This window comes from Leptosomus discolor, chromosome 2, assembly GCF_034619465.1.
Source record: "Leptosomus discolor isolate bLepDis1 chromosome 2, bLepDis1.hap2, whole genome shotgun sequence".
Taxonomy (NCBI): domain Eukaryota; kingdom Metazoa; phylum Chordata; class Aves; order Leptosomiformes; family Leptosomidae; genus Leptosomus; species Leptosomus discolor.
In genome coordinates, this window is record NC_141392.1 from 106,709,691 (window position 1) to 106,839,690 (window position 130,000).

Genomic DNA, 130,000 nt, shown 5'->3' on the forward strand with positions numbered 1-130,000 from the left:
TGTTGTTGAAAATTCTTTAAAGAAAACTTTTATAAAATGCCCTGTCACAGAAAACATGAATGATGTTGGCTATGTCTCAGGTAGAAACAAGCGAAAATATCCATCATGAGGTCATAATGATTTCTCAGGACCTCCTTGGTGAAGTGTGTCACAAGGGGGATTTTCCTGGTGAAAGATGTATAAATAGCTTCAATAAAGTAAGCAAGGGAGTTAATTTTGGCAGAAGGGATCTGCTTTGAGTTATTGGGAACTTGCTCTCTCTTCATGTATCTTTCACTGACAATTTAAATCAATGGATACTACAACGCAAACCACCAGAGAAGAGTAAAACCTGGGACTGGTAACTTATTGCCTCATTTCCAGTCATAGATCTTGGGCTGCCAGGAACCTTCTCTGCCCCTTTTTGGCTCAGCACAGGACACTGTTCAACCCATCTGTCTACCCCCTCCGCCTTCTTACCCCTTTGCACACACATACACAGAGAGGAAAATCTAGCTACAACTAGCTAGTTTAGAAAAGATAATTTGTTCCAAGCTGTTACGTTTCTCAAGTGAATATCAGATGAATTCATAATTGTGGGAACTCTTGAAACATTTCCAGCTTTACACAACATGTTTGTTTTAGGGCTCCAGTGAAGTCTGTAATGTGTGGGTCTGCTGAGATTTGGAACAGATGCATTATTTTCCTCAGCCACCTGGAAGAAAGTAAAATATTGAGAAAAGCTGGTTTAAAAGGACTCCCTGGTGTCCACAAACTGGTCTGGTTAATATGAGAGAAAATATTTTTGATTTTTTTCAACTGCAAAACAAATGGCTAAACATATAATTGCTGCTTTCTGTCAAGGAAATAAAAATGTCAGGAGACATGCGAGGCTTAAAAATAACACATAGAAGCTTGCCTAGTGTCCTGTTTTGGGGGGACATTAAGGATTTGGGAATGTTTTTTTCAGTTCTGTCTGTCCTGCAAACTTGAAACTGAAGAGAGAAAAAAACCTCAAACCTGTGTGCAATTCAGTGTAAACTAGACCACTTTAGCAAGAGTTAGAGGACAATCAGGAGTGGTTTTAAGAACTTAAATGCTTTTTACTGGAGAAAGACACACTTGAGGTATACACTTGAGGTTGAGAGCAAAAGATCTCTGCAAAAAAAGTGGCCAAGTTCAAATGGCAGCCCAGAGAATGGGTTTTTATCAAGACAGAGGGATGTTCAGCTAGTTGCAAATGTCCTTAAAATTAACAGGCAAACTACTTCCCATACACATTACCAGCCATATAATTTGCTTAAGCCTTCCTTTGCTTCCCCTCAATACAACTAAATGTGCCAAAATAATTTGCAATCGCCATTCCCTCTTTTGAAAGACAGGTGTCTGACTTTATCTTTAGGCTGAAAGAAGGAATCCTGTCCCCTGCAACCCTGAGCCTGTGAGCAGACTGGGTGGACTTCATCTACCAATGGTGACTTTTGTAGTTGGAGCAGAGCCTCAGATAGGGATCATGAGTACCTGAGGAGATCCTGCTAATCTGCAGAGGACTCAAAGGGCTCGATTCTCTGTTCTGCTCACAAATAGTTGAATGGCCTCAGAGTCAGTTATGGCCTCCATAACAAGAAATGCCAAAGTTGGCTCAAGGTGGAGCTTCTCTTATGTAGCTGTCATTTCTTAATGACTGTATAATGAATCTTCCTATATGCAGAGGCCATGGGTTGTTACAGGCCAATCTACAGGACCTGCATATTTAGTTCAAGCCTCATCTCTATAGATTCCCTCAGTTTTGCCCATGCAATAACACATATCAAATACCTGCCTCATTTCTTTGTCTCAGATTGCTCTTATTCCTCTGTCTTGGAGTAAATCTTCGTGGTCATGGTTAAAAAAAAGAACTTTCAGGCACAAGGCCTTCCATGGACTACCCTGGAGGACTAAAGCTGGACGTACACAGACATAATACTCTCTGTCATCCAAGCAAACTATCCCAATCTACGGAATTGGGGACTGCAAGAAACAAGCGTGAAGGCTGACTTGCCTTTGTCTTTTGCATTGATAAACTACAAACAAGCAAGTTAATGTGTTATATCCCCAGAATATCAGATTAGCAATCAGCTGAGAAGAGCTGTTTTAGCAAATTTCTGATTTTTGCCTTCTCTTTTGTTGATGAAAATGAAAAACACAAGTATTTTTGTCTAGCTGACTTTGGAGATTCTCAGGTGGTCAAGGAGAAATATATTATTTTTAAAAACCTTTTAAAATGCCTTCATGGGCTGACCAGATCTTTCCCACATTACAGTATACAAAGTATTATCTGAATTTATTTCACAATTGACCTGAAACGTCATCACTGTTAGGTAAATGAGGTAGGGTGTTTCTTAACTACTGCTGGGAATTGAGAGGAGATAATATATACAGCAAAAACCACTTAGACACATGAGATTTTGTCCAAGATATACACATTTCAGCAGCAAATGTAAAAACCCGTTGCTTCACCAAACATCCTAAGCTGCTGGCCTAAAAATGGTGTGTTTGTGTAGATAATGTTCTAAAAGAGACAACTCTGACCAGCTGTGTTTGCAGGCTTTACAACCCTGAATCTACCTCTCTTTTACATGTCACAGCTCAGCTCTAAGACGTATACAGGGATTTCCAAAGAGCTAGGTTTTAGCCCTCTGTCTTCTACTGAAATTATTTTTTGCATTTCTTTGGATCTATGGCGTTTCAAAGAAAAAATCTGCTTCTATTGTCAAGAGAATATCAAGTTTAGCTGAAGTTTTGTTTCTCTGCATTTTAGAGATTGAACGACACTGTTTAAAATATTATTTTGTAACAAATCTTTATGCATCACTAACAAAAAACTTGCATTGTTCTTGTGTGCTGGCTATTGCATAAGACCAACACTTTACCACAGTCAGTTCACCTCATCTTTGAAATACTGTGACATTTATGCAGCAACTACTGTGTAAAGGGGTCAATGTGAGAGAAGTAGTTGGCACTTCTAAAAAAAAATAAACCTAATGTTTCTTTTTCAAGCCTGCCCTCTGCAAAGTGAGTTAGAATATAAAGACATTTAGTTATAATACTAAGAAAATAAAATCTGGAATACATTCCTCTGGCCTCACCCCCAAAAATCTAAATCTTCATTATCTAGCAATGTATAATAAGCTACATCTGCAAAACTGGATTGCTGCATTTGAAAATTCCCAAGGTACTAGTTCAATTTCTAACAGATGTATCACTGCTTTTACACAAAGGGGAATAATGATTGGATCAGCTCTTCGGCCCACTAACCACAAGAAATATGTCAAGTTATATATCCAACATCTGGTGATGATATCATGTCCCAGTTTGTTTTCCAGCACCTTACATGGATCTAGAACTAGGTCTGGCTGAGAAGCTCAGATAAGAATTGCACTACAGTTCACTTCTTATTGCCTTTTCAGAAATGCTATGAAACATTTCGTTGAAATGATAACGTATTTATGAAGTCTATTATTTAGCGAACCATTTGTCATGCTTGTAACATGGAAATGATACAGGTATCAGGTTTACAGGAGATGTCTGCTTATGTTAGACTCAAAATTGCTCTGCTGGGGCTTGTTGACATGCCTGGTTCTTCCAATGAAGACCAACATGGAGCCAAAGTGGGAATGAGACGAGCAGACTTGGATAAAAAGCTAATGGTAGTAGAAGGATTAAGATGAGGAGTTAAGGATGCAAGGAGGGGAAAAAGAACAAGCAACCAAGGTGGCAGAGCAGTAGAGAAGGCAAGCTGAAGGGCCCATCAGAGAAGTAACAGTAGGGCTAGATCCAAATAAGGACTGTCATCTAACACAGGAATTACATATAATTGTAGCCTTCAAGCAGCTTACGCAATTGCCACTTAACCCAGGCATCATCTAGTCCACTGGTTTTCAGATGTCTAAAACTTGCCACCCTTTATAACCGATTGGCCTGATTGTGGAAAGCTTTTGGAAAGTGCTAGTTGGAATGAGCCGAAAGAGTGCAGGTTCTTTCTAACAAAACACTCAAGTTTGCAGGTATGGAACCTGGCGTTGTTTTATTTACTGTCATACAGAGCATCACCATCCTGATCCATTGGAGTCAGCTGCATGTCACCATCACTGCCCTGGCTTGCAATCAGCTGTTCTTGCATTTAGAGCAGCCTGGCCTTGGGGTAAAGTTGTTCTCAAGTCACTAAAGGATTTTGGTGTGAATTTTCTCTGTGTTCATTCCATGAACATTTAATAGTAGACAACACCTAGTTCTCAGCCTCTCAAGTACTCCTCTGCCACTTTACAAGTCATCGAAGTACTGTAAAAGCACTAAAAAAATAAAGTCTTAGTAGAGTTTTAAATTAAGTGTTAGCAAGTAGCTGAAAATTAGCAGTAGCATGCCTTTTCTGTTATATATGAAGGAAAATGTGAATTCACAGAAGGGACTGTTTCAAAAGTAGGGCTAAAGGGTATGCTCACTGCTGTTCCTTGGAACAAGGCATGGTGCTGTCGACTCCATGGCAAATGGAGTATGAAATCCAGACAGGGCTGATATTTAATACATAACCTTATTCTCAGGGTGTCCCTTTGCATGAGCGTAAATTGCTCACTGTTCAGCTTTTTTTTTTTTTATACATCCTGTTTTCAGTTTCTTAATTCTCATCATGCATTATATTAAGCTTAATATCCAATGCTTAGATTTCAGACATTTTTTCAGGACCTGAGTACCTTAAAAAGAAATATTTATTTAAGCAAGTTCTTCCATTTTAAGACAGCTACCTTTGAATATTTTCAAATTATTAGCCAGCTGCTGTGCTGACTTCTGCAGATTCCTAGAACATTCACACTTGCAATTTGGACTTCTTATTTACTCACAAGTCAAAAAGTTGCAGTACCATGTGACCAATAACTTTGGGCATAAATGAACATAGATGGACCATAGATGCATCCTGTTTAATGTCATTAATAATCTGGATGACGAGGCAGAGAGTACCCTCAAGCAAGTTTGCAGGTGGCACAAAAATGGGAGGAGTGGTTGATACACCAGAGGGTTATGTTGTCATCCAGAGGGACCTTGACAGGCTGGAGAAACAGACCAACAGGAACGTCATGAAGTTCAGCAAGGAGAAGTGCTAAATCCCGCACCTGGGGAGGAACAATCCCAGGCACCAGTACATGCTGGGGGCCACCCAGCTGGAAAACAGCTTTGCAGAGGAAGACCTTGGGGTTCTGTTAGACACCAAGTTGACCATGAGCCAGCATTAAGGGACAGGAGCATTTCTCCTATGAGGAAAGGCTGACAGAACCAGGACTGTTCAGCCTAAGGAAGAGAAGGTTTGGGGGGGATCTTATCAATGTATATAAACACCTGGAAGAAGGACGCAAAGAGGATGGAGCCAAGCTCTTTTCAGTGCTGCCCAGCAACAGGATCAGCAGCAATGGGCACAGCCTGGAACACAGGAAATTCCCTCTGAACATCAGAAAACACTTTTTTAGTATGAGGGTGACTGACCACCGGAAGAGGCTGCCCAGCGAGGCTATGGAGTCTCCCTCTTTGGAGATATTCAAAAGTCATCTGGACATAGTCCTGAGCAACCAGCTCTGAGTGGCTCTGCCTGAGCAGAGTTGGAGCAGAGGTTCCTTCCAATCTCAATCATTCCATGATTCTGCAACCAAACACCTGATACAATGAGTACAGTTTAAATACTAGCAGCAGCAGCATATTTTCAGCTTTTCTTCTACTTTGACAGAATGCAAAGCCAATCTAGGTTCAAGATTTCTACAGATATAAGTAAATCAGTCTGATATTTCATTAGTCAGATTTGCCTGATCAACTCACAGGAAAGGAAATTTCACTATTACTTTTAATTTGTAAAGATACTCTTTGTATTATAGCATCTAGTGTTTGCTAGCACTACCAAGAGAGTTCAACATCAAGTGATGTTAGCGAGTTCCTCAAAGAATGGGTACTGGGTATTCATACTATCATACAAAATCAAATAATAACATGATTTTTACATTTAGCAGCTAATGGAGTGATCAAAACCAGAAAAGTTGCTACATTTGAAAAGGCAGGAAGATCTTGTGATATCAGTGATTTGTATTCAAATATCCAAATTATTTGCTCGAAAGAATACATTCTTTTAACTGGTAACCCTATTCCTCATGCTCCTCTGCCTCTTCCCTCTTCTTAAACAGCAGATTTAGACCAGCTATCTACATGCAAAGGTCTATTAATTTTCAGACATCCTGTTCCTCAGTGAGGGTTAGGCACAAGCATCTTTTTTGCAATGTCCCACTGATGGTGTCAATATTATCTACAGAAATTCTGTGTTAATAATACAGAATATACTGTAACGGTACATGTATCCTGTATTAATAATAAAGTAAATCCTTGTTTCTATGAGGGATTTATATTTTTTGCAAAACAATAGCAGTGTTATAAAAAGAATTGCCAATGCTGCACTTTGGGAAGGCCAGTAGGGACTACTATACAGCTAACGCAAATTAGGACACTAATGTTGGTTTTCATTTGGCAATGTCTCATAAAACACTGTTCTGTAACATGGAAATGCAAACTGTGGAAACTCACTCATGAGATGTATTTCACCATTAGAAAAGTAAACCAGCAGAGTGATAATTCAAGGAGTTTTCAAACATGTGCCACCTTAATCTGGTCTCCTGCAACTGCAGTTTCTTCTTTCTTGGTTTTGGAGCAGAGCCTGACAAAGGCCACCTGTGGTGTTAATAGAAAGACACTTCAGTTCTGGCATGAGGCTACTAGAAACACGATCCTTGTGATCAAAATCCAAATCTGAAGCAAATTCTGAAAGAACAAGAGGGCAGTGCTTAATCCCTGTCTAACAGCAAATTCCTGAGATGCCCAAAGTGATGTCATCGTAAGATTTTTGATGTCGCTATTTTTCGTATCGCAGTAAAAATAATATGAATGTTTTTACTGAACTGTAATAAAACATCTATGCTGACAATTTTTAAAATAAATAGTATACACACAGACACAAGAGTTATTAATCATGAATAATTGCCCTTCCCACAGAATTGTTTTTACCTTGGATTATTTTATGAAAACATGGAACAAGCAAACTGTGAGGGTCAGAGTTGCAAATAAAGGAAATCTACATGCTATTTCACCTTTCACAACAAGAGGGTTTTATATCACGTCTTTCTCTGACCATAATTTTAGTGGTATTTTTCGTCAAGCAGCCATCTTCAGACAGATTTCCAGTCATTTGAAAAACGCTATATTGATTCTGTGTCTACTGTCGTACATAGTATTTTCTATCAACAGCATCTAGATGACTAGAAGGTTGTTCTTCCTATGATGGACAGATATATTAATAGGAATTTAATTTTGGTGTTACAGCAACAAGCAGTTAATGGTCACCCAGAAAATTTGCCACAGTGTGACAAGATCACTGGTGATTGTCATATGAATATTATAGCAAAAACACCCAGGCAAATGAGATAAGGAATTTGAAGACTAACAGAGAGTAAGAGCCTAGCTAGGAAATGCCCTGCTTAGTTTTACCTCTGCTCAATTTTTTATAGGGAAATCTCTTATTAAACCTCTTACATGGAATTAAAACTGTTAATCCCTTTTGGAGGAAGGGAATGGAAACATAATTCCTGCCTATAAAGAAATAGGTATTTTCACTCAGAATAATCTGAATTCAGGAGCAGAACGAATTAGTTAGCCTGTCTCTCATCTTGCTCCTCATCAGGTGCATATATGAAATGAGGCATCTCTACAACTTTAACAAGATGCCTGCGGTGCAAAACTTGGAAGAAATAAACTCCTCACTGAGGAAGATTGGACATTGCACGGCTGTGAAAGCTCTAGCATGTTAAGAAAGTAGAAGCTTGTCTGATCTGATCCCATGTCTGCCTGGGAAAAATTAAGGAAGGAAAGGATGAAATCAATGTTTTCCAGATAAATTCAGGCATAAGGTTGTCTGAAATTATGATGAAAGGTGGGCTTGAAGGCTCGTTCAACACCTCAGAAAGTTTAGCTGATGAAAACTTAATTCTACCTCCTAGCAGTGCCAACACGCTTGTGTACATCTTGTCTGACAATGATGATTTTAAGTTCACTGGGGTTCAGTGAAATTCTGGGATGTTCCATGATTATCTTCAAACTATACTAACTGGCATTTTTTCTTCAGTTTAATTTTGGTTGGGTAATACGAGGTTCAGAGATTTGAGGATTTATTTTTAAGGATATATATAGCCTATCTGACAGGAATTAGATATGTGTAAGTATGGTCTCGCTGTTACTAATTCTTCACATGCCTAATTCCATATACATGAAAGGAAGAAAGAAAGGACAGAGAATGCCACTTCTAACCCTTAATCTCCCCTGCAGAGCAGCTGCTGGGAAATGACAGGCACTGCAATGGCTTTACCAGTCACTCTCAGAGCTCGAACAATTCTATGATAATCAGATCATCTAAGACACAGCTTCCCATTCTGGTTAAAAGTTCATGGACGTGTTGTAATTGGTAGATTTGTCTTTATTTGGTCAACCGAATTCCTATTTGAAATAAAGGCAAAGACAGTCAAAATTAAAAACAAACAGGAAAGGGAAAAAATACAGAAGGAACAACAGTAAGCTTTCTCTGAGACACAAAAGACCACCAGTGAGCTTCAGATTTTAAAAGACTTTACAGAGGCCTGCATTATTATGTCTTTTCTACAGATGGGAGACATAAGCATTGAGAGATTACATGAATTACCCAAGCGCACGAAAGCTAATCCAAGAATAAAACCATCCTGTTTCTTATCTTCAGGGCCATCCTGCCTTCAATTAACTGTCCAACATTTAGCCAGACAATGGTTAAGAGATGTTTTTCCCTCTTTCTGACTTGGTCCAGAATATTTTTTTTAGGATCAAGATGACAAATATTATCAATGTAGAATCCAGCAACACTGGAGACAGGAGTGCGAGCAGCTCCGTTAGCCATGCATCCTTTCTAACCATCCAGCAATACAGATGATTTCTTCAGAGCACTTTAGATAAACAAGCTCTACAAACATATTACAGCCAAGTCTTTTTAATTACCTATTCAAAACACAACCTAATTTGATGTGTTTAACAGCAAAACCTCCTCCTCTAAATTTCATTTAACTTAGGCTAACTCACAACTTGACAGGAAAAGTTGAAATAATTTTCTCTCTTGCTTATTCTAGTTTGGACAATTAATTCTACCTCTGATATTTACTTAAAAAAAATTATTTTAGTTACATCATTTATATAAAACACATAAAATACAGGATATTGTATACAGACTGTTGAGTACTCCCAAACAGCACATTTCCCCTTCTCAGTACACAGATCTGTGCTGCCTTCAGGTCAGGGAAACAGAATTGTGAGAGAGAATAGAAAAGCCAGTTACTGGAAATCAAATAAAATATGGATCTACACGTAAAAAAATAATTAATTTATTATCAGATACTAGGAATAAGATTCCTAATTAGAATAATGCTGTTATGTTAATATCATTGGCAAAGAAGTGTACAATCTATTATCATGGTAACAGCAACTTACGACCCCCCAAAACCCCGTTTAAATTACTGTACATAGTTCTTATACCACGATATTCCTTTCACAAAGAATGGAACATTCTACATACTGATGAATAAAGCAACATAAATATAAAAGCAGGTATGATGTGTTCAGATATGCTGCAATTCTTGCAAATAAGGAATTTATAATTTATTTGTCTATTTTTGTGCACTCTGCACTTACATTTTGTGGAAATTTTACCATGAACTCAGCAGATTAATCTCTTCAGTTTATTTTAGGGATTATTCCACACTTTGAGGAACTGAATAGAGGTGCTCAATGCTCCGTAACCCTTTTCCTCCTCCAAATCTGCATTGTGTTTAAACCACCTCAAACAAACCCTTCCTTACATTTTTCCAAATATTTCCTTCAAATAACTGTGAATTGTTGTCTTATTTGGTCACTTTACGATGGCTGTTTGGCAAAAGCTCCTTTAACCTCCCTCATGAAATTAGTCCCTATGGTACGATAAATATTGTTTTTCTCTCAGACCCACCTCCTTTCACAGAATATTTTAGACTTTGAATCCTTTTTTTAGGTGCAGGTTCACCAGTGTCATGTAAGAGACAGGAATGTGGACCATAGATGTCACTAGATAGGCATAAGAAATATCATACGCATTATAGAAGTAAGTACATGTAACCACTACAGTCACAAAATACTTTAACTCATAATAATATAAAATATTTCATATTAAAATAAAATGCATGCAGTAAAGGAATACCATATTCACTGGAAGTATCCTTCCTGCCTACAGTTGGAAATTCATGTATTCCACAGAGATATTCTAACTAATTGGCTTTCAAGTTTCAAAGACACAATGGAAGTAAGTATTTTCTGCCTGATTGCCAGAGATTTCTCTCAGAGCCTGAGAGAAAAATGTCTTCATGTAAGTCACGATCCCATGTATGCTTCCTTGGTGTGCTTTGCCAAGACTGATGTAACACGCTTTGGGAATCTTCACTGAAGACCAAAATGTGCTAACTGAGATCTGAGATAGAAGCCATTATTCTGACAGTCTGGCAAGCTGCCTGGGAGAATTCACTGTATCTGCTGGGAGCATTGTGGGTACTCTCTAAAGAGTGAATGATTTCCTGAATCTGGCCAAAAAGCCATGTTAGTTTTTACACGGATTTCAATTTCATTTATAGCTAGGCGCTCACAGGGACAGACCTTGTGTAATAAAAATTACCTAGGAAAAATTTTTAAAATATTTTCTAGGATAATTTCACCAAGGCTTTTATTATAAAATGACAAACCTGATGGTCTCCTGCAAAAGGAACTCCTTTAGTGAAATCCTGTCCTTAAACTGTAGTCACATACTATCCTTAGCAGTCTAATCAGGAAAGATTTGTAGGTAAATTGGTTGTAAATGTTTCTTGCGATAATTCTGTTTTCAGAAACTGCAACTGTAACTTTTCTGTTTATTCACTTTGTTGTACTGGGCACTTGTGCAAAGAAGCAAGAGTCAGGACACAGGCCTGGGATGTTACAGATAGGATTTCTTCCTTATAAAAATACACTGTTCAGTGCTGTCGTACTGGCCTGTGGTAGACTGACATAATTGAGACCCACCTCTTGATCTTCTTAGACACCGAGTTCCTCCTGCCTCTTAACACACAAAATCCAGAACTACAGGATTATCAGATTATTTGGGGTGAAATACTGGCCCAACGAGTGTCCCTCCCAGGAGTGACCACATTTAGCAAATACAATATGCCAGCCCTGTCTTTCATCTGCTGTTAGTAGATTTTCATGGGATTTCAGAATGAAAAAAAAGCCACCTGACTGGCTGAAGTTCAGAAGGCAAAATAGAAAAAACAATGGTCCATTTAGGGAAACAGTTTCTACAGAACTTGTGCAAGATAGTACCTTACTAAAATGTTAAATCATAAGTGCTTAAATCTTCCATAATCCCACAGGAAAATTAAAGAACATGATTTTAAAACAGCTGAAATGAGCTGGCACGGTCATTGCTGTCAGCTTTCTTTAGATCAAACTTAGTACTACTGTCTTGTTTGCTTTGTAAGAATCTGTGAAATTAACACTATATAATTTTCTGTAAAGTCTGGGATGAACACTCTAGTTTGTATTGCAGTAATAAGCAGTCAACCACTCAATATTTTGTTTATAAAATAAATGACTGTTGTATTTGCATTTTCTTTTTCTATTCTAAAATACGCCTTTCATTTTGACCACTTAAAGTAGTAATTAATAATAAACTATTATGCAAGCAACTCTTCTGTGTATAAATATTCCAATATTCCGGGCAATAAATACTGTGGGGTTTAAGGTGCCCACAGTCACATACTACTGCTAATCTGAATGCTTCTAGAAGACAGGTAAGATGGCTTGCAATGTTTCTAATGGAGAAGCAAACCCATTATCAGTAATTCTGCACAGAACAGATACTCCTTCTACACACTTGTAAACAAGTAATTATCACAAAACCCACCAAGGCTGGTACTCACTTGCAGTGTTAGTCTCAACAGAGACACAAAAGCTTGAATGAACTCTGGTCCTCATTCGTGTCTGAACAATTTTCCAGAGCTGTGGTGGCGTTCACTGGCACTGGGAAGTTCTCACATCTGCAAACCATGGCTGTTCAGTAGGCCAACAAGGCATTTTATTTTCCAGTGGTGCAAATCCAACACTAAAATATGCAAAATTCCTGACCACAGCTATAGCTTAATGTAGCCCAAAGTCTTTAAACTTCTAATATAAACATTTTCTTCAACTATATTTTTCTGCTCTTCCATAACTGTGGGCTATTCTTGTTTTAATTTAATTTAAATTAAAGACAGAACTACAGGCTGCAATACAGACAAGCTTGTGGCTTGAAAGGGAAAGGAGAGATGCGATTATCGCTAGGAACACACAGCCTACTACAGTGTAAATCCCGATTTTCCTATCAAAGCCTCTCTCTCAAAGCTTTCGTAATTTTAAATAGCACATCAACAATGAAGAGCAGCAGATGAGGAAAAAACAACAGTGACTGTCACCAGCCTTTTTCCTTTTGCGGACAACTTCTCACCACAGAAAGGAAGCAGCAGCTCAGTCTTTATTTTTCCTTTTCTTTCTTGCTCTCTTAAGTGTGGTCAGGCATACTTGGCTGATTTTTGCTACAAGGAATGTAAGAGAGGGATTCACCTGTAGCTGCATCAGAATATCTATATCAGATTAAGTAATTTGAAACCTTAAGTAAATTACTTTCTCCCATGAAAATTAAAATAATTACAGATAAATCTGGATTGCTTTGTAGAATGATTTATTTAATTAGTGTAACACAGTTAAATGGAAGATAATGTATGGGAGAATAAAGAATGTGACTCCTACTAACAAAATTGGGGGCAGCTTTAGGATCTGGCTGAATATGAATTCTTGGTGTGATTTAGTGAATAAGAGTAGCCTTAAACTGTGAATATGCACCCATAAAACCCCGCAGCTTTTTAAAAAAAGAAACAAGCATGATCTATTTTGCAAATAAAAGTGAAACTAAGGGTCGGGATGAACAGTACAGCAGCCGAATACCTGCACATACACACATAAAGTATCATAAGCTGAAATTCTTTGTGAGATCAAGTAACTCACTACTACAATTTACATTATGGTGATGCAGAAGCAACATTTCAAAACTTTCTGTCAAGACTGCATATCCTTTTAAGACACGATTCAAACACAAGACAGTGTCTTAATGTAAGAAACACTGGATGAATTGAGTTTAACATGCTGTGCAGATGCTAGACAAGACTGCAGTGACCTCTCTGGCCTTTAAAAGTCTATTAAATTGGTAGGAGCTGTGCCTCTTTTTATCATTCCCAATCTGTGAAATCCTTGATCTTGAAAAGGTAAGGTGGCATGTTTCCTAGATATATCTGAAGTTCAAATGGAAAACATTTGCTGCTTGTGAGGTGAGATATAGCGTAACAACAGCATTCCACCGCAGAAAAAAAAGAAAGAACTTAAGAAGAAAGTTTTTAAATCCACATTAACATTTGCCCACACCAGAAACAAGCCGTCATTTTCTGACCTCAAGGCAGATACTGTTTATTATTGCCGGAATTTATTATTGATATAAAAGAAAATCCAAATAATCCCATGGCAATCTTTAAATACTCTCAATGTAAGAGAATAGCCTGGCAACAAGTAAGGCTGTATGTAGCCATGCTGAGCCCATTCAGCTGAAAGAAAACATTTGTTCCACTCTACAACATCTCCAATCTGCTGCACTGCATTCAAGAAGACCCTTTCTAAAAAGCTCAATTAAAAAAAAAATCTTCCTCTTTTGTGACAGCATTTGAAGTTTTAAATAAAAGCATAGGTTGTAAAACAACTCAATTTCACCCAAAGAGAGAGAAAACCTCGGATTAAAACAGCTTGATTATTCCTTCAGCAACTGGGATTGTTCTCTGTGTACAAAAATTTTCACACTTGCCTCTCACATGTAGCAAGAATATGGCTTTCCACAGTAAGATTGACTTAGGAAGTGCGAGCCCTCAGCTTGGTGTCTCCTAGCAGAGTTCCCTGGAAACATGAATCTGTACTAATCAGAAATTCATAACAGCCAGTGCCAAATCTGGCACCTAAGCATGGGAAAAGGACAGGAACCCCAGCATGCTCCCTTGGCTAAAATTCTTTACTAACTGACCCTGCACCTTCTTCCAGAGCATCTCATTCAGGCCTCTAACTCCTTGATCACCAGCTAGGACCTGCCATTCTGACGAGTCAGGCTGATGATTTGCTCCAATAAACTTTTTGGCTTGTAGTTTTGAGTTCATATTTAAGTTCCTTAGCTGTGAAAGCATGGAGGACAAAAAAAGAAAAGGTGATCTCCATTGAAAGAGAGGCAATGCCTCAGTGTGGAGGTAGGGGACTAAAAGCCTGCCTTACTACCACACTCTAGTAGTTGGTCCAATAAATGGTGAAATTGATTCCCAGTGCCTGGGGACTCTTTATTGCAGTCTAGTATATGTGTTACTTTGGTATATTTAATCAGCACCTTTATTCCTGGTGAACTGTCGCATCCTGTGCAACCTGCTCCAGCTGAACCTGATTTAGCAGGGGGGTTGGACTAGATGATCTCCAGAGGTCCCTTCCAACCCCTACTGTTCTGTGACTCTGTCTGAAAAAATTGAGTACTTGATGATTTTTTTTTTCTCCCCACTAAAACAAAGCAATAGTTTCTTTTCCTTCCTCAGGACAATTCCTGATTATTTTTTCCCCTCTGAGTACTCTTTTCATGCTAATCTCTGCGAAAAGAGACATGAAGCACTTTACTGCACTGATCCTTGGAATGGCTGTGAGCCATGTTAACAGCAGACAACATCTCATGAACATATAAGTAGGTAATGGGATTTATTTTGGCAATAGCAACATTTTTAAAGCATGTGACTTGTGGGAATATAAATTTGTATCACTGCGGGAGGCATCAAAGAGACGCAAACACCATTACACAATGCAACGATTAGGTGTATTCCTTTACCACAGGGAGACCTTATAGCAGCCTTCCAGTACCTAAAGGGGGCCTACAGGAAAGCTGGAGAGAGACTTTTTACAAGGACACGTAGTGATATGACAGAGGGTAAAGGCTTTAAACTGAAAGAGGGTAGATTTAGATTATAGATGTAAGAAAGAAGTTCTTTACTGTGAGGATGGTGAGGCACTGGCACAGGTTGCCCACAGAAGCCGTGGCTGCCCTCTCCCTGGCAGTGTTCAAGGCCAGGCTGGATGGGGCTTTGAGCAGCCTGGTCTAGTGGAAGGTGTCCCTGCCCATGGCAGGGGAGTTGGAAGTAAGTGATCTTTAAGGTCCCTTCCAACCCAAACCATCCTATGATTCTATGAATTGCTGTTCTGTTCCGTTTCTGAATCTAAACAGAGATATTAAATTCATAGCTTTGCAGCTAAACACAGCTGGCCAATCTTCTTGTAACTTAGGCACATCTAATCCGTACTCTTCTCTGTCTGCTACCAGGCTGGAATGGTAAAGTGCAGTGAAAGGACCATTCATAACACTGATGAGCGGACAGAAAAGAAGTTGGGCAGAAAAGAAAAGGAAAAGCATGTTAGAGGTGCAGACATTTTCTTGCCATGTCACAGCAGGCTAAATGTGAAAAATGTAAAGAAAAGGAACTATTGCACGAAACGGAGCAGCCAGGATAATGGCAAAACAACAGTCTGATATTGATATTGTTTTAAAATATTCTATTAGCAGACAATGCTGCCTTTTCATGACTTGGAAGAATCTCTTGATAAGGTACATCATAATGCAAAGCTGGTTAGGACAGTATCATTATCTAGTAATTTATTACATATTTAGTAATTCATTAGTTCCCATTAGTTTAAATAAGGATAATGTTGTTTCATTCCACTGGGAGTCTGACAAACTTCCAGCACTAATGAGATATGTGCATATGCTCATATTGGTATTTTTTGTTGACATATTCTGTCTAACAGGCTTTGCATTACATACTGGATCTGACTTTTTCCCGTACATAATAATTAGTGTACTGAATTCTGAAATATACTGTACTGAACCCTGCATTGTAGATGAAAGAGACCATGAGAGGACAGTAAACAGTTTTTTTTTCTACTGGTAATTTTATAATTGTATTATCCTGTATATGCAAAACATTTAATCTAATTTAATAATTAGACAACAGAATTACGCAGAAGTTTTCAGAAAAATAGTCAAATATATGAGCTTTTGATACCTTATTCTAGTTTCCAAACTAAAGCCATGGAACAGTCCCAACATGTCTAAAAATCTCACTGCAAAGATCACTGATTTAGTATACTATAGGAAAAAAGCATGAAACTATTAGGGGATTAAAAAGAAAAATATTTTTAGATCATATAATGACATACACTATGGCAACAAAATATTATTTTACAAAACAAAGTTACGGGGTATGGGAGGTCATTCCCTACAAAGACAACTTTAACCATACCACGGCCCAATGATTCTTAGCTGTAATCAACCAAAAGGAATAAAGTCAATTTACTCAATTTATTTCAAATATAACTGAATCTTCCTCAAAATATATCAGTGTCAGACCAAGAGTTTTATTCTAAATGTCTAAACTTTTTGGTTTGTTCTTTTTGTAACTGTTAGCAAACTTCTTGGCAATTAACTGTGTTGAACCCTGGCTATTGTCTTGTTTGTACTAACACAAAGAAAACCTTTTCAAGTTGCTGCCTGTTTTAGTCTCATAGTGAAAAATAAAATTAAAAAATTGTTGAAATATAATATTTGAGTATTATCAGATTAGGCTTAGGAACTTAGAAACTGACTATGTCTGTTAAAAGAAGCATACATTACCCATTTAAGTTACTACAAAAATGTATACCAGCACTTTGCCAAACTAATTTTATCTGAATTTGGAGAAAAAAGATAATCTGATTGCCTTTAAATTTTTATAGGATACTGACTGAATACTACTCATCAACATTTTGGAAGAGCAATAGGATATTTAGGCAGCCTGCTGGAAAACACATAAATGAACCATTGCAGTTCTGCTTTTCTCGATTTGCCTTATGCAATAATCAAAGTCAAACTATAGTGAAGCACAGTTAACTGCAACCTGAAAATGAATGATTCTTCTGTGTCTTGGAGTCCCTCTAACTTCTTCCGTGTCACTGTAAGGCAACTTAGCATTATATTAATTGCAACGATATTGTATCACAAAATGTTTTATTGTATGAAGTCGTGAAGAAACAGATGAATGTCAGGTGGATCTAACAAAGGAACTGACCCAGTGTCCTAGAGATCCTAACACCTCACCAAAGGATAAGAGTAACTTGTCATGTGTTCAGCAGTAATCCATATCCTGTGATGAAGAAACACAAGGTAAATAAGATCTCTTCTGCACAGGATACTCATTTTGAGCTGAGACTGCATGAACCTGGATAACCATTTGTGAAACGATGTGAATAAAGAATGAGTGTGGAATCGAGCGCATTGGAAGGCAAGTCATGACTGGATCTATTTGAAGATGTGAGTAAGTGAAGAAACTGTGTCACAATAGGCTGTATGTAAGTACTATGACATTCCCATAAAAATGGGAAAAAGATGTTCAGCACTAAAAGTTTTCAAATACACATTTGTGCTACGAAATGTGTATTTTTAAATATCTTATCTGAGTCTACGTGTATTTTTTCCCCATCACCTAGAAGAGAACAGTGAATAGATATTTTAATTCTATGTGTCATAACATTAAAGAACCTACTGAATCTAAATGATTCGTTAGCTCATTGCTTAGTTCATAGACATGAGAGTCTTGATCATGACAACCCCACATAAGTAATACGGATTTTTGATAAAAGCCTACACACCGGAATCTTAAGCAAACAGTCTAAATAATACACATATCAAGAAGAAATCACTTGGAATGTACTTGGAAATGTGGCCCATTTATTTTAACTGAAAAGCATTCATTATACAGTGCAAACAGTTCTTTGGTAAATTTACCGATTAAAATAAAAACGACAAAGGCTTTGTTTTAGGTAACATTAAAAAAGAAAATAAATACGTAAAATTTGCATCACATTACAGCAATATTCTCACAGTGGATACCGAGGAAATGGTCATCTAGCCATTGGCCACTGTTTCAGAAATGTTAAAAATCCATGCTGATTCTGCAGACACTGCAATAAAACTGAATTAGTACAACCCATGAGTGATTACATTTTAAACTGTGGATAAAGACCCGTTTTTTCTGAATGATTTATAATCAGATGGATGGCAGAAAATAACTCAACATTACACTTGTTTAAGCATATCCAACTTCTAAGCCCACTTTATATACCATATGAATAAACAGTGAATAAAGAAGAAAACCTCCCACTTTACTCTGGAGGCTGGAGAAAAGGAACAATCAGATATAAGGTACTATTTTATAATGTATAAATGGAAACTCTCTTCTCCTATAAGCGTAAATTGTGAGAAAGTTTATTTAATATAAAATTGGAATAAAAGAATGCAAGTAGTAACCAGCTGGATGTATTACTGCCTTATTTGACTGTTTAGACAGTTAAATTACATTTGGTTTAGCTCTGCAATCCTTCCTCTTTGAGGAATTCCTGCTATAGGTCAATGGGTGTTCCATCTGGGTTGGAATTACAGGACGAGACATGTGGTTTGGACTCTCAGAAAAAGTCAACAAAATACCAGAGCATCAAAGAAATACAGGAATGACAACCTCTAGGAACCATATGATACTCAAACATGCTCGCCACACACAATTTATAAAAGTATTAACATAGAAAATTACATAAGTCAAAACATTGTATATAAAATCAATTAAAATACTCTTAAAAATATAAATTGTAGTTCCATGTGTACATCTACCACACACCTTTTAACACACCACTCACATGTACATACTGCTGCTACCATAGTATGAAACAAGTTTCTGTAATAAGCTTTAAAGATACATCGAAGTTTGAACATGTGTCATGGTATCAGTTTACCAAATTAGAAATTATTGATGTTAGTAATCAGAGAAATTATGTGCCAAAATATTATAGTGGAACTCATATTGCTGTGCTAGGTTAGTCATAAGACAGGTATTTAATCTACCATGCAATAATTAAGTATTCAGTCTGTTTGCATAACCTGAAATGTTTAAGATGAGAATGTTTAGTTTTGCGCAGATTTCTTTGATACCGAAATCTCTGTTCCCTAATTTGAACAATGAACTCAGAAGTCAGTGAACTACATAACTAAAGAAGAGCTCTGGTTCTAGTTAGTCCTGACTTTGGACTTAAGGACAGAGCCACTAATTCTAACATATTAGGTATTCCGGGAGAGAATCAATTCTGAAAAAAACCATTAAAAAGCTGTAAAATGAGGTAAGATAGTTGTCCTTCACTGAATATAATATATAATTCCTGGTCAAAAATATGCAGTTTGTATTCTAAAAAGAACACAACTTTGAAATGCTAGTGTAGACATATACTCCATAACATTAAACATTTATTAAATGGGAAATAAATTTCATTGGCAGACGATTTTTAACATGAATGATAACAATATTGAGGTAAAATATATAGGCATTAGGTGAAACCGCAAAAAAACCTTAAAAAATCAAATACCTTGTCAGAAAAAGTAGTCAATCCACAATTAATCATGATGCTTGACTTTGATTGTTCTTTTTTTTCAACGAACAGTGCCACAATATAATCAGGAACATACGTCTATTGATAATATGCACAAGGAATCAGTAGGAACCTTTGTATACAAAATGGCATGTGACATATTTTCACATTTTCAAAACAGGGCCACACAAATACGTGAGCTGATCTGAGATCAAAAGAAGCATGCTTTAAAACTGGACTGGATGGCCACGTTACAATGATTTAAAAAAAATGAAACAAAGTTGTCAAGCAATTACATGTTTTGACAAAAATTATTATGTTCATTTTAGGATCAAATGCTACTGTTGTGAGTTTTCCTAGAATGAGGAACACTGTCAATTACATCCATAATATACATTCAGTTGCTCTTTTGTATCTTCCAATTACATTTATTTATATTTCCTTACAAATTCTAGCTTTTTCGGTCTGAAAATTTTGATTAATTTGGCTTCTTGAATTAATGAAAGGATGTTGAAAGGTGTCACATAGTTTTCTTTATTTCCTTGGTCCAGATACAGAAATGATAGTGTGATTCAACAGAATTTCCATGCATAGGTGTTTGCAGAAACTGGCCCTCTATGGCGTTGCTTTGGGCACAGTGACCTTGTGTTTTCCTTTTCCCTGCATTCACTAAATAATAACAAAGAGCTAAATATCAAGTCAGATTGGTACTGAAAAGGGATAGTAAACTTTTAATGTTGCTAATTAAAGACAGGAAACAAAGTGTTCATTTTAGAGTAAGTCTTAAGCCCAGTCATTTTGGGTGTCTAAAACTACCTGACAGTGTTCTTTTAAAGTAGCACCAGTTTGAGTCTGTCTAACCTGAGAAGTTTAACACACAATTAACTTTGACCTGTTTGCTAATTTCCCTTTTGTTAATTTTTGCATTGTGATTACCTTCATGGGCAGAAAATAAAATGATACATTATGTTATACTGTTACAGCACCATTAGAATATTGTAAATCTTGATTTCTTGCTGTTAAGACTGTAGTTACCTGCTTTTGCCATCAGTAGGCATTGATATGATTTGAGGAGTATGCACCTTAAATTCTTAAAAAGCAGACTTATGGCTTCTTTTTATTACTATTTTGTTTTAAGCAGACTGGACAGCAATCTCCTTTAACCTTCACAGGTGCTTTGCAGTCAGCTGGCGGGCAGGATTCTACAAAACAGGTAATCTGACCAACCTGTGTCAGGAAAAAAGTAACAAAACCAGAACATACTTAGCTACATATTCCAAACAAGAAATACATTTTTTATATTATTGAAGAACATGTTCTCATTCATCCTTTCTAAGATCTTGGCTACTGTGATTAACTCCACATAGTTTATTTCAGCATAAACTTATATTGAGAAGACTCTTTCTATTATACTGTGTTTAATAGAGCAGTATGCCATTTTATCTAATGTTCAGGCATGAAACTCTGGGATACTAAGCACTAACATATTTCTTTACTACCTTTTCAAAAATTCCACCGTGATAAAAGAAAATTAAAATCTAGCATTAAGTTAGATGAGCTTTTATTGATTTTCATGCATTTTAGTAGACTTTTTCAAGAAGTCTCTCACTTTGCAGTTAATTTTGCCAGTACAACTATACATCAATGAAAATGGAAATACAATAGAAGTACATAAAGGCTGGATTAAAAACCAACATCAAGGGCAGGGATATCCGAACAATATAATTTTTTTGCACCAAATAGCTGAAGAGCCATAAAAAACCAACTAGCAAATATGACCCAGAAATTAGCAGGCACAAAACTGGTTTAGAACAGCACTACTGTTTTAGAAGCAGAACGTAATATAATTTCTATCTAAAAGTGGATTTCCACATACTTACTTTGCATTCACACACAGTACAAGGGTCCCTTTTCCAGGTTTCATTGCTGGAATATGATTTACCCTTTTCATCAGTGCAATCAGTTTTACTGAGGCGTGATTCAAGTTTTTTTATCTGGAAACATTAAAAAAGGTTACTATCTCAAAGAGAGGTTTTTATTTCTGCAAGGTATTATGTCTTTTCTCTTATGCTACATAATCCATGATAAATACTTGTCTGGGTTTTCTTCTCACTACTTCGTTTTCATAATAAGATTGGGAACAGGTAATACTTATAGAAACAGCCTTTCAAAAGAAAACTAACAGAAGATACATCTTTCATACCATTGGAATATACACCTAGTGCATACAAAGAAAAGCAAACTACATGTGACACATATGGGAAGAAAATCTAAACTTTCAAAAATATCTGAATGAAAACCAGGTAAAAAAAAACAAAAAACAAAAAAAACCACCAAAAAACCAAAAAAAACCCCAAACCAAAACCCACCATCTTAATCAAAAATGTTTTCTTGGATTTTTGACTATCTCCATTTTTTTTCCTTAATGATGAAAAAAATGGGTTATAAGATCAGTTTATCTTGATGATTGGGTGATTCTTGGAAACAGTAATTAGGAAGGCACAATTTTTAACAATCCCTAAGTCTTTTTTACATCCAAAAAAGACAGAACTGACTGAAATGTAATAAGCCTTAACTTAATGTAGCGTTTCCACTGTCAAAGTGGGAGCACTGAAGATGAGTACAACAACAATTAAATAATACTATCAAAGACGGAATCAAGTTACTATGCAAATAAATAAATTATTCATATCTATGAATCACATGGAAAAGCTGCTCTGGAGGAACGTAATTATTCTAGGCAAATATTTTGGCCTACTTTGGGTTTGTCTGTCCTGTATGGTATACAGTTTTAAAACTGAATTCCACTATGGCAGAGTTATTCTGAATAAAGAGTTTATTTATGCCACATTGTAGAAGTCTTCTCTGAGTGATCTTGATCTTAACTATGTTTATAGCTGTAGTGTGGCATATTACTTCTTCTGAAGTCTGCATCTTAATCATAGTTTTACATAGATTCTATACATTTCAGATAGGAACAAAAAGATTTTATTAACTCTACAGACAAATTTTTAAAGACTAATTCCATGTTTAGTATACAATGTTTATGTAAGGCTTCAGATTCAAAATTCAAGAAGACCTAACTGTAGAATATTTCAGTATGATTTCAAAAGAACTTAGAAATAAAGAATAATAACACACCATGTTCTGTGTTGTGTTTTGTTTAAGATACTATTTGTTTTTTGGCTGAGGTGGATGTCTAAATATTAAAAACACAAGATGAGTGAAGTTAGGAAAACATTATAAATTAAATCTACAATTAGAAACTGTCCATTATAGCACCTTACCTGATTTCTGAGGCCTGAAATAGTTTTTTGCATTTCCAAAACAAATTCTTTGAAGTCATTCACTGCAGGCATGTTTGTATTTTCTTTAGATGCTGATGTGGCATTACGAAAATATTTACTCTGCTTCACAGAACTGCAATGAATGAATGCCAAGTCAGAATATTCATCTAACTCATTTTTATTTCACTAGATATTTTGGAATACTTAGTAAAACTGTAAAAGAAGAGCAAGCAACAAATGTAGGAACCGTATGAACCACAACAGTACGCAAGACTCAGTGGTGCTGAAGACAGACGCAGGTCAGGTGAGCTGTGGATTACAGTTAATATCACCAGTAACAGGGAATTTCTTCTACCAAAAAAAAAAAAAAAAGGTATGTGTTTCATGTAGGTGGACACACAAAGCTGTCATTAGTGACACTGTAAAGCATCACCTTAAATTCACCAGGAAATCAGTGAGCAAGGACATCTTTAGCTAGATCAGGTTGCTCAGAGCCCCATCCAACCTGACCTGGAACGTTTCCAGGGATTTGGCGTCTACTAGCTCTCTGAGCAGCCTGTTCCAGTGTTTCACCATCCTCATTGTAAAAAATTGCTTCCTTCTATCTAGTCTAAATCTACCTTCTTTTAGTTTAAAACCATTACTCCTTGTCCTACCACAACAGGTCCTTCTGAAAAGATTGCCTCTATCATTTTTATAGACCCCTTGAAGTACTAGAAGGCTGCAATAAGGTCTCCCCAGAGCTTTCTCTTGTCCAGGCTGAGCAACCCAAAATCTCTCAGCCTGTCCTCATAGGTGAGGTGCTCCAGCCCTCTGACCATTTTTGTGGCCCTCCTCTGGACCTGCTCCAACAAATCCATGTCTTTCCTGTGCTGGGGACCCCAGAGCTGAATGCAGTACTGCAGGTGAGGTCTCACCAGAGCAGAGTAGAGGAGGAGAATCACCTCTCTCAACCTACTGGCCATGCTGCTTTTAAAGCAGCCCAGCATACTGTTGGCTTCCTGGGCTGTGAGTGCACATTACTGGCTCATGTCCAGCTTTTCATCCACCAGTACCCCCAAATCCCTCTCAGCAGCACTGCTCTCCATTCCTTCATCCTCCAGCCTGTATTGATGCTGGGGGTTGCCCCAACCCAGGTGCAGAACCTTGCACTTGGCCTTGTTGAACTTCATGAGGTTCACACGGGCCCACTTCTCAAGCTTGCCCAGGTCCCTCTGGATGGCATCCCATCCCTCAGGAGTATCAACCACACCACTCAGCTTGGTGTCATCAGCAAACATGCTGAGCATTCACTCAACCCCACCATCTATGTCATTGAATAAGATATTAAACAGCACCAGTCCCAGTACAGACCCTGAGGGATGCCACTTGTCATCAATCTCCATCTGGACATGGAGCCGTTGACCACTACCCTCTGGATGCAACCACCCAACCAATTCCCCATCCACCGAACACTCCACCCATCAAATCCACCTCTCTCCAATCTAGGGAGAAGGATGTTGGAGGGGACATGTCAAAGGCCTTACAGAAGGAACCCTCTTCCCTCTTTGAGCCTCCTGAGCCTCCAATAAGAAAGCAGACAGAAGTGAGAGATTCTTAAAAAGTTTTACTTCCAAACACAAAATTCACATTTTGCCTTCAGATTCATAGGTTTTCACTCTCCATGCTCATTAGCAAAGCATGTATTTAAAGAAATAGGACTTCAAAAAGGAAAAAGTTGGTTTTCATAAATAAATGAGAAGTACTTTTAGATATGAACATATTCCTGTGTCCCATATTAACTAACATTTGAAATCAATACTGATTATCGCACGCAGAATATAGAGTCTTTTGTCTATAGCACTTTCTAGCTGATATCTGATAACAGATGTGTAACCCTAAATTGTGTTAATCAATTCAATCTGTTGATGGGAAACAGTTATCAAAGAAACTGTCCATAACTAATATGTTACTTGACTCCAGTTAAGAAAACATGTATTCAAAAGCAAGGATAACACTAATTATAAAGTCACTTACTACATTAAGATCCTTGAATCCATACAAGCATTCCTATTTTGTCTTCTCCAGAGCTAAGGGATACCCAGAGAATGAAATGGCAAAGAAATTCTCTCTCATATAATAGGGCTTATGATTTATAATCTTCCTGCATAAATTAAACCAGCACTTATGGGCAGGTGTTCAGGCTACTTAGTTTCCCATAGTTTTTCATCTAAATTAAAGACAAAAGAACTCTAAACAACACAACACACCAAAATTCAAGTAAACCAGCTGCTATTGTATAACAAAAAGTTTAATATTCCCCACCTGCTCAAGTTATTGAAAATGAGAAGGAAAAAAAGGAGAGAAAGATGTTCTCACCACAAATGTAATTTAAATACAATAATGAGCATAAGAACTGATACGAATGTTAAAAGCCTGAGGCTGCTTAGCTTTATTTATGCTATAAATAAAGTATTGTAAATTTACTATTTTGTAGTCCTAATTAGTAATTGGACTGTTGTAGATTTTTGAGTTTCATTTCTGAAATTTAATGAAAACAAGCTGCTTCTCAGATACAAGTGTTCATTTTATCTTGCTTTCATTTGTGATTAACCTTTTTATAGTTTTAGAATTATGGGACTAGCATCTTTTAAAAGTGAATTGCTGTTTTGCAAATTAAAAAACTTCTAACAGTTCACTTGCAAAGACAGACAAAACATCCTTCTTCAAGGATTACTTCAAAGGAGCCTTTCTTTTTCTATTGTTTCTAAGTAAGCTTAGACGTAGCTGCTGCCTTCTCTTGTCTAAAAACCTGAACACCTAAAAGCTCTGTGGCTTCAGGACAGCTCCCTATCAATTAAGTGAAATACAATGGTGGTGTTTCTTCAGTGCTCTAATATCCACATGAGTATTTGAAACTGCCAAAATAAATTTACCTATCTACATATCTGTCTAGCTGTTTTCCTTGCCAAAGTTGGTAGACTGCCTGGTCATCTCAGACAAGTAGATAATTTTATTTGCTAAGAGAACACATGCTATATGGAAAGAGTTATAATTTAAGAGAGTCTCAAATTCTCTAAACATGAAGCATTTGCAAAAGAAATGTTTGCTCTGAGCAGAACTCATTTCATTTCACGAATTCATAGATGAGATTTGATTCCTTGGATATTGCAAGGACACTGTGCAGTTGATCATTTGTGACCAACACTGTGATTTACTTCCTTGCTAGAGTACTTTGAGGATTAAGGAGTCATAAACAACATTGTCTGTAGCACTATTTTTCTTCATTATTGCTCTGAGTATTTTGGTACCAGAAGCAATCCCTACCATCATCATAAATTTTTATGAGTGTTATCAACACTTGGTTTCCTCCTATTTCTACAGCAGGACCTATCATCTCCAAGGAGGAAAGGAAATAATTTAGTTTGGTTACTGTAGACACAGTAGGAATGTGGGATTCCAAATCCCCCAAACTACACTCCATCACTGAGTTTTTTCACGAAAAACACAGTAAGAATAAAAGCCCTATACTGTGTCACTCACAAAGGATCTTACACAAGTTCGAGCTTGAAAAAAAGTGGTTTACTGATAGCAGATATGCAGGTGTCAGAATGAAATACATCGATCATAAACTTGAGAAAGCAGACACTGGAAAAACGTGGTACGCACTTACAAAAAAAAATCATTCCATTTCATTGCATTTTGAAAACAAGTTGTTTTTTCATACTACTTTGAAAAAAAAAAAATCTCACCTTACTGTTTTGGATATTTTGATTTTCTTCAAGGGCTTGTCCTCCTGAAAGCTGTAATCTAGAGAACGTCTTCCCCGAAAGTGATATGAAAATGCATTAAACTGTCCTCTAGTTCTACAGTCTGAAATTAGACAAGAAATTACGCATTATAAACTACAGTGTAATTCAGCAGTTATATTAACATGGTTTTACAGCCTTCTGAATTGGCAAAGGCAATTCATACATTCAGTCAGATCCCTGTGGAATTACTTTGATGGCAGCTGAGTGTGTCTCAGTGATACAACATTTAAGCCAGCTGGATGCAGAGAATTTGATTATTCACAGACCAGCTTCTTGGTATGAAACAAAGGAATAAAAATTATATTCACAAGTACATCAGTGCTACTTTAACTATTCTTTTCACTTCTGAAATATCCACTCTCTTGGCTTTTAAATATTTTCTGCTTTTGGAATGGGTTAGTTACATATGGAGGAAAACAATGACAGAAAAAACCAGCCTGCTGCTTCCTCATCTATTCCAGGCATTATTATTTGTTATTTTTGGCATCTGAAAGATAATACTTAATTAAATCCTGGAGAACACTTGCAGACACACTTTACTGGTTGACCAGCCCCATTTTCAAATTTGAGGGATTTGAAGATATCACCAGTCACTTAGACTCTAAGACACTTTCCACTGCAGAGTGAAAACCTCAAGCCTGAGAATAATCATGACAGAAATCTTCTCCTAAGATCCCAAGAGGGCATTTTCACAGAATGAAATATGTCTTTCCTTCAGTTCACTTCATGTAGCCTTCCAAACACAGTGAGTATTTGGAAGGAGTCCCATTTGAAAAAGAAAAGTAAAACAAAACAAGACCAGAACAGCACTTTGGAGAGGAGATAATAAGAAAATAGAAGTTTTCTCATCGCTGTTCACAGAAGCTTTAAAACAAAAAGTTTTAATGGGCCAAGCTGCAGAAGGAACCAACAGCATGTTCAACTCTTAGAAATAGAGTTTGCTAAGAAAACAGAAGGGAAAGCCGAAATACAGAATCCCATGGACATATCCCAACTAAGTCTGGTATTAGCAGAAGGAGCCATGAAGCAACTGAAGAGGGAGAAGTAATTTTCCCTAATGTTTTTCTTAACTTGCATCAGAACAAATTCAGTCAGTATTTTTTCTGGAATTTAGCAGTAGCTAGATTGAATATCTAAGTATTAACACAAATTATTGCACAAATTTCAAGTCAGTAAAAGAGCCTCAAAACACTGTTGAATGGAGCAACTGGAGGAACAAATGTAACGTTGTTCTGTGATTATACAAATATAAGTATATTGGACCACTTCTAATGTATTGCAATTTTACTTAAGTTAGGCTATTACTATTTCCGTTTTAGGAAAAAATTAGTTTGTCCATGGATGAATATCAATTAAGATAGGGGGAAAAAAAAAAAAAAAAAAGAGAGACTGACCAAAAAAAAAGTACCGGTTGATTTTCAATTCAAAAACAATACCTACACATCATTCTTGAACACAATTCATCCACAGTTCTCCTTCCCTTTTCTTTCCTTGAAGCTTGTCCCATTCTTGACTAAATTTATTACCTTCCTTCTATAATAACAGTACCACCAAAGAACTAGATGATATTTACTGCCAACATATTGCTCATTCTTCTTGTGTGTTCTGCTGTTTCTCACACAGTCTTCTTGCTGCCTACTCAGAAACGAAGCTCTTTCAGATGGGAACAGATCGCTGTGTCCATACAATGCTTGGCATGAAGGCATTTTTGATCACCCTTAGACGCTTCTAAATTTAGTATGGTGGGAAAAAGGGTCACGCTCTGAAGGGCCACTGGAGAAAGAACTACTTTTGGTCAGAGAAATTTTTTTCTTAAAGCAATCTGTTATTTAAGTTTTCCTGAGTGTCACAGAAATTTTAGTATCTTTTGGAAGCAATTTATGAAAGGTTTCTACTATCCTCTTTGTTTAATAACTGTTAAGGTCATCTCACATAATATAGTGGGTTGTGGGGTTTTTTTGGTACAATAACACAATGGCCCATTGTTTTTTTATTCCTAGGCCGGTGTTTAGAAACAAAGGTCTGAAATCCTGTGAAAGTTTTATCAATTTTGACTGGTAAATATGAGAACCATATGTTCAGTGGCAGCTTCAAGTACACAGACCTGACATTTCTGTAGTTTTTAAAGAATCAAATATGTCAACTTGCCAAATGAACAACTCTTGTTCTTGGCTTCTGTTTCAGGTACGGGGAAGAGGATTGTCACTGCTGAGAGGTACAGGACAGAATGCTCTAGCTTTCAGAAAACCTAAACCAAGAAGATTATCTTGCTCTTTTTTTTTTTTTTTTTTTTTTAATGAGGAATTCTTTAGCAATAGTAGTAAATGAGAAAAATAAATGTAAAATTCTGCTTTTTTCAGCCTACCTAAAATTTCCCCAAATTAGCCATACCCAGTCCAATTCACTTTCTGCGCAAAAGCTGAATGTTTAAAATTAACCTTTGAATTCATTCTCTCTATGGACATTTTTTTCCAGAAGCTGGGTATTGTTACACTGCGAATGTCAAGATAATCCATTTGTATATGGAAGCCATGTTCTTATCTTCAGAAAATTGCCTGTTTCCCACAAGGTTTTAAACATGCACCTGTAACGTATACTGGATAGAAAAAGCCTTGACATTTAGGAGTATTTGGCACTCTTAATTCTCAGTGAATTACCTCTCAAAATCTAGATCAAGGAGAATTAATGTAACAGTAGATTAAAACAAAAACAACTTGAGAGACTAAAAGAATGTGAAGAAAAGCACAAATAATGTAACTTTTGCTTCTACTTGATAGTACATCAATTCTCTGAGATTTATTGTAGTGACTAAGTTGTTACTGTAAGAATTTGTATGTATCCAAAAACTCACAGTTATACCAGTAGAAGCAGTATAAGGCAGGAGAAACTGAAAATGTCTGAAATGTCAAAAGATTTTTTTGAGTAGACGTTTTCATAAAATTACACAACATAGGAGGAAGACTTTTCACCCCGAACGGAGCCCTAACTCAAAATAGCTGGTTTTGTTATTGCTAAAAAGGCCACATCCCTTCACATTACACTGCACATCTTCATTTCATCTGTTGAATAAGAATTTCCAATAAATGATAAATTAAATAGCAGCAAAAAATGTAATATATTGGCCTAAAATCCAACAGTAATCTGCTCAGAATGGAACAGATTCATTTTGCATAAACATTATTTCAACATCTGGACAAAAAAAATGATATAGATGGTAGAAGATAAAGTGACAACACAGACTGTCATCTCCCAGCTGATACACTGTGGAATTCTAATAATAAAGTTGCCCTTTGTAGTTGACCTCGAAGCTCGCAGACTGATGCTACCCAAACTAGAAGGCTCAGACATTGTTGGAAAAGCAAATATCCAGATAATTTACAGAACATGACTATACAAATTGTTGATATATGGCTAATGATAGCCTAAAGATATTAAAAAAAATATATCATGCCTTCATGATCTGAATAGGACTAGTTAAAAAGTTTTGCAGATCAAAAACATGCATCCTTTGGAACACAAATATCAAAGATCAATGAGTGAGAAAAAATAATTTCAGATAGACTGTAAATCCATGGCAATTTGGAAATTTGAAAAGTAAGGAGACTAAGAACTGAACTGCTTATTAGACTGTGAAAGTATCAGTGTCTTAGAAAGGCAGTAACAGCCCACAGGGAAGAAGGAAATCCTCCAACTGCCTAGTTTTGCAGAAATCACGGACACATCTCCATTAGGATGCTTTCCTATCCATGTTTCCTTTACAGTCAATAGACATCGACACAGGAGAGACTGCAGCCTGAATTGTCCTCTAGAGGCATCTCTTCCTTTACTGCCTGCAGTGGGATGTCAACAGGCTGGGATCTTAGATCTGGGGACTCATCCAGGAGTCTGGGTTTAAATACAGTGAATGACAGCCTGTTCAGCTGTAAGTAACAGCTTCCCTGCTACTTTTCCCTAGGGATAGCAGCTACTGGCATGAGAGCTCGGTAGCAAAGACAAAGCAATGTCATAGACAAGTCTCCTTATTTTAAGTTTATGAATCAGAATTGTATTTTACTTATCATGGATACCTGAAAAAGACAAAATATTCTTGGTTTGGTTGAAATTTAAATAAAAATACTGATTCTCTCAATAAAATTTTCATTCATAGAGAAATGCTGGGCTATATTAAACATACTTTTATTCAAAGAAAAAGGATGAAATCCTTAAAATTACAAACCATGGAACTTTATTTTAGTAGGCTGGCATAGTCTGGATTTTTATTACACTAACAGACACTGTCTTTAAATACAAATTTAAATGTAGAAAGCAAAAATAAGTGACATGACAGAAGCAAACCATGAGATCCATGTAAAGAGAAAACATGTTCAGGCATAAATTGCATCATTTTGGTATTTTGAAGAGCACTTGGTAAACAATTTCCATTGTCATAAAAGATCTTGCAATCTCACACTGAGACTGCTGTTAACATTTTAAAATGTTAGTCTTCCACAGTATTTAGTGCATAGTCCACTGTTGCTTAGTATTTTCATTGAAGATGAAAGGCCATAATAAGAAGTGCATAATAAGATACAATGCTAGAAGTAAAAGCCAGACGATTTTTAACTTGGAATAAAGCACAATCATTAAAACAAATAGTTGATGGCTTTTGGAGCAATGCTTAAATCAAAGAGATTAATGTGGTCAGCACAGAAGCAACAGATGGCATAATTGTTCGTCTGGTCTTAAAATGCAGGAGTTCATAAATATAGGTCTATCATACTGGAAGACCATGTATAAATGCATTCCGACTAAGAATGCATCTTAAATCTTCTAATGAAATTCAGCGGGATTTAAACATGTTTAATCATAATTTGTATAAGGCTGTTTTCCTGAATTAAACAAAAAAGAACAATATGTGATACAGGAGATACATTGGTTGCTAACTGAGAATCAGTTAAGAAATATCGCCTTCCTAAATCAATTTACGCTTATGAGGATGACTTGACTGAGTCACTTCCTCCTGGGTCATTGTTTAACATTAAAAAAAAGCTAAAGAAATTTTTTATTTCAATTAAAAAAGAAGTGTGAAACTTTAAAGACTCACAATGGAAAACATTTCAAATTTACATATTTGGAGTAAAACCATGTTTCCATTTGAGCCCAGATGTCTTTGCACCTAATTTCTAGTCTTTTTTTTTTTAACTTAATTCAGCTCACAAAATTATTTGGCACAACCATAACAGTATGCTTGTACTTGAGGGAAGAAAGGTTTGTAATGGCTGTGTTTTGGGTTCAGAACTGAGATACAAAGTCAGTAATCATGGAAGCATATACTGACTGAGTACTTTAAAAAAAAAAAAAGAAGTCTTTTTTTTTTGCACTAGAGAGCCAGCAAAAATGACCTTGTTCTTTGGAAAATTAGAAGCTTGGATGTCCTTTGCTCAAATAAAGAGCTGCAGTAAATCTGCAGTAATTTCTCACCATCTCTGAGAAGAAAAGGAAAGGCAGAAACTGAAGGAAATCAGAATTAAAACCTGTGTACCTCAATGGAATGCTTTCTTTTTCTCACCAGAAACTAGTAATTCTGTTGTATGATTTGTTACCTAAAATCTAAAGGTAATCTGGTATTCTTATTATAAGAAGGAATAATACTCTGCTTCATAAGAAATAAATACTAGCTTCACTCAAGAAATCTAAGAAGTTGCTTTTTGTAACTAAGAAGTTTTTTCTATTCTTCATATGGAAAAGTATTTTGACCTGAACAAAACAGGAAGGATAACAAAAACAGATGTGCTTTTTAACGAAGCTGAAACAGCTGAACATATGGGTCACTTATTAAACATACATAAAGTGCAATGAAGAGTATTCTGTATTTTAAGCTTTAACTTAGGATAATTTTAATTATAAAATAATCACAAATATTTTAAATTTGGAGAATGATTTATTTTTTTGTTTTAAATATTAAACAATAATAAATTCAAAGAAACCCAGAATGTATTTAACTTAAATGCTGTTCCTGAATGCATGCTGTGTATGCTCCCCATCTCATAGTGGTGAATCCCTAGTGCCACAGAATGATTTTTTTTTAAATGAATTGCTTAAGCCTGGATTCCCACAGAAAACGTGACACCCATTCATCCATGCAAGAAAGCAGTTCAAGCCATGCATACTTCATTTTTTCTTCATTAACCTCTACAACAGACTTCAAAAGAGTTCAGAAGAAGGGGATATAAATAGGCAATTTTTTAAAGAACATTAGTTATTTACCCTTTCTTTTGCTTGGCAGTTGTCTAACTGTACTGCATCCAGTAGTACTCTGTGGTAGTAACATTCTTGAATGAAGATACGAGCTAGGCTGTTGACTGGCTGAATACTCTAAAGACATTCCAAAGATAACATCTCCTCTAGAAGGCTCAGTGATAACACAACATTTAGAGAATCAACACATAATTTCTCAGAAGAGCTTTGCAGTTTTTCCAAATTGATATAATTAATGTATTTGTGAAACTGTCTGTCAAGATTCATGAACCATGGCAAAGTGAACTTATCCTGAACTGGAAGACCATGATTTATTTGCTTATGGTAAAGCATTTGAAGAGTGATAACTGATTTTCTCTCAGTGCTTCTGGCATACGTTAGGGTTATTTTGAAGAGATTCAGGAAGACTTTGCGTTAAAATTACTATGTGTCAACCATAGCTAGAGTTTTATAAGCTATTATCATCTATTTGGGAATAGCAAACTTGGTAAGTAATATTTAAAAAAAATTGAATAAGCTAAAAAAACCCTCAACTGATAAAAATCAGAGTAAGACCTGATAAAAATTAGAGTAAGACCTGAATGAAATGCTATCTGGGAGGATTGTACAGGATTTCATTTAAATGTAAAGTATTTATTTCTCCTAGTTTCACAGAAAGAACTAACATTTTGAACCAAGTCTTCCAAGGAAGAATTTTCTTAGACAGTGATTTATTATTTAAAGAGTTGTTTACTGGACAAGACAATACAGTAGGCAGTTTTAAAGCTAAATTGTGCAATATCTTTGAATAATAGATCTTTATCTACTCTTTTCATTTTTCATGATATCTAAATTTGTTCTCATGTTAAGTCACACTAGTTAGAATTCTTCCTCAGTATTTACTGTATCTATACCAGGTTGAAAGGACATCCTCTATCAGTTTACTGTTTACCTACTGCCTTAAACTCTGTGCTATATCACCAAAGGACTCACTCGCTGTCATCAGAGAAAATTACATCTCACCAAAAGACTTAAATGGACACTAGTGGAAGAGTGTGACCTGTCTCAGAAATACAATCCACTGGTTCTTTATTCATGCATATCTTTTGACAGAATATTGACTAGCCTACTCAGCAGTAGAAAACTCAAGAGAATCAGCAGCAGAAAAGATGAAGAACTCAGACCCGGATACCTTGCATCAGCAAATCTACAAGATACTGGTATTGAAAGCTAGGTTCTTGCTAGGTAAACAATAAGATTCTAGTAATTGTCAACTGATTACCCTCTCTAATAAGAGCAAGTTTTTTCCAGGTAGTAATTTGTTTGACAGCAATTTCTAGATAATCAGAGTTCCACAGAAAAATTCCCAAAATTCCTGAATATACTTTTTCAGCCAGGGCATGTCATTTGAATTTTATCAAAAGAAAATGGTAACCACACTATCAAGGAGATCTCAATAAATGGAGTTGTCCTCTGAAGTATTTTTGTTGTCGATGCTACTGCAAATCATTCTGCAAGTTTGTGTGATCCGAAAGATTCTCTTGGGAAGGGATCTTCTAACTATGTTACAGGTGCAGTGAAGTCTGATGTGATAACGGCTAAAGAGAGTCTGTATGTGAGAAAGAATCCAACATACAGGCTACCAAGCAACATGGGATTCTCAGTGTCCTGTGTCTCATGCAGCTAAGTAAACCATGTTTTTGGAGAAAAAAAGTTTATTTCTGAAGAGAGACAAATCACTCCTCTGTCCTATCTTTTGAAGGAGATTTCAACAAACAAGAAAATTTATCCACAAAAGGAAGAAAACAGGAAAACAGTTATCTACACCATGCAATTCTCAGATCTATGCTCTGTTTAGAATGTGTCATTTTAATATAAAATATGGAATGATCATTCACCTAACAAAGGTTGTGCTCCAGATTTCAGTTTGTAACATCTTAACAAAAACTGAACAACAGTCAAGTATCTTCTTAAAGTAAAATGAACAGACATTAAACAAAGTACACATTAATACACACAAATCCACTTGTATACAGACCTTCACAGCAATCTTGCCACATCCTGAGGTCCAGTTTAGGAATATCTTCACAGCTACTATATCCATGTGGGAATTCAGCCACCTTAAAGACATCATGTTGTACTCTGGTTATGTTGTCACCATTGTCACACAAAACTCTGGCAAGAGATGTCTGCTTGATCTGAGTGAGCTGAGCAGGCGTGAACACACCCGGATTTTCATACCATAACCTGTAATCTCACAGAAAAAACAAGTTTGCTAGTGAAAAATCAAAACATTCCATTTTCCAGAGCTACTGCAATACTGTATTCAGAATGAAATTAATTATTCCATAAATCCTGTTCTCAACCTTACATTGTATGTGAGGAGTGATCCAGATGCCAAAACATAAGCACTTGGTGTCACTTCAGCCCTTCTTGGTGTCATGCTGACACTCTGAAAGGGCGGTCTTAAACAAATCCTTTGATTTCTCTTCTAGTCCCATTTCAATGTCTTGGATACCTTTGGACATCTAAAATGGCACTAGACTACCAAGTTTAGGGTTCTTTTAAGGTAGAGGCTTAAATTACCATAGACTTACTTCTCCAGGCAACCTTCCTATGTTGTTGTTCCTATGACAAAATTCTAATAGAATTGCTGAGATTAGAATAATGGTTAATCTATACCTAGTTTATTATCAAGACAAGTGAGATTGTTTAATTTACTAAGGAATTTTTTTTTCTGCAAAATTATTTCAATGATGATACTAATTCAGGGACTTACTAGTATATGCTCAGGTAAATCATTATAGAATCATAGAATCATTTTGGTTGGAAAAGACCTTTAAGATCATCAAGTTCAACCATTATCCTAGCACTGCCAAGACCACCACTAAACCATGTCCCTAAGCACCACATCTACACATCTTTTTAACACCTGCAGGGATGGTGACTCCACCACCTCCCTGGCCACCTGTTCCAATGTCTAACCACTCTTTCAGTAACGAAATTTTTCCTAATATGCAATCTAAATCTCCCCTGGCGCAGTCTGAGGCCATTACCTCTTGTCCTGTCATTAGTTACTTGGGAGAAAAGACCAACACCGGCCTCACTACAACTTCCTTTTAGGTAGTTGTAGAGAGCAATAAGGTCTCCCCTCAGCCTCCTCTTAGCCTCCTAGGCTAAACAACCCCAAGTCCCTCAGTTGCTCCTCATAAGACCTGTTTTCCAAACCCCTCACCAGCTTCGTTGCCCTTCTCTGGACCCGCTCCAGCACCTCAATGTCTTTCTTATACTGTGGCACCCAAAAGTAGACACAGTACTCAAACTGGACACAGTACTCATTATATTCAAGGAGGAAATACTGTGGTTTCAAATAATATATTTTCCATACATAAAGGGTGAAAAGCCTATTATCAATAGAAAATATAAATAGTACATTAGTATGAAAAGCAAGTCAGCCCTTGAAAAAGAAAAGGTTACTGTCCAGGATCTGAAAACATTTTACACTATTCTCACATAGAAGAATTACTCACTGTGGTATCATTTACATCTTACAAAACTGTAAAGCTATAATTCTATTTTGATAATTTTTTCTACCTATTTCAACTAAAAGTAAGTAGGATGTTTTTTAAACTTTATGAAAAATCAGTAACATTTTTATACCATACTTAGAAGAATGGTCAACAAATTTCATTTTACCTACTTATTGTACCATTTTCATAAGGCACTGGACAGTGGCCAATGAATTTCCAAGTACTGGGATCAGAAAAACAGTTTGTGAAAATTCCTTCTTGACATGAAGTTATGCTCCCTTCAAACATCACTCCTTTTCCCTGCACAGGCACATTTGTTTTGCATGGTGCTGTCAGCTTTGATCCTCTGCCCATTGTAAAGGCTTTTCAAAGAAGTGAGAATCGCTTTCACTATGACTAACAATATTTTAGTATTTGCTGACATGTTCCTTCAAAATATTTGTATTCTTTGGACAGCAGAATCCCATTTCCTAAATATTCAATGTTTTCCTATAGTTTTTAAATATTGTTTCAGGAAAAAAAAAAAAAAAGAAAAAAAAGGTTTTGCTGGAAAAATGCAGACACACACAAAAAAGCAGTATCGTCACCCTATTGTGACAAAATAGATACTTGTCACCAGCAATCTTGAGCTCATACTACATGTATTTCTCCTTTTGCTCCCTCTGCCTCCAGGCATGAGAGTTTTATGGTTCATAGCTCAATTTTTAAACAGATTTTATGTAAGAAACTTGTTTATAAAAGAAGCACACAAAAAGGCTTGTGTTATTGACTATAGAAATAAAAAAGCCTTTATACTATCTTAAGTAGCAATTCTATAACTTACATTAATATATACTTACATATTTTTACAAATAACATTAGATAAAATTAATCAAATCCCATTTCCTAATACTTCCTCTGTTTTTCCCTTTCACTAGGATGGCCACTGATCAGCATAAGCCTTTCTACTCTCATGCCATGAAAAAAACAGGATTCTAGGTCACAAATTATGTTAAAATGGGGGAAATGTTGATTTTCAGGTTCCAAATGAGTATGCTGAAAGCATGCAAAGGAGATCTGGCTTCTGTAACAATAGCAACTTCTATTTTCTTATCTTAGGTACTGTAAAAACTGAAAATGAGAAATTGTTCATAATATGCAGGTAAAGTAATTTAAGAACAATTATCACATTGTGTTCTTTGGGATAACCTGTCTGCTTTTAATACTCTTTTGGTGCACAGACTGCTTGTATTGAAAGCTGTATAGGGGTTACATACACAGAGTGATACTTTTCCAACATATGCTTAAGTAATGGAGATGGTGAAAGTGTCTCAACCACCACAATTCCTTTGCCAATAAAATAATTAAATAACAATGAAAGGGGATGAGTAACATCCGTTCTTCAGAAAGGTAAGTGATTGAATAACTGGTAAAAGGAATCTTGGCATGCGTTGGCTGTGGTGCTTTTTGGAGGTCAGCATGACATATTCACCATAAAAAGTAACAGATTTAAAACATAATTTAATCATAGCTTCTAACAATATTTTAAACCTCTATTCCTCATCTTTTCAATTATATATAAAAATCATAAATGAAAATAAAATGCAGTTTGATTTGGAAACAAGACATTGCAACTATTATTAAGCAACACCAATTAAAATTTTATTTTGGTTTCTATGATATTTTAATTTACCTGTCTCCATCCCGAATACGCCTAAACTGTGTGCTTAACAGACACATCAAAGTTGGCCCCAGTCGGCTCCCTGGAACTAAGTCTTCTACCATTAGAGCAGGAAATAGGTCTATGTTCAGTGGGGAACCATATAACCTATAAATAGAAAAACGCAAATATTTAGTATCAAATATTTTACATTTACAAAATAACCAGTATGTGGCAAATCTAAGGGCAAGAGATATGAACAATTCACAGTAAAAATGACAGTGATAGTGCTACATCGTTTGTTAACAATCTGTGGGTGTATATGCAAGAAATCCTGCAATGTAGGTTGTGTAAGTTGTATATGTGAATAACAACAGACCATATGGAGGTCTGCAAGTCTACCCCACAATTTCCTTTCTCCTAGTAGCTTTCTTCTGATTTCTTGGAACCGTTTCTTTTTTAATAGCTTCTCTTACCTGCCCCTCTGTACACTTTCTTTTACTGTAGCTGAGACTAATTCTCTGTCTTTGAGTTTGTGTAGATAAGCTAGGGGTGGCAGGTAGCCAAAGACTTATTTTCAAACACTGAAGCCCTAAAGAAGAACAGATTACTGGTGGTGAAGGATGTCCATGTGAAAATACAGTGAACGATATTTCTATTTGTTTTAGTGTATGGAATGGATGGAACTGAACATGTAAATACTTGCATGACACTGGCATTAAATATGACCTTACATTGAAATAACATTTGTATTTAACAACATTTATAAAACCACACATTTCAAATTAATAATTTCATTAACAGATACAGTATATATTAATTTATTATTTAGAGAGATGTAGAAGTGGAGAAACTATCTGCATGTGGCAACTTTTCAACTGGTACAGATAGAAGTTTCTTAAAAAATCCCTTTACCCCTTTCTTACAAATATTTTCTTCTAGGTAAGACAGTTACTAATTTTGCATGCACATTTAGATAATTGATTGTTTTCTTCACCTCAGGCTCACCTGCTAAGTTTCTCCCTGATTTCAGGATTCTTAATTTCATTTTTCAGATCTTCAAAAGTCTGAGCTGAAGAAAGATTACAGTAAACTCTAAAATCATGGTAGGGAGGAATTCCATGATCTCTGCCTCTCTGAATATTCATAGCTGCCAGATCTAAAGCCACAGTACGTGCCATGGAGAAGAGTCTTTCTGTTAATTCTGTATTGAGTAATTGTGATGGGACACGCATCTTACCAGCAACACCAAACAATCCCCTTAGAAGTGGATCAATGCCTCCTTCATTTACAATCCGAAATGGAGAGAAGAATGCCTTATGAAGAGGTAGATGGCCTTGTGGAATAGGTTCAAAGTTTTCATCCAGTCGATACAGAAAAGGATTAATGAGTGTGTGACCAAACCTAAAAGCGGCAGTTGCAAACTCATTAGTTATGCCAGAATTAACACTGGGATCATAACCCTTATATTCGCCAAGCATCTTCATGCCTACCTCTCCAAAGATCTTAGGTAGCCAGTGGCTAAATGTTATGTGTTGCATTTCTGCACCAACAATTTTGCGTGTTTCGTGATATATTGTGTCACCATCCCAGTGTGGATTGAGTTTCAGTAGCTCTGTGGCAATTCTGTTGTGTTCTCTAAACCACAACGTGTGGATGCTGGTAAGACCCAGCTGTTCGTTAGAACGCTGATCACCAGCTAAAAAGCAGGGAATTGGGCTCTCATTTTCATCTCTCATACATTCTGTTGGTGGGCCAGTAGCGAACGGAAGAAGGGGTTTGCCAGATCTCTGTACAATGCCCTGTCTTAGAAGACCCCTTTGACTCGCCAAGTCTCTGATTTCTAATGCTTCATGGTCTGAACTGCCATACACATTGGACGCATCGATGTATGAAGTCAGCTGGTTGATCTGTTCTCTTGGGTACACAGAATTCATCAGGAGAGATGTCATGCCACTTCCACAAACTGGACTGGAGCGTACAAAAAACATGCAGCGTGCACCATTTCGAACTCTGGGATCGTTTGGTGGTATCATGATTGAAAAGCATGGAGGATCGTTTGTACAAACTGAACTGCAATGCTGACCATCTGAAAACCTGGCCTCACTTAGGGCAGCCACGGTGAGGTCAAGGTCGTGGTCAAGAAACTGACCCCACTGCATGAGCATGTGAGTGTACTGGTCATCAGGAGTTATCGTTTCTGTTCCAATCAGAGTAGTTGAAACCAAGCGAGGCATTGGGAGTGGGTAGCCATTAGAGAGCCTTTTGGGTTCAATTCCCCGAGGCAAATTAAATCCGTTTTCATAGACTGACTTTAACAGACGTTCAAAGGCTGTCAGAGAAGCGCCCCACATGGGATGCTGAAGGTTGTTGCATGTTCCATCATGTGTCCTGTACTTCTGGTGGAAGCACATATCTGAGCAGTTGTTCACTCGTCGATGGGCTGTACAGCCTGAGAGATTAGCTATCAGATTCAAGTACTGTGGGGATACAAGGTCATTATAGTGATAACCTGAAACCAGAAGAGAGACAGAGACAAAATCAAAGACTTCACAGACTCACGGTCCCCAAAGATCACAAATTTATTTGAAATGTTATTTTATTATATTGCATTTTCCACCAGATTAAATATTCCTATTGTTCGAAATGAACAATAATAAGCATATATGTGTATTAGAGCATTAGATCATTTGAGCAACAACCACAACTAGGTCAGAAGGGAACTTTGTAAAATGCCAACTCAAGTACTTTTACAAAATGTTCACAATAGGAGCTCATTACTTATTTGGTCACTTAATTAAGCAGAGGTATTTTCAGAAATAAAAGCCTCATATCGAGACAAATGGAAAATTTTCTCCATGTTAGTAAAAGCATTTTAAAAACTCTCAGTAACATCTACATGAATTTCAAGACTTTCTCTTTTGAGAACTGATAATTCACTGAACATTACGATTTTGTTTTGCTTTATTACAGTGAAAGTTACAGAATTTTAAGAAAAAAAATTCAACAAAACCCACAAAAGAAAATAACCACAGGCAATATAGCCAAAGAGAGAAGTGATCTCTAGGACAAGTGGTGTGGAGTAGCACATTCATGTTACTCAGGAGTAGTTTCTAAAGAAAATTCGTGTTTGCGTACCACTTGGCACAGGTTTCCTCTGCAATCCACACCATTCACCTCTGGGACTACAACATGCTTACCGCTTTCCTGCATTTTTTCTCAGTTCATAGAAATATTTTTATATATACAAAATATATATCATAATTCATTAGAATTATGTTTTTATAACTTCAAACTAAGGCTACGTGTTACATGATGTCTGCTGTGGTATGACAGCACGCGGAATGATTGAAGACAATAAAGGCCTCCTTGTATAGAGTGCCTTGTCCATGCTACCTATTAGGAGTCATTCTGAAAGGGATTTTTTCCTTAGAAATACTTGGGGGAAATATTTCAGGGGAAAAGAAGTCATTAACTTGGGCTATATAGCTACATTAGCAACTTGTGTAGACCAACAGAAATGTGTCTGTAGAGTGAAATCTTTGACGCCGAGAAAGACATCCGTACTGTATCCATTATGCAACAAGAGCAGGTTTCCTTGAGAAAAGCTTTACTTTGTTCTCCTAGACTCCTGGACCACATTTTTCACTTAATTTGAAAAGAATCTACACTGTGCAAGACCATACCACAACTCATACCAAAGCACAGTAAGTGGGGACAGCTGGCAGATTCACTTCAAATGAGCCCTGCTGATCCAAAGCATAGCACACCTTGAGTGATTAATGGCTATACAGTGCGGATGAGCAAGGTTCCAGGATCCAGGAGAGATCCCAGGAGGCAGAATATTTGTCAGGGTAGATGTTCTTTTAGCCATCTAGGAACCATCATACAACACTACGGTTCTTGATCTAGAAAGCTTGCAGTCAGGAGTAAAACTGAACAAGCAGAATAAAGGCAGAAAGAAAAAAGGAAATGAGTGAGTGTTTAGTGACACTGTATTCCCACAGGCTCACAGGGTTCCCACCATGATGGTGATCACTCAAGAATATGGGCCAAATGCAGTTTTGCAAGAGGCCTGTGCAGGCTAATTGTGCACAGTCGGGAAACGTTCCTTTTAGTCCTGAGCTCAGTCCCAGCGTGCCTGCAAAGACACTGACCTTCATCTACATTCAACACATACATGTGTGCTAGACATATTGGCTCTCTGCCAATTTCTACAATGCAGGGCAATTTCAAACAAACCAACTAAAGTCCCTCTTTATCTTTGCCTTCAAAGGGACTCAATTGCTTGTAGCTGCTCAGCTGGGACAGGACCTGTGCTCAGTCAGGGGATCTATGTTTTCTCAGCTTCAGGGTGTGTGTACTCTGAGTGGCTTACAAGTCAAAGCAAAGATATTAGAGACCTAGTGCTTGCATTATGCAAAACTAACCTGTTCTTGTAGTCACACATAAATTATTTTATGGAATACTCCAGGCCAGGAAAAAGAAAAAATAAACCACAGAGCAAAACCGGTAAGTGCCACTGGGTAATGCAGCAAAATACACTCTTTGAGGATATTATTGATAACATATTATAATATACTGGCTAATAGGACAGTTTAATTCTAAAAGTACACCCAGAAAACATATTTTCTTATAATAACACTCCTTTTCAAATGACCTTCATTCATCACCGAGTTCTTTCCTTATGATCATTCATGCAGTCTTTACATAAACATTTGTCTGCTGCTGTTATCCTGGTTGCCACTCACATTTCTGAAATCAAGTTCTGAGTGAAACTCAACTATAAATGTTTTGGGTTGAATGACCTTCATTATCAATTTAAAATAAAAGGTTCAGCTCCTTTGTTTAGAACTTTAAGTGGGAGGCAATGTCTCATCTATGGATTAGATTTGATAGCATTCTGAGCAGAGCAGAGGCTGCTATAAATGCCAGTTTTAGCCCCTCAATTACCCCTTGCATTGTAGGCACTGACTCTGGCTCTGCTTCCTTAAAGGCTGGGCACTGAGCATTTCCAGGGCTTAAAAGCTGGCTAGCTCAATTCACACAATATTAGCTATCTTTTTTTAAACTGCAAGGAAGATGTTTCATGGAATCATAGAAATATTGATTAGGAGGGACTCTTACCCAGACTAAGCTCCTGCTTGAAACAAGGCTGTCTCCAGCACTGGATCAGCTCAGCTGTAGCCCTGTCTAGCAGGCTTGAAAACCTCCAAAGATTTGAGACTCCTCAGCCTGTCTGGATAAATTGTTCCAGTGCTGCACTGGCCTCCTGGTGAGAAAGTGTTTCCTAACATCCAATCTGAACCTCCCAAGCAGCAGTTTGTGGCCATTCCCCTTGTTATATAGCCTGGCACTGCAGAGGAGAATTTGGCTCCATAGTCTTTCCTTGGGATAGTCCAAGATTTTACATTAAATAAAAGTCTCTGAATGGGAAGCTGTCAAGTTTCCCAACTGTTCCCAATGCAAAAGTGCTAAATAACACCTTCCATTGGGCTCTGCGTTTTGAAATAAAACCAAATAAGGACAAATATAAGTATTAAAATCTGAGCATTAGGATTTTTAAATGAAAACAGATTTCTTAATATTCAAGTTTATCTAAAAGCCAGGTTTCTATAGATTCTGTGGGGCTGAGAAGCAAGCTCTGGTTGTGAACAGATTTTCCAGTATCACAGAAAGTTGCCTGATTTTGTGTTCATTAATTTGTATTTGTATGCTTTAATTCAATTTTTGGTAAACTTTAGGTGACTGAATTTCACTATTAAAAATCCTAGCAAAAAGTAATCAAGCAATTCCCACACATCAGATTTAATATTTTCCTAGTATTATATTCAATATGCTTGCATATGTATCTAATCAGAGAAGTAAATTAAATCTGGTTGCTCTTATAAAACACAGGCCTTCAAAGAATTTTTAGTAAGATTTTGTGGTAAACTATTCATCACAAATTATTTGCTCAGCTCTAATAATGAGTAACAAGCTTCTTTTACTAGCGAATGTTACAGTACTCCACAAAGCTTTCAGTCTTTGGTCTTATAAATACTTGCCTAGTTCACAGTCAGAGTTAAAGTTTTCGGAAGTTACAATAAATACTCAATTATAAACATCAAAAAGAATATAATAAGTAAAAATATTTCCTCTAGATTTTCAGTGTAGCTTTTGGCTATGTCTCAAGTCTCAAAAGCTCTCCTAAAACTCTATCATTACTTCCAAATGCTTCAGTCCTATGTCTCAAGCCTACCCACACACATATCTGCACACATTGGTTGTATATGCTCCAGCTGGACTTCATGAATTTGAACTTGGACTTGAATAACTAAAAGGTAGAAATATTAAACCTCACATTTTTCTGCTATTTATAAAAAGCAGTAAAAACTGTATTTCTCATTATATCAGATCAGTGTTAAAGGAAACAATTAGCTTAGTTTGACAGCACTTAGAGAATGCGTGGCAAATAATTCTTTGAATACTATTGTGGTACATGCAGAACCCTTGGTTTGTAAAGTATACAAATCCTTCTTGTTATATCATCTCTTCTCCTTGCCAAGGCATGCCGACACTAAACGGTTTTACTTAAAGAAACATGAACAAAAAACTGATTATTTTTAATACATAACAGAAAAGTCTGTTCTGCTATGAAACAATGGTCGTAATGAATTAACACAGGGAGTTAACAGGATGCATTATGCACTTCCGTTATGCCAAATTTGACCAGTAGAAGAATCTGAGCATGAATTTTTCCTTACTAGACTGTCAACATGAGGAAAAATAAAAACACTCTACTCAGAGCTCAAACAAACTGAGTTACACCATAACGTAGCAATGTGCAAACCAAGGACTGAATTGGGCAAACACTTGTATTTGGTAAAGTTTTGCAAAGTCAGATACTCCACTGATTTCAATGTAATAGCTCTGCAATTGGGATGCAGACTCAAAAAATAAATATCTCAAAGTACAACGACTTAAGAAGAGGTAAACACACTTCAACACAAAAAAATAAGGAAAGAGTACTGACTTGTTCCATTCAGGTCAACCATTAGACCATCTTGCACATGATCTTGAATAAGCTGTAATGTCCTTTCAAATATTTCCCCAGCTCTTGCTTGCTCAACAGTGTATGGATCCCTTGGGTATCGAAATAAGGCTAGCAAATCATTTGGAGAACGAGGACGACTGATAGATAGTTTGAAAAAAATATTAAGTATATACAGGAGTTACAAAATAACAACACTACATAAACCATGTAAACATTCAGCAACATGAATAGTACGTACCTTGGTTACTCATCTCAAAACGGTATGCAAACAAAAAAAATATATTTAAGAAAATAATAAAACATTAAACATTTAGTAGCAATTAAACTTTTAGTAGCCTTTTAATACACGTTATCTCAGCAGAAAAACTGCTGCAGTGAATAGAGATCTCAACAGGAGTGTTAAAACAATAGGAATCTTTAACATGTTAAACTGTTGATATTCCCAGCACTAAACAGAAGTTAGCAATATAATTTCAATAATAAAATGGCTTCTTGCTTAATAAACTTCCATTATTGCCAGCATATACAAAATAAATTTTGACTTCTCAATATATTAAAAAAAAGGGGATACCTGTCAAACAGATGTGTACGTGTTGAATTTATTGCTCTGTCGACAGTTGCAATTGCTTCCACAATTGATGTTTGTACAAAAGGATCTCCATTTCGGCTGACATTAGGGACTACAGAAAGAGGAATTCACATGTTATTGCAAAAATGGCCGCACACAAAAAGATACTTCTATAAAACAGAGTCTAGACACGACATCATTTCAGTTGTACAAAGTAAACCCCTGTTATTTAAGCATTAGTTTGTCCAAATATAAAATTCTTAACTATTTTGAAATTCTATCAAAGCTTATTACAGTAAGGTAAAATTCATTTAAAACAGAAGTTAATATAAATTTAAAAGTCATGCCTGCTTATAATTCTAAAACAAAATAAAATGAAGATAAATGCATACCATGTTTAACTGTCCATTAATTAGTCCTACAACTTTAAGTAAAAACGGCCAAAGAAAAACCGAATTACTATTAAGGGTTTTTTCTGGTGTGGTGTATTATCAGCTTTCAGGTGTTGATATCAAGAGCCTGACCTATATCCATGAAAAACAACACAAGTATTCCCTTGGATTTCAATTAGTACTGGATAAGTACTGCATTCAAAGTAAGAATTTAAAAGGTTTACAGGAATGTGTAACAGCAAATGGAAAATACTGACAGGTTTGGTTTGCCTCTTAGAACACATGCATTACATAAATTCAAAGAGATTCCACAAAAAATAGATAAAAGACAAAAAAATTTTAAAAAACCACAGAATTTTACATATTCCCAAATAGCTACAGTAAATTAACATCGCTCCTCTCTTGAGCTTAGTCTAGTAAGCAACACACATTAATTTTAAAGGGCTATAAATATTTTATTTTGATCACTACTTTGTTTTCTACTTTGAAATTATCTAGCATTTTAATACCACGTTAAAAATCACGTGCTTAAAATCTATTTAATGACTGTACATAATACTGGAAACTCACTAAAGCATGGGTCCATTCATCTGCCTTTTTATACAGTACTCAGTTGCAGCTGGATGTTTGTACAACGTATCTAAGGCTAATAACCTTCCTTTCATTCTAAACCAAGAACCACCAGATCCAGGGGCAACAGCTAACAATTTCCAGAGTGTGTTTAGATTGGAAAAGTCACACAGGAAGAAGGGTAGAGTAGGGAAAAAGTCCAAAACAAATACACTGGAATAAAGTCAGCAGATGTACAAAATCAGCTGACAGAAAAAACGTTGTTTGCAAGCTTTTCATGACTTCTTTTTTTTTTTTTTCCTTTTCTAGGCAATATTTCATTATTCCTTCACATCTGCCAGCTTAGGCTATATGAGCTCCAGAGTCTAGACCTGGGTAATCAAACTTAACCATCTATACTGTCAAATAAAACAGTTCCCGGCACTCTATAGCTGTAGCCGAAGCCCCTTTCTCTGCCCTGAGGCCAGCTGCCTTGGGCTGCTGACAACATACTCCCAGCATCCAAAATGAGCTGATCCTTTCCACAGTGCCTGATGGCAATAGTCCCTGATCTGTCCTAAGTACCAACTGTCCTCCTTGCTTGACAGCTTCACTTTCATAGCAACCATACAGAAACATTACCAGACAAGTTACTTATTTCAAGGACAAATATAATTTACAAGTTTGCTACCCTCACTTTAGTTGTTTCAGAGCGTGCTTGTGTGCCATGACCCATCTTAACACTGCAACACTACAGGCTGTAAAAATCCAGTTGCTGATTATCTACTCTAGTGCTGTCTACGATCAATGTTACCTCGGTGTGCACTCCACTTTAGATATAGGTTTTGCAGAGCTATCTTTCTGATTAGTGGTACATGTGGGCTGAATCATAAACCTTGGTCAGATGCTAACTATACTGTACTTTATTTTTGTTTAGACTAGCTGTTGCCAATAGTTCTTCTTTTAGACTGATACATATTAAAAGTTAAAGCTCCCTGCAAGCCTTTCACACAAGAACTTTTTTTTTCCTTGGGGCAGGGGGCGCTGTGGGGCAGAAGAGAGAAAAATGGCAATTTTTTTAAGCAACGAAAACGTAATCCACACACATCCTGCCTTACACTTAATCCGGAGACCTTTACAAAACAACAGAAAAGGACAGAAGAAAATGGCAAAAGAAAAATTTCTTTAAGATATTATCAAACATGGTCAGCAAAATGTGCCCCCCAGAGCTTCTATACTTGCCTTTCTTTATTCCGTCTCAATGTTAAGAAAAGGTTTTTATGCATTAGGAACATTCATAAAACACCAACCTTATTTAAAAGAAAGGTTGAAAGCAAGTTTTTAGGCATTTCTGGCTATGCCATTATTAATACTATCCAGATAGCAAGTATCCAGTCCTTATGATCCACCCACCTGTCCTCCTTGCTTCTCTGACAGCTTCATTTTTATAGCAACCATAGAACACAGTATCTAATATAACACCAGTTTTAAGGAGAAACATCATTTACAGTTTCAGACTGAATGCAGGTTAAGATTAGTTTCACTAATTTTACATTTATTGGTGCTACAGTTTACAAGAAAAATAACGACATCAGAATTAAGTGCTGCAGATCAGCTAGCACCAAGTTTTGTAGTCGGCTCATTTCAGCACATGAGAATGAGCAGCTGACACCTGCACTAAGTGAATGAAATTGATTTCTATTAGGGTTATAGTTCAATTAATGGTTTCATTTTTCAGAGAACTTACTGATTAGAAATCTGGCTAATCTTAAAACAAACAAACAAAAAAACAAACAAAAAAACCTCCCCCAAAACACCAAAAAAAGCCAACAACTTTTTTTTTACCATGCATCTCTAGAGCAACCAAGATTAACTGATTTTTATGGAATTTCTTTTGCAGACATTATGTATGTAGATGAAACCTTATAATTGAATGACACTCAGTCCTGCAATTTTTCTCTCAGAAATTACCTTTACAGATTGGAGAAACGTTATTTTTGACAGCAGAGGGGACAGATTGATAGCAACTTAAACCAGGTATCACCACAGTTTTATTGATACCACGTGATTGATATCGTAGTAATCAATGCATTAGAAAAATCACTGATATATATTTATACATTTAGTAAAAAAAAAACAGAACATCAGACATAACACTGGGATACAATATCCAATATGTTAAAGAAATCACTGCTCAATACTCATTTCTTAATGATACAAAAATATTGTGTCATATTTTCTACTGAAATACAAAAAGTCACACAGTTTCCGTAATATTTTCCACCAAAATGAGTCTGAAAAATCAACAGTTTTACTCAGTAAGTCAGAAGAGTGTTAGGGTCAATCTGTAACAAAGTTATTTCCTTAACCTGTTTGGCTACTTTATTACCAATTATTATGTATTGATAATGGATGACTATTATTTACCATTATTACTTTTAAATAATTAGAATAGGCTCAAATATTCTCCTTTTCTTTGTTTTCACCTTTAGTTTAAGATCATTATGACTTTCCTGAATTCTTTCACAACAGTTGCAGCCTAATTTTCAACAAAGTGCTGTAAGTGCCCCTTTAAAGATGCAACAAGACTTTTTGTGAAGTGATCCCCAAAGATTAGACTGTGTATTCAACTAGCAAATTCTAATAGATCCAAATAATATCTCAAGAGGAAAGCAGTATGACCAACTGGAGCCCAAAGCATTGTTTGTTTTGAAGCTTAACTCCTAGAGACATTTTGGCTGACATACTCCTGTCTTACATCTGTGTGGATACTTGCCTCAGCTAAATGAAGAAAGAAAAAAAAAAAAGATGGGAGAAAAAGAAAAATATGAGTAAAAAGAAAGAAAGTAACATTTGATTAACTTTTTTTGCATCTTACAAATTATGCAAAGAGAATAAAACTAATAATCTAACTTATACCTTGGATTCATACACCTTACCGTTAACACTAAGCACCATACTAACAGAGGAGTATCCTATGGTATTTCGGGCAACACACTCATATCGACCCTCATCAGCTGTTCCAACATCACGAATGGTAAGAAATCCCTCTGGACTAACATGAAATTTTCCACTCTCAGTTACCTGTACTCCATCCTGCAGCAAAGCACAATGTTTAATTATTCTAAACACTCTTTGTTCTCAAACCTGAATTTTTGTGTTATTTTTGTCTTTAATTTTTACATTTTATTTTATATTTCTATTTTGTATGCCAAGATAATAGTCAAATAAATCTAGATCAACTTACATAAAAACTCACATACACTTATGTTGACATGACGACTTGCATGCACTTCCAAATTGTACAGTGTATTTATTTACTTTTAAAAGAAGTACTCATTATAGATTAAAGTATTTTAATAGTTATGGGTCCTTACCACATAAAATATAAGACTCCAAAGTAAGATAGCACCTCTTGAGAACATGTATATTTGATTTTAACCAAAATTAACCAACTAAAGATCCAAGAGCTTTTTAAATATCAATTCTGCACATGCTATGCATTTAGAAGCTATTCAAGATACATAAAGAACATTTTCTAATGCTTACTAATTGAAGAGAAGAAGATAATCAGAAAAATCGAAGGTCAATATTAGCAACACATTACTTCATTGGTAATTCTACTAACAACTCTAATAGTTTGATATAATAATTCTTACAGAATCACAGAATGGTAGCGGTTGGAAGGGACCTCTGGAGATCATCTAGTCCAACCCCCCTGCCAGAGCAGGTTCACCTACAGCAGTTTGCACAGGACTGCATCCAGACGGGGTTTGAGTATCTCCAGAGAAGGAGACTCCACAATCTCCCTGGGCAGCCTGTTCCAGTGTTCCGCCATCTTCAGAGTAAAGAAGTTTTTCCTCATGTTCAGATTGATCTTTCTGTGCTCCAGTTTGTGTCTGTTGCCCCTTGTCCTGTCGCTGGGCACCACTGAAAAGTCTGGCCACATCCTCTTGACACCTGCCCTTTACATACTTATAAGTGTTGATAAGGTCCCCTCTTGGTCTTCTCCAGGCTAAACAGACCCAGGTGTCTCAGCCTTTCCTCATAGGAGAGATGCTCCAGTCCCCTCATCATCTTTGTGTCCCTCTGGTGGACTCACTCCAGCAGCTCCCTGTCTCTCTTGAACTGGGGAGCCAAAAACTGGACACAGTACTCCAGGTGTGGCCTCACCAGGGCAGAGTAGAGGGGGAAGATAACCTCCCTCGACCTGCTGGACACCCTTTTCTTAATGCACCCCAGGACACCATTGGCCTTCTTGGCCACAAGGGCACATTGCTGGCTCATGGTCAACTTGTCTACCACAACTCCCAGGTCCTTCTCCACAGAGCTGCTCTCCAGCAGGTCAACCCCCAGCCCAGGCACGGGGTTATTCCTCCCCAGGTGCAGGACCCTACCCTTGCCCTTATTGAACCTCATTAGGTTCCTCTCTGCCCAGCTCTCCAGCCTGTTCTGATCTCACTGAAAGGCAGCACAGCCTTCTGGTGTGTCAGTCACTCCTCCCAGTTTTGTGTCATCAGCAAACTTGCTGAGGGTACACTCTGTCCCTTCATCCAGGTCGTTGATGAACAAGAGTGGACCGAGTACTGACCCCCGGGGAACATTGCTAGTTACAGGCCTCCAACTAGACTCAGCACCACTGTTCACAACCCTCTGAGCTCTGTCATTCAGCCAGTTCTCAATCCACCTCACGGATCACCCATCTATCTCACACTTCCTAAGCTTACCTGTGAGGTTGTCACAGGAGACAGCGTCAAAAGCCTTGTTGAAGCCAGGGTAGACAACATCCACTGCTCTCCCTCATCCACCCAACCAGTCATGCCATCACAGATTGGTCAAGCATGATTTCCCTTTGGCAAATCCATTGGACTACTGATAACCTTGTCTTCCTCTACATGCTTAGAGATAACAGGCAGAATTAGCTGCTCCATCAGCTTTCCAGTGACAGAGGTGAGGCAGACTGGCTTGACATTGGCTTTCCTCCAGTCCTCAGGCACCTCTCCTGTCCTCCATGACCTTTCAAAGATGATGGAGAGTGGCCTAGCAACAGCATCTGCGAGCTCCCTCAGCACTCGTGGGTGCATCCCATCCAGGCCCATGGATTTCTGGGTGTCCGGTTTGCCTAAATGTTCTCTAGTCTAATTGTCTTTGGCCAAGGGAAAGTCTTCCTTTCTTCAGACTTTGTCTCTTACCTCCAGGGTCTGGGATTCCTGAAGGCCACCCTTAGAAGTAAAGACTGAAGCAAATGAGGCATTCAGTAACTCCAGCTTTTCTGTATCTTCCATCACCAGGGCACCCACCTCATTCAGCAGTGGGTCCACATTTTCCCTAGTCTTCCTTTTGCTACTGGTGTTCCTTACTGAAATGTGTCCTGGTTGAAATGTCAAACTAATAATGTCAAAGGTCTCAGCAATACAGTATTTTTATTGCTTTATATCTGTAATATCATTGAAAGTGTGAATATTAATAGTATATTTGCACAGAACTGTCACTAAAATACACAGGTCTTTTAAGGCCTACATTATGAATTTTAGCTGGTCTGTATAATGATTTGCATAACCATATATATATATTTATATATATAATTCAGGTTTGGTATCTATGTACATGCCCTGTATTAAAGAAGATTTTCTGACTGAACTTCAGGTAACATTTTCAGACACCAGAGCAAGCAATAATTTGACCTTTAAATGTGCTCTGTAATAGCTAGTTATGAAGAAATGGAAAGGCCACTCCCTTTCTGCAACAACCAAACAAATATCTAATACCTTATTCCATGTAATTACTGGCTCTGGCTCTCCTTGAGCACTGCAAGGGATCTGCACGTTTGAGCCAACCTCTACTGTCATGTCACTGGGAACGCTGGCAAATACAGGAGTCACTAAAAAAATAAATGATACATTGAGAAGGTATGAAATACAATTTGTGCAAAAGTGATCTAAAAAGAAGTTAGCACTGTTAATTTTTTTCAATTACCCAACATTTCTTAGACTATAACCCTATTCTGTCTGCAAGTTTTAGCTGCTTCTATGTTTCTCTTAGAGATGAAATTCCTTATTCCTGATGTCTGCTTCAGGCTGGTTTTTAAGTGCTCTTAACTTCTAACAAAACAGTCTAGTAGTTGACAAAAACACTTAAGTTCTGTAAATTAAAAGCTCTGAAACTGTATCTGTGTATAGCTAAATCTGAACAAAGTCACCAGAATGAATATCCCATGAACTGCTGTCAATTTTTTTAAGTTTCAATTTTTTTTAAATTGTAACGACAGAGATTTCTTAGATGACAAAAGCAAAACTTTCCACAACTCATTCAGCTGTGATTCCCCCAGACTGACTTGCTGAGGTCCTAAGCCTTCAAAGAGCTCCTACCCCCCTGACAACAATGAGCCCCAGGCCTTAAAACATAAAAAAAATCACCTTCAATTTTAAGGCCACAGGGTACATAGTTACCTAAATCCAGTGTGAAAAAAAATTTATGCACTTTTAAATCCTAATTCCCTTCATATCCAGATTAACCTCCAGCACTCAGGTATCATTATAAGAAGCATATACAAGATTATGAAGATATTAAGAATTGTATCTCTGCTGTACCGTATCAATATTTTGGGGGGACTGAGAGGGGGCTGTGCTTTTACAGGGAAGTATTCAGCCACACAGCATACATTTATGCTACCAACAACATCTGGCCTTGGTGTTAAATTGTTTGCATGCAAATGGCTGTCAAGGACCAGAAGCCTTTTCAAATAAGGCATCCAGAAGCAGGTGTCCAGCACTGGGAGGTAAAAGAGTCTGGCTTTATGGATGTGAGCCATGTCATGCCAGCAAACAGACCTGGACCATTAATCCGTATTCATTAATACAGATTTAGCCACAGCGACCACTGACTAGACATTCCTCAGGTGAACTGTCCTTTTGTTAGAAGCCCAGAAGAAGTAGTTTTCTCTTCTTCCGTAATTGAAAAAAGCATCGAAATGAATGTATGGAGAGCTCCAATTTCAGGCTACATATGCAGCCTTCAATCTTGTATTTACTATCTTGTGGTGACTGATTTTGCAACCAGAGTTACACAAAAATCATTTTATTGAACTTTACTCAAGTTCAGTGATGTTTAACACAGTTGGAAGGCTGTAAAACTTTTTAAAATTGAGTTTTGTTTCATGGAATTTTAGTCAACAATTTCATATAGGAGAAAAAAAAAAAATCTAGATTTTGACAAATCAGTCTCCCAGTAGTACTCTTAACTAAGAAAAAGCAATGGAATTTTTTTCTGACAAACATCTAAGCTCAGGAAGACGTTTGAGCCCCTTTCGCTAAAATACTGTTTAAAATGAGGTCACTAACAAGAAATGCTTTGAATTAAATGTTTAACCCCCTTGAATTCAGTTAAACACCGAAGTACTTAACTAAATAATAAATATCAATATAATTCTAATTAATCTTAGAAGTAGCTTACTTCTAATTTACTTAAAGAAAAACATAGGAAAAATGGAGTGGGTGTTTTTTTTCTATGTCAGCTTATTTTAAGTACAATGAATGACTTTTCATTATGAAGGTCATTTTGCTGTTGTAAAATAAAATGTTGTTTCTGGGCATCAAAACATTATGTTAATAAAACTATTTAGTTAATAGCATAGAATCTTATAAGAAACCATGTAAGTCTTTTCACAAAACAAAGTATCTTCCCAAGCATAGGGATCCTGAAAACAAACCTCCATTCTTTACAAAAAAGAGTAAATCAGATACACCTCTTTCACAGAAGACAGACTGTTCTAAAGGAATGATACTTTATAAAAATACTGATAAGTATCCATAGGTGTTATTTCTTAAAAACCACCTGGAATCTTAAAATAGAAGTACTTTGAAACAATGATCAGAAATATGAAATGCTAGCAATACCCTGGAACAGCAAGTTTTTTAAACAACAAAAGGTACAGCCTCATTCTAACAAGCTTTTATGAAAAAAGGCCTTGTTTAGTTGTAAGCTTATGTAGTCCTCAAGTGTATTTGAACAAAGTCTATCAGGGCACACTGTCCCACATGATCAATTTATAAAAACTAATAAAACTTCTTACAATTCAAACCCAGCAACTTAGAATCATTGTAAAACGCAGAAAAAGTCCTGAAGAAAAACCCAAGCACTGTTCAAGCTCTGTTTCAAAAGCTTTTTAAATTCTACAGAAAGATAAACTACTTCATATCAGCATTTTGCACCATCAAAAATAATACATTCTCAATTTTAGATCTTTGGAAAAAAAAATAATCAAACATAGTACTGTGTATTTTAGTGTAAGCTTTTTTTTTTTTTCAGCAGCTGTACATAGAGAACATACCTCTAGGCTGTACTGTCAGGTATACGACAATTCGTTGAGATCCGATAATGTTGACAGCTTGGCACTCATACTGTCCCTGGTCATGCAGAGCAACCCTGGAAATCCTTAGTGTTCCAGAGGATAAAACTAAGTGTCTTCTGTCAACAGACAACTGGCCTCCTGAAACACAGAGCAACAGCATTTGCTATTTATAGTAGTGCAGAACAAAGTCCCTTTGTGACAGAAAAAGAGAAATCCAGAAGATTTTAAATTTGTTAAAACACTGGGAAAAATTAAAGGCTCTTAAAAAAATAAAAGTTTGAAATCTTTACTTCTCAGAAAATAAACATGCAAAGCAAACAAAACATACATAAGCACACAATCATAAATCTGATCTCCTCTCTGTTTGTGGTAGAAATAAATACTTTCATTTAAGGAGCGTGATAAAGCATCTGAATGAGAAGGCATCATAAGAACACCAACAGGTATCACTGTTTATTTCATATTATTGACAAGCACCATGCACAGAAGGAAGCTGTCATGAAGCATGATGAAAATGATGCTCTTAGTCATACAATTTAGTTTTAGGTAGTCCTGTGAGAAGCAGGGAGTTGGACTCAATGATCCTTATGGGTCCAACTTGAGATATTCTATGATTCTATGTGTGTAGGATACAATTCATCTCATCTGCCTAGGCCATTAGAAAATTCATAGATAAATACATACAGCCCTGAAAAAAGGGAATATAATAAAAATGAAATAAAAGGCATATCAGTGCCTGTACCCTATTCTTCCTTTCATTTGATTGAAGCAATCTTGGTAGAGGGAGAAACAGGGACATTATCAGCATCAAAATGATCAAGAGTTTCCTAAAAATCCGCTTAATCTAGCATAATTTAGAATTTCCTAAGAGTTGTTTTGTCTGCTAGAGCTATTCCATCTGCTTCAACTGGAATATTTACTTACTGACAAAACATGCACTACAGCATTTCTTCCCACCGGATTTGGCTTAATGCCTTTACAGCCACAACCTGATAAAACAGTCAGCAAAGTGCACCTGTGTTCCTGTCAATATGCATGAAACGACAGAAAAAAACTGATGTCAGTTACAGGTTGGACTGTTCTGGTTTCTAAAGAGAGCACATCCCACTTAATTTCAGATCTCCAGTTAATGACAGTCATGTCCATTTCTTCTGCAGTAAACTGGCAGTGATAGGTATTGCCACATGTGATTTGTTTCATATTTCTTAAACATTTATTATTGGGAATCTATTATGAAGACACATATTTTAGAGACTCTTTTACTGGATAATGAAAAATGTTTGGGCAGCTAGGTTCTGTGGGACACCTTGCCTTCTCTAGCTAAAGCAGAAAGAGATGAGCCCTCTTTCCTTCAGAGACTGAAGCATATAAACAAATACATGCAATTCCTTTCAATGCATGAGTGATTCCAAATTCACAGATAAACTATCCTAGTAGTTTAAAAGCAAAACCAAAACACACTTACCTCCTTTAGTCCAGGCAATAACAGGCTGGGGATAGCCTTGTGCTTCACAAGGGAAATCAACAGTTTGTCCCTCAATCACTGTTTTGTCTTGAGGAGTGACAGTAAACTGAGGTAGAGCTACAGAAAAGAAAATAAACTGGTTAAAAAAACCTGAAAAATGCACAACTGTCTGAAATGACATACTGTTTCCTGTGTTTCTTGAATAGCTCACATTGGTGGGAAAAGACATGTTAATAGGACTTTTTTATATTGTGACCACTACAGGACAGAGAGTTAGGGCAACCACTAGTGCATCAGGAACATCTCCCTCACAACCTGGCCCTGGTGTCAGTGAAGGCCTCTGGGATCTACTGCCGTAGATCCAAAATAAGAGGTATGGTAAGACCTGTAGAATCAAACAGTGTTCCCTGGATTAAAAATAGCTTCTCTTTCTCTCAAAAATTCCTCAGCTAAATTGCGAAGAAAATGCAATGTAGTCAAAACCATCCTGAGCTGCTTGTTTTCTTCTTTATACAAAAGGAAAGCAGTGAGTGGAGTGTGGGCCAATTTCTGCAGTATCAGTAGGAGAAGTAATTTCTTCAGCTCTTAAAACAAAATCATTCATTGGTGAATAATAAATGAATAAACCACATGGACAAGCTGTTTTGCATAGCTTTAAAAAATTGAACTCACTAACAAAGCATTTACAATCTAAACCATTTGCCCACTAGAGATCTTAACATGAGAACAGAAACAAACTTAAATTTATACGTTACTCAAAATGTTTTGCAAATAGAAGTTCCAGCATGAAAACATTTGCAAAAGTATCCTCCATATATATAGGAGGCTTTTGATACATTGTTCTTAAAAAATTTTAGGTTCATATTATTGACATACAATACCAAAATTATCGCAATCACAGTAAGTTAGAGTACTTTGACTTTTATTTTGCAGAAAAGCTATGCTAACACCTCAGCTGGCAGAGTGATAGTTTCCATGAAAATCAGCAGAAAATGTTCCCACATTCACTGAAGTGTCTACAAAAGAAAGGCAGCACAGACCTCTACTCATAACTCCATTTCTAGTACCCCAGGCACAACTCCAGCACTCTCTAGGATTGCTGCCTGTTACAGAAATCCCCCAACAAATTTGACACTATATGTTTATTCCTACAGGCAAACAAACTGTAATAAGAAATAAACATTTCAAAGCACCAATTATTAACTTCTAAGAATAATCAATGAAACAACTTTCAGAGAATTAGTATATAATAGCTTACTCTGAGTGAAATGTAAAGCAATTTTCCTATGGACTACACTAGAATAGTGTAATTAAAAGAAAAAACTCTTATGGCTTTAGTTCAGCTCTGATAATTCAGAAAAAAAGACAAACCCACACAATTCAAAGTAATATACTCTTCCTAATATGTTTTACAGCATGTTACTCCTAGTTTAAAATTACCCACCTTGGACGATGATGTACGCTGTCGCATGGATATTATCTATGCTGTTAGTTGCAAAACAGGTATACTCGCCACTGTCTTCCTGCTTCACGTTTTGTATGTAAAGTCCTCCTGACGGAGTTATCGTGACACGAGGGTCACTTGGTAAAGGCGTTCTGTCACCTTTGGTCCAGGTAATTCGTGGCTGAGGGTGCCCGGTTGCACTGCACTCCAAGGTAACACTCTCTCCAACTAGCACTTCAGTATTTTGTGGGTGAATCACAAAACTTGGCCGGGCTGTGAGAAAAGAGTGATGCCTAAATATGACTTTTAGCTCAGATAGCACTAATTTAGCTGAATATTGCAATAGTTTGGAGAATCTAGGTGTTTTTTAATAGCTTTGTTCCAACATATTTCTAATCTTGGTGCAAACTCTGCCTTGCTTTAAGCCTGATCTTTTTGCAGACATTTATAAATACCAATAGATAAAATATAAAAGCTCATACAATCTTAACTCTCATTAAAACAATTTTCAAATATTTCCTTCTCATTTGCTGATCTTGATAAAGGTCTCTTCAGAGGCGTAGACAGAGAGACCCAGAAAACAAACTGGCTAAAAATTGCTATAAATGCACAAAAAGACAAAACTGATTAAGCTACATTTTATAACTTTTCCCAACTACATGTGTACTTTGCAGTGACATTTTAAGCTCACCTGATCCTGAGTGTTAAAACAAAATTTTCTCACAGCAAAGTTTGGAATTTAAAAACATTACAGTCCTGGACAGAAATTTAGTGCTTGCAAACATGAAGCTCTGGCTAGACAGACCTAAAAACCTCCTGAGCAAGGACGGATGCCCAGGGTGTGCCAAAGCTTTCATGAGTGGCCTGTTCAGAAGCTTGTGGTTTTCAGGTATTCAGAGAAAATATTATTGCACCGAGCAACATCACGATGCAATGGCCTCTTTTCCTAACCCTTCCACGAACAGCCTACAAGACAATCATCAGAATTGCATGCTACCATAAACATACTAATTAACTGGCCGATTTGCATGTTTGTTCCACGGATATTATAACTTCATGATCTAGTTCTTAAGATGCCCAAGCACAAGAAATCTACACATCAAGAACATGCAAGAGCCAAAGCACTTTATTTTTATCAATCTTATTACGAAAACAATTCTCTATCCGAATGCAAAATTCAAACAATGTTCTTTACCTGGTGACTCAAAGTATCTAAGAGTAACTTCCTGAGTTTTCACTTCTCCAGCCACATTTTTTGCCATGCACTGGTAAATGCCTTGGTCTGTTTCTTGAGTATTCTGAATCATTAACGTGCCATCATCTAGCAAGTTTAGACGGGAATCTTCTTTCATACTGAGCTCATTACTGCGAAGAAAAGAATCTGCTGGACTTAAACCTTTAAATCACAAGCACAGAAAACTACCAAATAATAAACCCCAAAATATATTACCCAAAATAAATTGCAGGGGCGGGGGGCAGGGGGGGGATGGGGGAGGAGGGGGCGGGGGCAGTTTTACAGTATTAAGGGAATTAATAAAACTTCTAGTTTTCTCCTAAAGAGAAGAAGAGGAAAAACAAAAAATGAACCAATTTTGCTTATGCAGATATTACATCTTCAAAATGAAAAACCAAAATACTTTCATGAGTAAAAGCTTATAGGGGAAACAAGTGAACAAAATACACATACCTGGTCTCATTTTCATTGAAGTCTGTTCTAACTGGCAAATCAATTTAAAATGTTTCCACTGGAAGTATATCATGTAAGTTCAACACTCAAGATACTTTCTACTAGGAGAGGGGTTAGTTGCTATAAAGCCATCTTTGTGCCAAACTCTGTCTGGATTGCTCAAGGAGCACTAATGGACCTCATCATAATTTGTACTGGCTTGAAACATAAGATCAGGTCTTCAGGCTATGTCACGGATGCATTTCTGTAACACTAATTAAGAACGGTCAGGAGTTTTTATCAAATGAACTGTTTCTCGCTCCATCCCTCACTACATGATGAAGAAAGCACAGAGGAGGGATGAGATCTAACCCCCTATGTACAAAACCCAGCCTGCTGATCTATTCAACATACTGCTCAACAGGTCAACGGCTTTTGACTGAAATCTTGCCATCTTCAACTACCTTGCAAAGAGCTTTGCTCTCATTCATGCAGCCAGGAAACAAGCCAGAGTCAATAATCCCACACCCCAGGCTCAAATTTCTTCTTAAAACTCTTTCATATGTGTATTCTGAATACATGTTTTTTTTGTTTATTATAAAAAGTACACGAGCCAAAGAAAATTTTAATGAAACAATTATACCATCCAAGTTCAAGGCTCTGTTCTTGACATACTCCATAAACACTGTACCCTTGCTGCACATGGGGTTCTCACTGACATCAGCAGAAAGCTACAGAACTAGGACTCTACATTGTTTCATTTTATCAGCAACTAACAAATTAAAATGGTTCATTTGCTAATCTAAAATGTGAGGAAATGTATTTTCCAGATCAGCTTCTCGATTTGCATAAGGGCATTATTAAGCCAAAGTCTGATTAAGCTAGTTGTAATTAACAATTCATTTGTGCATCACAAATTCGCAGCAGTTTAAGGCGGAGGGCAATGTGCTGCCATGTGGCTGGTTCAGCCATTCTGTGCCCAGTGCTGCTGGAAGGAGCCAGGCTCTGGGCAGAGCTTGAGCAGCCACTCTGCAGCAGGCTGTCTCTTGGGCTGCTGAAAGACACACATCCTTTATAGGCCCTTCCTTCAATCCCCTAAGCAGTGAGGAGAAGCAATGGAGAAGGTTGCCCAGAAAGTTTGTGCTACCTCCATCCTTGGAGGCTTTTAAGACCCAAATGGATAAAGCAAGGTGGTATGATCCTGCTTTGAGCATAAAGCTCCACTGGAGACCTCCAGAGATCACCTCCAACCTGAATTGCTGTACAATCCTATGATATAAGCACCACTCTGGAGAGTCTGAAAATTAATCTCTTTTACCTCTCCCATAATGGAGCTACACCTCAGAGGAAAGCTGCCTCTAAGGAGCTGGGGCTCAAGGAAGACCTTCTCTGAAACCTAATACTTATCCAGCTGGAGTCCTTTAAAAAAGTAGCTTTTGCTCTGCCTCAAAATGTATGCAAACAGTAGCTAACCTGCAAACTGCATGTGCAACACATCCATATTGGATTGCCTGGCACTTGCATATAAATGCTTTAGTTTTACAGGTGTGAGCAACTTTGCAGGAATAACTACAGTCGAAAAATCTTACCAATAGTATTATAGTAATGGATTAATATTTTCTGAAGTTATCAGCTCTTAAGTGTTTAGAATTGCTAATAAAACAGATCTCGGCCATTATTTCATACACTTTTAATTACAATAAATTTCTGCTGTAATTATTCCATATATTAACATGTAATGTGTGTAGACATGCACCCAGAAATGTACACACACCCAGACAAACATACTTAGAAAAAGTTTCTCTCTTCCTCTTTGAAACTTACTTGTTTCGAAGCCAGATAATTTCTGGTTTAGGATTGCCTTCAGCTCTGCAAGTGAAATACACTGTATTCCCTGAGGTAACGTCCACATCCTGAGGCTCTGATGTAATTCTTGGCCTCTCTGTATCAACAATAAAACATGTAAGTAACTTTTACTTGTTTTAAAACTACTAAAGAATGGTAAATAAAAAAATTCCATACATCTTGTAGGAAAATATTTTTCACTAATTCTTTAATTTAAAATACTTATATGCTTAATCAGGATTAAATGCACTTTTCCTTACACAAAAGTGACTGCAGGCTTTCTGACCTCCTCCATTGTTCCTTAGGACCTTTTAGCAGACTGGAAATGGATTGTGCAAATTTGTATCAGGTTCTAAAGTAGTAGTTTTATTTATTTGAACAAAGGCTCAATTTGCTCATGAAGGAAAAACTTTAAAGCAGCAAGCACAAGTGCCGTTTAAAATAACTTCCTCTAGATAAGTATCAGTGCCTAACCTGCCTCCTACAGAATAATTTTTCCAGCTTGCTTCCTGCAGTTTCCATATTCCGGCTCCTTAGATGTGCAGAGAGCTGGTAGGATGCCATGTGAATTATTCTTGCACCAAATCCCCTTTGTACTACCTTTTTCAAGAACCTTGTAGGCACTTATGGTCATAATCCTCATGATCAGAATTATATCCAATACATAACCAAAAGGACAATTTACTTATCTTGGCCTCATCATGTGGCTGGGCAGGCAAATGCCCATAGCTTGATGAGAAAACTGCATTTTGATTTTTGAACAGAAGAGGTGCAGGGCCAAGCACCAGGGTGCCCACAGGGCCAAGCCTTTGCATCACTAGGCTGAAGAAACACAGAGGAACAAAAGGATTATAATAAAAGTGCTTATCCATTAATCCTTCAGTGACAGAGGATCTCAGCACCTGTGCAGGGTGCTCTGTTAAATACATCTGAGTAAAAAAGAAATCCAGTGGCCCGACCCATATTCCAATAATATCAACAAGAGTTTTTAACAAGATGTGTAAAATGGGGAGCAATTCTTCTTTCTTCCCTTTCGCTTGTACAGAAAGGAATAAAGGACACCAAACAATATTAACGTAACACCAAAGACCCTAGTTAACAATACTTTTATGATCAAAACTGAAATACAAAATGGAAAAATGAACTCTTTCCAGATAATCGCATTTAGTTCCTCAAGGAGAACTTTCAAACATGGCTATATTTATTTCATTGAAGATAGATTGAGGGGTAAAAGTAATCAGTTCGGTCAGAAGCATACAAAAACTGAGAAGAAACATAGGGAGATTTCTGGAAAGAACCAATATGGACCAGATGTGGTCAGCGTTATCAAAGAGAACACAACAACAAATTCTAACAAAACAACAACAACAAAAATACAGTTTAGGGACATGTAACACATTAAAGAATCCATTGGGAAGTGGCAAACCCACCACAGTTAAGTTCTTCTGGTGTTATTGTGGCCACTGATCTTCCTTGGATCCTTCGTGGATACTCACAGGTAGCTGCTGCTTGAGCATTACCCGACTCTGCGTACGTCTTCAACAGCTCCGCAAGCCACAGGATTTCACAGTCACAGTGAAGAGCATTTGAATCCAAACGCCTGCACAAAACAAGAAGCAGCCACAACAGCTGTTAGCAAGCTTCGACTATTTTGCTAGGATCAAAATGGTTGTGCAGTACCAGCAGCACCTTTACCTGTGAATACAGATGACGGGCAAAATGGAATACAGGTGACGGTCACAGGCTTATACGCATTCTGGCATTCTGGTAGTCATTATTACAAAAATGCACATTATTTTCACTGCACGGGTAGGACTGTGTTCAACACAGCAAGCATCTAAATGACATTTCTTTTTTAACATCAGCATCCAGTGAATAAATCAGGTTCTAATTACATGTTATTCAAACTTTGCTTAAATAAGGACCTTATACCATTCTCCCCACATTTTTTTTCTGTTTAGTACTTATTACTTAGTAACTTCACAGCTAACCTGACATTTTTACAACTTCCCATTCTGCTAATCAGGCAACTGAGACAAAGACTCACAGTTTTATTTAAGCATTAAGCTCTTGTTGAGTTCAGTGGGTCAGTAACTTCATAAAACACCTGCCTATTGCAGATAACGAGAACCCATAAACTCTGTTGACTTTCTTTCCAGTAGTGAAGGGCCCTGTTACTATGTGGAGCACCGCACTTTCTGGTGGAGGGCTTTTTAGGAAAAAAAAAAAAAAAAAAAGTACAGATATCTTAATATATTAGAAATAAAATTGCATGGCAAAGCAAATTCAGTTTGGTGCATCTTTAGGGGTAGTAAACTTTTTGATCATTTTGTCTTTTAATATATTTTTTTATCCTCTTGTACAAATGTCCAGATATTATTTCTTCCCTGTTCTCATACAAAAAACATGCAAGAATAAGCAAAACTATTTTAAAAGTTACTGTACAAATGTCTTCCAGTATATCAGATGTTACTGGTAGAATTTAAATCCGGAACACAAAAGTCATGATGTGACCTTTAGGGATAAGCTGTCCCAGGTCAGAGGACACCAGGTCAGTCTAGCCGAGTGTCCTGTTTCACTATTAGCCACTATTAAATTCCCCTTTACTTAGGAATTATGTGAAGATTCATCCCTTTCTGTTCGCTTGAACTCCACAAGAATTTAAAAGAGCTATGAATGAAGCTGCTACTACTGGAAGGTTCGTACATTATCAAAATTTACTTTATTCTGCATTTTTCCCATAGTTAAAGGTATGATTTCACAACTGTCCTAAACCAGCAGGACCACATTCCTGTTATGTCCCTTGCGACCCGATTTCCCAGTTGAGCTAGCGCTGTGACTTGCTGCACAGCACACCCTCAGCAGTCCCCTTGGAAAGAAAGGTATGGATGCATGACTGCCCTTCTCAAAACAGCAGTCTTGGATAATTTAAAGACTGTTTATCCTAGATCCGTGGAGATCCAAAATGAGGGATAGAAAACCCTCTGAAAGCCACCTTACTATGGTACTCAATAACAACTGAGTTCAAGTTTTCAAATGCTACTGAGGGACTAAGAATTTTCCAAGCTGATGGCATTTCAAGAACTGGCTTCTGTAGCTGCTTTTGAAAGTAATACTTACGTTCTTAAACCATTGTTAGGTTAATGGTTGTACTTGATGATTTTAAAGGTCTTTTCCAACCTAATGATTACATGATTCTATGTTTTTATCATCAGACAAAGACAAGTAAAACAATTAAAAGAAAATAACAAAATAATCAAATATTGAAAGACACCATAGAAGGATCACCCAGTTAGACATAGACAAGAAGGGGGAAAACCCCCCAAAACAAACAAACAAACAAAAACCACCAAAGAAGGATCCATGTAGACTATTTAGTCTACAAAACAAGACCATATGATTACAAATAATTGCAAGACAAACAAACAAAAGGATTTAGTCAGTCACTAAACAGAGTAGGATATGAAGAAATGGTCTCAATCTATGTGCATAAACAACTGGAGCACAGCTTAGGAAATATTATTTAATATTTAAAACTATTACACAATGAAAGGCATTTGCAAGGAAGATAAATACTGCAAGATGAGATACAGTATAATTAGATTACTTAAGCTTTCTTTATTTCAGTAGTAATTCAGTTTACTTACAGTCTCTTCATAGATTCTAAGTGACTAAATGTTCCAGGAATCAAATGAGCTATTCTGTTGTTATGCAAAAATCTGTTGAAAAGCACAGAAATATGCTCTTAATAATTCGGATTTCAAGATGTACTCATTTCATTTATAGTTTTCTGAAATTCCTTTAAGAGGAAGTAATTTTACAAAATAAATGAATAAATAAAGTAATATTTTTCAGCAATTCATTGGCTCCTAATTTTTAAGTGGCCTCCAAGGTGTATGTGGTGTATCCATACGGGGAAAAAGAAGCCATAAAAAGATAAAGTAATCAAAAGGAAGGGAGTTCATAAGCATTCAAATGAGAAACTAAAAATAAATAAATAAATAAAAGTCATAATATAAATCTTCTACTTCTCCATTCATAACATCTATTTTAGGACAAACATTGATCACAGCTCTTTGGGGAATAGTTTTGCAATAAAAAAATATACCAGAGGCAATGCTTACTTCTGCCTGACCAACGTGTTCTTGGCAAAGGCTATGTAGTAGTTACAATTAAAAATATGGATTGAAAATAATCTATGAGAACGATAAAAATATCATTTTCCAATTTCAAACATTTGATTTAATGCAAACAAAGTAGCAGCTGACTTCTGAATCTTACCCCAAGAAAAATAAACTTACAGCCTTTCAAGTTTTGGAAGATGGGTAAAGGATTCAGGTTCCAACGTTTCTATTTGATTAAAGTGCAGATACCTGAAAATACGTTAAACAAAAAGAAAAATACTGAAACAGTTTTCTTAATGAAGCTGAAATATTATAAAGCATTTGTTATTGTTTACACATCTAAATGGTGATAGTAATGTAGTGGTTTAACTTTCTTCTGTTATCATCTGAGTTCTGTACTTGAATCTGAGAAATACAAGACATGACAAACAGAATGGTTTGCAGACAACTATGTAGTGTGTGTGTTTGTGTCGTGTGTCTGTGTGTTTGTGTGTGTGTGTCTACATATACGTGCAAAAAAAAAGTGTTTGAAAACCATTACTTTGGAGATTTTGGAGATACTACTTTGAACACACTTTTGCCGAGACTAATTTTCACTAGAAAATTTTTATTTTTTACAGGAAAATGTTGCATGTTGTTGAGAAAACAGAATAACATTTTTAGAGGGGAACTGTTTTCGTTGCTATCACATTGAGTGAAAATTTCAAAAGATGCTAAGACATAACCTCCTTTAGTCCATGCATAGTGGCATTTGAAGCTATGAACGCTCTCAAAAGCCAAAATTCATAATCTAAAACCAAGTTTGATTTGACTCCTTTTTAGACGAAGGGCTTCCCAGCAATTGGTATACAATTCACCACCACAGCTGTTCTAATGCTCTGTGGATGCTTATGTAAGCTATTAATATTACACAGAAACAAATATCACACAGCTGCTAATCCTGTAAAACTGAAAAAGTCTAATGTCACAAATTAATTAACCAGATTATTAATCTGTAACTGCTGTGAAAATGGACTGCAAAGGCAGGATCATTCCAGTCTCAACTATGTCGTGGAGGCACTCCGTAACATTGCGGATGAGAAAAGAAGTAATTGATAAGACTTGCACAAGGAACTGTGAAAATGATTTATAGACTTTGGATCCTGATTATTTCCAAATGTATCCAAACCTCCTAAAGTTTCCTATTCAACCTCTGACTAACTCAGGAACATCTGGAGAATGTGCATGTACAGAAATCACTGTGGGTTGAAGAAAAAAAAAGTTCATCATTTAAAAATAAAGAAAATCTCAGACCCCAAAATCTCCTGAAAAATCAATCCTTCAGCATGAAAAGTAAAAGGACGCAGGAACTCCCTTGTACTGAAACACCACCCTGACCTGAGCCGAATGGTGGCCACGGAGAGGGAAGCGGGAACAAGCGGTGATTACGGCCGAGAGTCGTTGCAGTGAGCCCTGCAAGGCGCGTGTGGCGGGGAAGCCAGGCACGTGCCTGGCAGTCTCCCAGATCCCCCGCCAGCAGCAGCACGGCCCGAGCACGAGCCAGCGAGTGATGCCAGGGAGCAATGAACGGGGACCAGAGAAAAAGCCAATAAATCAGCATGGATGTGATCAGACACATCATGAGTGTCAAGTCTGCTTACTGCCAGTGCAATGCGTTGCCACATGTTGTAGTGAGCACGGAGTATGATCCTGTTTGCATAAGGAAACAAGAGGTGCGTAATCATGCTATGCCTGCCAGCCTTTGTCTCCCTTTCGAAAATACAGGCCAATTTCATCTAAGACAGACAGCTCCAAGGCAGATACGTCCCACAAGGTTCATTTGAACCGCCAGTGGAGAGAAAAGAGACCTCAGTCAGGTCCAGCCCTGATGAAGGACCAGCAGGATGGTATCCGCTGCTCAGACAGGGCTCTGCCATGAGGTGGGCAGGCACAGCTTTGCCAGGAGCCAGGGCTCTGCTCACCCACCTCCCCAGCACCAGCAGCATATGGGAGGGGGCAAGGCTAGTTGGGGATCACTGTGGTGAAAAAGGACGAATGGAAAAACTGGGCACAACTATAGGGTTTGTTATTGCTTCTAAAGCAGCTTTGATTTTGGCAAAAATTACATATACTGCTTCTTGTGCAGCCAATAGGGATTTTTTCCTTTTTATCTTTGTTAATTCTACTTGCATTTTCGCAATTCATAAGCACCTTGCAAATGTATCTCCTTATTTGCACAATAAATTAATCTCTTGTGCTTCTTTGGCATTGACAAGGCAAGATTTGTAGGTACAAGTTATACCTCTTACTAGAACAACAAATAATGTTGGTAAAAGCAGACACACCACCCCTTCTTCAGGTCCATGGATCAGAGGTGAAATTAGGAAAGAGAGAAAAAGAAAGGATATCTCTCTCACTCAGATGGTTTAAGCGATGTATACATCATCAAACTCAAAGCAACAGCTCATAACTGCTGTTTAGTAGTCAAGACTACTATAATAACAGATGTAAAGAATACTTCATGTGCCTGAAAACTCATCTTGTTTTCCCAGCCTAATTAATCACTCTAATTAAAACAATACTTCTGTTATAAGCCTTGCCTTGTTTACAACCTCAAATCATCAGAAATATAACTACAATAATTCAGGCACTGAAGAACATCATGACAGTTAACTTCACCTCATCAGAAATCATGCTGCCCAAGTAGTTCAAAAAATCAAATCATGAACTGCAACTGGAAAATACTTTTAACTGCTTCATATGACAGGTTAGTTGGGGTTTGCAGGTCTTTAAATTATCACTTCAAAAATGTTCCGAACAACTTGTCACGATTTTTATGAACAGAACAAGGTGTTAAATACGTGGACAAAGTAATTAGCAACAAGTGTAATTCTAAAAAAAAAGTTGCAGAAACCAGATTGCATTGTAAATCTACAATAAAAATAATAAAAAATCCTTGGCTTTACAATCTAAGCTTTAATCACATTTTATCACTTAGGTTTATCACTTACATTCTTTTCTTCTATGTAGCACACTAATGCTTTTTTAAAGGATTTTTAATATTTTAATATGATAATTTCTTGGACTGAAAATTCACCTTAAAGGTAATAATATTCAGGAAATAATCTCATACTGACATGTCTTTATAGAAATCTTTTATGTTCAGAGTATAAAACACTCTTAAATATTGTAGTACAATGTAACAAATTCAATATTAAAAAGACCTTCATAATCAAAAATTAAAGAAAAAGTACGCAAGAGTGATTTTTAAATATCCCTGTGGCTTCTTTTTTTAATTCTGAATTCACTATCAAGGATGAAATACAAGGAAAGGAAATACTTGAAGGAAAAAGAAGTCCAAACCAAACACACCTAGATGAAGATAAAGATTTGATCAAATAAGCACTGTACAGATTTTCTGTTTGTTATTATCAGTCTTGGAGGATGAACATTTACGCTAAAATTCAGTCCCAATGGCATTTTTCACAGCACTAAATTTAGGATTATATCCTCTGTAGCATAATATTTTTGCAGAGGATTACTTTTACCATATATGCCACTTGTTCATTTCTAATAGTATCTTCACATCTTTGGGGAAGTACTTAAAATCCATTAGTTGAGTATAATCTATGTTCTGAATACTTAAATAGCATGTTTGCCATTGTGATTATTTGAAAGAGAATGAACAAACATATTTTTCCCACATTTATCAAAGAGCTTTCCCTGCCTGGGGGTACAATAGGAAGTAACAGGCTTAAACCACAAGGAAAGAGATTTATATAAGAAGTTAAAGTAATGATACAAAATATTGGAACAGGATACTCAAGGAAATTACTGAATCCTGTCTTTAAAGACTCTTCAATAAGGTTAAATAAATATCTGTTTCCAGTCATCTAGGTTTGTTGTACCTAGCTGATCTTATTTCAGAATAATATGGATATACTTTTCAAGGCCCCTTTCATACATTTTGGGTTTGTTTATTAACTAATTCTCTTTCATTATTCCTTACCATAGGTATTTTTAGCAGCAATGAGACCTTAATCAGGCTTCACTGTGTTAAATGTGCATAAAATGCTCACATACAGTTATGCAAAAACCAGGAACTCTTTGTAATATAAAACTTTAAAAAATTCATAGCAACATTTCAAAGCTACTGAAAATTGAATTGGGGGAAATAAAATCAATATAACAAGCGGCATCATTATGAGTAAAATAATGTTTTTATCTATTAATTTTCCCCAAAATATGTACACAAACTCTAATAATAACAGCTTATAAAAAGCAAAATCAGTATGTTAATATGAAAGTCAAAAGAAAATGCATAATTAGTATTCCACTAAGATTAGGTAAACAGATTTAAATAATTTCATTAGTATTTGGAGATCACACTAGTTAAGGACTGCAGAGAACACTTTTTGTCCCTGATACATACAGCCCTTAAGCTGAGATCTCAAAAAATATAGCAGATATTTGGAAGAAAAGCAATGTACACACATCTGTAAACAGACTGCATTTAGAGCTAGATCTTGGGATCCAGATACAGCAAATTCATGACCTCCCAAGCCAGGTATTTGTGACATTTCAGATGGGATTCATTTGTCTAAGCACAGGCATAATAGAGGCATATAGGGGTTGTCTAAGCGCAAGCGTACAGAGCCAGTTGCCTTTTGGGTGCTCTGGCTGCCTTCCGGCTGCTGCTCCGAAAAAAATGCAAGTTTCCTGCAGCTTTGTGTCACATTTGCCAGACCCAAACATATGTCTTGCAGATTTATCAGGGTCTAAACCGGTACTAAGAGGCTACTTTTCATCAGCAGACTTTCTCCCTTCATGCCCTGCCATGACTGAAGAGTTAGGTGACCAAGTGTGTATGGATCAGTGTGGTTGAGCATCTAAAACTGCCAAGTTTTTTCAGAATTTACTCTAGCACAAGCAAGTTTCGATATCTGATTCAAAGACCTTATTCCCTTGGCAGAAATTCCCAAAGAAAAAGATATTTCTACTATATCAGCAGCTAAGAATTCCGCTGCAGAGTTTTAAGAAGAATCCTGCCAGCCGCAGTAAATACTGGGGTTTTTTCTTCCTTTATACATACAAAAGACCTCCTAAATCAAACCATATTTATAGGTTCTCTCAATGAACAACAACCAAAAAAACACCAAAAAAAACCAGAAAAGTGTTTGCTTTGCTGTTCTTTTTTTTTTTTTTTTTTAAAAAAAAAAAGCAACTATCAGTTTCATTAGGGTTGAAGAAATTAAAATTACTCTGGATCAAGTCTTTTCCTGAGATGTGGACCACAAAATCTACTTCTGAGAACTCTGCTGAGCATTGAGAAGAGCATTTGGCTGAGTCAACACATCCAGTAGCAAAATGACAACCTGTGGCCAAAGAAGCCTCAGATGCAGAAACATCGACTCAGTAGTGGATACAGTCCCAAAGTGAGGTTAGAGGACTTGGGAACTTGTTCACAAAGATTAATTTTTGTCTTATGAGCACAGTCTTTCTTCAAAGATAATGTGATAAAACTGACTCTGTAGAGTCAGAACCTATTTTTATGCTAAAGATGCATAAAAGACAAATCTCTCAAACAGCAAATCTCAATGAACACTGTCCATTACATTTATTTCCAGGCCTGCCACTGGCTTCCTGTGCTCCCGTTTCCACACACGGTAAGCCTTCTTTTTAAGATCTGCCCCAGGGAAGGGCTCTAAAAGAAGCGAGCTTTCTGATGTGCACTCAGCAGGGCAGTAACCCCATCCCGGCAGCTCACTAGACCAGCTGTAGGCGCTGCTCCCAGCAACTGCTGCCATGGCACAAGGGCAGCCACTGAGCAGCGACTGTGCACACTCCGTTTACATACTTCCCAGCCAGAGATAAGGCTCAAACCCTGCTTAAAACTTAATTTCATACAGAATAATGTTGATATCTCAAGTTTGAGCTGAAGCTCATACAGTGTGATATCACTGCAGGCAGAGAGGCTTAACTGCAACCCAGTGGAAAAGTATACTCAGAAGGTGTTAATATTCCAAAGTGATTTGGGTTTTTCAGTCATAACACAGATCAACGGGAAACATAGCGAAAGAAAAAAAAAAAAAAGACAACTGTCGCTGCTTGTGGCATCAGGCTCGTGGCATGGGAAAGAATATTATTCTGGGAGCATTAGTAATTCAAGAAATGGGCCTCAATAAAATTCTACACAGAAAATAAGCATTGCTATTAGCATGCAAGTAAGCCCTACCAGTAGCTGGCAAAATGCTGCAGTAATGATTTCTAGAGTAGGAGAAAGAGGAAGAGAAAAGCATTAAGGAAACAAATGACATTTATATATGTTTTATAATCATCACTTTTGTTTTATATAGAAGCTTTACATTCAAAAGGCATCTATTGCCCTCTAAAATGACTTTGTATGATTTTGTACCCATCCAAAGTGTTATTTTATTTCAGATACACACTGTGTCCACTAACATCTACCAGAGGCTTACAGTAACAACGAAACCGGTACATATAGAAAATTTATAATACACTGACAACTGTCAGGATTTTCAAAATTCATGTTGATTCTAGAATAAAAATATTCAGCCCCCCCAAATTTATATGCTACAAAACTCATTGGTCTGGCACTGTTATTAGTCAGCCAAACTGTGAAATAGCTATGCATTTATAGCTCTTTCTATTTTTCTAAACTTTACCACAATGAAAGTATAGCAATGCTTTCTGATTATAAAACAAAATCTAGTTAAACTTAATGGAATCTTTACAATCAGTTTTTGTCATTCTAAGGACTGCATTTTTAATTATTTTTAATAGAAATTATTCTTTAGTCACTATACAGGAAAAGAAGTATGATTTTAATTACTCTTTCTAGAAGATATTATTGAAACATCTACATTACAAACAATGAACTTTCTTACTTTTTGGTATATCTCAATGATTAACACATATCAAGAATACTAAGGTTTTAACTTTAAAATCTCTTCTTGTTTTAAAATATAATAAAACCGGGTTGAACTTCAAAAGACTAATCCAGCTTTAGTTATGCTGCATAAAACAAAGTAACTGCTACAGTCAAAGGAATTGCAATGTTATAAAACCTACAGAAATGGAACCAGAATCTGTCTCTAAGCAACACACATTAGTTTTCAACATTTTCCACAATGCTGCTTCTTTGTCAAAGCTATTTAACAATGTATAGGGACACCAGGAATGCAAATCACAAATAAAAGACAAACATAGAAATGAGGAATCTGACACAGAGATCAATCGTGTTTTTTCACATGCAAATGATTACAGGGCTCTCTGCCTAACAACCTAGGGAGCGCAGACATGCAGAGCATGCAGGCAGGATGTACGATCAAGGCGTGCACTTTTCCTCTGCAGGGGAACCATAGAGATGACAGCACAGAAGAGAAAAGGCACTTACAGTTGTTCTAGAGAGGCAAGTCCTTTAAATGCTTGCCTGTCAATTGACTGGATTTCATTCTTGTACAAATAGCTGAAACAAGAAACAATCAGTAATATTAGTACACAAACAAGAGCTACATGAAGGTGGAAAAGAAGAATTAAGTTGACATGACGACAGTTTTTCAACTACATATTAGGAAAAAAATACAAAACAAAACCTAAACACATACACATAAAAATACTTTGTCCTTGAGATTTCATACCAAATGTTTGCCAGGAAAGACAAAAGTCTGGGGCCTTGTAGGCCCTGAGGCTGTCACTCAGATGGTCTTGGGCTTCCCAGTGCTCACTCATTACTTACTGTTTCTTTGCCCCTCGGTTTCTTGGTGGACTTGCCAAAAGTCAAAATAAATTCCACTCAATGGGACAGAATTGCATCAGAAGTGCCTTTACCAGGACACACTGGGGATGCCATTGGCCTCTTGTTCTCTTTAAAATATCTCATCTGAATACTGGTATAAATATTCAAATTATGATGGAATAAGTCTTTTCATTGGACTTGGAAAACAAACATTGAGAATTTCTGTAACTCCACCTATGTTCCCTTTTGAATATTTACAAAAAATACAAGTTGGAATATTGATATTGCATCCATAAAACAGCATTGTCTATTTGTTTTATCACTGTGTAGAAGATGGACATGAGGTCCCCATTGATACTCCATAATATAAATAGAATAAACATATGCAGAGTACCAGTATGTTCACATGTGTTGTCTATACTTTTTCTACTCGAATTAAAATAAACCAGGATGGACCAGTGTATGTGCTCACGTTCATCATGCTTATAACAGCAAGGATGGTTTAGTGAGAGGGTGTTGGAGGAAATCACAGTTTAGCTAATGATGCAGTTTCTGCATGGAGGCAGCAAACGAAAATACTTTCAGGGTTCAGTGTCAGCCACTCTCTTTTTGTGTTAGGTTAGGAACAGGTTCACAGTTAAGAACTTTCTCACAATTACTTGATATATTATTTGAAACTCAATTAATCAGGCATGGATTCCTATGAAAAAGTGATGAAGAGACTTTGGACCACAAATGGCTTTATTAGCAGGCATTTTATTAGTAGTGGTTTGGACTTTTCTGTTATTACAGTTCTCTAACTTATGGGAAATATCGCAAAATTCTTATGATGCAACAGATAAAATACTGGCTCTGCTGGAGCTGGTGGCAGTAATCACAATGACTCGACAATGGGCAACATCTCACAATAGGCCCTAACAAGGAAAAAAAACGTAGCTATCTGATGTTCAACTCATGACAACTGGGGGACAACACGGAGTAGTAACCTTCCCTAAACCAAATTTAGTTTTCCAAAGCATTGCTTGCTGAGATTCAAACACATTAATAAACAGACACCCAGGTACGCCTGTGTAACATAGGTATGCATCTGAACAAAAAGCAGAGTTCCTCCAACAACAGAATAACAAGGAATAAAAAATTTCTGAGGTTTTTTAAATGCTAAAAATTATGAACAAATTAAATTGGAAAAAAATTACTGTCATGTGAAATTACTGTAAAACTTTTAAAATAATTTGAAAAGAGAGAGAATAGTTATATTACACGTTTTGGATGTGGAATTGTTTTTTACCCTACTTCAAAAAAATATTATTTCACGAGTACCCAAATATTTGTTTTAACTCAGATTTACCAATTCATGTGAGGATCATAGTCATTACAATTTTGTCTCCCCATAATTTTCCTCTCTGTATGATATTAAATTACTACCTCATTTTCAAGCCAGAACTTTAAATGTAGCATTTCTTCTCACTCCTTAGAAAGTGTCAAGGACTGAACAGCTAAAGTGTTATTTACCTTTCTTAATACATGTTACTTAGCAGTGTGGAAATTCCTCTCATTCCTCTGAGTACTAAATTTCTCATCAAACCAGTAAACCAGAGTGGGCTAAGATGGTTTTAATAATCAACCTCAGCTAAGTATCTTTTGAGGGCATTTGAATAATTTTATTTGAGAAATCTGAATTATTCCAATTTTTTAAAAAAAGTTTTAGCAGAATCATTCATGGAACTTTTATTTAATTTCTGCGGACAAAGTAAGGCTGTGTGAAAAAACAAAGGTGGATTAGAGGAAGACTGGGATACTGACTTGGTAGTTTTGCAGACTTTTACCATCATATTGCAAGGAAGGGAGCAGCTTTTCCCTTTTTGGAGCTCTTACCAAGCCACTGTAGTGGGACTTTACTTGGGATTCAGCTTTAAACTACAACTTTTTCCATGCTGATCAGAAAACCCTCAGCTGCAGGACACTCAGCTGACCTCAGGCCATCACATCTCTCCTCCACAGAAAAACCCCAGCAACCCCAAGGCTACAAAAACATATGTCCTACGACAAATGTGTTAACCAGACTTTCATTTAATCGTGTAGATATTTCCCTGAGAATATTAACAGAAAGAAAAACATTTATATATTTGCCTAACAGAGATGACAGAATACAAAATACAAATAAGTAGCACTCACGAAAAATATTTATGTCTTTCTAAAATGCTACTGTGCCTAAAAAGTAAAACTTCATAAACACTGCATTAATCTTTAACAAAAAACATTCTCAAAATTTACCCCAGTTACATTAGCAGAAAATAGATCTAGAGCATAATTAGGGAAAAAGTAATTTATCATTTCATTTGCTTAAAACTTCTCCTACAGAACTGAACCATTAGAATTTTACAAATAATGAATAAACCGTGGATTAAGATGACAACAGGACATATTCTATGAAGACATTAAATTGTTTTCTGGCAATTACTACTGTTTTCAGAAGAGTTAAAAGAAATAGCATTTTTCCAGAAAGCAAGGCTGATAAAGGCTAGAGGTACCGGTCACATATTTGGGAAATGAACAACCAAATAGGTTACCAGTTATCAGAAAATTAGAAATAAAGAGTTTTAATTAAAAAGTTTGCTAGATCCCCTATGAGGCTAATTTCTGTTTGTTTGTTTATTTTAATGGACTCTATTGAAAGTCATGCAGTTTAAGGAAAATAAAACCCCGATACATTTGTTTGGAACCAAAGGGGGAGAATGGTAAAAAGTAATAGCAATATCAGGCATTGTAGACTTAAACCTTACAAGTAAATAAATATAGCAAAGAGAGATTTATATAGAAACATAAAGGAGACGGTGAAATTAGCACACTAATGGCAAAGAAATGAGATCTGGAATCACTGCGGGTGTTCAAAGAACAAAGTAACACGACCATGACAGCAAGAGCGGCAGAAAGCACAGAAGGAAACATGACCTAATCCCATTTCTGGAAGGGTGAGGTCAGCAACTCAGCACTTTGACAAACTTATAACATACCTTCTACCACTATTACTTCATTCACCAAAGGCAAAACAATGTACATTACATGTTCCCTTTTAGTATTTCCAGAACGGATACATTTCTTGGAGTCTTAATTTCCATTTATCATACATTCATTGCAACGTTGTCATGTTTGATTCCTCACCTCTCCATTTCTTACTAAGTTATTTTCATTCTCCATATTTATTTCCTTCCTTTCTTTCACACTAGCTTCTTGTTCACTGCTCTGTAAATACCAAGTACCTTCACTTTATCTGGACAGGTTTTTTTAATCACTAATTTTTTTTTTTTTATATTTTTCTGTATCTTCTCCCTAAATTCTTTCTTTTTAACTTAACATCATTTTCCCCACTGCTGATTCCAAATCTTCTCATATCCTGCATGTTAAAATGACAGTACGTCTCTTCCTTCAATTATCTTCTCTCTTGGAGAACAAACAGTTGACTTTCAGGATCAGGATGGATTATTTACCAACTTTCCACAAATCTGCCTGCATCTATACTACAAGGTTGGGAAGCTTTGCTTTCTCATCTTTCTGTACTACCACCTCTAGTTAGTAAACTGAATAACTTGCAGGAAGTCAATTAAATGTATTCAGTGTACCATATACATCATGTACACATATACATCTTATATCAGTAGCAAAAAATTACAAACGTGTTACCAGTTATTTTGCTCATATGAAGGAAACTTTTAAAGTTTATTTCAGACAGGAGTGTTTACAGTATCCTTTGTAGAAGGGGGAACATAAAACCCACAAAATTATACAGAATCACTGAAGTGCAGAAATGCCTTTTTGATCCTTACTAAAGAACCATATTGTCAACACTAATGTGTATGAAATAAAGACAGATAGACAGAAAGGTAGAGAAAAAAAAAGTATCCTCTCTGTTTCATAGCAAAAAAATAATTATATTTCTTTCCAACTTTTAATATATGAATTCAAAGACAAACTATTACCACAAAGAGCACAGCAAGATCGTGCAAAAATGTTTATAGTTCAATTACATAAAGAACAGGACAACAAATATTCCTAAAAAATAAGCTTCAAAAATCATTTGTGCATAATTTTCTTTTTATAACGTAAAGACCAACTTTCACAATGATGAATATTTTTAATGCACAGAAATTTCAGAAAATATCATTACTCTTTGTCATAATTTCTTCTTCAGACAGACAATTGTGAAAACATATATACCTTATAAAACTCTAAGCTCAATTTCAGAAAGAAATAGTGCAAAGCAGCATTTGAAAATTCCAGGGCTTCTTTGACACTTGCTGGAAAAACATTTTGTCTGAGAGCGCAAAAACTGATCAGCAGCGATACAGGAACGGGCCTTGACATCTATCTGTCAGACACTGGCCTTTTTTTTTAAATAAATATACTGTGTTTTGTTTTATACTTACATATTTTATATATCACTATATAGTTACAAGTATTTTTTATACCTAGTTATATATTCATATTTACTAATAGCTATACATTTTATATTTATATTTTGCTAAAACAGAGACAATGAGAAATGGCCCATTTTCTAAAACTACTCAGTGAATTACACATTTTCAGAACCATCTGCAATCCAGTATTTGAGTTCTTGTAAGAACAGAAGTAACATCATGAAATATAACATTTTATGAAACATCACATTATAAGTTAGGTTTGCAAACATCCATAGAATCCGGCCATACAATACCTCAATTATCCCAGATTATTTGGCTTTATATTATTAAATTCTGAATAGTATTTCTAACTTTTGTACAACCTCTTCCCTTAATTTCTACTTCAGTCGATCCTATTTGGAAGAAATGGTCTGTTTTGTTCCCTTAGTTCTGCAGAATACAGCTAGCAATGTACTTAGCTGAAATTTTCACAGCTAAACTGTGTTTATTTGGTACCTTTAAGCCTTCTGTATTGATTATGTAATCAGTACCAGCATTTTTACAATTTTAAGGCTTTACAGTTTAAAGCTAAACATTTATATCACAGCCATTGAAAATGGCAAAAAGATCATCTTAAAGTTTATTTTAGCGAAACAGGGATGGCTTTAAAGAACTCTCTGCAATTGAAGGAACTGAACTTTATATTAAAATTTTCCAGGGAACAAGAGGAAAAGATTTTCCTCTTAACCACACAGATATAGATAAACATTACTACATGTATATGAAAACAAATCATAGTTGAGTTACTTCTTCTCACTTTTATTGAACCGAACAGAGTGCACAGTTGAGTTTTATCTCAGGTTTACTACAGCTAGGCAAAGGCAAGTCTGTGAAAACAAAGAACTAGTAAGAACCAAGTAGTATTTTTGCACTGTTGCTGACTACAGAAAGAAGCTTAGCCATCCTGAACTAGTAGACCTACTCCTCTACCAGATCCACCATACAAAATTTATCTCATAACAAATACAATCATCATGGACTTTAATAATCCATTGGGGACAGTCTGGTCAATATTCTTTTTCCTCCTATTATACAGAGATTAAACAATTTTATTACTGAACGGCAATACACAAACACGAGACCAGGACATGTAATCACACACAGCTTGGAAAACCAGGTTCTGTGTCTGCACAAATGTATGTGATTATTATTTTCCTCCCTTCTCCCACCTCCTTAGCACTATTCAGGCTGTATCCTTGAAACCTAGATGGAAAGGTAAGCTTTCGAATTGTTTCCAAAACAATGAAATCTCAAAGTGACCAATTTTTTCTGTACAGCATTCAAGCAATGATCAATACTCCAAGACAACGGAGTGAAACTTTTCTACATGAGGTGGAGTCCAGAGACTGGAGCTGAGAATCCATGACAACTCACTATTCAGTTTTAGTCTTTTATACGGATAAAAATAACATTCTTTGATGCCTTTTGTTTGTTTGAATGGTTAATACACTATTTATGTTTGTTAAAAAAGGGAGGAGTCAGTCTTAAAAGATACAGGGTGCCTGAAGACATAGAACTTATGACAAATCATATAGGTACTTTTCTATTTTGTGTTTGACTTAATTTTTCTCTTAAAAATTTACACTGCATTTAGTCAAAAATCTAGGAGTAGTTAAAAAGTTTATAGAAGTTACAAGCTTCTGCAGACACAAATCTTGGACTAGCGGCTTTAAATCACTTTTCAAAACACACATGGTAAAAGTACCTGTATGGAGGTTTCAGTAAACCTTTGAAGAGGTGACTTCCTAAATCTTCCAACACACCTCTTTTAAAATTATCTTTTAAGTTGCACATGGTAAACAGAAACTAGTAACTTTAAAATCTACTGCCTACAGGTATCAGTGTTTTACATTAGCAAAACTCAAAACACCTACTTATAAAAACAAAGATTCACAGTTGCCCTCACCCCACAAATCAATTTCACAGATTTTCAAAGCAGTTTATCTCCTGATATAGTGAGTCAGATTAAAACACTTTCCCATTGAAGAAGTTCAGTTACACATTTATGCAACTTACAGATATTTCAGATTTTCAAGGTCTTCAAATGCCCCACTAGGTATTCTTTTGATTTGATTGTTGTTTAGAAGCCTATAAAAAGAAATAAACAGCTGTTTATTTTAACATATAGGAACGGGGGGGGGGGGGGGGGGGGGAAGTGTAATAGCAGGTGCAATGTAGCATTAAATGGAAAGCTTAAAAAAATAACAAAACAAAAACTTTTTTCTCTTAACTGTAACTGTTAGAAGAAAAAAGTGTGATGTGCTTACTGCTTCGCAATCACTACCTTGCAGGATAAAACTCTGAAAAAATTAGACAGAACTAAAAAAAAGAAGAAAAATCTAAAAACTGAAATAATGCGGCTTTTTTTAAGAACCTGACATGAAGATGAAGGGGAAAAAAAAAATCTTCGTCTCAAGTCTATACATCAGTTTGAAATTGATAAAATCGGTATTCACAAAGATTTGTCATTAGCAGGTCATAAAAGTGACTTTTCCTAGATGCTTTTTAGCAATATTCTGTGTACTGGGCCCTTTACATCATACAGGAACACAACTCTCTGTATTCACAGATTTGCACTCATCCATCATGCAGTGGTTTAATGAAGAGAATCCAAACTTAATGAATCCTGTCTTTATTCAGGACCTGAGGATCTCAGATCACTCATTTGGACAGTTAAAACTTGAGGGTGGATATCTGACAGAAATTGCAATTCCAAACTGGGGATCAACTGCAAACAGAGGTATGATCAAAGGTAACTGGAAGTAGGGACAGCTAGTAAAAATTTCTTGGTAGCACAGATTTGGACAACATACTTTTTGGGGAAAGTCCTATCATTTCTTCTGCTGTGAACATCAGTAACAGATGTCTCAATACATTTGTTGTTACGCGCTTCAGGATAGATAGATAATAGCGATCCAAAGGTCACTGATATCACAACTGTATTGCAGCTTACACACTACTTGTGTTCTAGAAGAGACTCAAATTTGCTATCATAAAATACGTACATTTAAAAGTAAAAATAACTGTCCATCTTAACTCCTCCTCATGTCCTTTAATACATTAGAGAAGAGAAACATGCACGTATTTGTTTCAAAAGTGATCTTTGAAGGAATTACAAAGAAGATACTAATTTTACATACTATTTGCATTACGGTTTGCAAAAAGTCTTTTAGAAAACACGGACTTCTCTTCACAAACATATATGCTAACAAAGGCCTCATAAAAGGCAGCTCAGTAGGAACAAAACCTTCCAACTTCTGCCACTCCTGGCCAGCACATTAGAATAGGAAAGTTAAAAATGTTAAGAGTTTGTCGAATACCACAAACAGTGACAGAGCACTGGAACAGGCTGCCCAGAGAGGTTGTGGAGTCTCCTTCTCTTGAGACATTCAAAACCCACCTGGATGCATTCCTGTGTGACCTGCTCTAGGTGGTCCTGCTCTGGCAGGGGGGTTGGACTAGATGATCTCCAGAAGTCCCTTCCAACCGCTAACATTCTGTGATTCTGTGATTCTGTGAAGTATTTTGTAACTGCAACACATTAGTACATCTGAGCCTTTGAATATATTTGTTGTAACTCCATGATTTATCATGTGAAATTCCACTAAAGTCATTTAGCAAAATTTGGAAAAAAAATATACAGTAAAGGTCTGTATTTTTCATAGCTCAAATTACAGTATGTTAATAAAACATTAGGATGTAAATAATTTCCTCTTTTACTTCTATAGACATATACCGGGTTTTGCTTTGAAATACTTCAGGCCTAAATCCCACTTCCCTCACCTGTGTAAATACTAAAGCTGAAATTTGTGAGACCTGTGATAAGTGAGCAAATTTGGTACATTATCAAAATAATCCTATTAAATCACAAGGGTAAAGGGCCTTAGGGTTGAAAAAGAACTTACAGTGTGTTCAGGTTTTTAAGCCGTCTAAACTCTCCAGGCTGGATTTCTTTAATCCTATTAAATCTTAGGTCTCTGTAGAATAAAGAAAGAAGAATCATGTTATAAAAAAAATCTGTGTATTTTTTCCATGTGAAAAACCAAACTAAGCACAAGCCTTTTGTGACCACTGTGACCAGCCCCGTCCATAAACCACAGCTTTTGACTAAAGGAGAACACAAAACAAATCAGAACACTGTTTGACAAGCTTAAGCAGAGGATTAATCAAACCCAGCCTCAGCAGTCAATGCTGAAGGCTGCGTCTAAGTTGAATCTGTGGTCATGAAGGATGTTCTCTTCCACAGTGAAGCAACTTGTAATGGGATGTTGAACTGTATTTTACTAAATTGAACTGTCTCCACATCTTAAAAGCTGCTTGTAAATAATAAAAAATAAAAATGCTTGTAAATAAACAGATACATAAAAATTTGGATCAGAAAAAATCTCAGAAAAAAAGACAGCTTTCAATACTTTTAAGCTACTCCATTCTTTTGTTTTGGGTAAGGAAGCCTGAGTGCATTATGTTGTCCTGCTTTTAAAACCTGTAAATCCAGATGCCTGAAGTTATTTCTTATTTAATTTTACTTTGTCTTAGTTTTCACATGTTTTTACCATCTTCAGTTTCCTGATAGATCTATAGCTCAATGAGAACTTCTCCAAGAAGAAGGAAAACGGTTTCTCAAGTTGGGTGCTGCAGAGAGAGCAGGGACAAGGAGCACGGTGGCAGGAGCGCGGGGATGGGGGGAAATGCCACGGCTGTGCCAATCTCACACCTCTCTCCTGTGGAAAGAAGGCAATGGTATTTTCCACCTCTGCCTATCTCCTGTCATCCCCTGGCTCCGAGTCGCATGGTCTTGCTGCTTGCTTGCACTGGCTGGCATATTCCCAGTAGCTCAGAAACTGGTTTAACCAATGCATTGGGACCAGCAAAAGCCCCCCAGGAAATCATTTTCTGCCTGATTAGCAAACTGAATGGGCTTCCTGGGAGGCCACACAGGTGAGACTGTGAGGAAAGATCAGGACCAGGGGAAAGGAAGGATGGCAGCAAGCAGGTCTGTCCTCTTCCTGAGCAGCAGATCAAGGACAGCAGGACCTTATAGTCCCTGGCAAGCGAACAGGAGGTAGGCAAGCGGAAAGAAAGTAAAATCTGAAAGACTGATCTCACAGTGCAATTGTTCTTCCTGGAATACACACTTATCAATCGATTTCAAAAAGTAGGACATAAACATGTCATAACTTCAATCTTTGCACCAAAATCAGTCCTAATTAAAACATAACTATGCACTGCATTTTAACAGGTAATATGTTATCAAGAAGTCTCTCTGGAATTTGGTATTTAGTCAAAGGAAATATAGAAGAGCAGACAAAAAGTCAGCTGCATACTAATCCCATATAACTCCCCTGGCTGAGGTTGTACATAATGAGGGGTATAGTTGCCTGAAGTCTTTTGCAAAGAGCATACTTAAGCATCGTTCCTCTCGAATCAGCCCATCAGGGCTTATTCAGCTCTGGAATAATGGCCTCAGAAGGACTTTTTCTACATAAGCGGTTTAGGATGTGGCCTACTGTTCATTGTAAGGAAAGGATTAGACATGTGGTTCTGTTTGCATTACACTTCACCAAAATATTTGATCAGTGACTGGAATAAACGAGGGATGCAAACTGCTATACCTTATTTAGATGTGTAGTTAAACTGCCTGTAGACATGCAGGGCAGCCCCCTTACTCAAGGCCCAGTAGAACTGAGGATTTCCAGATTTAGAAGCACAAATTGTCATAGTGTGAATTTGTTCTTTGCAAAAGCACCTTCTCTAGTCATAGCTAAACAGTGTTATGTTTTGTTCATCACTCACAAAAGAAATACTCATTACACACAAAACACACATGTCCATGATGAGAAAGAGATGCTGCCTATGAATCACAATCTCAAGTGCCGAGATTTTCTAAACAAGCATTGAATGTCGTAGCCTGCACTGAGAGAAGATACAGCAGATCCTTCTGTAAGCATTATTGGACATGATACTCCACTTTACTGAGAGCTTTTTGTAGATTATCTGAAAGTTTATTGTGTTTCAAGGAAGCATTTTGATTTTGATTAAAATAATCAAAAGTGCAAAAATCCAGTATTCATTAATAGAATATTGAAAACGGAGTATTTTCCAAATGTCTCAAAATACCATTACAACTGGCAATATTTAGCTCCTAAACATGGGACTTCTCAAATTGATTTTTTTTTCAGTGCACAATCAAAAATAAATCTTTACCCAAAGTAGGCATAGACAGAATACAGAATACCTTTTTAGATATAAAAGAATATACATTCATCCATATGAAAAGCAAGCCTCTTCCCTACAGTGAAGCAAAACTGGTAAGTAACTACACAGCTTTCATGAATGCAATGAAGGAGTCAGTCCTCTGAGTCAGCATCAAAATGAGCACCCTTTTGATGTGTCATCCATTCTGCAGTAATTCACTAGTATAACTAGGGACTAGCAATAGCAATCAAAATAATTTATATTATTTTACTATCACTGCATATAGTGATATTTTATCCCAACTTCAGACACGATTGCCCTTCTCATATGAAGCTAAGACTAAATAATACATCATGTTTGAAACCCTACCCATTCATCTTCATTCTGCCTAAAGGTACTAAAAAAAAAGCCATAATAAAGCACAGCACCTAAATTTTCTCTAGATCCCAGTGCATTTGGTATCTGTAAGTAAAATGTTGGAGAAAAAACAATGTTAATCTTACTAAAATGTAGGATTACAATTTTGGTACATTTCTTCAAAGGGAAGCTCTTTCTTCAAAGGAAGTAACACTTCTAAGTGTTAAGTCGAAGTTTTTTCATTAATTTTCCAGAACAAAATCCTCCAAAATGAGAGTGAGGCAGATCACAAATGCTGCTCAAAATAAACCACACACAATCTCTTTTGTTTTCTAAATTTATATAATTTTACTTCATGAGATACTGCTTGTACGCAGAAGATAGAATTTGTTAATTCATAACCACTATGGATTCCTCAAGAAGAAATTCTATCAAACTGTCTTAATTTCCTTATATAACAGGATAACAAGCCAAGCAGATAAAGGAAATAGAAGACATTGCATACATTAGTGTAAGGCTTTTGATGCAGGCCATTCACATAAACAAACCAAAGAAATACGGTTTAGAGGAAATCTCTGTAAATCAAGTGTTCAACTGGTAGGGACAAAGAGGATAAGCAAAGACTAGTTATTAAACTGAGAGGCTGTATCAAGTAGAATTGGGCAGAAATCTGCCGTAAGGTATTAAATATTTTAAGACAAGGTTGGTAGAAGAAAAAATAAGCTTATGAAGTATGCAGACCGGCAAGTTTGGAGTGGCTGTAACTATTCCGGAAGATGTTTAGGATTAGAAACAAGCCTGAAGTTATAAATCCCTGAGAAGTGGAAATAATTAACTGAACAGTGACGAGACAGGGAAGAACCAGACAGCCACCAGTTCTTTCAAAGCCAATTAAGGTTTCAGTAGACTAAGAAAAATAATTTTAAAAGCCTTAGTCACCACTGCCATACAATTGTAGGAAAAAAAAAAAAATCCATGCTAAACAGGAGCACCATTTCTCAGGCTTAAAATGTCTTCCTCCCATGGTACAGATCCCATGTCCAGCTTATGAGAACTGACTGGATTTCAGGGGACAGGACAAGAGCCCAGAGCAAAAGTGTAACAGCAACTGGAGCGCAGGGAAGCATCCCCTCGGAGAGTGAAAGGCAGGAATGAGGACTGTGTTAGACTGAGAAATGAGTAAGGGTAGCTCAAGCAGGTCATTATGATCCAGATCTTCAAAGACATTTTGTGTTGCTGAAATAATGTGTGGTTAATCAGCATGATGAGGTTTCTTGTCCTTTTTTTTTTTTTTACAGACTAGTTCCTACCCAGCCATGCTGCCACATGACTTTTTAGTCACAAAAGCCTGTTCCCTGCCCATTCATTTCTCTTTCACCTTTTTTATTGTTCCCTATTTTGCTCTTACAAACTGACTGCATCCTGGCTGTATGCTATGCTTCAGGGCTCAGCAAGCCTGACTTCCACTGACCGGCTAGAGTGCACCAAAAGGTTAAACCAGCAGGCTGACGGGAGTCCACCCCAGTTGCCGACAGTCATTTTTCCCCTACCTAAGCTCTAAATAATAATAAATAAATAAATAAATAAACCAATAAAAATGATGCAAACACCTATTGTGATGGCACGGGATTTTAGGGTGCTATAATAACTTTTGGATAGTAATTCAAACCTAAATGTCACGCATTCAGTTTTTCAAATAAAAATCTGGTACCCCTAACTCCTAATTCGGATTGTCTCCTTTGTTACGTGTTTCACAGTGAAAATATTTACTCCTTAAAATACAGAATATGATACTGCTGCATTCTTGTATTGAATTCTCTTCGCTTGTGGTCCTGTACCTAAGCATCTTCCTTCAGAGAAATTCTGCCTGACCTCCCAAAACACTTTGCTAACAGTGTTAGCTCTTAGCTCTCGTTCTCAAACACAGCTGCATGTATATACATATGTAAAAAAAGAAGAGTCAAAAATGAACTTTCTTTTCTACATAAAGCCGTAAAATTTGTCTTTCGTTCAATTCACAAAATCATCCTAAATCCTAATGGTTACTTGCAACCTTCTTGCAACCCTCCACAGCTTAATGATTTAAGTTGTAAAAATACAATTCAGCCACACAGACTTCCACAGAAGCTAAACCCATCACTTCAAAGCATTACATCTCCCCTGAATAACACAAACAAAACATCATGTTGATGATGCCTAGTAAACTGAATACTCTCAGGATTATTTTCCTGGCCCCATGTCATCTGCTCTGTGCTAATTCATGGAGTGCGACCAGGAAATGTTCGGCAGAGCGCAAGGGTGTGTGGGCCAAGAACGTGCCAGGGAGCACACCGACAATTTAGCAATTGGACGCCCCTGAGAGTCACATTCCAGTGCCTGGGAGCAGCCGGGGTCCCACAGCACCACAAACAGCCGTGGGTCAGGAAGCGTGCCAAGCAGTACGCATCAAACGGAGCGCACACACACAGTTGCTTACCGGGCTTCCTATGTGCTGTAAGATGTAGATGTATGGCATCTAAATAAATAGAATATTTGTATATTTTCCTTTCTGTGACAACGCAAACAAGAACTGTGCTGCAGACACCTTTTGTCTGGATAAAAATAAATTCTGTTCCTAATAAATTCTTTATTTGAACTAACTGCATTCATTTGTCTCCCCCTCTTAGGCTGTCCATTCTTAACAACAGCAAACTATTTCCAACTGAGCGTTGAATATTAACTTTTAACAATACAATTATCTAGTTAAACACTGTGAAAACATCTAAATATATAAATACTAAAAACCATTATGTAGCTGCTACTGTCCCATACAATCCAATGATTCCTTGGCAGCTCCAGGCACTCCAGAATGCCATATTTAAAGTTTGCACTGGCAGTGCATAGTAGTGAAAACTGCGAGTTCTCTGTTAACACATCCTGATGGGGCAAGGCAACATTTGGGTATATAAACTCATTGCAAGTTTACAAAATAATAGTTTATAAAATAAATAAAGCAATAAATACTAAAAGACATTAATAAATACTTGGAATACGAAAATCACACAGGTTACACAGCAAACAATACAGCTTTCAAGTACATTGACCTTAAACATCAAGCATCTTACAAGAAAAGTCAATTAAAGAAGCTTCATATCTCTCTCTGTTTGAATTACAGGAATCCCTTTTAGACAAGGGACTGGTTTTACTCAGAACAAACCATGCACTGAAATTAAAACTGTAACTTTTTTATAAAAAATACATTAAGTGCACTTTTCCTTTATTCTTTTGCATTCTAATTATGGCAAAACAACACATGGGGAGGAGAGTTAAGGCTTTACATTTCATTACTTTTGCCAAAGAGTAGACTTGGTGTACTTTAATAACCTTAATTCAGATTCATTTTTGCACATGTTTGACTTAAAGATTCTGTTGCTTCATCAAACTAAGAAAATCATGAACTATTCTAAATCAAACTGATTTCAAGTAGGGCTGCTGAGACAATGTCATGTACCCCTGTCATGCCCACCTCAAGAGGTGGCAGCCTGCGGATCAAGCTGTGGATACTCAACACCAAAACAAGTCACCTCCAGTCATCACCCCACCAATGATAACCTATTTGATGTCAAGTAATAAAGACTCATTGATCAGCAGCTAATACAAAAGATGTTGTCCTAAGCGGGGCAAATGGGCACATTCTTTATGAAGAATTGTTGGAGCAGCAGCAGGAAGGAGGACATCAGGGCTTCCCAGTTGCTCCACCCCAGCCACATCCTCATCTCTGCCTGCAGACTGCGTGCCACTTATTAGAGCCTGGAGAAATTCCTGGAGATCCCTTCACTGTTATAGAGAGTGTCTATAGGAAACAGCTTTCCATTTTTTCAATTTTAATTTGTGACAGAAAAAATTTATCATGCCACAAAAACATTATATTAAGATTTTTAAGAAAAAAAGGGGAAAAAAAAATGTTAAGCTACTGCTTCATTCATAGCCATCTCTCTCTATAAACACATATAATTAGCCAATTCTAGCATGGATATAGAAAGACTGTATAATATGATGATTTAATTAAAAACATTTATCTTGAGACATAATGTACGTATGCAAAGCATACCGTCAGGCTATTAGCAAAGAACTCTACATGTCACACTTAGATCTGACAGAAATGCTGCAATTACAGAGATTTCAAATCTAGTACCACTACAAGTATTCTTGCCATTTTTGAAGGTTGTGCAAGTTTTTTATTACACACAATCTTCTATGAATTAATTCTAGTGCACTTAAATCCAAATGTAAAAGCTTTCAGAACATTAACTTTATCTAATGTATTTCGCAAGAGCAAAGACAGCTGAAAACATTCAGAACTTTGGTTATTCATCTCCCAGTCTTCCTGGGCGCAGGATGGAAACGAAAGCAAAAATAAAACTGAAGGCTCATTTGCCAGGGTGTAACAATAAGATTTACAAAATGTAACACGATGAAATAGTTTCCAACTTTAATAGCTAGAACGACCAACATACCTCCCAAATAACATGTGCAAAATCTGAGACTAAAGTAAGGGACATCACTTAGTTAGCTTTGGATGCTTTTTATTCTATTATTAAAAAATGCTTGAGAGAAGAAGTCTATATGCAAATGGAAAATTTTAGGCACAATGTGTAATTTCATCCTGTGTTTATAGCTCTCCTGATTTTTATAAAGATCAATGAAAAACTAGGCTTTCGATCCTATTTCCCTCTCAGATTAGAGAATGAATTTTAAATAATACATTTGTACTCTTTTCACTGTTGAGGCTGAGGAGGACAAGTAGCTAGTCTAACCATTGCTTGTACTAACCACAAATAATTCTGTGACATGAAACTATGTCTTACATAGTACTTTTTGGGTAGACCTGCTGCTCCACATCACCTACATTTCTGAACTTGAGAAGATCCCTTTGAATCATTTCGTAATCTCCCAACATTTGTCGTAAGCTTTTCTTCTCCGAAAAAGAAAATATTCTGTTACTTTGCTTAATAGTGTTAGATGCAATCAACAGAACAAACTAAACACCATGTTACACTTACACTTATTACATTTGCTCTGGAGGACTATTTTCCCGCCTACCGCTTTCAGATATAATGGATTATAAACCACATACATACATTCATGCTAAGAAACACTACTTGCAAATCAGACTAAGTGAAACAAACAAACAAAAAGAATTCCAAAAAAGTAGGACTTCCAAGTTTCTCCAACCTATCAAGACTGAATAAAGCCAAAGCATCAGATTTACTATCGGTGAACTAGAGCAATGCATTTAAACTCAAGCTTAGAAGATCCGTATTTTTATTAGCCTATCATATTAAAAGCATCTGAATTCATACTTTAAATTGAAAATGTTTGTATATCTTTTAGCTTTGGACAAGAAAAAGGCAATGTGGATGAAATCAACATAGTCGTATAATACACTAATGTTTGAAACATGTGGACACATTAATCCCTTCTATTATCAATCTTCATTAAAAAGAAAAATACTGAAGCATTTACCAATGAAATCAAACCTTGGCTTCTTATTAGCAGTGAAGGTAAGTATCTCACTACCTTGTTTCAAGGGTTAATCATTACTTCACCACTGATTTAGGACATGAACAAACTTAAATTCAGAGATATTTCCTCAGATAAGCAAAATCACCATAGCAGCAAAATGGAAATATCTGAAAACATATTACTGTCTTAAGTATCTTAAAAACTGAGAGGTTCTCAAATGCTAAGTGTGGATCATAAAGGAACGAGCCCTGTGCCCATCTCCCTGACTCAAAGGTAGACACTTTTAAAAGGTTCAATGAAAACTATTTAAAGATAAAACTCTCTCCATGTCATTGTAAACAGTATGGTAACAACCTTTACTACTTTAATTAGATAAATCAAAAGGAGGCAGTGGCTTTGGTTTGGTAAGAATCAGCAGAAATAACTCAAAGGATGGATTTCTCATTGTTATAACTTTCTGATATTGAGAGATAGAAAAAGTCTGAAAAAGATGTATACGTGAAAGACAATGCACTCTTATTTATCTTATTCATCTGTAAGGCTAGCTATGAAATGTTGATGGCAACAAGAAGCGACAAAACAGAAAAATAACAATCCCTTCAGCTGTGTAGTATATACTGAATCTGGAAAAAAGTGCAAAGTAGTTAATTTCCTTTTCCTTTAAAAAAAGTATGGAGCAATTTAATAGGTAAATACTACATTTGTAGATCTATTGGATTTAATAGGTGAAATTAATAATTTAAGTTAAAGAATGACCATTACATTTATCATTTGTTTAGCTCTCTTCAGATGTTTTGCTTAGGTAGGAATTGTCATAACTGGATCGCTTTGCCATTGGCAAATTCAAAAGAACAAAAGAAGAGAAAAAAAATTAATTTTTTTCTAACTGTTGAAGATTAATTACTACCCTGCAGAAATAATCTATACCATAAATGCCAAACTACTATGTTTCTCAACACAGAACAAAAGATCTGCAGATGCCAGCAAGACTACATTGCTTATGTCTACTTTATTCTTATTCTTTTTTTATTCAAGGTCATCCCAGCAGGAAATGAAAAACAGCCATCAGCATAGTAAAAACATTCAAACAGAACAGAGCATGAAAATTGCACAAAAGAGGTTATATAATCAAGTCAGTGCAGTAACTGGATGATGTCAATGGCACTTTAATGCTGCCTTAACTACTGCCCTGTAAAAAAATGTGTCACTTTGTTGAACAAACAAAGAGAAGGCCACCACTTTAAAAAAATAAAACCAAACACCACTTTCAGCTATAGCACTACTTATAGTAATCGTCACTGCTAGCAGCGTAACATTTTCTAGAATACCAGAGGAACCAAGATTTTATTTTTTTTTTCCCCTTGGTTTTAAGATTTAGCCCTAGTGGTTCTTTTAGAAACAAAATTACATCGTTCTCCTTTTTCTTGGCAATTCATTTTCTGGATTAATTCTTCCCCAATCTAATTACTAGTTACAATATGTGATTTTCTCTAACTTACATTGAGAGATTTTTATTATCTGTACATCAGCGCTCAGCACATAAAACCACTGCATTTTCAGATGGGAAACTAAAACATAATTCCTACATGGTGAGTGGGTATCGTAGTCAATAATATTTAGTATGCCATAATTTCAGTAACAGAAGTAAATAGTAGGATCACAAAAACATTGAAATCTGTAGAACAGGATGCAGAACATTTGGCAGTACTCATCTTGATCATAAAACTATGCTTACAAAAATATAAGAATTAAATCTGGATGATCTATCTATTATCTAATGAAAATAATACCTGATTTGCATAAATACATAAGATTTGTTGAAAGGGACTTTGAGCTTCTAAGTCTTTATCAGGTACAGCTTTGGTGAATGGAGAGCTTATGATACAGCCTTCTCCAAGAGCTAAGGATTTGTTTTAACTAACAATTATTTTGCCATTAGAGCTGAAAGGAAAACATTTAAATGTGAACTCAATGAAAAGCAATACAGTATTGTCTTACTAAGTCTGTAGATCCCTCTGCTGCCCTTGTTGCCAATTTTTCCAACCAGTCATGCAGTGCTGTTAATAGGACTCAAGTAGGATTTGCTGGTTCAAAGTTTTAGGCATGTAGGCTTAATTGTCAAGAATTATACATGGAAATTTTACTCTGGCACGAGCAGAGTTTTATCCACCTCCAGAGTCTTCCAAAATCAGTCCAGTACAGAAATACCGTATTTTGAAATTAGAAATCTTATGTTATAATTGCTTCTCATTCTCATGCTCTCTTAAAAAGAAACAAACAAACAAATAAATAAGAACAGCAAAACAAAACCAAAACACACACCCCAAAAATTGTCCTTTTAACAGTATGGGTAGAATTCCAAGAGATGTAATGCTATTTCTTCAGTCCGAATAAATAACAAGAAAATATGAAATCTGTCTTTATTCCTCTCAGGGAGATCTATTTTAACAATGAAAAGGTTGCTGACAGTACAGCCATGTGATTCACTACTGGTTATTTTTGACAGAAACATCCTTGGGAAAAGACTGCTTTTTTTGTCCTGCATTTGTGCCATGCCCAATAAAATAGGGCACTATAGCTGCGCATGAGTGCTGTGCTAACACAAATACATGATGGTTAAGGTCTTCAATAAAGCAAAGAGTGAACTAATGGTTGGCACAGTCTGTACTGTAAAGAGCTACTGATACACGGAAATATTTTTAAAGCATTAGCAACAGTTGGATATTCAACCTCTTCTTGGTTTCCTTCTCAATACTTATTGTTTCAACTGTACTTTTCAATTAAAAAAAAACAATTTTCTCCATTCTCCTCTATAGTAGGCTAAAGATGACACCAAAAAGAGAAGCTGACTAGTTTACAGCATACCATGAACGACTGAAACAAATGTGTTAACAGTTTCACTTGGTTTTGTAGTTAATAGTTGTGCGAATTACTACTGTGAAAAACCCCACAGAAATACTGCTTTTATGCTATAGTCAAAGATCAGTCTTTTTTTTTTCCCGGTCTACAATTTTGCAAAATAAATAATGTTTCTGCACTTCTCTGTCTCACAGGGGTGCTTAAGTCTAAAGTCTATATCCATGAAATATTGATATTCTTAGAGGAAAGAACTGAAAGCCAGAAAGAAAGATTATCATCCCCTGACCTCCCACACAGGACAAGTCACACAACAGTAGAGAAGTTCCTGTTTTAAGGCAACTATTGCTGTCAGAGAAGAACAAATCCTTTAAGACAAATACAAAACTGTGATTCAAAAAGACCATGAATCAAGCAAAACCTAATGACTTGCTAGTCATTCTAGTCATTAACTACATTCACCGTTAAAAGTGGGGTAGTCTTACCCTGCTTCCAGCTTGAGCATGTTTATCTTCAGTTTCTGCTCACTAGAAATAAACAGCTGTAAATGAGAAGTAGCATTGACCTTTTTTCTTAAAGCAGGTGGAAAGGAGATAAGCACTGAAGTTCACACACGAATTTTTTTGCAGCGGTTCTTAAAGATTTAAAAATAAACAAAGAAGCAAACAAGCAAATCCTAAAACTTCAAATATGGGTGAGCAGGAAAATACAATTCTTTGTAATTTTTCTGATTTGTTCTATGGCAGATTAGATCCTTCTTTCTTTACTGTCAGGAAAATGGATGCACATGCAATGCAAGCAAATGACTGTGCATATTCATAAAGGACAATACACACTGACACAGAAGAGTCGGCTGCATTTTATTACTGTGCCAGAGGTCAGATTGGTCCTTAAGCCTCCTTCTAGCTCTGACACTTCAGCTCCTCTCCTACAGGAGTACCCATCTGGGTACATCCCACACTGGGCAAGTATCAGTGCAGAGCTGAGGGCAATGAGCGCTCAGCAGCAGAAGACCCTACAGCTGAAAACAGGGATGTGAGGGGTGGGAAAGAAGTAACAGACTAGACAGGCAAATTAATACACTGGTATGGAAGTGCAACTTCCCCATCAGTGCAGTTTTGGGGGCTTTTCTCTCCTCAAGGCAGGAAGCCTCACTGACTCAGTGCATGGTATTTATTATACCAATAAATAACATCCAGCATCTACAATGGCAGTGACCTTACTAAAGAATGCCCATTTTGTCTCCTTCAATTCAAAAACAAGTCTTGCAATACGAGACCAACACCAAGTCAAAGGACGTGGAAAATTAAAGGAATTACTGCAATCTAAAAATAACATCTACATTTAACTCAAAAGCCTTTATTCATTGCAAATCAATGCATCACTTCCCTCTCTACTAGGCGGATTTTATCGGAACATATTTTCAACCGTTATGTACTTTCAGTTATTTCCGATACAGAGATTGCCATATTAGATTCAAACAGACTCAGAGGTGGTGTTAGAATTTATCTGGATACTTGTTCTTATAGAATGCCAAGGACATTTTACTATTCATATGGAAAGCACTATTGGCTTACATAAAGAGTAAAAACAAAAATTCGAGTACTCTATCACTTGGCTGCAGACCAGCTTCCTGGTTTCAGACAAAGTGATGGCTCTTCCTTCCACTTTATGGAAAATCTCAGGTCACCTCGCTGAAAAGGCTGCAGCTTTTGAAATCGTATTTTCTGCTTCCTGAGGGTAACAACAGGCTGCCAGCACAGATAAGTTAGCTGTTTTCTTGCTCTGCCTCCAGCTCCTCCTGCTCCTGGCAAAGTAAACTCAGAACAAGAACTGGGAGTGACAGGGCTGTGTTAGGACTCCTCCAATATTTATCTCCTCATTCCTCATCAGTGCAGACAGCCTCAGCACAGGCATCTGTGCATTCCCGTCTCTTGGGAAGAGAGAAGCTGCTTTCCGCTTATGAAGAGCAATGGAAGCAGCTACTAGAAGAAGACATTCAACCTTAAAGTACCCAACTGAATGAATTTCAGTGAAGAGAATCTCTGGGAACAGAGATTCTTCCTTCCTTTTTTTTCTTGCTATGTCCATCCTAACGTTAATATCAAAATTATAAACAAAAAGTAATTAAAGCCATTTTAGAGCTATTACTCATTTCCCACATCTGCTTCCTACTCATTAGGGCAAAAGTTATCTTACAGAACACATCAAGGGAATAAATAAAATATTAAAATATATAAAGCATAATATTAATTAATTATCATCATCTCCCACAACATGCACAATCAATCAACATCCATCTCATTCTACCTCACATGCCAAAACTAGGATTGAACCATATAAAATGCCTGTAACTTCTTTCCCTGCACATTTCTTCTCTTCTTTCTCTACTCAAACTAAATCTGGATTAACCAGATTAAAAAAAACTTGGAAAACTGGACTGTGGCAAATTACAGATGTGTCTGAAATTTCTAGAGAAGTGTTACTAGTTTGTGTATGTTTGTTAGTTATTTAAAATTCCGATGGCTTCAGAAGATCACATCTTTTTTGCTTTAAGTCACACACCCTCTTCCCAGCAGTTCTAATATTGGCAGTATTAGGTCAACAATTAATTAGAAAGCACTTTTTAATATCTCTGTAATTATTTCATCACATTAACACAGTAACGTTATTTTAATGTTAAAATTAATGTTAAAAAATTTGTAGTAAATACCAGAAAGAAGAATGAAACACTTTTAGACAGAAAAAGTTTTTACACATTTACATGTAGCTCCTAAGGCCAAAAAGTTCATTTCTGAGTATAAGCGAAGACAATTCTGAACTACTTCAGTCTTCACAGTTTCATGCCATTTTTAAAGTAATAATTCAATCTGATTTTTCCATTTTGAACACATTTCAACTTACATCCTTGATTCCATCGCCCCTTAGCAGTTACAAACTAGCTGTCACTTAGGCCACAAAAATACCATTTGGGCCACGGGGAGAGCAACTTCACAGGCTTCCCAGTAATACATTACAGCTAACACGGCCTCTCAAGGGGTCTTTCCTAGTGTTCAGACAGAAAGGGAAACGCTTTCAACTGCGTGTGTATGCACAAAATGGGGAAAGGTTAAAACATTTGATTAGTCTTGCCAAAGCAGAACAAAAATAATATTAGAAATATCTCTAAAACATTAAATACAAACCTGTCTTTTAGGAAAACCAGATGTTTTAAACTAAATACTTAGCATGACAATTCAATACATGGGAGATTAATTAAAAATTAATTCAGGAAAGTCAAAATTCTAAACGTTTCCACAGGAAGGCACTTGCTGTCGCCGTGGCGCAGAGCAGTGTGCCCCAGGGAAGCAAGGCACAGGGCAGGGGGCTCTCACTTCCCCAGCATGGAGGGAAAGTGGAAGGGGGTTTCTTCTGCAAGGAGGTCTCAGCAGGGGCATTTACAGTGGTCTGTGTGTGCAGAACCTGACCCTTCAAGTTGTATCATGAACCTGGTTTATTTTTAAGGTGAGGTGCCAGGGCCAGTTAACAGGTTCCCTCAGGAAGCAGTTCCTCCCCTCCTGCCAGGCCACCTTTTCACAGGGCCTAACGATTGGCCACAGACATCACAGGCCACAAAAATCAGGGAAATTATTTGAGTGAAACCAACTGTTTTTTCCCATGTTTATTTTTCAGCTAACTCTGAGAACTGACTGAGAAGACCAAGGGCAGGAACGAATCACTATTGCTGGCACCCAGCAGCCAAAAGAAACTCAAGTACCACTCACAGGGTGTTTCTGGGTTGGGTTTTTTTTGCCTTGAAGGGAGTGCAATCTCTGTTTCGTAAATTAAAACAGAAAATTGAATCAAAACAATTAACATTAACACAGTAAATAGACCAGCTACTTAAATACATTACTTACTATTTTCATTTAATATACAGTATAAGTAATCATCTCAAAAAAAGAAATGTTATTACTATCTGCAGCCAAAAGTTAAAAATAATCTTAGTTGCAATAAGCAGATCTATCTACTAATTACTTCTCAGCTTTGAATAATAGATTCTTAGAATGTTTCTACTACCAAAAATACATATTTACATGTCTTGGAAACGTATAAACTACTAGTACTCTGCTTGACTAAGAACACTGCCATATATATGGCTTAAAAGCAAGTGACAAAATTCTTTCCCACAAACACTTTTCACCAAATTGCAAGTTCACCTGAAAATGAACCATCTTAGACCCATAGCTAAACTATCACGGCTGTAAGACTGGTCAGAAGTACAAATATACCCTCTGATCCAGAGGCATACAAATGCCAATTTATGGCTGGGATTTCCACAAATACTTAAACACCTTAAATAGAATTTAAGAGGCTGACGAATGCGAGCCACAAACCCAGCACTTAACCTCTTAAGTGCATAAATTTCTACTGGTAAAGTTTTCTCAGGCATCAGACGTTGGACTACTACAGCAGTGTCATGGCTGAAGTCTCTCCTGAGAGATTATACACTTGCTCTGGTCTCTGGAAGGACAAATCCTCCCCATGCCCAAACCGTAGGGCTAGAGATAAGGCTGAGCTGAATGGACATTTTATTTCCTATCCACTCAAGCTTTGTCATTATACAGTTAAAATCAACAGATTTATAAAATAAAATACACCAACCAAGAGAAAAAAACAAACAAACAAATTTTAAACCCACAAAGGCATTCAACAAATTTTTCAAATCCTGATGCTATCAGAAATTTCTTACATGTGGGTCCTGACCTTAAAAACAATTTATTTTATGGGCATCTACCATCATGTCGAATTGTCTTCAAAGTTCAAAGTTAAAAAATAAAATAAATTAAGTCCACCCCAATCATCAGCTTGTTTTTGTAATGGGTTTGCATGGCAAGGTTTTGGTAGAAGGGTGGGGCTACAGGGATGGCTTCTGTGAGAAGCTCCTAGAAGTTTCCCTATGTCTAATACCGCCAATGACAGCCGGCTCCAAGAGGGACCCTGCCACTGGCCAAGGCCGAGCAGATCAGCAACAGTGGGAGCGCATCTGGGATAACGTGTTTAAGAAAGGGAAAAAGTTGTTGTGCAGCAGCAATTGCAGCAAGAGAGAGGAGTGAGAATATGTGAGAGAAACATTTCTGCAGGCACCAAGGTCAGTGAAGAAGGAGGGGGAGGAGATGCTCCAGACACTGGAGCAGCAATTCCCCTGCAACCTGTGGTGAAGACCATAGTGAGGCAGGCTGTCCCCCTGCAGCCCATGGGCGGTGGAGCAAGTATCTGCCTACACCCCGTGGAGGACCCCAAGCTGAAGTAGATGGATGCCTGAAGGAAGCTGTGAACCTGTGGGAAGCCTGCACTGGAGCAGGCTCCTGGCAGGACCTGTGGCCTGTGGAGAGAGAGAAGCCCACGCTGGAGCAGGTTTGCTGCTGGTGACCCCGTGAGGGGGGCTCACGCTGGAGCAGTCGGTTCCTGAAGGACTGCACACCATGAAGGAGACCCACGCTGGAGCAGTTCATGAAGAACCATAGCCTGTGGGAAGGACTCACGCTGGAGAAGTCATGGAGGACTGTCTCCCGTGAGAGGGACCCCACATTGGAGCAGAGGAAGTGTGTGAAGAGTCGAGGAGTCCTCCACCTGAGGAGGAAGGAGCAGCAGAAACAACAGTGTGATGACCAGACCGCAACCCCCATTCCCTGTCCACCTGTGCCGCTCACGGGGCAGGAGGGAGAGAAATCGGGAACAAATTTAAGTCTGGGAAAGAAGGAAGGGGTCGGGGGAAGGTGTTTTCAGATTTGGTTTTATTTCCCATTACTCCTCTCCGAGTTAATTGGTAATGAATCACATTTTTTCCCAAGTCGAGTCTTTTTTGCCCATGACAGTAAATGCTGAGTGATCTCCCTGTCCTTATCTCGACCCCTCAAGCCTGTTGTTAAATTTTACTCTCCCCTATCCAGCTGAGGAAGGGGATTGGTAGAGTGGCTTTGGTGGGCACGTGGCATCCAACCAGGGTCAAACCACCACAGTTTAAAGGTATTTTTTTGTTTATAGTGTCCAGAAGATTGGCTCCTGAAAAATGAAACACCCCTTCAGAGAAACAAGGATATTTTCGAAGCAAAGTCAACCTGCAAAAGCCAGTAATTAAATAAAAGATATTTTAATATTTAAGGATCCTATAAACTCAAATTCTACTTCACATAACAGACTAAGATGTATTTATTGCTATAGACTAATGATAAGATACATGTTTTTCTGATTTTCAGGAAAAGAGTTTGGGAAGGTAGTTATGGAAAAAAACAAAACCCAACCAAACAAAACCCAAACCAAAACACCCAACCAGGATACAGATTCTGTCATAAACAATGTCTGACAAGCAAGACAGGTACTTGCTCTATGCTACTGCTATTACAAAACAATTTGTCATGGATATCCACAGAAAAAAAGGCAATGAAAGGTAATGGAAAACTGTTACCTGAAGAATCTGGGTTGCACAGATATTCCTGGTTTCATATATATTGTGGGAATCCAAAATTTGACCAATATTGAAGACAAAACTAATTTGAATTCAACTTGATATTGTTGAATGGTGAGTGCCAAAGCACAACTATTTCTTATCTCTTTCTTTGAGGAATAAGGGATTACAAACACATGTCATGGAGTTACAAAACTGACCTATACAATGCACCTGAGTACCTGAGTGTGTGGGCTGCACACAATTTATTTACCTACATCTCATATCTGTTCTCTAAGTGTTGTTTACATTGCAAGTTCATAAAAAATGGAAAACTTCCCCTGTACTAAATAAAGCATTTGGCACACCCACAAATTTCTTCAGAAGATAGTTATATCTTACATCCACTAATGGATAGATATCTTTTACACAGATATGACCAGCATAAAGATTGACCCTGAATGCTGGTTAGTATTTTTTAATTATAGATCTTGCTTTCTGCCACTGAAGTTACTTTGCCAAAATGTTCAGTTGGAAATCTCCAATGAATATTGTGTCTTAGACTATTTTCACATTTTAGACAATGCTTTGTCTGTTTCCACTACTTTTATGCAATTCTTCACATTCAAGATGTATCCAAAATGTGTAAGGAAAATAGAAGATGTCAAGAAATCATCTACACCAGAAAGAACACTGACATAGTATAAAACATCTCAGAAAATATTCATGTCGTAATGGGAAGATTAGAAGATTTTCTGGCTAAGTTTTCAAAATCATTGTTCACTGAATCAAGAAAGATGCTTCAGCATGTACCAAAACTTTAGAAATTTCAAGTGATTTACCTTATTCATAGAGCACTCAGGAAAAAGAACAATATAAAATAATGTATAGGTGGTGTTCCTACACTAATAAATGTCTTTACAGACCTTTAATAATTGCCTGGTACCAATTATTTAGACTCCTGAGAGCTATGTCTTCAATCTACACATAAACCATGCTTCATCTATACATAAAAGTCTAACTAGTGAACATTTTAATTGATTTACTTTAGCTGATTCTACCCCCTACATAGGTGATATTACACTTACTTAAGCTTTGCCCAGGCCAATAAAATTAAATCAGAAAGTTAATGACTTGAATCTGGCCAGAGCAAACCACATACTCTCATAATCAAATTGCCCTCACTGGCTCTTGCAGCCCTGTCGCAGCTCTGCAACTCTTCCTGCACGATAAAACCTGTCCTTTCTCTGGCATTTTAAGCCAAATGCCTGGGCCTCTTTTATTGGAGACAGCAAATGCTACCTAAGTCAAAGATCTGAATCTTATCACTCCGTTTATATCTTTAAAAAATAATTTAAAATACTCCCACCTCTCAAATTTCTCAGAGAGTTTTAAAACGTCATCAGACCAAAACTTTTTTCTTGAACCCCAAATAGTTTATTATCCCAGAGTGTCAAAATACCCCTTAAAAGGCATCCTGCTGCGGTAGGCAGCTTCCCAGCATCAAAACAATCGCTGTGTATATTTGTAAACACATGCCACACCTTCACACTGCTGCTCCAGCTTTTTACATTATCTTAGCAGATAATGTAAAGAGGCATGTATTTGTGTTTGAGTTTTGAATGGCTCACTAGAGTTATCTATGCACAAGACCACGCACTGCCCCATATTTTCAAAAATATTTTTGAAAAACTGAAAAAAAAAAAAAAAATTCCTCATCCACTATTAAAACATTACAAGACACACACTTTGAAGATTTGAATACTGATGGCAGATTTCATCTGATTATCATGATAATCAGGTATTAAATAGAAGCCACCACAAGATATCAGAGTGAGATTTTCTATCAACGTGCCCCATCAACGTTACATAAAACCAAAATATTTACCTTCTGTAGAGCACTGTGAACCTTGGACAGAGGCTATAAGCCACTGAATTCAACTCTTTTGAGAAGTCTGCACTGAATTTTATGCTGCCCCAGCTATGCCTCACACTGCCTGGAGAAAAGTCATAGCAAGCATGGACTCACTCATTCTATATTTTTTTCTCCTATGAAGGAAACCATCAGCCATATGGCTAATAAAAGGCTATTAAATCCATCGGTCTGGCTAACGCAATGCAAATAACACTTGGCAGTCATTGCCCTACTTACCGAAAACAGTCATTGGTTAGGGTAACGCTGTGTACAAAGTAGTATTTTTTTCCTTTTTTGACCAGCCAGGCAATGAGCAGACTGCTGTAATAGGTGATTTAAGGGGAAAGAATGCTGAAAGAAAATGTTTCTGAAAGATCCGGGGAGTGGCAGTTGGAAAGAGAGTAAGAAATATGAAAGTCTGAACAACAACAAAGCACAACGGAAAAGGGAGCAGTGTCACAGTCATTGAAACCAACTTTGGAGTTAAAGATGTATGCTCATTGTTGTGCTTAGTAAAACATAGAAAAAAAAACGGGGGTGGGGGGGTGGAGAGAGGGAACACTACATTATTCCAAACTTCACAGTTTTGATTCTACAACCTTTCACAAGGTTGAAGAAACTATGCCAGGCACTGCTCAAACTCTTCAATATCCTAACCTTTGCTAATCTGTGCAAATACAGATTAAAGAAAAAGACATGAAGCTGAGAGCCCACACTGGTCTCTCCCTCATTTTTATTTTTAAAAGAATCCCTTGACTGTCATTAGCAACAGTAATAATTACATACCAAAAAGGAATCAAATTTGGCAGCCTGATAAGCAAACGAAGGAAAAGGAAATACTTGAGTCACTCCATTCCAGCTCAGCCAGCTCTCATTGCACCATCTCTTTGGATTGTCTTGAAACTCTGCCCACGTTTGCAATAATAAAGCCTGTAAAGCTATTTTGGTTTTGGTTTTGTTTTTTTCCTCATCAAATCCAAATGGAACAAACGATAAAGACAATTTGGCTCAGTTGTTTCCATTTTACTGTATATATATATACACACACACACAATATGTATATCATGTGTATGCATATATAACCATAGACATACACACAAGTATTTAAAATATTACCTGATTTTTATAGATAAAAGTGTCCAAAAAGGCACAGAACTATAAATATTTAGCTTGTGTGATACAGATTTTAAATGTCACCTTTATAAATGGACCTTTTCTGTAAGGGAAGTCTTAACCTACAACACTGTAAACATTTTGTCTTGCTGGAAAGAGTCAGCAAACATCCAAACCCAGGAAGAATCAGAAGCCTGGGGATTACTCATGTATACAAAGCTAAGCATACATTCACATTTGTGAGACGAGATCTAGAGTGTACAAAATATTTTTACCCACTTCATATATTATTTTGTGATTGAATACTGTAAGCAAACTATAACAACCTTTGAAAGTATCAGAAATATGAATCCAAAAAGACATAATTCAAAAAATACCATTTTGAGAGATGAATCAAGATGGGTGAAAATTTACAGTTTGTTTTCCAATTGTTCAAAATAGAATTGAGTCCTGAAAACATTAATCTACCGTTTTCATTTTACCCATTATACACAGCAAAATATTCCTGTAAAAGGACATTTTATAATTAAAAAAAAATATATTATGCTATTTTACACATCATGCACTATTTCTCTTTTGTTATTTTCTGAATAGTTTTCTGCTATTTTTTTCATTTCATAATAGCAACAGCAATTTCTTCTATTATGTTGTTTTCTTTCCACAGCTTCCTTTTATCGTTAACCCGACCTCTGGTCTCTTCTTTACTGGCTATACTTTCTATTTTCTTTTCTACTGGAATTTCAACTTTTTGATTTAAACTTAGCTTACTTATAAGCCAATCCGCATGTGGGCAGCCTAACATTTCTTTAATATCTAAATGACAAGGTTTTCTGCTGGTTAATGACATCCCCATCCCATCTCATGATCAGCACTGACCTCATCTCAGCGAGAAGTCAGTAAGAGCTACTTAGAAAAATAGAGGAGGAGTATTTATTAGTCGTATTTTTCTCTTAGGCATGCGTTTACCACAATGTTAGATGAGACAATCACCCCTCTCCTTGTGTCTCAGATCCAGAACCTCCTAATGATGCAAGGGATAGGCATCTCCCTGTTATTTTTTTCACCAGCCTTCTTTGGGAATTAGCAGAGAAAGATTATATTTACCAATGTCCAAGCATCCATTTCTTACTCTTCCCAGTGAATAATCCCATTTTGTCTCTGCTACTCTAAAATTTCTTATTCAACGTCACTCATGCCCCTAAATTCCCCAAAGTAATGATGAAAAATGTATATAACTCATCACTTTTAATTTTGCCGTTGTTTGGGAAAACTGAGTAACAGCAGAGGCACTGAAGCTGTCTGTTAGCAGAATCAGGAACACAGAAAAATGTTTAAAACTGTAATTTTCAACTGGGGACCTAGACAACAATACCAAGTGATCCACTGATTTATACAAATCTTCTTGGCTTTCTAAAATGTTTCAAAGTCTCAAAACTTTGGGAATTAGAAGACAATCTTTTGAAAGAACTAGAAAACAAATAACAAAGACAGTCCAGATGAGCCTATAAAGAGATGTTCGTAGAAAATGGTGAATGGGTGAAGGCCACCAGTAGAGTTTCACAGAGAGTTGTGATAGGTTCTGCATTGTTCAATTTATTCAGAAGTGGAAGAGCAATGAACAGAAAGAACAAAGTTTTGCTTATGATATTCATCTGTTTTAACAAAGTCTGTCTCGGAAGAACAGAAGGACCTGTCAACAGCCCATGAATGGCTATTAAAATGCAGTCATAATGCATATTAATACAAAGTAATGTTTATGGACAAAACTAAACTTTACAAATGAAATGGTGGGCCTAGAACTGATCATTACTACTTATAGACAAGATCCTAAGCTACCTCTGATAATTTCATGAAAATAACAGTTCAAGAGAAGAAAATATGATCTTGGGAATTATTAGGAAAGGAAGAGAAAATAAAAACAAAGGTAATCCTAACGCTGCTGTATAAATCCCCAGTTAGCCCACATACCAGATCCGTCCATGTAAATACTGGGGAAAGTTATGATTTTCTCACCTCAGGAGGAGCAGGGAAGCAGCAATTTAGATGATGAGCAGTTAAGAACATCGATCTTTCAGTGAGAAGACTCCTCAACTTCAAAAAGAAATGAATGGAGAAGCTTAGGGTCAAAGGTCATAAAATCACGGCTGACATTGAGATGAGGGACCGAGTATTCACCATCTCTTCCAAGAGAAGAAATGGGGGACACCAAGTGAAGCTAGCAACTTGCAGGCTTCAAACAAAAGAAGAGAGCAACGTATACCATGTAGTTTGTGTAGTACTCCTTGTCACCAAGAGTTATCAGTGTAAGTGACAGCTAAATTAGTTGGAAAAAAAAGAGGTTAAATAATTTGTTGAGGAGAAATCCATCAAGATTTACACATAACATGGAAATAATCTTTAGCTCAGAAAATCCCCAAGATGCAAATTATCATAGGGATGAACCACTATATGCTGCTCTATGCCATCTACTTGTTTATAAGCTGTCCTTTAGTCGCCCTCAAAGAACAGATACTAGGTCAAATGGATCTTTGGTTTTACTCATTACAGACATCTTTCTGTAAATACATACATATTTAGCATTTTAACACTCAAATGTTAAGTACTTACTGGTCAAAAACACATCTTAATAAAAAAGATTAAAACCAGAAAATGTATTTATTAACTGTAACATAAGACAATGTATTTCTCTGATGACAGTGTGTTAAATCTATAGTAAGATACTTGCAGGAAATGATGGGTATAGTTTTGCTCCACATGTTTTCCCATTCTTCAACAAAAAATTTGATGAGGGTTAATTTGCTGCCAAGATGACAAAAATACTTTCCCACTAGTGGATCTGGCTACTTGCAAACGCATTCTTGAAATGAAGACTGATTTGGGCTTTCTGCTGCATCCCTCAGCAGCTTTGCCAAATGTCTCCCAGTAAATGCCAAACACTCTATCAACATTGTGCCCTTCCGCCCCCTGCTAACAACTAAGCACTTTCTACAAGCTCTGCAAATGTCTCCTTAACACATTCATGCCTTGGTCCTGGCTCATTCCATCAGCAGTACAGACAGATTGCCCAGGAACGGCTTTAGCAGGGTTCACATCCTACACACCCTCCCCAAAGTTGCTTTGCTGGGGAGGTTTGGTTTCTTTTGCAGTATCCATTTGATTTGTTGGCACTCGGAGAATAGAGCTTATTGGAGGAGAAATACTCTCAGCAACAACTAACATATTTCAAAGGAAGTTACTTTCCGTATTGCGTATGGCTCCTTAGCCTGATTTTTGCAAGTAGTTTCTTCCTGTTGAAAATACTATGAAAACATTCTCTTCTGAAAAATATTTTAAGCTTTTGTTTAGATAAATAAATACGAACATCTACATACAGATGTTTAAACTCCTTTTATTGTCAACAGAAGGCTAGTCGACATACTCACGCTGGAGAAGGCTGGAAAATGAATAAACTGCCCTTAGCAGCTTAATTCAGTTGTCCCCAGCAGTGCCTGCTGTTGGTTTAGATGTCCTAGGCTGAGACATCTGTTGGGAGGAAGCAGGTATGACACAGGCCCAATGGGAGACCTGTGTCCTTTTCAGAAAGGCAGCTGGAGGCTAGAAATTATTTTCTTAAGAGAATTCAAATGGTGCTAGATACCATAGTTAGCAAGTTGCTACTCACTAGAAGGATAGCTCAGACACCAACCTTGGCTGTTGACTCCTGTGTATAGAGACCTAAATGTAGGTGTTGTCATCTCAAATTGAATTCTGCACTTGGTTGTACAATTTTCATGAAGGAAGACCTAAAATAATTTTAGTGAAATAATCTTATAGTTTCCCTCTGCTTTGTGTAATTCAAGCAAATCACCACTGGCATCTAATGGAGTTTGCTGCCCAGCCATGAGCCTGTCTGTCAAGATCTGTGTCTGTACTCAGTTATCCTCCAACACCTCAAGTAAACCTTCAGTATCTGTTCTTTTTTGAACACTAAGTATACGCAAATCTCCATGTCTTAACTAAAATCTTACACCAGTGTCATATCTCTCGACTACCTCCTATATGTAAACTGATGCTCAGCAGTGAAGTGATTGAGTTTACTCATAGCCCAGATTTAAGACTACAATCCTTTGTCCTTCACAGCATCCAGGTATATTTATTTGCTATCTTAATTGCTTAATCTACTGGAAGTTTTCTAAAAGGGTTTCAAAGATCTGATCAGAAGGAAGAATCCTGCACTTTTCAGCTGAGAATGGGCCGGTGGTTTGCTGACTGATAGCACACTATTTGCAAACAGAAAACAGCAGATTGGCAAATAGCATGCATCCTTCCTCTATGATAGCCCAGAGACTCCCCCACTGACACAATTCATACATACCACCCATTTCTTTTCCCTAAATGCCTCTGTTAAGAGGCATAATGTTATCACAAATCAACACTGAAATGCAAAATGTCATTATGTTTCCATTATCCCTATCTCTTGTGTGCACTCCAAACAGATGTGTGATTTTTTGTAATTCAGGTTTGGTTTTTTTTTTAAATTGTATTAAGATAGATGCTATTGAAAATCATCAGTAATGCATTTCATTGGCATTGTGAGTATACACCAGATTCCACAAAAATTCTCATGGAGCCATGAAAAAAAATGTAAGTACTTCTTACACAGCTGTCTAGAAAGTCACCATAGAATTAAACAAACACTTTCCCGATCACGAAAAACTTTGAACAAATTTTTGCATTGGTCTGAGTATGTGTAACTAGTCCTGTAGACAGGTTTGGACTTTAGTCATGTTTAGGCAAGATACAAATAGCAATATACTGCATCGATACTCAAAGGACCCCTGTCAGAATTACAAACATCACAAACCAGAAATGGCTGTAAAACACAGAAATCCTCTAAAGAAATGTAAGAGAGGATACAATTCAGGGAAGACAGGGCAGCAATACTATCGCATCTGGAATTTAACATTCCTCCACCATTTAAATAGTCTAATATAAATATGTTTCAGCAACTTCTGGGAATACATGAGCACTCTATATTTAGTCAGAGATTAAAGGAAACTTCCAGGACCGTACTTAAGGCATGAAGTGGTTTTGCAAACCACTTTGGAGGTGAGTCTCCCTTCTTAAGGGAAGTCAGCACAGGACCTGCTGACTGGGATGCCAGCCCTAGTCCTACAGAGAGTCTGGGAAATAATCTCATCTCGGGTGAAACCTCGTGCTCATGCAAGGCTCCACGAGCACTTCCAAAGCGGGCAGAATCCACCCTGCAGAAGAAATCTAAGCCGTGGATCCCAGCCTGCAGCAGGGAAGGGGGAAGTGCCAGAAACTGGGGGAAGCAGGAGAGAGTGAGAAAATGTACAGCCAGAAGTAGCACTGGCAAGGTCAACAACTAGTAATGTTATGAGCAGTTTTCGAAAGAGAGCCCGAGATTAGGAGTAGACATTTTTGATATGTGGGGAAAAACATTTGGCTGCACTGTTGGTCTGGGCCCCATGCTGGTTTAATCCATATAACAAATTATATGTGAAGTAGAGCGAAGTCAACTCAGCTTCCAAAATGAGAGTTTTCAGAACCAGTGCTCAGCAAAAAACAATATATAACTATATACTTAGAAAAGAGAAAAAAAAACTTAGTGATGTTTTTTATCAAATTACTTTGCACAGCCAATCTGCATCCTAAGGAAGAAATAAAACAATGTGGAATTTACCAATGCTGGTAAAAGTGGGCTTAACTCATCAGCAACACACTTTGCAGGATTTCCTAAGTCCATGTTTTAAAGGGGAAAGCATTCAATTTCAATTAATTCATTATTTCTAATTATCTAGCTATCAATACCACTACTTAAGAGAATACATTTAATAAACGGGCTCCACATGAAACACAAAATGTGAGAGTCAAACCAGACTTGAAATAACGGCTTTTTATTTTCATGCTTAAAAAATAAGCTATTCTTGAGTGTAGAAAGCCTTATGTGGGTGATGGGCTACCTCCACAAAGTGTAACACTGCTGTGCAGCACTGCAGTTCTACGTATCAGTAAGGTAAAAACGAGTAGTAAACCATCTGGCAATTCAATTAGTACCTCAGACATGTAATAAGTTTGTTGAAAGTATATCCTACAGCTAAAGGCAGGCATTTCATATAAAACAGGTAAGCTACTTATGCATAATTGGTACCTTCAAACTCCTGATTACTAAATAAATTGTACCATTGTTCTTTGTCCCAGAGATTCATATGGCCTGTCTTCTGACCTTTCTCCTCCCCCTTCACAGCCATTAAGCAGAACTGTAGCAGCAGTAATTGTGCATTTGCAGATGTAGTATCACTCATTTTATTTACAACAGTTTATTTACAGTCTCCTAGTCAGTTGGTGAAAAAGGAGGATACCCATTACCAGATGACAAGTAAGGCCACCATTACGTTTTCAAGAATGCTGGTCATCCACAAGCGTATTTTGGGAATTACTGTTCTTTGTCAAGCTGCAAAAAAATGTTTTTAATTTCTTTTTCACTACTTCTGCTGCGTTGTAGCTTGCATTATACCAGAATGATAATTCAGACCTGGGATAGTAGATAGTTTGATACATTAGTGAGGCTAGACAAGTATAATGCTTGCATTGTTCACACATTCTGCACTGACTCACTGCAAGATTATAAATACCCACCGTAAGGGGAGCTCCACCCTGGCTAGGTTTAATCTACTACCTTCTGCTGTTGCAGGCCCTTCTACTTTTAACACGAAACCAAGCCATTAAGACTTTACTCCATGCTCTAAAGATTTTTTTTTTTTTTACATTTTTTTTTTTTACATACAAGATGATTCACAGAACTAGTTTTACACAGTTTCCTGTAATCTCCAGGCAAAAGGTATTCTGTAAATGTACTTTGTTTCAAATGTAAGAAACATTAACCACCCACTTCCTGTATTGTTCCCTAAAAGGTTTACAAGTACTGCAGAACTAATCCCATTCTGCCAGAAGGCTGCGCTTCTTGCCAAAGAGGGACTCGGTTGATGTTAAATGACTGTAGTCTTCACATTAAATAATACTTGGAAGCTGAAATACACCAAGGCTTTATAGATCCCTTTTAAAAATATCTGACAAAGTCACAAGTCAATTTATTACAGGAGGCCCCGCAGAAAACTCCCAGGGCCAAGCTCTGCTCAGCTTCCACAGCTGCGTGTGTGTAAGGGAAGGACAGGGCTGGTGCCAAAAGCTTTCTGAGCCCAAGTAACATATAAGCAGGTCAGTGGAACAAATCCGTCCCTCATGGTAAGCCTCGCAACAAAATAATGTGTGGTCTTCGTTTAGAACTTTGCATTTATTATAGGCAAATGTGGCTGGAACGGTAACCGTTTCAGAAAAATCAGTGTGAATTAAATAAACGCCAATCCTTGTCAATACTGGATTTTATTACCAACACAATCCCACTCAAAACAGTGACCAGACAGACCCTATAGAGGAATGGCCGGGCACTTTAACTGACACATTAGCGCCTGAATTAAAAAAATAGGACGTTAAATAACGTCCACAAGTCTCTGCGGGACCTTGAGCCGGGTTCGTTTCCAGCAAGCCCAGGGTTCGGGTCCCGGTTTGCTCATACATCCCCACCGCGTCTCAGAACCGAACAGAAAGCGCTGCACATCTCCCTCTCGATCCTCCTGCCAACCGAACGCGCTTTTAAGCGCGATACTACGGAAGCAGCAAAAACCTTCTAGGGACGCCCAAGCTGGGGACACAGCGCCCGCAGGTTAACCAGCATACCCACCTCCAACAGCCCCGCGAAACCCGGGGCACCGGCCAGAGCCCACCCGCCCCCCGCGCTACCAAAGCCGGGCAGGAGCGCGCCAGGGCGCCGCCACCCCCGGGGTCGTCCGAGGGGCCGGGCAGGCAACGGGGCCGGCGAGCCCAGCCCGGCCCCGCCGAGCCGGCAGCCCCGGGCCGCCCCTCCACCGCTCACCGAGGATCCCTGCCAGCAGCGAGGCGGGGGGGGGGGGGGGGGGGCGCCCGGGGCCGCTCGGGCAGAGCCACCGCCGCGGGTCCAACCCCCCCCCTTCCCCGACCGCAGACAAAGGGCTAAGGCTCCACCGCCACCCAAAGTGCCTCCCACCCCAGGTATCCCCTCCTCCTCCGGTACCCTCCCTCCGCCCCTCTCCCTGCCCGCCGGGCCGCCGCTCGCCCCGCCGAGCCGCCGCCGCCCGGCTACTCACAGGATGGTGGTCTGGGGGGACACGGCGGGGACGCTCTCCAGCATCAGATGCATGCAGCGCACCGTGCTGCGGAAGCAGAGGCAGCGGCTGGGGCACCACACGCTCCCGCGCTGCGGCGGCGGGGGCTGCGCGGCGGCGGGGGGGGCGAGCCCCCCGCTGCGGAGCAGCAGCAGGAGCAGGAGGCAGAGGCCGGGGGCGGCCGCCGCTTCGCGGCGGGCCATGCTGCGGGGCAGGAGGAGGAGGAGGAGGAGGAGGAGAGGGGCTCCGGCAGATCCGCGTCGCGCCCGCTCCGCTCCCCGGCCGCGGCTGCCGCTCTGGTCGGCGGCGGGGCGATCCCGTCCCGCCGCGCAGGCTGGAGGAGGGGACGGCGGTGGGCCCGCCCCGGCCGGCGGCGGGCTGGGCGGCCGTCCCGCCGCGGGGGCTCCGCGCCGCCCTGTGCACGCACCGCGGGGCAGCGCCGCGCCCCGGGGCCGGGGTCCCGGCCGCCGCCCCCGGGCGACTGCTCCTCGGCCCTTGCCTCCTTCCCTAGGAAAGGAGGGGATGAAGGTACCCCCGAGATGGAGGGCTGCGGGCACCTCGGGAGAGAAGAGAAGGAAGGCAAAATGAAGGGGAGTGAGAGGAGTGGAGAAGGGAAGGAAAAGGAGCGAAAAAGGGAGGGAAAGGAGAACAGAAAGCAAAGAGAAGAGGTCAGGGGAAAAAAAAAAAAAAAGAGAGAGAGAAGGGAAAGATAAACCCTTATGGGAAAAAGCAACAAACTAAGTCCTGTTTCTGCCCTGGTCTGAATAACTGACATACACAACCCATGTACTACCCCCTCTTAGTGCTGCAACTTTTGTTGCTGAACCAGGAAAACCTGATGGATTTGCCCTGAATTACATTCAGCTGATGGTTTTGAGCAGGTGTGTGCACTGGCAAGGATGTGTAAGAGGATCACCAGAACATAACTGTACTTACAAAATAATGGTTGTAGCCTTAGCTCCCATGATCTCAACACCTTCCCAAAACAAATCTTGCGTGAGAACAGAAAACCAGATTACCTTTGAGATTTCTAACATTGCCCTAAATATGTTGTTGTTCTGTGACATCAGGTCCAAAGTAGACAGGTACCTTTTCTCCAACCGTCTCCATGCTTTGATTATCCCAGATGAAAACATTGGAATGTTATTTTCATGACGAAGATAACAGTGATTACAAATAACCTATAAAGTGTAACAACAACATACTCTCTTACAAATGATGGGTGTCAGCACTCCCATCTTCACCCCAGAAATAAGCTATGGCACTTGTGCAGGTTTGCCCATATGACTTTTTCTTGAAGGAACAATGTAGAGGCCGTTCTTGCCTACACTTAACTATAGTAATTCTTGCTCTGAATCTCACTGCGAAAACTTGTTTTTAGCACATGAGTCAGGGAATGGCCTTTTTTTTTTTTAACACCAAGTCAAGCCCGTATGTAGGAAATCAGAGCCTGGAAGTGTGCTACAAGTGCTGGAAATCACTGGTGGGCCCCGAATCAAAATTTCCTGAGATGAATCATTATCTGTAACTTACTTTCTGCAGAAGCACTATTTGACTACATTTTTTGTGAGTCACTGTGTCTCTAAAGCGAAACATGACTGCTCATATTTTAAAAAGGAGTTAGCCAATGGAAGCATAGAACTGTTTTTCTTGTTCTAAGGTCTCCTGAATCCTTTAAAATATCTTTCAACCTCCCAGTGAGCTGGAAGCTGGCTAACTGGGAGCAAATCCCCACTAACTATAGGCTCAATCTGTGTCTGGAGATAGGGAATGCTTACTGACATGCTATTGGTAGTACAATTACCAAGTTTCTAGGGTAGTCAGAGACCTATAAGACTCTTACCATTTAGACACACTTTTAAATTGAGTACATTTCTAAATACTGTAGCGGAGCTGGGCTTAGTCTGCTGTTTCAACACACTAAGTTGCTCAGAAACTCATATACATACATGTCAGCTCTTTACAGTGGAGGATCCCAGTCTGAAGAAGACGAGAGTTTACAGAAGCAGCAAGTTAAAACATTCATCACCTCAATGTCCATTCAGCAAGCAGCTGCTATATGTATCACCTCTGCATTTGTAATCAGTGTTGGGACATATGCATGTCTTAATCTGAAAATTAAATTTGTTTCCTGGTCCAGGAAAAGCTCAGGCACTTTTGACCCACAAGGCGCAAGCGTTGGCACAAGTAAGTTTTTGCCCCGGAAATGCCACTCACATTAGAGTGTCCTGGCGGTTGTAAATCTGTCATCCTGCAGCGCCCATACTAAAAGCAGCAGAACATCTGAGGTTAGATAATTAAACACAGTATTACAGAGATATCACTAAATTGGGATATTTGTAGCATTTAGGAAAACATGATGACAGTTTATTTTGTGGCATTTTGGTCTTTTATGATGATTCTTTTCAAAAATAATGTACATAGTCAAATTTATTATGTTTTCTAAATTAATTTAAATAGTTCTGAAAAGTTTTTAGCATTTGGGGACTTTCTAAACTATTTTACTATGCATTAGAAGTATCTTTGCTATACATATGCTGTTCTGAGAGTGAGATTAGAAGTGTATAGATATTTTCACCCTGATTAGGCAATTTAGCCTTAACATGCTGTATAGCATCGTTGCTATTTGCTTTAAGTCGCATGTAACCCCCAGGTCTTGGTTAATATATTAGTAATGCCTCAGAAGTCACTTAAGTTAGATATTTTTCATGCCCTGTGGAATCTGGTAGAGTATGAGCTGCTGGTTTATGGTTGGACTTGATAATCTTAAAGGTCTTTTCTGATCTAAACAATTCTATGAATTTAATATTATACATTTAATATAAAATATAAATTTATAAAATATAAATTTGTGGCAGAGAAGGTATCTGATAAATAAGACCTCCAAATGGTTTTGATATATCTTTCTATTCTTAGCCAGTTTTCATAGAAGAATTTTTATAAAATGTGTAGGGTCATTTTTGTTAGTATATAAATATCCATGGGAAATTTGTCTTCTCAGCACAAGAAAGACATGGACCTGCTCAAGCGGGTCCAGAGGAGTGCCACAAAGATGATCAGGGGGCTGGAGCACCTCCCCTGTGAGGACAAGCTGAGAGAGTTGGGGTTGTTCAGCCTGGAGAGGAGAAGGCTCTGGGGAGACCTTATTGCAGCTTTCCAGTTCTTAAAGGGAGCCTATAAGAAAGATGGGGGCAATGTTTTTAGCAGGATCTGTTGCAATAGGACAAGAAGTAATGGTTTTAAATGAAAAAAGGGCAGATTTAGACTAGATATAAGGAAGAAATTCTTTAAATAAGGGTGGTGAAGCACAGGAACAGGCTGCTCAGAGAGGTGGTGGAAGCCCCATCCCTGGAAACATTCAAGGTCAGGTTGGACGGGGCTCTGAGCAACCTGATCCGGTTAAAGGTGTCCCTGTTCACTGCAGGGGGTTGGACTAGATGGCCTTTAAAGGTCCCTTTCATCCCAAACTATTCTATGATTCTGTAATACTGTTTCAAATTTCTCTAGTTGAGGAATTGACCTAACAAAAAAATAAGATATTTATGCTGGAAACAAGATACTTTACTTTCTGAATGCTAGAAGTGCTTACCTTACAGTTATAGTGTAAATCTCCATTTGCTTTTAAAAGTTTCCTACTTACCTCTCAGATTTTTGTCAAACACTGCCACTTGCTGGTTTTATTCCATACCAGTAATTTAGTTTTATAGCTTCTGCTTTGCTAAAGTAATTTAAAAAAAAAATTCTAAAAGATCAAATAGTTAATACTTTTATCTCTTGTTTTGCTAAAAATTCCAATATAAGAAATACAAGCTCAAATCCTCTTCTGTTTAGTTTATATCTCCATGTTAACATTCTATCTCTGGATATAAAATGAGGTATTCAAGACATTTCAGATACCTGACAGTGGAAACACTTTGCAGTGACTTTGGCAGACACAAAATCATGACCTAGTTTATTATTTAGGAACATTTTGGTCAACAATAACAGTAACAGTTAAAAGGAACAGATTGTCAAAATAACTGATGAAAAAGCACTACAGAAACTTTTAAAGTCTATTTATAATAATATACCAGCACAGAACTCTAAAGCTTAAACACATCCAATCGTTATTTTTTTAAAGGCAGAAGCAAAACTCAGACTGCTTTTGAAAGCATATAATCTTACCTTTTATTTATACTATATATGCAAATTGAAAGTCATGGGGTAGCTGGATGGCATGTCAGCAAGTGTGCTAAACTCAGAGTACCAGCTAAATAATTTAAATTCATAATGAATGTTTGTTCATAAGCTCTTCCAGGAAAGCTTATGCTATACTGATATACATACTTCTTGAAATATCTCATGCTTCTTCATAGTCAGATCAGTCAGAGGCAACATAAATTCTTCTCTGACCATGGGCATTCAAGAGTTTGTGATATCTGCTGGCACAGCAAAGAAGATTGAGGATGTTGTCTCCAGAGAAGCCAGACTCGCATATCCTTCTTCCTCTCAGTTCGGTAAAATGATGCTGTTGATATCTTTAAAAGCTGCCATTCTCTTTTTCTGAATATAATATGAATTTCTGAGGAAAATTACTTCTTCACTGGTTACATTATGAAAAAGATTCCTTTCAAGTTCAAACAAGAGTGTACCTAACACTGGAATGTGCTAGGGCATCTTCACCTTGTGTCTTGCAGATCACTTGAACATGCATTGTTTTTTCTTTATAATAAGAAATTCCTGGGACAGGTTCTATATAAACTGACAGAAGAAAAAAGGTTGTCTTCCAAATTATCTTTGAATCTTCACTTCAACCAGGCTCCCTGGTGCTAGTGTACGTCTCCAGGAAAGATGCTTACCATATCTTAGATCAGCCAGTAAAACTTACATTTGCCAGATATTTGTATTCTTTCAGACAACGTGTTTTAATGTGTCCTGCCTTTCAAAGAAAGAGTTTGTTAGGTGTAGCTGTAGGAAATTGATCTTGCTAACCCGTTATTTGATATTTAGGAAAATGCCTATAAGCTAAACTTTAAGTTAGTGTTTTACTAACTGCGCAATATGGATCTATTGGATCTAATTGCCTTTTTTTTTATCCCACACCAACTATCATAAGTAACACAGTGGGGGTAAAACACTTTTCAACCTGCAGTGGCTAGTGAAGTCAGACTTGAAAAGTTGATAGTGCAATCGCATTACCTGCTTTTTGTCCTTCTGGCTTTTCAAATGATATGCTAAAAAAATACTAAATAAAAATGAAAAACAATGTTAAGCCCTGCTTTGGCAAGCTGCTTAAAATGTAGGAAAACATAGGCCCTTACTCAATAGCCAGTAGACATACCTAGTGGAAGATCTGGCTTGTAATAATAAAGGAAAATAAGAAAACTCCCCTGAAGAGACTTTCCCAAAGGAAAATGTACTAGAACCAATGAGCTCCTGGTTTCCCACAGAGTAATTTTCCTTATTATCAGCATAACGGGAAATTGGCTGTTATTAGTTTAATCCCTTGCCTACACTGAGGAAATACCTCACCCTGAAGAGATTCCAGGCTATTATTTGTACTACAGCTGTGTCTGGAGGCCTCAGCCAGGATCTGGAGCCACCCAGCCACGTGTTTTACAGACATAAATAAAAAACAGTGCCTTCTCTGACAAATGCAGTTGGACTGTGCCCATTTCCCAGATGGGTACTGTTGGGATCCTGGGCAACTTGAGCCCAGGGGCTTGGCTGCTGGGGTGCAGGGCCAGCCTGGGAAAAGCAGAGCTGGACCCTGAAGAAAGGGAGCTGCTGTGGGGAAAGACAGCCCCCGCTGTGAAGGCAAGCAGCCCTGCTTTTAAATTAACTGCCTTTTCCAGCCTGGCCTCAGCTCAGCCCCATCCCTTCGGCGCTGCCCAGCCATCCCATGGCTGTGTCTGACCCCGGTTTCCCACTGGGCCTTATCCCAACCCCAATCCATGGTCAAAACCCTGGCCCTGCCTCGGCTTGTCCCTGTCCCCAGGGAGGTGCCTGATGCCTGGAGCTGGGGCTGTCCCAGTGCCCCCTGGCTGCCCTGCTCCTGGCTGGGGGGTGAGACGTGCCCTGGCTGCCAGGCCCTCCCCTGCTGCCCCAGGGAGCCCCTGTCGCTCCTGGCCATGGGGATACCAAATCCTAGCAAGGGCCCTAGAGACAGTGTTGAACTGTTTTCTGTTCTTAATTTTATAAAAGAATTAACATCATCAGAAGAAACATAGTCAGCAGATCAAGGGAAGCTGCTTTCCTCCTCAGCTGGTGCATGTGAGGTCCTGCCTCAAAGGATACATCCCATTCTGGGCTCTCCAGATCTAAGGGAATGAAGAGAAACTGTAAGGAGGACCACCAAGATGCCCAAGGGCCTTGAGTACATGACCTATTAGCATAAGCTGAGGGCTCTGGCCTTGTTTCATCTGGTGAACTGGGGGCAAGATTGTGATCCAACAGCAACCTATGACACTTTGAAGAGAAACTACAAAAATTGATAAAGCAAAACAATTCTTTGCAGTGGCAGATGATATACATAGCAAGGTGCAATGGTTGTAAATTGTGACTTGAAAAGTTTAGGTTGGATATAGTGTGAATATTTTTTTTTACCAGGATGGTAGTGTGGCACTGGCACGGGTTACACAGAAATGCTGGGAATCTTCATTCTGAAAGATTCTCAAGATTCGATTAGACAAAGCTGTGGCTGATATGAGATAGTGCGGCAATAGTCCTTGTCTGAGCAGGAGGCTGGCCAAGAGACCTTCAGACATCCCCTCCAGCCAACATCTCTGCACTTTTGTCATCAGCTGACTTGCCCTTTGGAAATGCCCATCTCACTGTTAAACAATAGCATGAGCCTAGATGAACAGCTTGGGCAGGATACCCCACAAGCCTAACAGCTGAGTCATTAGTGACTTTACGAGTATGATGCAATCTGGGACAGGAATGGTCTGCTATAGTCTTCATGGCCTTAGCTTCCAGTGAAATGCAACAGTTCTTCTGGAGTAAAACCAACTTACCAAAGTTTGATTAGAGTGATAGTTAAACAAAGGTCTTCAAAAACGCAGAAGCAATGCTTTACTTTAACAGGATGTTCAGAAGAAAAAAAAAAAATTTCACATAGATTTTTGTGTTTAAAAATAATAAACTGAAAGATACAGATCTTTAGACTTTCAGGTCAAATACCAAAGTAAACTAAGAGGCAAGAGTGTGTGTTCAGCTAGGTTGTCTGAGATTTGGGCTATCAACAGACCTCCTTCAACGCATCCATGTTTTCCTGGCTGATCAAAGTCAATAGGACTGTTCAACTAGGGTGGGCTAGCTCAGTCCTGTTCTCCCCCTTAGGGTAGTTTTGATGTCCTCTAATTGCTCCCTGGATTGCCTAATTTCTGTTTGATCTTCCTCCTTTAGTCACCTTTGATGTTCTGTTGTTGTTTGTTACAGGATCTCTGGTTAGGATTAAGTCATTTCAGACAGTAAGACATTCCTGTGAAGAGGAATACAGACAAGTACGTACTATAAAGAGAACAAAACAAAAATGTGTTCTTTGCTCCAGATGACCAACCCTGAGTTACAGCAGCAGTGAAATCAGGGGTCTTGATTTGCAGCTCAGATTATTGTATCATGATCAAAATTTCACGTCTGCCAATTATGCCTTCTTCCTATTAGCTCTTGAATTTTAGAATGACCCATCAGAGAGCAGAACAGCCTTTCCAGATGCAAGGTTTAAACAGAGCCTGCTTAAAAAACAAATGGACAACCACCTGCCACTACCAAAACCTGTCACAGTATCAGTACCCTTTGCATGGAAATCAATGTAATGTACAATTCTCTTCAGTTGCAATGACAGTAATTATATTCCCAACAATCCTTGCTGTACATCCTCCACTGTCCTCCACTAATCATTCTGTCCTACAGTCATCCACAAAATGGACATTTGACTGGTTTGGTTGTCTTTGTTTACTCTTATGTAGCCCGCAGAAAGCAAAATGATTGTGATCCAATTCTGACTGGAAGTGCTGATATCGCTAAACTCATGGCTGGGTTACATGAGTTAAGGTTCTGTTATTTATCCATCTGATATCATTTGAAACTTTGGTTACTTGGAAGAATTTTAGAAAATTGGCAAATTTTAGATATTTTTCTGTTGATTTTTCTGGTTTTCTTTGTTTTTCTTTCATTGTCAATTCTCATTCTATTCTTCTCACTGTCTCTTTTTTCTAGCAGAAAAACAACAGCCAAAAAAAGCTGTCAGGAAGTAATGAGGGTGAGGGAGGAAGTTGTTTTTTTTTTAAAAAAAACCTTACTTTTTTTGTTTTATCAAAAAAGCAAATATTTTAAAAATCCTGTACAATTAAATGTTCCATACATTTGAAATGTTGTGTAGAACGATATATCATATTTCAATCTGAAATTTTAATTCATGTCTTCTCTCTCCACTGAAAAAATGATTTTTATTGTAAATATACACCAAATTTCTCTTACCTGACAAATATATACTGAACCAGCAGCAAAATGGCATATTATAATTTGCACAGTATTTTTTCAGTTATGTTGGAATATAATTGCACTGAAATTCAATTAGCTAAAGTCTAATCCAGAGAAACAGACAAGAAAAGACCTTGCCCCCTTTAACAGGAATCTATTGGCAAACCGACACTTGACTGGCATTTTGGTACAAAATACTAGCCTTTAAAATAAATTTTAAAAATTCTCAGTATCATTTGTAAGATCATCATGTACAACATATGTTCAGGATTTTAGTTTGTAACTTCTGCAGAGGCAGCAGAATTAAAAGGACACAGTCATTAATTCTTCATTTCAGACTCTTTTTCTTCCTTCTTCTTAATGTTTTCCCTGCCCTTTCTCTCCAAGGCACGAAGTTTTAAGTCTTAGATTTAAAACCCCAGAACATTAGAAGGTGCTTAAGTGATTCCTAATTCCATGTTTTATTTTTGAGTCACAGTGTTCACTTTATGTGATTGTTATAAATTTATGTTATTAAAAAAAATATTGAGGAAGGTGAAACCTTGTGGCACAGAAGCAGAAGGGTTGCTCTTTCGTGTAAATGCTGGGGCCTGGAGCAGTTAGTCGTTAAGGGAATCATAGCAGAGCGTTGGGAGTCACATCTCAGTGGGGTTCAAAGAGCCTCCTGGGACCAAGGGGCCTAAGCAAGGGCTGAGTCAGTGACTTAGAAAGTGATTGGTTAGCTTGGAAGTAAGGACGTGCTTGCAAGGAGCACATGGGAACACCTGTACAATCCTTTTTATTTCTGTTCTAGCTGCTCTGAGCCCTCCCTATTTAAAAAATAAAACTCCTTTTGTTAAAAAAAACCCTTTTGTTCAAAACCTGTCTTTTGGTGTGTTTAAAATCTTTTTGGTCTTCTTTGGTGAGCTGACTGTGAGGAGAACGCTTAGGCAGATCCTCTTCAGAGCCAACTCGGGACCTTGTCACACTCACATTTTTGAAGCCCTGCTCACTAAAGTCATAGTTTCTCTTGACTTCAGTGAGATTTTGAGGGAGTGCCCTTCAAACATTTAAACCAGACATTTTAATAGACAAGTATTAATAATAACAGGTAGCATATATATTTTACATGGATTTGTTTGTAATCAGCATCAGATCAGATATGTAATCATATCAGATTCCTTAGGAAATACTGGGTGAATTTGAAATTGCAGTTCGAAAAACCAAGGTTTAGCCAGGATTTTCGAACTGAGACATGTAAGAACAATAATTTTCCAGGGTGCTGGGCACCTCTGTTCAGACAGCTTCTGATCGTGTGTAGACAAGATGCACGTGATCCCTATCTATAAATAAGATCATGTCAGGTGCAATGCTAGCAGCCTCACCTGAATCAGCATGTCCGATTAGAGGTGCAACCTTTGCCATGAATATTGCTATCACTTCTTGCTTGTTTATCCACCTACCCTGATAAAGCTTCTGTTTTTATTCCAGTCAATTCAAAAAGGTTTATAATCATACACAGTCATAGGACTACAAAAGCTTAGCAGTTCAGCTAATCATGAAATATCTAGTTTAGACATACCACAATTTTGCTCTTAATTTTAAATATTTTGCATCAGCTGTCTTACAGTAGATGCAATTGCTTAAAAACATCACTCTTTTCTTTCTCCTGGAATGAATTATTCTTCCAGACAGTGTATTCCAGATCTGACTCCTGGGATGGAAATTCAACTTAAGTTATTTTCAGAAATTGTCCTCACATGTATTCTGATAACCATAGATGGTGCAAATGAGAGAGTGGAATAACTGGAAGTGAACCTCAAATGATTAAAAAGTTTTTGTTTTGGTGTTTTGTTGAGAAGGTAGCATATAGCTAAGGAGGTCTCACCTTTAAGAAAAATTGACACCTGGCAAAAATAAGTTTCTCCTGAACAGGCTTGAATGAATTAAATTTGCTGCAATTACTGTTGATGTGCTACTTTCCCAGGTGGAAGAGCAAAACTAGATATTACTGTGAACTTTTCTTCATGCAGTTTACTGAAAGTGTTAGTGAAATGTGAGCTGAAAGATAAAGTTCTTTCTTGGTCCAAGGGGCATATCAGAGAAAGGCTCTCCTGATCCATCTTTTCTTAGGAAACATGAAATTTTGGGGTATCAGCATTTTTAATCAGAGGAGATTAACTCTAAAAATGTGTCTGGGTACATAGACACGAGAGGTGAATAGATACTGTGTAATGTGTAGTGAGAAGAGCTGAAATGTCTATTTTAGCAATAAGCATTAGATATTACTCATATCAATGAGTGGAGAATTTCTACCTAGGCCTAAACATGTCTGTTGGTGGAGGTGTTAACATTGATCTGATTAAATATGAATGTGGCTCACACATCTTGGGCATCCATCTGGGCAGAGCCTGAGGGCTCTGGGGCATGGCCAGGTATCTTGTGAGGCAGCACACTTCACAATTAAAGATTATGTGCACGTATGCACACACTAGGCTTTTCTGTTAATGTTACAAGAAAAAATAAAATGTAAAGTTTCATGCATGTGGAGAATAAATCTCTTCAGGAACGATGTCTCAGGCAAGGACAACATGGTCCATACAGAGAAAGATTTAAATGTGTGAAAATCTCAAAATCTGTTCTCATTTTTTTTACATCTCCTTAATGTGTAAATCCAGTAATGACTTCCACACTTCTCTCCTTATAAAACCCATGGTCAGTGAAGAATGGAGTAGAAGCAACTCCATATATTAGGAGGGTCACCAAATAGCTCATTCTTTATATACCACATGATCACTAACAGCACAGTGCTCAGATCCTATTGAATGTAACATGTTTGCTTATATTAATTCAAGTAACAAAACCATTTAAAAATAACCACAGCCAGCTCATGATCACCACAAAAATGGGAAAACATGCAGCTACTTCTACTGTTCCCATTATGTGATTGTTGCATATAAATTGATGCCACATATTCATGATAAATAACCACAGAAAGGACCTAAACTAAGAGTGTTCTCTAAAGCGTAATTTGAAGCAGTTAGTGCTGTGGTCACCCTCGTGACCTCTCACTGCAGCTGCTGGTATCCCTGAAGACCCTGGGACCACTCAGTACCAGAACTACTGGTGTGGCATAGCAGGACAAGCATCACCAGAGGAGTCAGGAGCAAGGGGCATCCTCATGTGAGGCTACAAGATCTGGCAAAGAAGACAACCTGGCCCAAGGCTTTGTTCTTCAGAAGGATACTCACTCTTTAAGTATCAAATGAAAACAGGTGCTTGAGCAAAATTACAGGTGCGCACAAATATACATCATGCAACACACACAGTGTTTTGGAGCTGGAGAAAGAAACTTGGTCAGTAATCCCGACAGTACAGTTATTTTCTCCTCAGACATGTGCTCAATGGGAAGTGTATGCAGCCCTAATGTTTGGTGTCCAGTAGGAGACAGAATTTGGTTTTATTCAGCGAAGCATTGTTTGACTTTTCAGTGTTAAGAATTTCTTATTTTCAGATCATAAAAGCAGGATACATCTGAAGTTAATTAAAGCTTCTCAGTCTAAATTATATAGCAAAAGGAGCAACATTTTCAGACAGGGTATAGCCCAGAGCCTAATGCAAAAGTAGGTAATAAATGCAAGTGCTAATATGTGACTTTCAGAAAAACAAAATGGCTTCTGAACAACCCCCTGGGCATGCCTGTATCCTCCAGCTCTACCGTATTGTGCATCCATTTTCTTCTTGGAATAGTTGTGATACCATAGCACAACTGTTCCTATCTTTTCTGTTACTTTCTTCAGTTTACATGCCTGCAGTTTTGGTGGTCTCACTCTGTCCTGTTTCTTTTGCTTTTTACTGATCCTGTGTACTTGTTCTGCAGCTTTTTACTCTTCTGGTTTGATCCCTTTCGCAGACAGTTTGGCTGATTGTGCCCAGAGGGTTGTGGTAATTGGAGTTAAACCCAGTTGGCGGCCAGTCACAAGTGGTGTTCCCCAGGGCTCAGTTTTGGGGCCAGTCTTGTTTAATATCTTCATCAGTGACTCAGATAAGGAGACCAAGTACACCCTCAGTAAGTTTGCAGATGACACGAAATAAAGCAGGAGTGTCAATCTGCTTGAGGGAAGGAAGGCTCTGCAGAGGGATCTGGACAGGCTGGACCGATGGGCTGAGGTCACCTGTACGAAAGTTAACAAGGACGAGTGCCAGGTCCTGCACTTGGGCCACAACAACCCCATGCAGCACTACAGGCTTGGGGATGAGTGGCTGGAAAGCTGCCCGGCAGAAAAGGACCTGGGGGTGCTGGTTGACAGCTGGCTGAACATGAGCCAGCGGTGTGCCCAGGTGGCCAAGAAGGCCAACAGCATCCTGGCCTGTATCAGAAATGGTGTGGCAAGCAGGAGTGGGGAGGTGATTGTCCCCCTGTACTCAGCACTGGTGAGACCACACCTTGAGTACTGTGTGCAGTTTTGGGCACCACAGTACAGGGAAGTCATTGAGGTGCTGGAGTGTGTCCAGAGAAGGGCAATGAAGCTGGTGAGGGGTTTGGAAAACAGGTCTTATGAGGAGCGACTGAGAGAACTGGGGTTGTTTAGCCTAGTGAAGAGTAGGCTGTGAGGAGACCTTATCGCTCTCTACAACTACCTAAAAGGAAGTCATAGTGAGGCTGGTGTTGGTCTCTTCTCCCAAGTAACTAATGAAAGACAAGAAGTAATGGCCTCAAGCTGCACCAGGGGAGATTTACATTGCATGTCAGGAAAAATTTATTTATTGAAAGAGTGGTTTGACATTGGAACAGGCTGCCCAGGGAGATGGTGGAGTCACCATCCCTGGAGGTGTTCAAAAGATGTATAGATGTGGTGCTTAGGGACATGGTTTAGTGGTGGGCTTGGCAGTGCTGGGATAATGGTTGGACTTGATGATCTCAAAGGTCTTTTCCAACCAAAATGATTCTATGATTCTATGATTTGTGACACTGACAGCAGTGATTTTAAATGTACAGTCAGTGAACCCTGAAGAATCCACAAATTATTCCTAACAGTCCACGAGAGGTAGTTAAGAAAATCAAGTCTACTGTTGGTAAGGGTTAAATGTTCTGTTTAGAGATCAATGCCTCCATTGAAAAAAGTGTCTGCAATGAAAACTCTTGCTCTAGACTTAGATCTGATTTTCCCCATAAAAAATGTTAAATGAATAATTGATTGATTGCACATGCCCCTTTCCACATCATCGCTCCCTTTATGATGGAAGCAAAACTTTTCTATATATAGTAGTGACAAGACAGAGCTCAGAGTTATTTGTGAATATAGTTTCTGTAATCATTTTTCTCTTTTTGGTACCACTGAGGCAAATAATCTCATTAGTGATATTAAATAAAAATACCAGAAATGACCAAAGATGGGAAAACTGATCAGGACAGAATTGTTGTATTGTACAATAAAAACCTGATGACATGATGGACTAAAAGGCAAGGTTAGAGATTACTTAGAGATAATATAAGTTTTTTTCCTATATTCCAAAACTTGATCAAAATGTAACAGTTGATCACAGGTATAGGAGCCATCAGTGAACACGCAAGAAAAAGGAAAATGTAATATGAGGATGTAACAACATGGAAAGTATTTCCAGGCAATAGCAAGGGAGAGATCTAGTGTTAGTGCTTAGGGGATGAGGGAAAGGCTGTGGCTGTTGTCTACCTGGACTTTAGTAAAGCCTTTGATACTGTTTCCCACAGCATTCACCTGGAGAAACTGGCTGCTATGGCTTGGACGGATGTACTCCTTGCTGGGTAAAAAACTGTCTGTACAGCCGAGCACAGAGATTTGTGGTGAATGGAGTTAAATCCAGCTGGTGGCCAGTCATGAGTGGTGTTCCCCCAGGACTCGGTTTTGGGGCCAGTTCTCTTTAACATCTTCATTGATGATCTGGATGAGGGGATTGAGTGCTCCCTCAGTCAATCTGCAGACGACACTAAATTGGGTGGGAGTGTTGATCTGCTTGAGGGTAGGAAGGCTCTGCAGAGGGTCCTGGACAGGCTGGATCAATGGGCTGAGGCCAATGCTATGAGGTTTAACAAGGCCAAGTGCTAGGTCCCGCACTTTGGTCACCACAACCCCATGCAGTGCTACAGGCTTGGGGATGAGTGGCTGGAAAGCTGCCCGGCAGAAAAGGACCTGGGGATGTTGGTAAACAGCTGGCTGAACATGAGCCAGCAGTGCGCCCAGGTGGCCAAGAAGGCCAACAGCATCCTGGCCTGTATCAGAAATGGTGTGGCAAGCAGGAGCAGGGAAGTAGCTTAGAAGTAGTCTTGTGGCTGAGCTGAAAGAGGAGGTCGAAAGGCTGAGGGCTATCAGGGAGTGTGAGAGGGAGATAGCCTGGTGGAGTCAGACTCTACCTTCCTTGGAACAGTCCCAACAGGCACGCAGTGCTAAGGACATGGAAGGTTCCCTATCCTCTCTCCATCTCCCTGAATGTGATGAGTTAGAGGATAGGGATCAGTGGCGATAAGTTCCTGCCAGGTGCGGCAGGGGTGGCGCCCCAGTAGCTACTGCACCCCCTCAGGTGCATTTGCAAAATAGATATGCTGCTCTGCAGGGAGAATCAAACACCAATGGGGATGAAGGGTCACCTAACTTACTGGTATCGCCACTAAGCCCCATATCAAAACACCCTCAGCAAAGAACAAAAGTCACATACTTGTCATAGGGGACTGACTTTTGATGGGAAAGGGAGGCCCTATTTGCAGACTGGACCCACTTCTTAGGGAAATTTGCTGCCTCTTTGGGGCCAGGGTCAAGGAAGTAAAAAGAAAATTTCCTACACTGGTTCATCCCTTGGATTGCTACCCATTATTAATTTTTCAAGTAGGTAGTGATGAACTTAAATAAAGAAATCCACAGGCAATGAAGGGAGACTTCAAGGCCCTGGGTCAGCTGGTTAAGGGATTGGAAGCACAAGTAGTGTTCTCTTCTACCCCATCAATTGCAGGGAGTTATGAGGGTTTTGACAGGAAGAGCCATCAGATGAATTCTTGGCTTTGAGCCTGGTGTCAATGGCAGAACTTTGTGTTCTTTGACCATGGGTTGGTCTATAAGACACCTGGCCTGCTAGCAACAGATGGGGTTAACTTGTCTCAAAGAGGGAAAAGGATCCTGCGTCAAGAATTAGCAGGGCTTATAGGAAGAGCTTTAAACTAGCTTTGAAGGGGGATGGGGATGAAACCAGGCTTGCCAGAGAGGAGACTGGATGCGGCATATTGGTGCTCGTAGGCTGGTGTGCTGGTGTGTTCTTTCAGTCGGACTTCTCATTTGAGGTGAGGGATGGTGACCCATGCAGCAGCAAAAACACTAGGCTTGTTGATAAGTTAGTAACTGTAGAAGCAGCTGAGAATGGTAAGGTAGGAATTAGGGCTTCTCCTCCCAAAATGGAGGCAGGACCATTAGCTCAGCTGAAGTGCATCTATACTAATGCACGCAGCACAGGCAATAAACAGGAGGAGCTGGAGATCATTCTGCAGTAGGAAAACTATGATATAGCTGCCATCACAGATGACTCCCACAACTGGAGCTCTGCAATCAACGGCTACCAACTTTTCAGAAGGGATAGGCAAGGAAGAAGAGGTGGTGGGGTGGCCCTCTATATTAGGCAGACGTACGAATGCACACAAATTAATGACAGTGATGATATGGTCGAGTCACTATGGGTAAGAATCAGAGGAAAGGCAAACGAGGCTGATATCGTGGTGGGAATCTCTTACAGACCACCCAACCAGGATGAAGAGGTAAGATGGAATATTTTATAAGCAGTTAGGAGAAGTTTCATGATTGCTACCCCTTGTTCTCGTGAGCGACTTTGATTTTTCAGATATCTGCTGGAAATACAATATAGTGAAGAGAGAACAGTCCCAGAGGTTCCTGGACCGTGTAGAAGATAACTTCCTGACACAACTGGTAAGGGAGCCAACCAGGAAGGGTGCCCTCCTGGACCTGCTCCTTGTAAACAGAGAAAGTCTTGGGGAGGAAGTAAAGGTTGGAGGCCATCTATGGCATAGTGATCATGAAATGGTAAGTTTTCAATCCTTGGGGCAGTAAGGAGGGGCGTCAGTAAAACTGCCGTCTTGGATTTCCAGAGGGCAGACTTTGGCCTGTTCACGAGACTGATTGACAAAGTCCCTTGGGAGGCAGCACTGAAGTGTAAGGACAAGGGGTGACGGGTGCATGCTGGAACACATATTAACGTAAGGAAAAACTTTTTCACTGTGAGGGTGGCAGAGCACTGGAACAGGCTGCCCAGAGAGGTTGTGGAGTCTCCTTCTCTGGAGACATTCAAAACCCACCTGGATGCGTTCCTATGTGACCTGCTCTAGGTGGTCCTGCTCTGGCAGGGGGGTTGGACTAGATGATCTTTTGAGGTCCCTTCCAACCCCTAACATTGTGTGATTCTGTGATGTTGTAGTGAGGTGGGTGTTGGACTCTTCTGCCCAACTGGCAACAGGATGAGAGGAAATGGCATCAAGTTGCACCAGGAGAGGTTTAGCTTGGACATTAGGAAGAATTTCTTCACTGAAAGGGTTGTCAAGCATGGGAACAGGCCACCCAGGGATGTGGTGGGGTCACCATCCCTGGAGTTATTAACAAGACATGTAGATTTGGTGCTTAGGGACATGGTTTAGTGGTGGACTTGGAAGTGTGACTTAACGGTTGGACTTGATCTTAAATGTCTTTCCAACCTAAATGATTCTATGATTCTATGATGTATGAAGGCATTTCTTGGGATACTGGGCACAGTAGGCTCGAGATAGATTAAGCCAAAGAACGTTTGAGAAATATTAAGTCCACAGGTACAGAGAAGGGCTTGTTGATCACAACAATGGAAAAACAGTCTTATGAGACCAGAAGAAGGCTCATATTCTTTGTCAAAAGGATTTCTGAGAAAGAAATACTAATGATGGCAGGAAACAGAAGTGGGGAGTGGGCATTAACTACTTCAGCTGCTGCTGATCAGCTGATTACTAATACAGAGAACATGATGCTTTTATGTACCCTGTGATTCTGTGATAACCTGCATCATACCAGCCCACTGATGGATGAATTAGGTGTAGGACGTACCTGCTTCCGGTTACAGTGATCCACTTTACTGGACATGAGGTGACAAAATTATAGGCTTATATTTACAGCTAAATATATTCTTTGTATTTCATAGAATCATGGAATGGTTTGGGTTGGAAGGGACCTCAAAGATCATCTAGTTCCAACCCGCTGCCATGGGCAGGGATACCTCCCACTAGACCAGGTTGCTCAAGGCTCCATCCAACCTGGCCTTGAACACTGCCAGGGATGGAGCATCCACAGCTTCCTTAGGCAACCTGTTCCAGTGTCTCATCACCCTCAGGATGAAGAACTTCTTCCTTGTACCTAGTCTAAACCTGCCCTCTCCCAGCTTCAAACCATTACCCCTTGACCTATCGCTATATGCCCTTGTAAAAAGTCCCTCCCCACCCTTCTTGTAGGCCCCCTTCAGGTACTGGAAGGCTGCTATAAGGTCTCCCCAGCGCCTTCTCTTTTCCGGGCTGAACAAGTCCAACTCTCTCAGCCTGTGCTTGTAGGAAAGGTGTTCCAACCCTCTGACCATCTTGGTAGCCCTCCTCTGGACTCACTCCAACAGCTCCATGTCTTTCTTGTGTTGGGTGCTCCAGAGCTGGATGCACTATTCCAGGTGGGGTCTCACGAGGGCAGAGCAGAGGGGCAGAATCACCTCCCTCGACCTGCTGGCCACACATCTCTTGATGCAGCCCAGGATACGGTTGGCTTTCTGGGCTGCTAGCGCACACTGTTGGCTCATGTTCATCTTATCCACCAGCATGCCCAAGTCCTTCTCCCCAGGACTGCTCTTGATCCACTCATTGCCCAGCCTGTTTCTGTGCTTGGGATTGCCTTGACCCACATGCAGGACCTTACACCTGGCCTTGTTGAACTTCATGAGGTTGGCCTGGGCCCACCTCTCCAGCCTGTCAAGGTCCCTCTGGATGGCCTTGTTTCCCTCCAGTGTCAATCTCACCACACAACTTGGTGTCGTTGGCAAAGTTGCTGAGGTTGCACTCGATGCCACTGTCCATGTCGCTGACAGAGATGTTAAAAAGCACTGGTCCCAGTACCGATCCCTGAAGAACATTGCTTGTCACTGGTCTCCAGACATTGATCACAACTCTTTGAGTGCGACCTTCCAGCCAATTTCTTATCCATCCTTTTGTCCTGTAGCTCTGGACTACATACGAATGCAGTTTCATATTACAGGTACATTATGTCACGCATTAACAGAAAAAAGTTCTGGTACTCAGATCTAATATCAGAAATAATTTTGTAAGCATATAGGTATATGTGGTGCAAAAATGTATTGTTGACTTTTTAATGAGAGCTGCTAAAGGACACTATGGCTGAAAACATCTGGGCAAGAAAAATCCAGAATTTTACTAATAAACAGTTACAATAAAACAACAGCATGGCTTAAGAAGAGATTTGTGGTATTTATGTTTCCCAGCCAGCACTTTCTATTGAGATTCAGAGGGAAACTTCTCTTTAGGAAGGTTATCCCTCAGCTGCTTTATAAGCAGTTAAGGGCTTCTGCAAAAAGACTGATCATGGCCATTGTCCCAGGCAGGTTACTGCCTCACGGGGATCACCATCTTGCTCCAGTACATCTTGACTCAGTTCTACATAACAAGTAGTTTTTAGAGAAGGGGTGGGTGGGCTGACAAATCACACAGGCTGCCATGACTGAAAATCTCAAATTACTTTTCTGTTATCACTCTCTATTTGAGTAGGTTTTTCTTATTTGTTAGTTCCAAAAGTGAGGATGCAAACATATTTGACCTGTTGCCCATCTGTCACAAAAAGCTGAATTCTGGCTATTCCAGATCTCAAAAAATTTTGAGAATTGCTTGCCAGTTCTTTCCTACATGATACTATTTCATTTGGTATTAAAGTCACCGGACGGTTGTAGGTTCTTTCCTCTGGTGATAAAAAGTTTGCAATGTCTTTGAGTGGCTGTAAAAGTTTTTGTGCACATCTGGAAGTTCTTTCACATTAAAATTTTCACACAATTTCTTTCGTTTTCCCTTCATATCATGGCCTTGAGATTCTTTTGCTCTCCTAATTTTTTTAACATAATTCTGATACCAAGAAAATAGCTCATGTTGTGGCTATATGAAGCAGAATAGTCTTATAGATAGACACAC

At 38.0% G+C, this 130,000-nt stretch overlaps 1 protein-coding gene across 1 annotated transcript; it reads right to left on the reverse strand.

The window, feature by feature from the left end:
- Positions 1 to 20,763: 20,763 nt before the first annotated feature.
- Positions 20,764 to 110,767, reverse strand: PXDN (peroxidasin). The gene is made up of 23 exons (XM_086461541.1): positions 110,311 to 110,767; positions 81,662 to 81,733; positions 79,773 to 79,844; positions 72,958 to 73,029; positions 65,739 to 65,810; positions 65,085 to 65,156; positions 62,868 to 63,037; positions 61,417 to 61,534; positions 59,122 to 59,291; positions 57,927 to 58,199; positions 56,483 to 56,599; positions 54,997 to 55,155; positions 52,436 to 52,548; positions 49,607 to 49,763; positions 45,730 to 45,838; positions 45,138 to 45,295; positions 39,131 to 40,634; positions 38,156 to 38,290; positions 34,992 to 35,200; positions 26,678 to 26,798; positions 22,947 to 23,079; positions 21,540 to 21,653; positions 20,764 to 20,886 (listed from the first exon to the last, which is right to left on the reverse strand). The coding sequence occupies exons 1-23, from the start codon at positions 110,529 to 110,531 to the stop codon at positions 20,764 to 20,766; spliced, it is 4,464 nt and encodes a 1,487-aa protein (XP_086317667.1). The 5' UTR covers positions 110,532 to 110,767.
- Positions 110,768 to 130,000: the final 19,233 nt, after the last annotated feature.

Excerpts from the sequence above, each read along its gene's own strand:
- PXDN (XM_086461541.1), bottom strand. The coding sequence starts at position 110,531 with ATGGCCCGCCGCGAAGCGGCGGCCGCCCCCGGCCTCTGCCTCCTGCTC. Across the intron at positions 38,291-39,130 it reads ATCAGGGAGAAACTTAGCAG|GTTATATGGTTCCCCACTGA; the intron begins GTGAGCCTGAGG and ends TTCTATTTATAG. Across the intron at positions 26,799-34,991 it reads GTGGCAAGATTGCTGTGAAG|ACTGTAGAACTAGAGGACAG; the intron begins GTCTGTATACAA and ends GTCTAATTTCAG.